This window comes from Erythrolamprus reginae, chromosome 7 (genome assembly GCF_031021105.1).
Source record: "Erythrolamprus reginae isolate rEryReg1 chromosome 7, rEryReg1.hap1, whole genome shotgun sequence".
NCBI classification, from domain to species: domain Eukaryota; kingdom Metazoa; phylum Chordata; class Lepidosauria; order Squamata; family Dipsadidae; genus Erythrolamprus; species Erythrolamprus reginae.
This window is the reverse complement of record NC_091956.1, coordinates 3,660,140-3,802,186: the sequence shown is the minus strand read 5'-3', so window position 1 is coordinate 3,802,186 and position 142,047 is coordinate 3,660,140. Positions and strand designations below refer to the sequence as shown.

Genomic DNA, 142,047 nt, shown 5'->3' with positions numbered 1-142,047 from the left:
CATTGTAAGATCAAATACAGGAAATAGTATAAGGGCAGACTAGATGGACCATGAGGTCTTTTTCTGCCATCAATCTTCTATGTTTCTAAAAAGAAAAAAAAGAAAGACAAACGAACAGTTTAGAACCGGTAAAATAAAATATTGTATTTAATTACAGAGCAAACCGGAAAAACCTAGACAACAAGGTCAATTATTTTTCAGTGACTTCCCTAAGCAACGCTTCCTTTTTCCGAAGGAACCAATCTGTGGAAAAGCGGTTTTACACACATATAGAATTTTCAAAAATTGAGATCTAAAATTCGGGAACAATGGAAGGTGAGATGCCAAAATAACACACACACATACACCCAAAAAAAAAATCTCTGAAGATGATCCATTTCTTCCTGAAAAAGAGCCAGAACAGTTGCCAAGCCAAACTTACAGAGTTTGGAAAGCAGGAATTATCTGCCAACCTACCCACAGGGAGTGGTACCAATAGTGTGGAAGTTGTACGCAACCCCCTTGACTGCTCATGGCAAACCTCAGATTTGGCTCCTTCCCGTGGTGAGATGTGGCTACTATGATAAGGCCGTCCTCTTAACTACTCTCCCGTCTTTATCGATGGCAAAATTGTAATTCTGCGTCTTGTCCAGGCACTCCTCGATCCGCTGGTCCAAGTTTTCAAGCGTGATGAAATTCTGGGATTCTTCCTAGAGCAGTGGAGAGGAGGAAGAAAGAATGAGGCCGAAGCTTAAAAGACACTAGATTGTATCGTTAAAAGCTTATGGTTAAGGCTCAGCGTCACGAGAAAGTAAGAGAGGGTCTAATAAAATTGATTTAGTTACAGAATTGCAGCTCTATCTATCTCTATCTATCTATCTATCTATCTATCTATCTATCTATCTATCTATCTATCAATCAATCTATCAATCTTTCTGTCTGTCTGTCTATCTATCTATCATTTATCTATCTATCTTATCTATCTATCTATCTATCTATCATATATCTATATCTATCTATCTATCTATCTAATCTGGGTTTGTATGCCGCCCCTCTCCGAGGACTCGGGGTGGCTCACAGCATATATAAAAATAGAACAATAATATGATCCAATTAATACTGCAATTTAAAAACAATTAAAAGAGAAGATTAATTAAAAAAAACAACTTATTAACCAAACAAACATTCAGCGATCATACTTAAGGCATTCAGTGGCCAAGGGAAGATCTAAGAGTCCCAAGCCTGGCGGCAAAGATGAGTTTTTAAGCTCTTTCGGAAGGCAAGGAGGGAGGGAGCAGTGCGAATCTCTGGGGGGAGTTGATTCCGGAGGGCCGGGGCTCCCACAGAGAAGGCTCTATCCCTAGGTCCCGCCAACCGACATTGTTTGGTCGATGGGACCCTAAGTAGGCCAACTCTGTGTGACCTCACCGGTCGCTGGGATTCGTGGGATTCTTTCACTCCCTGGGTGGCTTACCACAAAAAATACATACATACATACATACATACTGTAAAGCTGGTGCAGAAGTTGGTGATAAATTAACAGCTTGCCACACAAAGAAAGGAAGGAAGGAAGGAAGGAAGGAGAGAAAGAAAAGGGAGAGAGAGAAAGAAAGAGACAAGAAAAGAAAGAAAGGAAGGAGAGGAAGGAGAGAAAGAAGGAAGGAGAAAGAAGGAAGGAAGAAGGAAGAGAAAGAAGGAAAGGAAGAAAGAAAGGAGGGAAAGAGAGAAAGAAAAAGAGAAGGAAAGAGAGAAAGAAAAATAGAAGGAAAGAGAAAGAAAGAAAGAAAGAAAGAAAGAAAGAAAGAAAAGCCACGGGGAAGTTACACAAGGGTGGCCATGAAATCACCAGTTTTGTGGGGTTAAAAAAAGCCTTAACGGATTAGAATGTGCAATGTACAACAGACAGAATTTGCAACGTTCTGGTGAAGGTGAGTGATGGGAGACTTGGGGCTGCTTTACCTGTAACTGAAGCACCTCCACCTCTCTCTTCTTGAGAAATTCCTCCTGAAACAGGACCCTGTTTTGGTCACTTTGTAGCTTGCGTTCCTTCTCCAGTAGTTCCTCCTTCCGGACACGTTCCAACCTAGTGCAGGGACAGGGAAAAAAAGAGCCGACCGACTGTTCACAAAAAGTTTTGGTCGGTCCCTATTGACTTCGTCAGAGCATAAAATCCACATTGAGCTGTCAGCCCCCACAATCCGGGTCCTCATTTGACCCACCTCGGAAGGATGAAAGGCTGAGTCGACCTTGAGCCGGTGATGAGATTTGAACCACTAACCTGCATCTGAATCTAGTCAGCTTCAGTGGCCTGCAGTACTGCACTCTACCTGCTGCGCCACCCCGGCTCACTATCTTTCCCCCAACTAACTCCTGAACTTGATGCTGTCTTGACATGTGGAATGAGACACACACACTGTGATTTTTACCTCCGCTCGAGTAAACGCTTATTTTCCGCGTCATTCAAGGCCATGAGACGTCGATGTTCCTCTTCCTCAGTTTTCTTCCTCAGCTTCGCCGTTTCCCCATGCCACAGGTCGTAGATTTTAAATCTGAGTTGTTCTTTCATCTCCAATCTAGCATAGGAAAGATTGTTGAAAAGATTTACTACTCCTCTTCTGCTCAAATTTCCTATCCCCCTTCCCCTTATATCACTTTCCCTTCTTCCCCAACCCCCTACCTTTCTTATTTTCTCCCTCCCCATCTACGTGTACTATATAAGTAAATTATAAATGTTAGAATGTATATTATATATATCCCTTTTGCTTTTCTGTACCCTGTTTTTAATGTATATATTCAATAAAAACATTTTAAAAAGAAAAGAAAAGATTTCCGCCCCCAAACGCAAGACAACCTTTTGGCACCCCTAAGCGCTTTCATTTGAGAAGACTGTGGGGAGGGCAAAAAAGGTACAATGTTATTGTGAGACAACGAAGGGATGGGGTGGTAAATTTTTTTATGGGCAGCCTAGTCTCCCTTGCTCCAACAACGATTGCGTTAAATAGAGCTCAGTAATAGACACACCAGCAGATAAGAATTCCTGACATATGGTGGGCTTGATGGTTAAGCTGGGGGGGGCCTGGTTAGTACCGTGGAACCGTTTCCATGGAATCTTAGCGCAATTGTTTGTAATTGCAAAGATCTTGCGTTCCCCACCATCATGGCTATTTCTTTATTCATTTTAATGAACTTATTATGTTACCGTTTACGGTTTCTTGTTTTTAATGGTATTGTGTTACTGTAAGCTGCCCAGAATCACTCGAGCGAGATGAGCAGGAATAAATTTAATAGATATAGGTAAAATGATGGTTGGTTGGTTAGATGAATCAAATTTATATGGATGCCCGCTTCATATAGATAGGGATTTGTGGATGGATATAGACAGACAAGTAATAGAAAGTAGAGAAATGATAGAGAAATAGATGCAATAATAGATAAAAATAATATAGATAATATAGATATATAGAGAAATATATAGCTAGATCAGATTAAATAAAGACAGATGATAGAGAGACGATGGATAGTAGATGATAAATGACAGAAATAATAGAAATAGGTAGATATACATACAGCATAGATAGATCAACAGATACACAGAAACAGACAGATATAGATAGTTGATGAATAATAGAGATGAAAAGATGGTAGATGATAAATGATAGAGAAATAATAGATACAGATACCACATATGTGTGTGTGAGAGAGAGAATAGATATACATGGATGGATGGGTGGACAGGTAGATGATAGATAGATAGAAAGATAGATAGCTATAGATTGATAGAGAGGCAACGCCTTGGTCTCTTCAGCCTTGAAAGACGGTGTTTAAGGGGTGACTTGATCGAAGGGTATAAAATCATGCATGGGATAGAAAAGGTGGATAGAATCAGGCTTTGACCTGATTCAGCATGGCTTTTCTTATGTTCTTATGAGAGATAATAAATAGATACAGATGGATAGATAGTTAATAGATAAACAGATAAACAGATATACATACATACATAGATACATACATAGATACATACATATATACATATACATATATATATATATATAAAATAGATATAGACAGACAGACAGACAGACAGATAGATAATAAATACATATAGACAACAGATAGATAGATAGATATAGACAGACAGACAGACAGGATAGATAGATAATATAGACGGATAGATAGATAGATGGGTGGGCGGCCGGAGAGATAGATAATAGATAGATATAGATGGACAGATATAGGTAGATAATAAATAGACAGAGGAGACCCTCACAGAATCTTCCCTGCTGGGAATGATGGGCTCAGCGGTTCCGGAGGGCCTCACCTCAGGGCGTTCAACACCCGCCAGTGGTGCTCGTAACGGTCAATGACGACCAGCAGCTCGGCCGGGTCGACGGGCGGCGGCACCTTGATCCGGTCCGCCTTAGACTTGGCCGGAGGGTCGTGGCGGGTCTTGCGGCCTCGAGAGGGGACCAGGTTCGGAGCGCCGCGGCCCAGCAGGCCGGGAAGGCCCCTCAGCCCCGCCGCCAGCATCGGACGGGAAGCGCGGGCGCAGGTCGACCGGAAATCGAGCCCGAGCCGGATCCGGAAGTGGCCCGAGGGACGCCGGGAAACACAGTCCCGCCGACCTCAAGGGGAAGAACGAGCAGAAATGCTGCCTGTTCTACTTTCCGAGCTCGCAGACCGGAAGTTGCGTCAGGAATGATGGGACGCGCGGAGAGCTTCCGGTCGAGCGGCGGAAAAGCGTCATCTCAATCCCGGAAGCAACCTGGGCGCGTTTGAGAGTGGAGTGTCCTTCTAGGAATTCTGGCCAATACCCGTAGTCCTCGACATACGACCATAAAATTGACTCCTGTTGCTAAGCAAGACGTCAAGTCAATTTTATCCCACTCTAGGACATTTCTTGCCACTGTTATTAAGGGAATCACTATAGTTGTTAAATTAGTGACCCAGTCATTATGCGAATCTGCCTTTCCCCATTGACTTTGCTGGTCAGAAGGTCGCAAAAGCGGATCACATGCCCCTCAACACCACTGAAACTTCATAAAAATGAGTCAGTTTGGCAAACTTTGGTCACGTGACCTTGCGGCGGTGGGGGGGGGGGAGCGCAGTGGTGTAGCAAAAATGGAATTCCACCCCAGAGCACCCAATTTGCACTGAAAGACATTGAAAGAAAATGCAGGGCGTCCTGCATAAATGACCTTTTTTCAGTGCCATTGTAACTTCAAGTCTTCTTCAGAGAGGGGCGGCAAAGAAATCTAATAAATTATTATTATTATTATTATTTATTATTATTATTATTATTATTATTATTATTATTATTATTATTATTATTCAAATGGTCACTAAATGAAACTACTGTAAGTCGACTGGTGTTGTGGCGTAAGTTAGAGATGAGTGTCCTCATTCCATTTCCCTCCAAATGCGGAAGTGTGCGTTGTAATATGTTACCTGAATGCTAAGGGCATGAACGCTGCTGCGGTGGGTGCATCAGTAAAAAAAGCAAATACCATGCTCGGCATGATTAGGAAGGGAATTGAAAATAAGTCGGTAAGTGTTGTATTGCCACTGTAAAAATCGATGGTGAGACCACACTTGGAGTACTTTGTACAGTTCTGGTCACGGCACCTCAAGAAGGATATAATGGAACTCGAAAAGGTGCTAAAAAGGGCAACAAGAATGATCAAGGAAATGGAGCCCCTCCCTTATGAAAGCAGATTGCAACGTCTTGGTCTCTTCAGCCTTGAAAGACGGCATTGAAGGGGTGACTTGATCAAAGGGTATAAAATCATGCATGGGATAGAAAAAGTGGATAGAGAAAAATTATTTTTTCTATCACACAATACTAGGACAAGGGGGCACTCCTTAAAGCTCATAGGTAAAAAAAGTGAGGACAAATCAAGGGAAATATTTCTTCACCCAGAGGGTCGTTGGTTTATGGAATCCACTTCCAGAAGAAGTTGTGACAGCTGTCAGCCTTGATAGCTTCAAGGCAGGATTAGACAGATTCATGGATGCCAAGCGTATCGGTGGTTATTGAAACGGATGTCCATGTGCTGCCTCTATATTGGTTGAGGCAGGCAGGATTCCCTTGAGCACCATTTGTTGGGGGGTCAAGGGAAAGGGAGGGTCTTGCCTTCTCTTTGTGCTCAAGATCCCCATGGACCTTGTGGGCCAATGTGTGACACAGAATGCCGGACTCGATGGGCTTTGGCCTGATTCAGCAGAGCTCGTCATGTTCTTATGCTGCTGCGATGGGTGCCCAAGATGCTTACCGAAACACACAAAATCGACAAAGAGTTAGTGCCACCCGAGAATTTCTTGACCGTTTCGAGATTGAAGGGGAGGCTTTTCTCAACTGTATACTTGGCAGGAGATATCGAAGCGTGGAACTCATTGCCGGACTCAATTGTGTCAACCCCTAACCCCCAACATTTCTCCCTTAGACTCTCCACGATTGACCTCTCCAGGTTCCTAAGAGGCCAGTAAGGGGCTGTACATAAGTGCACTGGTGTGCCTTTCGTCCCCTGTCCAATTGTTTTTCCTTTCTCTCACTTATCATATATATTTTCTTTCTTTCATATATCCTCTCCTCTATGTTCACTTTACCATTATATATATTACTACATGTCTATTTTTCTTCCTATGTATTTGTGTATTGGACAAATGAATAAATAAATAAATAAAAATAAATGACTGAAACTTGGGCTTATCAACATACCCCAGAGAGCAAACGTCAACCGATGCAGTTGTTGGTTCTGCTCATCAATGAACGGTGGTTATGTTAATGTCCCTACGTACAACGGACTGGATTGAAAACTTTTGCTCTCTATTTACTCATTCATTCACTCACTCACTCACTCACTCACTCACTCACTCACTCACTCATTCATTCATACATTCTTTCATTCATTCATTCATTCATTCATTCATTCATTCAACCACCCATCTTCCTCAAAAAGGGACTCTTGATTATTGGAAAACTAAGAGAACACACACTGTGGATTTTAATGGCTGCTCAACTTTTATTTTGCACAAATGTATGAATTTTAAGCTTCTAGTGTTATTCCTCGAGTCTTCTCACTCTTGATCACATATGGAATCAACCATGCAACTCTCTGGAAAAACAAAAACAAAAGTAATGGTAAAGGAGCCAATACCAACAACAGAGTTCAAGGGAAAATATTTAATTTAGGATTAGCTGTATTTTTGCAACTTGGAGAATTACAGCTTAGATTGGATATTAGACCACAGCAAATGTAACTTTCTCTGGCCAATAGGAAAACCAGATAAGGAAATCACAGAAAAATTAAAATCATTTTTATTGGAATTTGCTATAATCACAAACTCTTGCAAATTTGATGTAGAATTTTCTCCCACTTCTTACACTTTAGTAAAGCAGGGAGGAAGTCTGGCTTAGGCTGCTCCAAAATGTTTGGGAGCAATTTTTGGCTACAGATAGTCCTCAACTTACGGATGCATATGTCCAAACTTGCTAAGTGAAATGGTTGTTAAATGAGGTTTGCCTTATTTTATAACCTTTCTTGCCACCGTTGTTGAAGGAATCACTGCATGGCCACTGGTCCCCATTTACAGTCATTTGCAGTGTCCCGCAGTCGCACATCTGTGATTGACAGCTTGGCAGAAACTGATATTTTGATTTTCTGTGAAAACTATCAATAGCAATGGGGTTGCTTTATATTTGCTGGGTACAGTTAACAACCGCTGTAAAATAGATAATAAAATCAGGCACCCTGTTTGCTTAAATGGTCCGCTTAAAAACCATCGTGACGTATAATCAAAATTCCAGGCTTGGCGATGGACATAAATTAAGACTACCTGCATTTGGTTTTGTTCCAGAAGAGGGTTAGCATGCGCTCACCATGATTGCAGCAGATGCCAGAGGCAGCACACCTCCCTCCGTTGCTCCCGCACGGTTTCCATCCAGACTCGCAAGGGGTTGGCAGAAAATTCTCTTCTTGGCACAGCAACGTTTCCGCGGTGCCGAAGAAGCAACCCAGCTCTTCCCCGCAGCAGATGTTGGGCCCGAAGCAGTGGCCTCTGTCCCTAAGTCCGCAGGAAATGCACTAGCGAGAAACACAGACATCCGAATGTTTAGTAAATATAATTGAGTAATTATTTAGCATACGTCATCGTCATCAATTTTCAGGCAGCAACTTACAGAAAACCATCACGATAGGATCAGAATAGAACCCGAATAATAGAGTCCAGTGTATCAGCGTTCCAGCTGACAAACCCAACCAAAGCAAGCACGGTCAAGACGATCCAATATCTAAATGCAAAACTTTACTGAGTACATCCCATGCAAATATTTAAGAAATAATTACAATTCCATACAAATTGGGATCTCCGTTGAGCATCAGCATCTTGCTCCGGCCTAACTGTTGTATGATTGATGGGTGAATGTTTTTTACTTTGCGAGTGGCTTGACAAAAGAAAACAAAATGATGCACAAAAATTGAAGAAATATATATAACAACAGTAATGATAATGATAATGATAATGTTGACAATATACAATATTAATACCAAAATTGAGAAATATGTACATGAATAATGGATGTTATAATCAAATCGCTAATTGATGTAAAATGAATAGCGAAGTTAACAAAAGGAAATGTTAAACCATAGAATAGGAGTCGATATGTGTACCGTAATAGGATCAATAGATGTCTATGTATATTTGTTGTGCCAATGGTCTCGATATGTTTTTTATAATGTTATTTTTTCTTTTTTTCTTAGGTCTTTTTTTTGTTTTCTTTCTTTTTCTGTGATTTTTTTTCTTATTATTTTGAATTTTGTTTTTAAAGTTTATATATCAATAAAAATTATTTGTTAAAAAAGAGAAGGAAAAGAAGACAGGAGGGATAAATAGAAACACGAACGATTCTCTGCCTTACTTGTCGGATTTCTTCATTGTGCAGGGGGCTTTTAACTCCTCGGGGGCAGTTCTGAATGTAGCAGGCTGAAGACAAAGTGAGAAGGCAGAAGAGAAACGCCGAAAGGATCCCAGCAGGCATCTTAGGAAGTTTGGCAAGTGGACGTAACTGCTGTCTTGCCTTCTGACTCTTGCTATCTGATTCTTGGTGTTGGAGTGATAACTGGTAATGCAAGAGTTGGTAACTGGTAATGCAAGAGTTAAACAGAATAGCAACAGAAGGAACAGCCCACACAGACTGGGAACACCTGCTTTCTAGCTAATCTATATCCTGCGGCACAGCTGATCGTGGGATATACAGTATATATTGGTTTGCCCGAATCTGTAGCATTTTTTACTACCAGTTCAGTTGAACCAATCCAAACCGGTAGAATTCCATTTATCAGTGGTCACTTCTCCAGTTTTTTTTTCTCTGCATTAAAATCAAGACCTTGTAAAGGTTGACTTTCTTGTAGATTCATATAATTTTCTTTTTAAATTTTTTTTAAATATTTTATAATTTTATACATTAAAAAATATAAGAAAAAGAAAAGAAAAGAAAAAACAAAACAACATAGACAAACCAATAAAAACATATACACAACATATATGATCAAAAGTCAAAGACTTGGCACCTGATTTATGATGGGGTGCAGGGTCTCGTGATCCCACTTTGTGACCTCATGACAAGGAAAGTCAACAGGGAACCCCAATTCTCTTAACAACCGGGGTTACTAACTTAACACCTCTGGGGATTCACTTAACAACGGTGGCACAAAAGGTCTTAAAAGGGGGCCAAATTCACTCGACCAATGCGTCCCTTAGCCATTGAAGTTTTGGATTCAATTCTGGGCACACTGTATTTTTTCAGAGAATAAGACCCACCTGTTTCCTCCCTAAAAGAGGCTGATAATTTGGGTGCGTCTTATATTCTGAATATAGCTTTTTTTTCAGCCCAAACTTTCTGCTAACAATATTCCCAGCTCTTACCTTGCAGACTCTTTCATAGTTTCTCTCTGTGAAGAATGTTTTCCAAGTCATAAGGGGTTTTTTTCATTGCTATAACTTGCTTTGTATAAGTTTCTTTCCAGCCCTAACCAGGTGCTAACAATGTTCCCAGCTCTTATTGGCTTGCAAGCTCTTTCATTGTTACTCTCTGTGAAGAATGTTTTCCAAGCTGTAAGTCTTTGCTCTGCTTGCTTCAAATGTTTCTTTTCAGATGCTAATGATTTTCCCAGCTCTTACTGGCTTGCAAGCTCTTTCATTGTTACTCTCTGTGAAGAATGTTTTCCAAGCTGTAAGTCTTTGCTCTACTTGCTCCAAATGTTTCTTTCCAGATGCTAATGATTTTCCCAGCTCTTACTGGCTTGCAAGCTCTTCCATTGTTACTCTCTCCAAATAAGGTTTTTTTTAAAAGCCCTAACCAGGGGATAAAATAATGTGCTGAAGCTGACCAGACTAAGGACACTAACCAGATGAATACCTGGTAAGCTGATTTCCCCCCCCCTATTTTCCTCCCCAAAAACTAAGCTGTGTCTTATACTCAGGTGCAACTTATACTCCGCAAAATATGGTAATTTGAGGACTGCCTGCATTCTGGGAGATTTCAGGTATTTTAGGAAGGAAGAAAAGTAGCTGTCGATTCTCGTTGTCATCTTCATCTATTCTATTCTAACCTGTAGATCTAGATCATCCACAGATAAATCTTTATTTTTCCTGGCTGTAAGGTAGTTTGTATGCAGTGACAATATTTGCAAAGTAAAGAATTAATCCCATGGGAGAAGATGCCAAAATTTTTGGTCTTTGACCAACACCAGAAATTAAACCTTTGCTTTTCCCCCCCATTCCTATCTTGCTTCTGTTCTTGCAGGGTTATCAGGAGAAGAATAGGTTCATTGCTGCACAAGGTAAATATCTCTCTCTCTATAAAAGCCAAATGCCACTCACGCATCACAAAATCTCCAGAACTGTAAAGCTTACAAACTTGAAACTTAGCCCATATGTTCTAGATGCTTGCTAAGAAAGGATTTTTTTTAAATGACCATCAGATTATTATAACCTTATATAGTATTATATTATATTAACACTCTTTGACACAAAGGAGTTAGGCATTCCAGCACATGACTCATCCAACCTGCAGACTGGAAGTTTAGACATTTTACTCCCCCTCCCCCTCTGAAAAGAACTGTGTTCCAACTGCCAGTTGCCTTATATTAACACGCTGTGATGCTACCCCTTCGCCAAACTGGGCTTGGGCATGGCCAGCATGTGACTCATCCGGCCTGCAGACTGGAAGTTTAGACCGTCTACTCTCACTGTTGTATGTGGCTTTTTAGATGTTGATTGGGTTGTGTTGACTTTTAAATTAAGTAGTATATTTTGGATGTTCAGCAATAGTAAATAGATAGGGAAATTGTATCTCTTTGAGGTGAGGAGAGGCCAGGCACCCTAACCCAAACCGTCAACTGGACGTCAGCTTATGACGCCAAGTTGCCCACCTTTAAGCCAGTCACATTATCTTTAAGCCACTCCCAGTCACATGATCGTCAAGCCACTCCCACCTGGTCACATGGCCAGTAACCCACACCCACAAAATAAGCCACACCCACAGAACCCACCTCTGCCGCCAGGCCTAGGGGAACTGAGACTTCTCCCCCAGGCCTATACAGTTTATGAATGGTATGTTTGTGTTGTGGTTGGCTCTGGCCCAGCTCCTGCCCCAAGGAATGTGGAGGTGGGTGTGGGGGAGACATCCACATGCCGCAGTCCTGTTTTGCTCCCAGTGGAATCTGCCGACGAAGTCTCCTCCGACCAAGGAGGCCTGAGTGACAGGGAGGAGGAGAGTTTGGCAGACAGCCCAGGAGGAGATCAATCATCTGTATCATCTCTGGATTCTGAACAAGAATTAATGACACATCCACGCATGCGTAGAGTGATGCATAGGAAGCAACAACTAAAGGATTATTAGAGAAAATGAGGCCACCTGTGGTTGGGTGGGGCTGCTGTAATTAGTGCTGCTGCTATAAATAGCAGCGTGTGGGTTTGGCCATTGTGGAGGATTATCTGATCGTTGTGTTTCATGAATGTCTTGCTGACTCTGGCCTTTGTTTGTTTCTTGTATATCGGAGAAGGGTGGCATACAAGTCTAATAAATAATAATAATAATAATAATAATAATAATAATAATAATATGCTGTGAGCCGCCCTGAGTCGTCAGAGATGGGCAGAATGCAAATCCAATTAATTAATTAATTAAATAAAATAATGTCTCTATTTACACCGGACCGGATTGAAACCTTTTGCTCTCTATTTACACATTTAACACATTCATCCATCCATTCATTCATTCATTCATTCATTCATTCAACCAACTTTCACCCTCAAGAAGAGGCTCTATTGATTATTGGAAAGCTAAGAGAACACACATTGTGGATTTTAATGGCTGCTCAACTTTTATTTTGCACAAATGTAGGAATTGCAGGCTTCTGGCAAACATTTCAGAACAATCTGTTGCAATCACTTCGATATTATCGACCAGTTCATAATCTAAAATTGTTTTTGCAATGTTCTTCCTCGAGTCTTCTCATTCTTGATCACATATGGAATCAACCATGCAACTCTCTGGAAAAGCAAAAACAGAAATGATGGTAAAGAAGCCAATACAAACAACAGAATTCAAGGGAAAATATTTAATTTAGGATTAGCTGTATTTTTGCAACTTGGAGAATTACAGGTTAGATTGGATACTAGACCACAGCGAATGTAACTTTCTCTGGCCAACAGGAAAACCAGATAAGGAAATCAACTTCACAGAAAGACTAAAATCATGATGTACAATCAGTGAAAGGTCGCTCGTCTTGCGGGCGCGCCCATCAGTGCATGCACAGTAAGCGAAATCTTGTGTGAAGAGACACATGCGCGTGAGATTTCGGCGATTTTCGGCGATATTTTTGCTTCCGCGCATATGTAGAAGCAAAAAAATTGGCAAAAATCACCAAAATCTCGCTCCTGTGAGTGTCCTCATACAATATTTTGCTTTCTGTGCATGCGCAGGAGTCAAATCTTGCATGGGGGTGTCCGTGCGCGCATCGTGGACACGCAGTTGCGTGTGCCTCCTGGATTTCCCTACCGGGATTGAGCACCGGAACCCGTTACTGCGTAGAGTCAAAATTCCGGGCTGTGTCTGTTTTTGTTCCAGAAGAGGGTTAGCATGTGCTCACCATGATTACAGCAGATGCCAGAGGCAGCACATGTCCCTCCATTGCTCCCGCACGGTTTCCGTCCAGACTCGCAAGGGGTTGGCAGAAAATTCTCTTCTTGGCATCGTAAGGTTTCCGCGGTGCCGAAGAAGCAACCCAGCTCTTCCCCGCAGCAGATGTTGGGCCCGAAGCAGTGGCCTCTGTTCCTAGGTCCGCAGGAAATGCACTAGCGAGAAAGACGGACATCCGAATGTTTAGTAAATATAATTGAGCAATTATTTAGCATATGTCATCGTCATCAACTTTCAGGCAGCAGCTTACAGAAGTGGTGTTCTGTCCGGCCTGGTTAATAACCAGTAATTAAGCCCCAATGAAAATTCAAAAGCAAAGTCACTATGTATATTTGTCTATTTACAAAGAAACGTGCTGGAAACAGTAATGAAATCATAGGAATGTCAGTCCGACTGCCAAAAGTCTACCATTATCAGCACAGTTAATAATGAATGTCCAACATAAGGTAATAAATTCAAGGCATTAGTTTTCGGTGTTGACAGGTGTTATCACCTGTATAGGGCTGAAAAAAATCTTCAGAGGGAGTAGCAATGAAAACAAGTCTGCAAAGACTTTAGGCTGGGGGAAAAACTTATTTGGAGGGAATAGCAATGAAAAAAAAGCCTCAGAGACTTAAGGCTGGAAAAACATTCTTTGTAGGGAGTAGCAATAAAAGAAGCCTACGAGGACTTAGGGCTGGAAAAATATTCAGAGGGAGTAGCAATGAATAAAAGCCTGCAAAAACTTAAGGCTGGAAAAACATTATTCGGAGGGAGTAGCAATGAAAAATGCCTACAAAAACTTAGGGCTGGAAAAAGATTATTTGGAGGGAGTAGCAATGAAAAAAAGCCTGCAAAGGCTTAGGGCTGGAAAAACACTATTCGGAGAGAGTAGCAATGAAAAATGCCTACGAAGACTTAGGGCTGGAAAAACATTCTTTGTAGGGAGTAGCAATGAAAAAAGCCTACAAGGACTTAGGGCTGGAAAAACGTTATTCAGAGGGAGTAGCAATGAATAAAAGCCTGCAAAAACATAAGGCTGGAAAAACATTATTCGGAGGGAGTAGCAATGAAAAATGCCAAGAAGACTTAGGGCTGGAAAAAGATTCTTTGGAGGGAGTAACAATGAAAAAAGCCTGCAAAGACTTAGGGCTGGAAAAACATTCTTTGGAGGGAGTAGTAATGAAAAAAAGCCTGCAAAGACTTAGGGCTGGAAAAACACTATTCGGAGGGAGTAGTAATGAAAAAATCCTGCAATGATCTGGGAAGAACGTTAGCGCCTCTACAGGGCTGAAAAAAAAAGCTTCGTAAAAAAATAATAATCTACATTCGGCGTATAAGACGCACCCAAATATTCAGCCTCTTTTAAGGAGGAAAAATATGGTTTAAAAAAACGTATCAATATGTGTATTTTGTTAAGAATCAATTCATATATATGGATGTATATATATATATGGATGTATTGTGGAGAAAACACCATGTAGGCTGTCCAGGTCATCCTTTCTGGGTCAAAGAATTCAGGTGGCTGGACTACTGACGGAGTAGCCATGATAACACACGGAGGGTCGGTCTCCTCGTCGCCAATGTAATAACTCTCAAAAAGGTTGAACCAAGCAAGGTTTATTTGCCAACAGGACAAGGTAGTCAATTCAGTCAAAAAGCAATGGAGTATTGAGAGCCCTATATAATGACAGTTCTCCTATTTATACAATCTAGCCCAGCAATAGGGCAGTTACAAAGATACATTTTAAGCGCCAAAAAGAAGGCAACGAATCAACATGCAATAAACAAATCTGAACTTTTGACTTTTACCCTGTCTGGGTAGGTCACCCTGGCAATATCTAACAAAAACAATAAAAATTCTATTTATTTTTTTAAAAAAGAAGACTACCATGTCTGGAGTCTATCAATTCCAAAGGGTGTCCACCCTCTCTGCCCATCATTCTGCATCAAATTTCCCAGGTACATACCTTTCGGACTTCCATGTCCATAATGGACCTCTTCCCTCCAATGGGGCAGTTGCTGATGTAGCAGGCTGAAGAAAAAGCAAGCAACGAAAATAGACAGAGAGTCAACATGGTGTAAGACATTTTGGCCACCAACGCTGGTTGCCTTAGTTTATAAAATTGCCCCGAAAAATCTTGTCTGGATTTCTTCATGGTAGCTCCTGGCATTTATACTGCTGAGAGGTCTACGTAGGCAGGGCGCCGGCCAAGTTGTTGGTATCTCTTAAAACGCATAAGTCATTGCTGTCCATGCCAGAGGTGTCATCTAATATGCCAAGGTCGCATATTCGATGAGACCTTGTACTATCTATTAACTGGGGTCATCGATCCGTGGTTTAATCTGTTTTGATTCTTTCCTCGTTCGATGACCTCCGTCAGAGTCAATCAACCCGTTTGCAAACTTCTCATCCCTGGACAAGATCTGGAAACACTTGATCATATTTGCAGGGTTGGATTAATAATCTGTCCACTCCTGTTTCAGATCAGCTAATTGTCTGGACATTCACCTTTGACACTGGCTGTCTCTGGTTTTAATATAACTTAATAACTTAAGGCTGATAATTGCAAATTGCAAAGTCAAAGAATATTTTCAGCTCAGCTCTAGGTTTCAAGAAGGAAAGTCACCAAACTTTTTAAATATTAAATACCGTGCTCAAAAAAATAAAGGGAACACTTAAACAACACAATACAGTGTTCCCTCGATTTTCGCGGGTTCAAACTTCGCGAATGTACCATGGTTTTTCAAAAAATATTAATTAAAAAATACTTCACAGTTTTTTTTCTATGCCACGGTTTTTCCCGTCCGATGTCGTCATACGTCATCGCCAAACTAATAATTTTTGCAAATAAATAACAAAAAAAATAATTATTGTTAAAAAATATTTTTATTTTTTATATTATTTTACTGAAAGAGTAGTAGATCCTTGGAACAAACTTCCAGAAGACGTGGTTGGTAAATCCACAGTAACTGAATTTAAACATGCCTGGGATAAACATATATCCATTGTAAGATAAAATACAGGAAATAGTATAAGGGCAGACTAGATGGACCATGAGGTCTTTTTCTGCCATCAGTCTTCTATGTTTCTAAATAATTATGTTTATAAATATTAGGAACACTAAGTGTCTCATTCAATGGTGAGCACCAGTAATAATGGTGAGTAAATGGTTGTTAAGGGAATGGGAAATGGTAATTTAGGGTTTTAAAGTGTTAAGGGAAGGCTTGTGATACTGTCCATAGCCAAAAATGGTGTATTTACTTCCGCATCTCTACTTCGCGGAAATTCGACTTTCGTGGGTGGTCTCAGAACGCATCCCCCGCGAAAATCGAGGTAACACTGTATACAGTAATCCCTTGTTTTTCGCCAGGGATGCGTTCCAAGACCACCCGTGAAAAACGAATTTCCGTGAAGTAGAGGAAAGATAGTTTTTAATGTATTTAACGAGTATTTGGACTTTTAAAACTCATCCTTTGCATTAAACAGTCATTCTATAATGTTTCTCAGCTGGAACTACCTGTGATGTCCTACCAGTTTCTTTAATAGAGTACAGTAGCACTGGAGAAGAATTTTATGAATTTTTAACGGATTTAAAATTTTCAATGGATTTAATGGATTTAAGCCCCCTTTAAAGACCCGTGAAGTAGCGAATCCGCAAAAGATGAGCCGCGAAGTAGCGAGGGATTACTGTAACTCCACATCAATCAAACTTCTGTGAAATCAAACTGTCCACTTAGGAAGCAACACTGATTGACAATCCATTTCACATGGTGTTGTGCACATTCAACTTTGTACAGAACAAAGTATTCAATGAGAATATTTTATTCATTCAGATCTAGGATGTGTCATTCTGAGCTACTGCTCAGGCAATCTCACACTACTCACAAGCAGTGTTCCCTCTAATTTTTTTTTGGGGGGTGGGCGGAAAAGTATAGTGTCTGAGCGGCAGTCCCTTCGGGACTGGGCAGCACTCTTTCCCTCTCACTCTTTCCCTCTCGGCTTCTGGGCAGGTTTGAAAAACTCTGAGTTGATGATGATTTTTAAGTGAGACATTGCTCACTGCTCAGCTTAGAGGGAACTATGCTCACAAGAGCCTACAAAACTTTTACCAGACCCATCCTAGACGACTGCTCATCTGTCTGGAACCCATACCACATCTCAGACATCAACACCCTTGAAAACGTCCAAAGATACTTCACTAGAAGAGCCCTTCACTCCTCCACTCGAAACAGAATATCCTACGAAAATAGACTAACAATCCTGGACCTAGAAAGCCTAGAACTACGGCGCCTAAAACACGATTTGAGTATTGCCCACAAGATCATATGCTGCAACGTCCTACTGGTCAATGACTACTTCAGCTTCAACCGCAACAACACAAGAGCACGCAACAGATTCAAACTTAATACGAACCGCTCCAAACTTGACTGTAAAAAATATGACTTCAACAATCGAGTTATCGAAGCATGGAACTCATTGCCGGACTCAATTGTGTCAACCCCTAACCCCCAACATTTCTCCCTTAGACTCTCCACGATTGACCTCTCCAGGTTCCTAAGAGGCCAGTAAGGGGCGTACATAAGTGCACTGGTGTGCCTTTCGTCCCCTGTCCAATTGTCTTTCCTTTCTCTCACTTATCATATATATTTTCTTTCTTTCATATATCCTCTCCTCTAAGTTCACTTTACCCTTATATATATTACTACATGTCTATTTTTCTTCCTATGTATATATTACTACATGTCTATTTTTCTTCCTATGCATTTGTGTATTGGACAAATCAATCAATCAATCAATCAATCAATCAATCATGTTTAAGGCGTCTTAGTTCTAGGCTTTCTAGGCCCAGGATTGAAAGTCTAGTCTCGTAGGGAATTATGTTTCGAGTGGAGGAGTGAAGGGCTCTTCTGGTATCTTTGGACATTTTCAAGGGTGTTGTTAAGTTAATATCATGGTTGTTGGATGAATCCACAATCCAACAAGGCAGACACGGGCTTCGGAGGATAATGAGAACTGCAGAAAAGGAATGTGAGATAAGGTGGAGAAGGGAGCATCCTTAAACCATTGATGAGTTAAACTACAAAAGAGTGTAACTTTTGAGTTCTGTCTTTGTAATGAGAAGATGCTTTTGAACTGGAACGTTCCCAATAAATCCGAATGAAATGGTCTTCCTGTCCTGGATAGCTTAATAATGCGTGTCCTTCATGGCACCGGGCCAGATTATCTCAGGGACCACCTTCTGCTGCACGAATCCCAGTGACCAGTTAGGTCCCACAGAGTGGGCCTTCTCCGTGTCGCGTCAACTAAACAATGTTGTTTGGCGGGGCCCAGGGAAAGAGCCTTCCCTGTGGCGGCCCCAGCCCTTTGGAACCAACTCCCCCGAGAGATTAGAACAGCCCCCACCCTCCTTGCCTTTCGTAAGCTCCTCAAAACCCACCTCTGCTGTCAGGCATGGGGGAACTAAGATATTCTCTTCCCCCTAGGCTTCTACAATTTATGCATGGTATGTTTGTATGTATGATTGGTTTTATGACAAGGGTTTTTCGCTGTTTATAGTATTGGATTTTTACATTCTGTTTTTATCACTGTTGTTAGCCGCCCCGAGTCTGCGGAGAGGGGCGGCATACAAATCCAATAAATAGATAGATAGATAGATAGATAGATAGATAGATAGATAGATAGATAGATAGATAGGCAGGCAGGCAGGCAGGCAGGCAGGCAGGCAGGCAGGCAGGCAGACAGACAGACAAACAAACAAAACAAAATAAAATAAAATAAAATAAAATAAAATAAATAAAATAAAATAAATAAAATAAAATAAAATAATGAAATGAAATGAAATGAAATGAAATGAAATGAAATAAAATAAAATAAAATAAAATAAAATAAAAACTGAGAACCAGATTTGGCCAACAATTTCTCCACACTGGCTATTTGCCTTCCCTACCCCATTAACTTTCCTACTAGCCACCATTAGCTGCACTCAATTTCTCTGGCTGGTCCTTTGCCTTCTATGTCCCCCCATTAGCTCAGCTCAGTTTCTCCTAGCTGGTACTCTGCCTTCCCTGATCCCAATAGCTCTGCATGGTTTCATCTGACGCAAACAAATAGACTCAAAAGAACTGAATCACAGAGTTGGAAGGGACCTTGGAGGTCTTCTAGTCCAACCTCTTCCTCGGGCAGGAAACTGTTGTGGTTGGTTCTGGCCCAGCTCCTGGCCCAAGGACTGTGGATGTGGGGGAGACATCCACATGCTGCAGGCCTGTTTTGCCCTCCCCCCCGGTGGAATCTGCTGATGAAGGCTCCTCTGACCAAGAAGACATGAGTGACAGGGAGGAGGAGAGTGTGGCAGACAGCTCAGAAGGAGATCAATTATCTAGCTCCTCCTTGGATTTGGAACAAGAGTTAATGATACAGCCACGCATGCGGAGAGCGATGCATAGGCAGCAACAACCGAGAGATTATTATCAAAGAAAATGAGGCCACCTGTGGTTGGGTGGGGCTGTGGTCATTAGTGAGGCAGCTATAAAGAGCAGCCTGTAGGTTTGGCCATTGTGGAGGATTATCTGATAGTTGTGTTTCGTGACTGCTTTGCTGACTTGGACTTTTTGTGTGCTGATTTTTCCCCGCTTTGAAACTAAACCAGAGCAAAGTGTGTTTCACTTTGTGAAAGAAGAAGGACTGTGAATTGCCTCACAGTTGCAAGCTAAGTATCACAGAACTGATAAGGGACTTGTACAAATTACCAGTTTGTTTGGAGACGAGTGCTCTTTGCTATACAAAAAGAGGGCTTGGTTTATTTGCATTTTTCGGTATAAAAAACATTGTTTTGAATTTTCAAACGTGTGTTTGTCTGAAATTGTATCTGTGTATTTTTGGGAGGATTCTACCAGAGAGCCCGACAGAACAGAAACCATCTACCATTTCAGGCATATAATTGTACAAACCTCCAATGATGAAGCACCCACAACGTCTGGTGGCAGTTAGTTCCACTGTTTGGACATTTCTCCTTCTCCTTGATTAGTTTCGATCTGTTGCTTCTTGTCCTATGGATAGCAGATGGAACCCCTCCTTTTGTTGGTGGCAATCCCTCAGATATTGGAAGAATACTGTCATGTCACACAGACCCCAATCCTTCTTTTGACTATAAGTCACTCAAAGGCAAAATTCGCTCCAAGCATTTCTAATTTTCTATGCAACTATTGAGCTCTGTTTTAGACGCCACCTTGTAAGCCAATACAGTGATACCTCGTCTTACAAACCCCTCGCCATACAAACTTTTCGAGATACAAACCCGGGGTTTAAGATTTTTTTGCCTCTTCTTCCAAACTATTTTCACCTTACAAACCCAAGCCCCCGCCACTGGGATGCCCCGCCTCCGGACTTTTGTTGCCAGCGAAGCGCCCGTTTTTGCGCTGCTGGGATTCCCCTGAGGCTCCCCTCCATGTGAAACCCCACCTCCGGACTTCTGTGTTTTTGCAATGCTGCAGGGGAATCCCAGCAACGCAAAAACGGGTGCTTCGCTGGCAACGGAAGTCCGGAGGTGGGGTTTCCCAGCGAGGGGAGCCTCAGCGAAATCGCGGCATCACAAAAGCATGGAAGTCCGGGGGTGGGGTTTCAAGGACTTCCGTGTTTTTGCGATGCTACAATTTAGCTGAGGCTCCCCTCGCTAGGAAATCCCACCTCCATACTTCCGTTGCCAGCGGAGTGCCCGTTTTTGCGATCCTGGGATTCCCCTCCTGGGATTTCCCTACAGCATCGCAAAAACGCGGAAGTCTGGAGGCGGGGTTTCCCATGGAGGGGAGCCTCAGGGGAATCCCAGGATCGCAAAAATGGGCGCTTCACTTGCAATGGAAGTCCGGAGGCAGGGCATCTTAGTGGCGGTGGTGGGTTCGTAAGGCGAAAAAAGTTCGTAAGAAGAGGACCCCATTGGCTCCACTCGAGTTCTCTGGCTGGTCCTTGGCCTTCTATGTTCCCTCCATTAGCTCCGCTTAATTTCTCCTAACTGGTGACCCGATCCCATTAGCTCTGCTAGATTTCTTCCGACATAAACCAACAGACACAAAAGCACAAAAGTTGGATCTTTTATTTATTTGTTTGTTTGTTTGTTTGTTTATTTGAACAAGTACAAGATTGTAGTTTGTATAAGCATAACGTAAGTAAATAATGCTAAAAGAAGACAATACAACAGTTGGGCAGGGACGGTAGGCACAGTGGTGCGCTTATGCGCGCCTCTTACAAACCTCTTTAAAAAGGGGAGAAGTCAACGGTAGACAATCTGAGGTTAAAGATTTTGGGGTTTGCGGAAGGAACTATAGAATCAGGTAATGCGTTCCAGGCGTCAATCACTCTATTGCCGAAGTCGTGTTTTCTGCAATCTGGTTTGGAGCGGTTTACGTTAAGTTTGAATCTATTACGTGCTCGTGTGTTGTTGCGGTTGAAGATAAAGTAGTCACCAACAGGAAGGACATTTTGGTATATGATTTTATGAACTACTGTTCGATCAGATCGGAGAGGACGTAGTTGTAAATTGTCTAACCCCAGTATTTCAAGTTTGGTGGAGCAAATTATTTTGTTGCGAGAGGAGGAGTGAAGGACTCTTCTTGTGAAATATTTCTGGACTCTCTCGATTGTATTTATGCCTGATACGCAATGCGGGTTCCATACAGGTGAGCTGTGTTCTAGAATTGGTCTGACAAAAGTTTTGTGAGCTCTGGTTAGCAGTTCAATGTTTTTTGGGGAAGAAGCTACGTAAGATTAGATTGACAACTCTTAATGCTTTTTTTATTTATTTATTTTATTTATTAATTTAATTTAACTTCTATGCTGCCCAAACCCGAAGGATTTTTGGCAATGTTGTTACATTGGGCTCCGGCACTTAGGTCATTGAAGGACCTAAGTCATCTTGGAGGACACACAGGAGACCACCACCACCCCATACCAGGGCTGCTACCCGACTCACAATTTTGATGACACCCCTGATTAAAAATAATGCACTGCCAATAAAGCTTGGGGAGAATGGTTCAATTTCAGGTGTCGGTCGGAGGCTGGCTTTGTGTTGGGAGGTCGATGGACGGAGGCGTGAGAGGCCTCCCTCCCACCTGCTGGAGCAGAGCGTTACGGGGCTGCAACCAAATTGATCTGGACGATATAAATATGCAGGAATCAGATAGCAAGAGCCAGAAGGCAAGACTGCAGGTGACGCCCGCTTGCCAAACTTCCTAAGATGCCTTCCGGGATCATTTCGGTGTTTCTCTTCTGCCTTTTCACCTTGTCTTCAGCCTGCTACATCCAGAACTGCCCCCCAGGAGGAAAGAAGAGGTCCGTGCGTCAAACAGATGACCAACAGGTAAGGCAGAGAATTCCAGGTGTTTCAGTTTATCCCTCCTGTCTTCTGTTCCTTCTTGTTGTCCTTTCCCTGTCTGTCTGTTATCAAACCTTTAATTTCCAGCAGGCCGGTTGCTCTGTCACACCTGTGGTCTGAAAGGTAACCTCCCCCTACACACGCAAAGGTGATAATAGAGCTGGAAGGGACCTCTGAGGTCTTCTAGTCCAGTGTTTTTCAACCAGTGTGCCGTGGCACACTAGTGTGCCGCGAGACATGGTCAGGTGTGCCACGAAGCTCAGAGAGAAAGAAAGCAGGAGAGAGAGAAAGCAAGAGAGAGAGAAAGCAAGAGAGAGAGAGAAAGAAAGCAAGAAAGAGAAAGAGAGAGAAAGAGAGAAAGAGAACAAGAGAGAGAGAAAGAAAGCAAGAGAGAGAAAACAAGAGAAAGAGAGAGAGAGAGAAAGAAAGAGAGAGAAAGAAAGCAAGAGAGAGAGAAAGAGGGAGAGAAGGAGAGAGAGAAAGACATAGAGGGAGGTAGTGAGGGAGAGAGAAAGAGAGCAAAAAAGAGAGGAAGGAAGGAAGAGAAAGAAAGAGGGATGGAGAGAGAGATAAAGAAAGAGGAAGGAAGAGAAAGAGGGAGGGAGAAAGAAATAGAGTGAAGGGGAGTAATGTGCCCCAGGGTTTCGTAAATGTAAAAAATGTGCCGCGGCTCAAAAAAGGTTGAAAATCACTGTTCGGGTCCAACCCACATATACGATTCCAGACCAAGGACTGCCCAACCATGCATGCCTTCACACGCCTTAGAAGACCTTGATTGTATCATTTCATCCCACAGGTGTTTTCCCAAAATAGGGAATTAAGAACATAAGAACCTAAAAAGAGCCCTGCTGAATCGGGCCAAAGCCCATTGAGTCCAGCCTTCTGTGTCTCACAGTGGCCCACCAATTGTCCATGGGGATCTTGAGCAAAAAGAGAAGGCAAGACCCTCCCTTTCCCTTGACCCCCAACAAATGGGACCCAAGGGAATCCTGCCTGCCTCAACCAACATAGAGGCAGCACAGGATGGTCATCCGTTTCAATAACCCGTGTCTTTCCTGATACGTTTTATGCTTAAGACCTTCCACCATTCTTGTAGCCCGTCTTTGGACCCGTTCAATTTTGTCAATATCTTTTTGTAGGTGAGGTCTCCAGAACTGAACACAGTATTCCAAATGGGGTCTCACCAGCACTCTATATAGCGGGATCACAATCTCCCTCTTCCTGCTTGTTATACCTCTAGCTATGCAGCCAAGCATCCTACTTGCTTTCCCCACAGCCCGACCACACTGCTCACCCATTTTGAAATCATCACCCCTAAATCCTTCTCTTCTGAAGTTTTTGCTAACACAGAACTGCCAATACAATACTCAGATTGTTATTTCAGTGTTATTTCTTGTATACTACTAATACGTCCTTGACAAAGTCAATCAATCAATAAGTGTTAATCGTCTTCATTTCATTTCTCTTTCTTTTTTTTTCAATATATATTTATTAAATTTTTCCTTTTTAAAAAAAAAAAGTACATAATCATATTTACAGATGAATCTACATCATATATACATTCCTATCGATATTGTCTTCTAATTACTTTTAGATTTCTTGATATTTTATTTCGATGTTTCTTTTGAGTTTCTTTTTTTTGTCCATTGGTACCATTTTGTCCAGGTTTCATAATAGTCCAATTCTTTTCGATTATTAAGTTCCATTATCAATCTGTCCATCTCTGCACAATCGTATGTTTTCTTGATGATCTCATTGTCTTCAGGTATTTGCGGATTTTTCCAGTTCTGTGCAAATACAATCCTTGCAGCTGTTGCAATATGCAAGCTTAGATATTTTACATTTTTAGAATAGGTGCCTCTCATAATACCCAGTAGAAAAAACTCTGGCGTATATTCTATTTTTGTATTTATTATTTGGCACAACCAATTTTGTATTTATTATTTGACACAACCAACAACCTCCGGAACCGCCTGCTACCGCACGAATCCCAGCGGCCGATAAGGTCCCACAGAGTTGGCCTACTCCGGGTCCCGTCGACTAAACAATGTCGTCTGGCGGGCCCCAGGGGAAGAGCCTTCTCTGTGGTGGCCCCGGCCCTCTGGAATCAACCCCCCCCCCCGGAGATTAGAACTGCTCCCACCCTCCTTATCTTCCGTAAACTACTTAAGACCCACCTATACCGCCAGGCATGGGGGATTTGAGACACCTTTCCCCCAGGCTTATTATAATTTATGTTTGGTATGTATGTGTTGGTTGGTTTTTAATTATGATAGGGTTTTTAGGGGTTTTTTTAATATTAGATTTGTGCCAGTATAATATTGTTTTTATTGTTGTTCTGAGTCGCCCCGAGTCTTTGGAGAGGGGCGGCATACAAATCTAATAAATTATTATTATTATTATTATTATTATTTGTTCTGTCTGGGTGCCCCCAGACTTCAATACCAACTGAAAAAAGCAGCCAGACACGCTGGTAAAAAGCAAACACAGAGAACAAAAACTGTTCTTACAAACTGGAATGCTATGAGGCTTCACAGAAGAGTCACGACGGCCAGACAATACAACAGGCTTCTTGCTGGCACACACACCACTGTAGATAATAAGACCCACGCCTCCCCCAAGTTTTCAGCCTTCGAAGCCACAAACCAGAATCAGAGACGCCAAGGATCGAAGCAAGGTCACAGGACTCCCAAAAGATAACTCTCCACAATACAGGAAGGGCGGGCCGGCCTTTTCAACCTTTCTGGGGATAACCACACCCAAACCCAGCTGTTGCCTATTAGGGATGGAAATACCTGGCTAATTGTCCCCTTCGTTGTGCTGCTCTTCTCTGCCTCATATCGATGATGGCTTGTGCGTTCTCATCTAAGGACTCCAGGCTACTCGCTGGGGAGAGATCCCCCCTGGGGGTCTCAGGCTTTTCTCCCTCTTCCTCGGCCTGACATTCCTCCTCCCCGTCTACCTGGTCCTCCTCCTCCTCCTGTTCCTCGTCCTCCCCCTCTGAGCATGGAGCCGGCAGAGTTCCAGCCGTTCCCTGAGGAGCCTCAGACTGAATCACAACATTATTATTATTATTATTATTATTATTATTATTATTATTATTATTATTTATTTTTTTCCAATATTTTCTTGTCTCTGGACATAACCACCATAGATGAAAGAAGGTGCCTTGAGTGTTTTTACATTTCCAACACATTCATTTCTCTTTCAGTGTGTCCCCTGCGGCCCTGGCAATGGAGGAATTTGTATCACTCACGACGTTTGTTGCGGAAGAAGGATGGGCTGCTATTTTCGGACTCCAGAGACTAAGATTTGCTCAAAGAGGAACTTCCTCTATAATCCCGACTGGCTTGGCAAGCGCTGCGCTGTGGGGAGCAAATGTCAGGGTCCCGGCATTTGCTGCAGACCAGGTATTGATAGGAGGCGGGGAAGGGGAAATGGGTGAAAAAGAAAGATCAGTCGAGATGTAAATCATTTAATTGCGTTTGTCCTCAGCTAGTTGTGTTGAGCGTTGCCGAAGCCTTAATAATAATAATATAGAGAGCGCTGGTGAGACCACATTTAGAATACTGTGTCCAGATCTGGAGACATCATCTACAAAAAGATATTGACAAAATTGAACGGGTCCAAAGACGGGCTACAAGAATGGTGGAAGGTCTCAAGCATAAAACGTATCAGGAAAGACTTCATGGACTCAATCTGTATAGTCTGGACTCTGGAGGACAGAAGGAAAAGGGGGACATGATCGAAACATTTAAATATGTTAAAGGGTTAAATAAGGTTCATGAGGGAAGTGTTTTTAACAGGAATGCGAACACAAGAACAAGGGGACACAATCTGAAGTTAGTTGGGGGAAAGATCAAAAGCAACGTGAGGAAATATTATTTCACTGAAAGAATAGTAGATCCTTGGAACAAACTTCCAGCAGACGTGGTTGGTAAATCCACCGTAACTGAATTTAAACATGCCTGGGATAAACATATATCCATTGTAAGATAAAGTACAGGAAATAGTATAAGGGCAGACTAGATGGACCATGAGGTCGTTTTCTGCCGTCAGTCTTCTATGTTTCTATAGGTGAACATATTTGAAAGGAAGAAAAGATAAATGAGATAAGGAGAGACAATAATAATAATAATAATAATAATAATAATTATTATTATTATTATTATTATTATTATTATTATTATTACTTATTAGATTTGTATGCTGCCCCTCTCCGAAGACTCGGGGCGGCTCACAACAATAATAATCAAAGACAATATAGCATTGCAACAAATCTAATATTAAAAGAACAATCTATAAAACCCCAACACTTAAAAACCATGCAACACATACATACCAAAAACATAAAATATAAAAGCCTGGGGGAGGTGTCTCAGTTCCCCCATGCCTGGAGGTATAGGTAGGTCTTGAGTAGTTTACAAAAGACAAGGAGGGTGGGGGCCATTCTAATCTCCGGGGGAGTTGATTCCAGAGGGCCAGGGCCGCCACAGAGAAGGCTCTTTTCCTGGGGCCTGCCAAATGACATTGTTTGGTGTAATGCAGTGATGGCGAATCATTTTTCTCTCCGGTGTCAAAAGAGCGGAGGCGTGAATGCGTGAATGCCCACACCCGCCGGAAACAGCCTGTTTGCCAACTTCTGATGGGCCCAGAAATAATAATAATAATAATAATAATAATAATAATAATAATAATAATAATAACAGCCTGTTTGCCAACTTCTGATGGGCCCAGAAATAATAATAATAATAATAATAATAATAATAATAATAATAATAATAATAATTTATTAGATTTGTATGCCGCCCCTCTCTGAAAACTCGGGGCGGCTCACAACAATCATAAACAATGTACAAACCCAATGTTTAAAACATAATTTAAAAACCCTTGTAATAAAATAACCACACAACCCAATCAAACCATACATAAACCAAGTAGTTAGGGGAGGTGTCAATTTCCCCTAGTGAGTTTTCAACAACTTACGAAAGGCAAAGAGGGTGGGGGCAGTTCTGAGCTCCGGGGGGGAGTTGGTTCCAGAGGGCTGGGGCCGCCACAGAGAAGGCCCTTTCCCTGGGCCCCGCCAGTTCTAATTAGAACTACTAAGTTCTAATTTCTAATTACCGGTATTTAAAGATCAGAAGCAACGTCAGAAAATATTATTTTATTGAAAGAGTAGTAGATGCTTGGAACAAACTTCCAGCAGACGTGGCTGGTAAATCCACAGGAACTGCATTTAAACATGCCTGGCATAAACATAGATCCATCCTAAGATAAAATACAGGAAATAGTATAAGGGCAGATTAGATGGACCATGAGGTCTTTTTCTGCCATCAATCTTCTATGTTTCTATGTTCTATTTATATACAGTACATATTTATTTATTATTTTCAAGCCACGTATACAATTTTTTCATTGTCAGGAAAATTAATAACTCCAAGTTGCTTCTTTCCTGGCTTAGTTTCCATCCATTGTTTCTGCCTGCTGGTGCCTTGGAAAATAAGTTGACCCTTCTCCTCTTTGTGGCCATTCCATGGATTGGGGACCATCCTAACCCCAGCCAGATTGAGTTGTTCCTAAAACCCCACAAACAAGAGCTAGGAAAAGCTTTGGCCATCTTCCTTCCCTGTTTGGGACTGACCCAAAGGATTCTTCTTCTTCCCCCATCCTTTCACAGGTGGTTGCAACTTCAGTAATTTCTGTATAACAAGGACCAGATGTGCCAAGAAATTATTTTGACCGGGGTGGATGGCTCAACTGAAGATCTCCTTCTGTGAACTGATGCACCTGGCAAAGAAGCAACGACTAGGAAAACCAAGGTGTCTGAGAGCTTTATTGATGAGTTAAACTACAAAAGATTGTAACTTTTGAGTTCTGTCTTTGTATGACAGGGTACTTTTGAACTGGAACGTTCGCAATAAATCCGAGTCAAATGATCTTCCTCTCCTGGATAGCTTAACAGTGTGTTCTGGGGCATGAGGCGAGACCCAGATTTGGCCAACAATTTCTCCTTGCCTTCGCTGCCCCATTAGCTTTCCTACTAGCCCCCGGTCTTCCCTGATCACCATTAGCTCCACTCGATTTCTCTGGCTGGTCCTTTGCCTTCTACTGTATTTTTCGGAATATAAGACGCACTGGAGTATAAGACGCATCTTAGTTTTTGGAGAGGAAAATGGGGAAAAGAATCTCCGGGTCCCGTCAACTAAACAATGTCGTCTGGCGGGACCCAGGCGAAGAGCCTTCTCTGTGGCGGCCCCAATCCTTTGGAACCAACTCCCCCCAGATATCAGAGTTGCCCCCACCCTCCTTGCCTTTTGTAAGCTCCTTAAAACCCACCTCTGTCATCAGGCATGGGGGAATTGAGACTTTCCCTCCCCCTAGGCTTATAAAAAATTTATGCATGGTATGTCAGTATGTATGATTGGTTTCTAAATTGGGGTTTTAAATTAACTTAAATATTAGATTTGTTTACATTGTATTATTATTGCTGTTAGCCGCCCCGAGTCTGCGGAGAGGGGCGGCATACAAATCTGATTAATAAATAAATAAATAAATAAATAAATCCCTTGTTTTTCGCGGGGGATGGGTTCCAAGATCACCCGTGAAAAACGAATTTCTGTGAAGTAGAGGAAATATAGTTTTTAATGTATTTAACGAGTATTTGGACTTTTAAAACTCATCCTTTGCATTAAACAGTCATTCTATAATGTTTCTCAGATGAAACTACCAGTGATATCCTACCAGTTTCTTTAATAAGAGTACAGTAGTACTGAAGAAGAATTTTATGAATTTTTAATGGATTTAAGATTTTCAATGGATTTAATGGATTTAAGCCCCCTTTAGAAACCCGTGAAGTAGCGAATCTGCGAAAGATGAACCGCGAAGTAGCGAGGGATTACTGTAACTCCACATCAATCAAACTTCTGTGAAATCAAACTGTCCACTTAGGAAGCAACACTGATTGACAATCCATTTCACATGGTGTTGTGCACATTCAACTTTGTACAGAACAAAGTATTCAGTGAGAATATTTCATTCATTCAGATCTAGGATGTGTCATTCTGAGCTTCTGCTCAGGCAATCTCACACTACTCACAAGAGCCTACAAAACTTTTGCCAGACCCATCCTAGACTACTGCTCATCTGTCTGGAACCCATACCAATCAATCAATATCAACTTTATTTGATTAGTCAATCGACCATATCAAAGCAAGAAAAAGGACCACATCGGTCATCATAAAACTGTGACTGGTTAAAATACAGTAAAATTGGCTAAAATAGAGGGAATTTGAATAAATAATAAGTTAAAATGCAGTATAATAAGCTAAAATTGAGTAGTAAAACATGAGAATATAACTCGTGCAAAGGATTATATTAAACAAAACTAAGATACTGATATAAAATATTCTTAAGTAAGTTCATCTCCTTTGCATGCCACCCCAATATGTTCTATAAAACGTATTCTCATCTGTACAGCCCTGACTATAAACTTAGCGGTTCTAGAAACTACATATATATGTGGTATGGAACCCATACCACATCTCAGACATCAACACCCTTGAAAATATCCAAAGATATTTCACCAGAAGAGCCCTTCACTCCTCCACTCGAAACAGAATACCCTACCAGACAAGACTTTCAATCCTGGGCCTAGAAAGCTTAGAACTAAGGCTCCTTAAACAAGATCTAAGTATTGCCCACAAGATCATATGCTGCAACGTCCTACCGGTCAATGACTACTTCAGCTTCAACCGCAACAATACAAGAGCGCGCAAGAGATTCAAACTTAATATTAACCGCTCCAAACTTGACTGTAAAAAATATGACTTCAACAATCGAGTTATCGAAGCGTGGAACTCATTACCAGACTCAATTGTGTCAACCCCTAACCCCCAACACTTCTCCCTTAGACTCTCCACGATTGACCTCTCCAGGTTCCTAAGAGGCCAGTAAGGGGCGTACATAAGTGCACTGGTGTGCCTTTCGTCCCCTGTCCAATTGTCTTTCCTTTCTCTCACCTATCATATATATTCTCTTTCTTTCATATATCCTCTCCTCTAAGATCACTTTTACCCTTATATATATTACTACTGTTCTGTCTGGTTCCCCCCAGACGCCAACACCAACTAAAAAGAGTAGCCGGACACACAGGTAAAAAGCAAAGGCAGTTTATATATTTGAAAGCAAACACAGGTAACAAAAACTGTTCTTACAGACAGGAACGTTATGAAGCTTCACAGAGGTTTCACGACGGCCAGGCAATAAAACAGGATTCTTGCTGGCAAAAACAACACTGGAGGTAATAAAACCCACGCCTCCCCCAAGTCTTCAGCCTTCGAAGCCACAAGCCAGGATCAGAGACGCCAAGAATCGAAGCAAGGTCACAGGACTCCCAATAGATAACTCTCCACAATACAGCAAGGGCGGGCCTGCCTTTTCAACCCTGCTGAGGAGAACCACACCCAAACCCAGCTGTTACCAATTCAGGGATGGAAATACCTTGCTAATTGGCCCCTTCTTTGGGCTGCCCGTCTCTGCCTCATATCTATGATAGCCTGGACATCTTCATCTAATGACTGCAGGCTACTCGTTGGGGAGAGCCCCCCCCCTGGGGGGTCTCAGGCTGCTCTCCCTCCTCCTCTTCCTCTTCTGCCTGGTCCTCCCCCTCCTGTTCATCGTCCTCCCCCTCTGAGCATGGATCCGGCAGAGTTCCAGCCGTTCCCTGAGGAGCCTCAGGCTGAATCACAACAACTACATGTCTATTTTTCTTCCTATGTATTTGTGTATTGGACAAATGAATAAATAAATAAATAAATTTGAGTGTTCCCTTTATTTTTTTGAGCAGTTATATTTTTGCTGATCAGTGAAAAGGAAGGCTTCTCTGGAGCCGGGGAAGGGTAAAACGCCCTCCGCTGGAGGCTCTCTGCAAGCCAAAACCACCCTCCCAGAACCTCCATACGAGCCAAAAATCAGTTGGCTGGCCCACGCATGCACATTGGAGCGGAGCTAGGGCAACGGCTCGCATGCCAGCAGATATGGCTCTGTGTATCACCTGTGGCACCTGTGCCATAGGTTCGCCATCACTGTAATAGACCATAAAACTGGGATCGACTTTCATTTTTAGAGTTTTAAATAGCAATGATGACTATTTAAAACTTGAATAAACAGTAAAAATGTAATAAGGTCAGAAAGGCTGTGTGATAAGATAGTCAACCGAGAGGTCGACATGTCTTTGAAATAGATTGATGTACATAGGTATAGCTTTATTTTTCCTTCATTTTTCTTTTTGTCTCAATGTGTTTTCTTTTTCGTTTCTATTTAAATCAGTCACTTAACATTTATTATGTAAGAGGTTAATCCGTAAGCCATATACTTGTATCTATTCTCATGTCCCTCTTCTTCAAACTTAGTAAGGGGCGTACATAAGTGCACTGGTTTGCCTTTGGCTCCTGTCCAATTGTCTTTCCTTTCTCTCACTTATCATATATACTTTCTTTCTTTCATATATCCTCTCCTCTAAGTTCACTTTACCCTTATATATATTACTACATGTCTATTTTTCTTCCTATGTATATATTACTACATGTCTATTTTTCTTCCTATGTATTTGTGTATTGGACAAATGAATGAATGAATGAATGAATAAATAAATAAATAAATCATGTTTAAGGCGTCTTAGTTCTAGGCTTTCTAGGCCCAGGATTGTTAGTCTAGTCTCGTAGGGTATTCTATTTCGAGTGGAGGAGTGAAGGGCTCTTCTGGTGAAGTATCTTTGGACATTTTCAAGGCTGTTGTTAAGTTAATATCATGGTTGTTGGATGAATCCGCAATCCAACAAGACAGACACGGACTTCAGAGGATAATGAGAACTGCAGAAAAGGAGTGTGAGATCAGGTGGAGAAGGGAGCATCATTAAACCATTGATGAGTTAAACTACAAAAGAGTGTAACTTTTGAGTTCTGTCTTTGTAATGAGAAAATGCTTTTGAACTGGAACGTTCCCAATAAATCCGAATGAAATGGTCTTCCTGTCCTGGATAGCTTAATAATGCGTGTCCTTCATGGCACCGGGCCAGATTATCTCAGGGACCGCCTTCTGCTGCACGAATCCCAGTGACCAGTTAGGTCCCACAGAGTGGGCCTTCTCCGGGTCCCGTCAACTAAACAATGTCATTTGGCGGGGCCCAGGGGAAGAGTCTTCTCTGTGGCGGCCCCGGGCCTCTGGAACCAACTCCCCCCAGAGATTAGAACTGCCCCCACCCTCCTTGCCTTTCGTAAGCTCCTCAAAACCCACCTCTGCCGTCAGGCATGGGGGAACTAAGATATTCTTTTCCCCCTAGGCTTCTACAATTTATGCATGGTATGTTTGTATGTATGGTTGGTTTTATAACAAGGGTTTTTAGCTGTTTTTAGTATTGGATTTTTACATTCTGTTTTTATCACTGTTGTTAGCCGCCCCGGGTCTGCGGAGAGGGGCGGCATACAAATCCAATAAATAAATAGATAGATAGATAGATAGATAGATAGATAGATAGATAGATAGATAGATAAATAAAATAAAATAAAATAAAATAAAATAAAATAAAATAAAATAAAATAAATAAAATAAAATAAAATAAAATAAAATAAAATAAAATAAAATAAAATAAAATAAAATAAAATAAAATAAAATAAAATAAAATAAAATAAAATAAAATAAAATAAAATAAAATAAAATAAAATAAAATAAAATAAAATAAAATAAAATAAAACAAAACAAAACAAAACAAAACAAAACAAAAAAATAAAATAACCGAGAACCAGATTTGGCCAACAATTTCTCCACACTAGCTATTTGCCTTCCCTACCCCATTAACTTTCCTACTAGCCACCATTAGCTGCACTCAATTTCTCTGGCTGGTCCTTTGCCTTCTATGTCCCCCCATTAGCTCCACTCAGTTTCTCTTAGCTGGTACTCTGCCTTCCCTGATCCCATTAGCTCTGCAAGATTTCATCTGACGCAAACCAACAGAACTGAATAACAGAGTTGGAAGGGACCTTGGAGGTCTTCTAGTCCAACCTCTTCCTCAGGCAGGAAACTGTTGTGGTTAGCTCTGGCCCAGCTCCTGCCCCAAGGACTGTGGATGTGGGGGAGACATCCACATGCTGCAGGTCTGTTTTGCCCCCAGTGGAATCTGCTGATGAAGGCTCCTCTGACCAAGAAGACATGAGTGACAGGGAGGAGGAGAGTGTGCCAGACAGCTCAGAAGGAGATCAATTATCTAGCTCCTCCTTGGATTCTGAACAAGAGTTAATGATACAGCCACGCATGCGGAGAGCGATGCATAGGCAGCAACAACCGAGAGATTATTATCAAAGAAAATGAGGCCACCTGTGGCTGGGTGGGGCTGTGGTCATTAGTGAGGCTGCTATAAAGAGCAGCCTGTGGGTTTGGCCATTGTGGAGGATTATCTGATCGTTGTGTTTCGTGACTGCTTTACTGACTTTGACCTTTTGTGTGCTGATTTTTCCCCGCTTTGAAACTAAACCAGGGCAAAGTGTGTTTCACTTTGTGAAAGAAGAAGGACTGTGAATTGCCTCACAGCTGCAAGCTAAGTATCACAGAACTGATAAGGGACTTGTACCAATTACCAGTTTGTTTGGATACGAGGGCTCTTGGCTATACCAAAAGAGGGCTTGGTTTAAGTGAATTTTCATTATAAAGAACATTGTTTTGAATTTTCAAACGTGTGTGTGTCTGAAATTGTATCTGTGTATTTTTGGGAGGATTCTACCAGAGAGCCCGACAGAACAGAAACCATCTACCATTTCAGGCATATAGTTGTACAAACCTCCAATGATGAAGCACCCACAACGTCTGGTGGCAGGTAGTTCCACTGAGTATGTCCTGTTTGGACATTTCTCCTTCTCCTTGATTAGTTTCTATCTGTTGTTTCTTGTCCTATGGATAGCAGACGGACCCCTCCTTTCGTTGGTGGCAATCACTCAGATATTGGAAGACTGCTGTCATGTCAACACCCCCCCCAATCCTTCTTTTGACTACAAGTCACTCAAAGGCAAAATTCGCTCCAAGCATTTCTAATTTTCTATGCAACTATTGAGCTCTGTTTTAGACGCTGCCTTGTAAGCCAATACAGTGATACCTTGTCTTACAAACCCCTCGTCATACAAACTTTTCGAGATACAAACCCTCTTCTTGCCTCTTCTTCCAAACTATTTTCACCTTACAAACCCAATCCGCCGCCACCGGGATGCCCCGCCTCCGGACTTCTGTTGCCAGTGAAGCGCCCATTTTTGCGCTGCTGGGATTCCCCTGAGGCTCCCCTCCATGGGAAACCCCACCTCCAGACTTCTGTGTTTTTGCAATGCTGCAGGGGAATCCCAGCAACGCAAAAACGGGTGCTTCGCTGGCAACGGAAGTCTGGAGGTGGGGTTTCCCAGCGAGGGGAGCCTCAGCGAAATCGCGGCATCACAAAAGCATGGAAGTCCGGGGGTGGGGTTTCAAGGACTTCCGTGTTTTTGCGATGCTGCAATTTAGCTGAGGTTCCCCTCGCTAGGAAATCCCACCTCCATACTTCCGTTGCCAGCGGAGTGCCCGTTTTTGCGATCCTGGGATTCCCCTCCTGGGATTTCCCTACAGCATCGCAAAAACGCGGAAGTCTGGAGGCGGGGTTTCCCATGGAGGGGAGCCTCAGGGGAATCCCAGGATCGCAAAAACGGGCGCTTCACTTGCAATGGAAGTCCGGAGGTGGGGCATCTTAGTGGCGGTGGTGGGTTTGTAAGGCGAAAAAAGTTCGTAAGAAGAGGACCCCATTGGCTCCACTCGAGTTCTCTGGCTGGTCCTTGGCCTTCTATGTTCCCTCCATTAGCTCCGCTTAATTTCTCCTAACTGGTGACCCGATCCCATTAGCTCTGCTAGATTTCTTCCAACATAAACCAACAGACACAAAAGCACAAAAGTTGGATCTTTTATTTATTTGTTTGTTTCTTTGTTTGTTTGTTTATTTGAACAAGTACAGGATTGTAGTTTGTATAAGCATAACGTAAGTAAATAATGCTAAAAGAAGACAATACAACAGTTGGGCAGGGACGGTAGGCACAGTGGTGCGCTTATGCGCGCCTCTTACAAACCTCTTTAAAAAGGGGAGAAGTCAACGGTAGACAATCTGAGGTTAAAGATTTTGGGGTTTGCGGAAGGAACTATAGAATCAGGTAATGCGTTCCAGGCGTCAATCACTCTATCGCCGAAGTCGTGTTTTCTGCAATCTGGTTTGGAGCGGTTTACGTTAAGTTTGAATCTATTACGTGCTCGTGTGTTGTTGCGGTTGAAGATAAAGTAGTCACTAACAGGAAGGACATTTTGGTATATGATTTTATGAACTACTGTTCAATCAGATCGGAGAAGACGTAGTTGTAAATTGTCTAATCCCAGTATTTCAAGTCTGGTGGAGCAAGTTATTTTGTTGCGAGAGGAGGAGTGAAGGACTCTTCTTGTGAAATATTTCTGGACTCTCTCGATTGTATTTATGCCTGATACGCAATGCGGGTTCCATACAGGTGAGCTGTGTTCTAGAATTGGTCTGACAAAAGTTTTGTAAGCTCTGGTTAGCAGTTCAATGGGAAGAAGCTACGTAAGATTAGATTGACAACTCTTAATGCTTTATTTATTTATTTTATTTATTTATTTAATTTAACTTCTATGCCACCCAATCCCGAAGGATTTTTGGCAATGTTGTTACACAAGTGGTATTTTACTCCCGTTCAACTCGCACACTTTCAGCAGAATGTCAGGGGGAATTGTTGGCATGGGTGTCAAGATAAAGGAGTGTTTATGCATATGTTTTGGGAATGCCCGATAGTGCAGGAATTTTGGCAAAAAGTGAAAGAGGATATAAATAGAATGCTAAATATACAATGGACAATCACTAAGGAAATGGCAGTACTAGTTAAAAGTAATGCGATGGGAGAAATTAGAGAAATAAAAAAAGCAGCAATAGAAAGCGCTCAGTCAGTAATAGCTTTGGGTTGGAAGGATGCGACAAAATGGACAATGCCAAATTGGTATAGGTACATGGTGGACCATATTCAATTTGAAATGATGGATAAAAGGATAAATTCGGATAATGAAACTGAGTTGGGACAACTGATGGGATGGTGGGACAAGGTAAGACGATATATGATGAGCGGAATCCGAGACCAAGCTACAAGAAATAAATTGGAATCACTCTATAATATGTAAATAGATATATTGCTCTTGGGTCAAGTGGACTACACAAGAAACACCCCCGATTTGGTGGTGGGGAATGTGTGTGTGTCTGGGTGGTGGGCACATTTCACTATGCACTGTTTTATGTTGTGTGTTTCTAAACTTGTTAAAAATTAATAAATAATAATTTTTTAAAAATGTTGTTACATTGGGCTCCGGCACTTAGGTCATTGAAGGAACTAAGTCATCTTGGAGGGCTCACAATTTTGATGACACCCCAATTAAAAATAATGCACTGCCAATAAAGCTTGGGGAGAATGGTTCAATTTCAGGTGTCGGTCGGAGGCTGGCTTTGGGTTGGGAGGTCGGTGGACGGAGGCGTGAGAGGCCTCCCTCCCACCTGTTGGAGCAGAGCGTTACGGGGCTGCAACCAAATTGATGCGGACGTTATAAATGTGCAGGAATCAGATAGCAAGAGCCAGAAGGCAAGACTGCAGGTGACGCCCGCTTGCCAAACTTCCTAAGATGCCTTCCGGGATCATTTCGGTGTTTCTCTTCTGCCTTCTCACCTTGTCTTCAGTCTGCTATATCCAGAACTGCCTCCCAAGAGGAAAGAAGAGGTCCGTGTGTGAAACAGATAACCGACAGGTAAGGCAGAGAATTCCAGGGGTTTCTATTTATCCCTCCTGTCTTCTCTTCCTTCCTGTGGTCTTTTCCCTGTCTGTCTGTTATCAAATTTTAATTTAATTTCCAGCAGGGCAGTTGCTCTGTCACACCTGTGGCCTGAAAGATAACCTCCCCCTACACACGCAAAGGTGATAATAGAGCTGGAAGGGACCTCTGAGGTCTTCTAGTGCAACCCACAACTCAAACAGGGGACCCTATACGATTCCAGACCAAGGGCTGCCCAACCACGCATGTCTTCACACTCCTTAGAACAGTGTTTCCCAACCTTTTTTGAGCCGCGGCACATTATTCGTATTTTCAAAATCCTGGGGAACACTGAAAGGGGGGGGGGGGCGGGCTAAAGAAAAGTTTGGACAAAAAAACCCTCTCTCTTCCTCCCTTTCGCTCTATTTCTCCCTCTTTCTCTCTTTTCCTTCCTTCCCTTCATTCTCTCTCTCCATCCCTCTTTCTTTCTTTCTTCCTCTCTTTTTTGCTCTTTCTCTCTCCCTCCTTCCCTTCCTCTATGTCTTTCTCTCTCCCTTGCTCTCTCTCTCTGTCTCTCTTGCTATCTCTTTCTTGCTTTTTTCTCTCTCTCTTGCTCTCTCTCTCTCTTTCACTGTCTTGCTATATGTCTCTTTCTTTCTCTTTGCCTCTCTTGCTATCTCTCTTTCTCTCTCTGTCTCTCTTGCTATGTCTCTCTTTCTTTCTCTTTCTCTCTCTCTCTGTGCCTCTCTTGCTAAGTCTCTCTTTTTCTCTTGCTATGTCTCTCTTTCTTTTTCTCTCTCTCTGCCTCTCTTGCTATGTCTCTCTTTCTCTCTCTCTTTCTCTCTCTCTCTTTCTCTGCCTCTCTTGCTGTCTCTCTTTCTTGCTCTGTCTCTCTTTCTCTGCCTCTCTTGCTATGTCTCTCTTTCTCTCTCTCTCTGCCTCTTATGTCTCTCTTTCTCTCTCTCTCTCAGCTGACTGCAAGCGGGAGCCCTGACGGCGGCAGCTGGACGTGGTGCTGGACACCGTATATGCCAGGCACGCAGCGCCAGCATGTACGACGTCCAGCAGCACGTCCAACCGCCACCGTCAGGGCTCCCACTTGCAGTCAGCTGAGAGAGAGCGAGCGAGCGATCCCTCTCGCCGCCGCCATCTCCCCCGACTGCCTGCGGCCGCTGCGGCCACCCCCCCCCCCCCCGCTCCCATCGGACACTTGCCGTCGACGCCAGAGGAGCTTCAGCTGGGCGGGGCGCTGCCGGTACTTCCGTCCTGGGGCTCCCGCTCGCAGCTGTCCCCCGCCTCCTGCTCAATGCCATGGTTTTCGGCGCTCTCCTGCTGGGCCCCAAAGAAAGAAGGCAGGGAAAAGGTGCGAAGAATGGAGCTCTCCTTCTGCCTGCCTTCCTTCTTTGGGGCCCAACAGGAGAACGCCGAAAACCGCGGCATCGAGCAGGAGGCGGGGGACAGCTGCGAGCGGGAGCCCCAGGACGGAAGTACCGGCAGCGCCCCGCCCAGCTGAAGCTTGGCGGCACACCTGGCCATGTCTCGCGGCACACCAGTGTGCCGCGGCACACCGGTTGGGAAACGCTGCCTTAGAAGACTTTGATTGTATCATTTCATCCCACAGGTGTTTCCCCAAAAAGGGAATTAAGAACATAAGAACCTAAGAATAGCCATGCTGAATTGGGCTAAAGCCCCTCGAGTCCAGCATTCTGTGGCCCACAGTGGCCCACCAATTGTCCATGGGGATCTTGAGCAGAAAGAGAAGGCAAGACCCTCCCTTTCCCTTGACCCCCAACAAATGATACTCAAGGGAATCCTGCCTGCCTCAACCAACATACAGGTGGCACATGGACATCCGTTTCAATAACCACCGATACACTTGGCATCCATGAATCTGTCTAATCCTGCCTTGAAGCTATCCAGGCTGACAGCTGTCACGACCTCTTCTGGAAGAGAATTCCATAAACCAACGACCCTCTGGGTGAAGAAATATTTCCCTTTATTTGTCCTCACTTTCCTACCTATGAGCTTTAGGGAGGGCCCCCTCGTCCTAGTATTGTGGGATAGAGAAAAGAATTTTTCTCCATCCACCTTTTCTATCCCATGCATGATTTTATACACTTCGATCAAGTCACCTGTTCAACACCCTTTTGATTGAGTCCATGAAGTCTTTCCTGATACGTTTTATGCTTAAGACCTTCCACCATTCTTGTAGCCCGTCTTTGGACCCGTTCAATTTTGTCAATATCTTTTTGTAGGTGAGGTCTCCAGAACTGAACACAGTATTCCAAATGTGGTCTCACCAGCACTCTATATAGCGGGATCACAATCTCCCTCTTCCTGCTTGTTATACCTCTAGCTATGCAGCCAAGCATCCTACTTGCTTTTCCCACAGCCCGACCACACTGCTCACCCATTTTGAAATCATCACCCCTAAATCCTTCTCTTCTAAAGTTTTTGCTAACACAGAACTGCCAATACAATACTCAGATTGTTATTTCAGTGTTATTTCTTGTATACTACTAATACGTCCTTGACAAAGTCAATCAATCAATAAGTGTTAATTGTCTCCATTTCATTTCTCTTTCTTTTTTTTCCAATATATATTTATTAAATTTTTCCTTTTTTAAAAAAAAAGTACATAATCATATTTACAGATGAATCTACATCATATATACATTCCTATCGACATTGTCTTCTAATTACTTTTAGATTTCTTGATATTTTATTTCGATGTTTCTTTTGAGTTTCTTTTTTTTGTCCATTGGTACCATTTTGTCCAGGTTTCATAATAGTCCAATTCTTTTCGATTATTAAGTTCCATTGTCAATCTGTCCATCTCTGCACAATCGTATGTTTTCTTGATGATCTCATTGTCTTCAGGTATTTGCGGATTTTTCCAGTTCTGTGCAAATACAATCCTTGCAGCTGTTGTAATATGCAAACTTAGATATTTTACATTTTTAGAATAGGTGCCTCTCATAATACCCAGTAGAAAAAACTCTGGCGTATATTCTATTTTTGTATTTATTATTTGGCACAACCAATTTTGTATTTATTATTTGACACAACCAACAACCTCCGGAACCGCCTGCTACCGCACGAATCCCAGCGGCCGATAAGGTCCCACAGAGTTGGCCTACTCCGGGTCCCGTCGACTAAACAATGTCGTCTGGCGGGCCCCAGGGGAAGAGCCTTCTCTGTGGCGGCCCCGGCCCTCTGGAATCAACCCCCCCCGGAGATTAGAACTGCTCCCACCCTCCTTATCTTCCGTAAACTACTTAAGACCCACCTATACCGCCAGGCATGGGGGATTTGAGAAACATTTCCCCCAGGCTTATTATAATTTATGTTTGGTATGTATGTGTTGGTTGGTTTTTAATTATGATAGGGTTTTTAGGGGGTTTTTTAATATTAGATTTGTGCCAGTATAATATTGTTTTTATCGTTGTTCTGAGCCGCCCCGAGTCTTCGGAGAGGGGCGGCATACAAATCTAATAAATTATTATTATTATTATTATTATTATTATTATTATTATTATTATTATTATTTGTTCTGTCTGGGTGCCCCCAGACTTCAATACCAACTGAAAAAAGCAGCCAGACACGCTGGTAAAAAGCAAAGTCACTTTATCTCTTTGAAAACAAACACAGAGAACAAAAACTGTTCTTACAAACTGGAATGCTATGAGGCTTCACAGAAGAGTCACGACGGCCAGACAATACAACAGGCTTCTTGCTGGCACACACACCACTGTAGATAATAAGACCCACGCCTCCCCCAAGTTTTCAGCCTTCGAAGCCACAAACCAGAATCAGAGACGCCAAGGATCGAAGCAAGGTCACAGGACTCCCAAAAGATAACTCTCCACAATACAGGAAGGGCGGGCCGGCCTTTTCAACCTTTCTGGGGATAACCACACCCAAACCCAGCTGTTGCCTATTAGGGATGGAAATACCTGGCTAATTGTCCCCTTCGTTGTGCTGCTCTTCTCTGCCTCATATCGATGATGGCTTGTGCGTTCTCATCTAAGGACTCCAGGCTACTCGCTGGGGAGAGCTCCCCCCCGGGGGTCTCAGGCTGTTCTCCCTCTTCCTCGGCCTGACATTCCTCTTCCCCGTCTACCTGGTCCTCCTCCTCCTCCTGTTCCTCGTCCTCCCCCTCTGAGCATGGAGCCGGCAGAGTTCCAGCCGTTCCCCGAGGAGCCTCAGACTGAAGCACAACATTATTATTATTATTATTATTATTATTATTATTATTATTATTATTATTATTTATTTTTTTCCAATATTTTCTTGTCTCTGGACATAACCACCATAGATGAAAGAAGGTGCCTTGAGTGTTTTTACATTTCCAACACATTCATTTCTCTTTCAGTGTGTCCCCTGCGGCCCTGGCAATGGAGGAATTTGTGTCACTCACAACGTTTGTTGCGGAAGAAGTATGGGCTGCTATTTTCGGACTCCAGAGACTAAGATTTGCTCAGAGAGGAACTTTCTCTATAATCACGACTGGATTGGCAAGCGCTGCGGTGTGAGGAGCAAATGTCAGGCTCCCGGGATTTGCTGCAGACAAGGTATTGATAGGAGACGGGGAAGGGGAAATGGGCGAAAAAGAAAGATCAGTCGAGATGTAAATCATTTAATTGCATTTGTCCTCAGCTAGATGTTGTGTTGAGCGTTGCCGAAGCCTTAATAATAATAATATAGAGAGCGCTGGTGAGACCCCATTTGGAATCCTGTGTTCAGTTCTGGAGACCTCACCTACAAAAAGAGATTGACAAAATTGAACAGGTCCAAAGACGGGCTACAAGAATGGTGGAAGGTCTTAAGCATAAAACGTATCAGGAAAGACTTCATGAACTCCATCTGTATTGTCTGGAGGACAGAAGGGAAAAGGGGGACATGATCGAAACATTTAAATATGCTAAAGGGTTAAATAAGGTCCAGGAGGGAAGTGTTTTTAACAGGAAAGTGAACACAAGAACAAGGGGACACAATCTGAAGTTAGTTGGGGGGAAGATCAAAAGCAGCGTGAGAAAATATTATTTGACTGAAAGAGTAGTAGATCCTTGGAACAAACTTCCAGCAGACGTGGTTGGTAAATCCACAGTCACTGAATGTAAACATGCCTGGGATAAACATAGACCCATTGTAAGATAAAATACAGGAAATAGTATACGGGCAGATTAGATGGACCAGGAGGTCTTTTTCTGCCGTCAGTCTTCTATGTTTCTATGTTCTATTTATATACATATTTATTTATTATTATTATTATTTTCAAGCCACGTATACAATTTTTTCATTGTCAGGAAAATTAATAACTCTAAGTTGCTTCTTGCCTGGCTTAGTTTCCATCCATTGTTTCTGCCTGCTGGAAAATAAGTTGACCCTTCTCCTGTTTGTGGCCATTCCATGGATTGGGGACCATCCTAACCCCAGCCAGATTGAGCTGTTGCTAAAACCCCACAAACAAGAGCTAGGAAAAGCTTTGGCCATCTTCCTTCCCTGTTTGGGACTGACCCAAAGGATTCTTCTTCTTCCCCCATCCTTTCACAGGTATTTGCAGCTTCAATAGTGCCTGTATAACAAGGACCAGATGTCCCAGGAAATGATTTTGACCGGGTTGGATGGCTCAACTGAAGATCTCCTTCTCTGAACTGATGCACCTGGCAAAGAAGCAACGACTAGGAAAACCAACGTTTTATTAAGGTGTCTGAGAGCTTTATTGATGAGTTAAACTACAAAAGATTGTAACTTTTGAGTTCTGTCTTAGAAACATAGAAGACTGACGGCAGAAAAAGACCTCCTGGTCCATCTCATCTGCCCTTATACTATTTTCTGTATTTTATCTTAGGATGGATCTGTGTTTATCCCAGGCATGTTTCAATTCAGTTCCTGTGGATTTATCTACCACGTCTGCTGGACGTTTGTTCCAAGGATCTACTACTCTTTCAGTAAAATAATATTTTCTCATGTTGCTTTTGATCTTTCCCCCAACTAACTTCAGATTGTGTCCCCTTGTTCTTGTGTTCACTTTCCTATTAAAAACACTTCCCTCCTGAACTTTAAACCCTTTGACATATTTAAATGTTCCGATCATGTCCCCCCTTTTCCTTCTGTCCTCCAGACTATACAGATGGAGTTCATGAAGTCTTTCCTGATACGTTTTATGCTTGAGACCTTCCACCATTCTTGTAGCCCGTCTTTGGACCCGTTCAATTTTGTCAATATCTTTTTGTAGGTGAGGTCTCCAGAACTGAACACAGGATTCCAAATGGGGTCTTACCAGCATTCTATATAGCGGGATCTTTGTATGACAGGATGCTTTTGAACTGGAACGTTCGCAATAAATCCGAATCAAATGATCTTCCTGTCCTGGATAGCTTAACAGTGTGTTCTGGGGCATGAGGCGAGACCCAGATTTGGCCAACAATTTATCCTGGCCTTCCCTGCCCCATTAGTTTTCCTACTAGCCCCCGGTCTTCCCTGATCACCATTAGCTCCGCTCGATTTCTCTGGCTGGTCCTTTGCCTTCTACTGTATTTTTCGGAATATAAGACGCACTGGAGTATAAGACGCACCTTAGTTTTTGGAGAGGAAAATGGGGAAAAGAATCTGCTTACCAGGTATTTATCTGGTTAGCATCCTTAGTCTGGTCAGCTTCAGCACATTATTTTATCCCCTGGCTAAGGGCTTAAAAAAAAACTTTATTCTGAAAGAGTAACAATGAAAGAGCTTGCAAACCAGTAAGATCTGGGAAAATCATTAGCACCTGGAAAGAAACAGTTTGAGCAAGTAGAGCAATGGGGGAAGAAACCCCTGCAAAGACTTAGGGCTTGGAAAACATTCTTCTTCGCAGAGAGTAACAATGAAAGAGCTTGCAAGCCGGTAAGAGTTGGGGACATTGTTAGCACCTGGTTAGGGCTGGAAAGAAACTTATTTGGAGCAATGAAAAAAACCCTGGAAAGTCTTAGGGCTTGGAAAACATTCTTTGCAGAGAGTAACAATGAAAGAGTTTGCAAGCTTGTAAGAGCTGGGAACATCAATAGTACCTGGAAAGAAACATTTGGAGCAAGTAGAGCAATTGAAAAAACCCTGCAAAGACTTAGGGCTTGGCAAACATTCTTCTTCGCAGAGAGTAACAATGAAAGAGCTTGCAAGCGGGTAAGAGTTGGGAACATCGTTAGCACCTGGTTAGGACTGGAAAGAAACCTATTTGGAGCAAGTTAGAGCAATGAAAAAAGCCCTGGAATGTCTTAGGGCTTGGAAAACATTCTTTGCAGAGAGTAACAATGAAAGAGCTTGCAAGCCAGTAAGAGCTGGGAACATCAATAGTACCTGGAAAGAAACAGTTGGAGCAAGTAGAGCAATGGAAAAAACCCTGCAAAGACTTAGGGCTTGGAAAACATTCTTTGCAGAGAGTAACAATGAAAGAGCTTGCAAGCCAGTAAGAGCTGGGAACATCAATAGTACCTGGAAAGAAACATTCGGAGCAAGTAGAGCAATGGAAAAAACCCTGCAAAGACTTAGGGCTTGGAAAACATTCTTCTTTGCAGAGAGTAACAATGAAAGAGCTTGCAAGCGGGTAAGAGCTGGGGACATTGTTAGCACCTGGTTAGGGCTGGAAAGAAACTTATTCGGAGATTGATCAACCGCATGTCTTCTGCTGAGAGGTCTGCGTAGGCAGGGCACCAGTCACGTTGTCGGTGCCTCTTAAAAAGCATAAGTCATTGCTGTCCATGCCACGGGTCTCATCTAATATGCCAAGGTCGCATGCGTGAGGTCAGTCAAATGTAGACAATTTGCGGCTGTGCGTTTTTCCTCCAAAGAGAGATGAAAAAAACAAGGAGCGAGACTCCAGAAGTCATGGACGTCATTAGCAGGGAGGGGGTGAAGACACAAGTAACTGCATATTTTTCTTCATCAATTTCAAGTCCAGTGACAGCTGATCCTCGACTTACAACAACAGCTGGGCCTAAAATTCCTGTTGCTAAGCGAGACGGTTGTCATATGGGTTTTGCCCTGTTTTAAGATTTTTCTGGCCAACGTTGTTAAGTCAATCCCTGCAGTTGTTAAATTAGAATAGGATAGGATAGGATATAGAATAGAATACAATACAATACAATACAATACAATACAATACAATAGAATACAATAGAATTCTTTTTATTGGCCAAGTGTGATTGGACACACAAGGAATTTGTCTTGGTGCAGATGCTCTCAGCGTACATAAAATAAAATATACATTTGTCAAGAATCATGTGGTACAACACTTAATGATTGTCCTAGGGGTCAAATACGCAATGAAGAAACAATCAATATTAATAAAAGTCTTAGGATACAAGCAACAAGTTACAGTCATACGGTCCTAAGTGGGATGAAAAGGATGATAGGAATGATGAGAAAAACTAGTAGAAATAGAAGTGCAGATTTAGTAAAAAGTCTGACAGTGTTGTTAAGTGACACAAATAGAGGATCATAAATAGGGGTTCACATGACCTCCAGACACTGCAACCATGATCAATATGGGCGTAAGTGTGAAAAAGGGTCAGAGGTCTCTTTTTTCCCAGGCGAGTAGTTACTTGGAATGGACACTAGAATTAGAATAATTATTAGAATAATTAGAATTAGAATTAGCCTCCCCGAGTCTTTGGAAAGGGGCGACATACAAATCTAATTAATAATAATAATAATAATAATAATAATAACAACAACAACAACAATAATAATAATTAGAATAAAATAGATTTATTTATGTATTTATGTATGTGTTGGTTGGTTGGTTGGTTGGTTAGTGGTTGATTGATTGATTGATTGATTGATTGATTGATTGATTGATTCGATTTATATGTCACCCATCTCAGAGAACTCAGGGCAGTTTACAACATATAAAAGAAACAACAAATGCAGTAGCTAAATCCAATTAATTAAAAACTAAACAACAATCTATAATCCCCCAGTTGTTTTAAAAATCAGGCAAGCCCATTCAAACAACAGCCATACAAACACAGAATGGAATGGAATCGAATCGAATAGAAGCGAATAGAAGCGAAGCGAAGCGAAGTATAGGATTGTAGTTTGTATCAGCATAACGTAAGTAGTAAATAATGATAAAAGCACAGGGATGGTAGGCACACTGGTGCGTTTATGCACGCCCCTTACAAACCTCTTAGAAAAGGGGAGAGGTCAATAGTAGACAATCTGAGGTTAAAGATTTAGGGAAGAAACCACAGAGTCAGGTAATGGATTCCAGGCGTCAATCACTCTATTGCTGAAGTCGTATTTTCTGCAATCTGCTTTGGAGCGGTTTACGTTACGTTTGAATCTATTACGTGCTCGTGTGTTGTTGCGGTTGAAGGTGAAGCAGTCACTAACAGGAAGGAAAATTTTGGTATATGATTTTATGAACTAGTGTCAGGTCAGATCGGAGGCGACGTAGTTGTGAATTGTCTAATCGCAGTACTGTATTTCAAGACTGGTGGAGCAAGTAATTTTGTTGCGAGAGGAGGACTGAAGTAGCTTCCTGGAGGAGAAAAGCAAGCCATCTTTAAGGAAAACCAGCCTGGTTTCCTCTTCGAAAAAGCACCTTTGGAAACAAGCTACAAATCCTGTGTGGAAGAATGCTCGAGCACTGCTGGGGCACAAGTGCCTGCAATTTGCTCGTCAGTGTCTTGAAGTGATGAGTTGAAACAGAGCAGCTTCAAGCTCCACCTACCCATTGGCTCCGCCTTTCCCCTTGGCTCCGCCTCCTCCCTCAAAGTGCATAAAGGCCGTTTGGTCCAACCTGCGTCCATTCTTCATCCAGAGCATCACTCACTGAGCAGGTGGGTACCCCATCCCATTTCCCCCTGCTCCATAATTTCGTCTTTTTCTTTAACTTCATCAAATCTTGCTGTATTTCCTGCAGGGCAAAAGAGTTTATTTACTGGGCTTGTTGGGCAAGGAGGTTTATTCAGAATTTCTACATATATATTTTTCTATATACAGTATATATTTTATTTTATTTTATTTTATTTTATTTTATTTTATTTTATTTTATTTTATTATTTTATTTTATTTTATTTTATTTTATTTTATTTTATTTTATTTTATTTTATTTTATTTTATTTATTTTATTTTATTTTATTTTATTTTATTTTATTTTATTTTATTTTATTTTATTATTTTTTTTATTTTATTATTTTTATTTTATTTTATTTTATTTTATTTTATTTTATTATTTTATTTTATTTTATTTTATTTTATTTTATTTTATTTTATTTTATTTTATTTTATTTTATTATTTTATTTTATTTTATTTTATTTTATTTTATTTTATTATTTTATTTTATATTTTATTTTATTTTATTTTATTTTATTTTATTTTATTTTATTTTTTATTTTATTTTATTTTATTTTATTTTATCATATCACATCACATCACATCACATCACATCACATTATATTATATTATACAATGTCGTTTGGCGGGCCCCAGGGGAAGAGCCTTCTCTGTGGCGGCCCCGGCCCTCTGGAACCAACTCCCCCCAGAGATTAGAACGGCCCCCACCCTCCTTGTCTTTCGCAAATTACTTAAAACCCACCTATGTCGCCAGGCATGGGGGAGTTAAGTTATCCTTTCCCCCTAGGCTATTACAAGTTATGCATGGTATGTTTGTGTGTATGTTTGGGTTTTTTTACAATAAGGGTTTTTTAGTTGTTTTTATTAATTGGATTGTTCATGTTGTTTTACCACTGTTGTTAGCCGCCCCGAGTCTGCGGAGAGGGCCGGCATACAAATCCAATAAATAAATAAATAATAAATAAATAATATCATATCATACAATATCACATTATATTATTATATATGAATTTCTACATATATATTTTTCTATGTATTTTTTTTTAATACATAACCCCCCAAATTTTACCCTTAGACTGTCCACTGTTGACCTCTCCCGATTCCTAAGAGGTCAATAAGGGGTGTGCATAAGTGCACCAGCATGCCTTCCGTCCCCTGTCCTAATGTCTCTTTATGTTTTTTACTTGCATCATGTATATGAATATTATTATTTCTAATGTTGTTGTTTTTTTAAAAAAAAAGGAAAATCTTCGATTCAGATCACATTTGCAGCAATTTAAATTTCTTCCCAGCACCTTCAAAATTCAACTCAAGGGCACCAAACACGGGGGAAATCAGACTGAAAACCAAACTTTGCTGTATACAAATTTATTTATTTGCTTGTTTTATCTAGTACATAATGGCAAAGTCTCGCATGCCCTCTGATATGGCTCTGTGTGCTACCTGTGGCATGCGTGCCATAGGTTCGCCATCACGGGTATAGGTGCTCCTGCTTGAGCAAGGGGTTGGACTAGAAGACCTCCAAGGTCCTGATCTCATAAATTGGGGTCACATGACTACAGAAACGTGAATTCGATTGCCAAGCACTCAAAATGTGATCCTGACAGAACTTTGGTACAGGGTCGTAAGTACTGGATGAGTAAGTACTCTGTGGGACCAGTTAGGTCCCACAGAGTGGGTCTTCTCCGGGTCCCGTCAACCAAACAATGTTGCTTGGCGGGACCCAGAGGAAGAGCCTTCTCTGTGGCGGCCCCGGCCCTCTGGAACCAACTCCCCCCAGAGATTAGAATTGCCTCCACCCTCCTTGCCTTTCGAAAGCTGCTTAAAACCCACCTCTGCCGCCAGGCATGGGGGAACTGAGATACACTTTCCCCCTACGCCTTTACAATTTTATGCATGGTATGTCTGTATGTATGATTGGTTTTTATATAATGGGTTTTTAACTGTTTTTAGTATTGGATTTTGTTATATAATGTTTTATTGCTGTTAGCCGCCCCGAGTCTGCGGAGAGGGGCGGCATACAAATCCAATAAATAATAATAATAATAATAATAATAATAATAATAATAATAATAATCTGTTGTAAATTTATAATTATAGGTTCAGACTCAATAATAGTCTCAGACTCAACCTTGACAAGACGGAGTGGCTGTGGGTTTGGCCTCCCAGGGACAATTCCAGCTGTCCGTGGGGGGGGGGCAGGAGTCTTTTACCCCCTTGGAGGGGGTCCGCAACTTGGGCGTCCTCCTCGATCCACAGCTGAGTTTAGAAGGCCATCTCTCAGCTGTGGCGAGGGGGGCGCTGGCATGGGTACACCTTGTGTGCCAGTTACAGCCCTATCTGGACAGGGAGTCACTTCTCACAGTCACTCACGCCCTTATCACCTCGAGGTTCAACTACTGCAATACTCTCTACATGGGGCGGCCTTTGGAGACTATTCGGAGACTACAAATTGTGCAAAATGCAGCCGCGCGAGCTATAGTGGGGCTACCAAGGTCTGCCCACATTTCAACATCACTCCGCGAGTTGCACTGGTGGCCAGTTGGTCTCCGGGCCCAATTCAAAGTGCTGGTTATGACCTACAAAGCCCTACATGGTTTAGGACCAGACTACCTTGGGGACCATCTTCTGTCTCATGCATCCCAGCGGCCAGTCAGGTCCCTCAGAATCAGCCTTCTCCAGGTCCCGTCGGGCCAGATAGTGTCATCTGGCGGGACCTAGGGGAAGAGCCTTCTCTGTTGGGGCCCCAGCCCTCTGGAATGAACTCCCTCCAGAGATGCGTACCACCTCCTCCCTCCTGGTCTTTTGTAAAGCTCTGAAGACCCACCCCTGCCAGCGGGCGTGGAGGCCGTGAGTGATGAGACTGTCTCCGGCTGATATTGTGAATGATTGAACTCGATGAATGGGTATGTCTCTATATGGATCTATATATATATATGTATCATATAGATTTATTTTATATATTGTTGCATTTATAATATTATAAGCCACCCTGAGTCGCTGTGAGAAGGGTGGCATAGAAATCTAATAAATAAATAATAATAATAAATAAATAAATGGGTGAACAGTGCGGTCAGGCGGTAGAGAATGCAAGTAGAATGCTTGGCTGCATCGCTAGAGGTATCACAAGAGGGAGATTGTGATCCCGCTGTATAAAGCGCTAGTGAGACCAAGGGGGCACAATCTGAGGTTAGTTGGGGGAAAGACAAGAAGCAACATGAGAAAATATTATTTGACTGAAAGAGGAGTAAATGCTTGGAACAAAGTTCCAGCAGATGTGGTTGGTAAATCCACAGTAACTGAATGTAAACAAGCCTGGGATAAACACATATCCATTCTAAGATAAAATACAGGAAATAGTATAAGGGCAGACTAGATGGACCGTGAAGTCTTTTTCTGCCGTCAATCTTCTATGTTTCTAAATAAATAAATTTGAATGTTCACTTAGCGACTGTTGTAAATCAAAAGACTACCCACATATCTACAAAAAAATTTCCTTTACTTATTTTGCAGAAAGTTCTGTGTCCCTCTTCATAAACAACACTTCCACAAATTTGTGACATGATGCAAGGAGATTTTATTCATTTTTAGAACTCATTTTTGGGGTAGAGTATTTACATTTTATTCTTAAACGGTTACAGGCATTGGATCCATCGGGGCAGCTTCAGATTCGAAGCCCATTAAGGCCACGAAATTAACCCCTTAATAAAATGGTGGTTTTCCCTGTTGTTGCTTATTCGCCAGGTGCATCAGTCGGAGAAAGAGATCTCCGGTCGAGCCATCTAACCCGGTCAAATTCCTTTCCAGAGACTTCCGTCCTCTCTCGCCGTTTTCATTCCCACAGCCAGCATCGGAGAGGCAACTCTCTGCAAAAGGATATGGAAGAGAAAAACCTGTTGAGTTTGAAGACTGACCATCATGCCTCGTGGGTCAGTCCCGGACAGGTAGGGAAAACGTTGAAATAATAATAATAATAATAATAATAATAATAATAATAATAATAATAATAATAATAGTAATAATCATAATCATTGTTGTTATTATTGTTGTTGTTGTTATTATTATTATTATTATTATTATTATTATTATTATTATTATTATTTATTAGACTTGTATGCCGCCCCTCTCCGAGGACTCGGAGCAGCTCACAACAAATAATACAAATACAAATCTAATATTAAAAACAGTTATAAAAAACCCATTATAAAAAAGCAGTCATACAACCAGACAAACCATGCATAAAATAAGACAGCTAGGGGTATATCAATTTCCCCAAGCCTGGTGACATAGGTGGGTTTTCAAGAGCTTGCGGAAGGCAAGGAGGGTAGGGGCAGTCCTAATCTCTGGGGGGAGGTGATTCCAGAGGGCCAGGGCCACCACAGAGAAGGCTGTTCCCCTGGGTCCCGCCAAACAACATTGCTTTGTCGACGGGAGCCGGAGAAAGCCCACTAATCGGTCACTGGGATTCGTGCCGCAGAAGGCGGTCCTGAAGGTATTCTGGTCTGATGCCATGTAGGGCTTTATAGGTCATAATCAACACTTTGAATTGTGACTGAAACTGATCGGCAGCCAGTGCAGACCATGGAGTGTTGATGATACATGGGCATATTTAGGAAACCCCATGATGGCTCTCGTGGCCGCATTCTGCATGATCTGAAGTTTCCGAACACTTTTCAGAGGTAGCCCCATGTAGAGAGCGTTACAGTAGTCGAACCTCGAGGTGATGAGGGCATGAGTGACTGTGAGCAGTGACTCCTGGTCCAAATAGGGCCGCAACTGGTGCACCAGGCGAACCTGGGCAAACGCCCTCCTTGCCACAGAAAGATGGTGCTCTAAAGTTAGCTGTGGATCGAGGAGGACGCCCAAGTTGCGAACCCTCTACGAGGAGGTCAATAATCCCTCCCCCAGGGTAATGGATGGACCCACAGCCACTCCGTCTTGTCAGGTTGAGTTTGAGCCTGAATCCCGTACCGTGTGTGTGCCCCCTTTCCGGTGGTGCCGGGAATTGTGCCTCACCACTGTCTGGTTACAGAACGGAATGCTTTAAGGCTTCGGCAGCGCTCAACATAACATTTGGCTGAGGGCGAATGCAATCTTTCTTTCTCTCCCCATTTTCCCTCCCCTGCCTCTGGTTCGTCCCTCCTGTAAATACCATCATTGCAGCAAATGCCAGGGGCCGCGCATCGCCCTCCCGCACCGCAGGGCTTCCCACCAGCCTCGCAGGGAGAAGGGAGAAAGTTCTCCTCCAGGCAGCGCAGAGTCTCCGAAGTCCCAAAATAGCAGCCCAGTTCTTCTCCGCAGCAAATGCTGGGCCCGAAGCAGTTCCCTCTGTTGCCGGGACCACAGGGGATGCACTGAAAGAGAAATGAAAAGAATGACCATTAACATCTGGAACGATCACTGGGGAAAAACTACAGTATTGTTTGGAGTAAAAATTGGGTGCGTCTAATGATAATAATGATAATAATGATAATAATGATAATAATGATAATAATAATAATAATAATAATAATAATAATAATAAAAATAATAATAATAATAAAAAAGAGTAGTAGAAAGCGTAGTAGATCCTTGGAACAAACTTCCAGCAGACGTGGTTGGTAAATCCACAGTAACTGAATTTAAACATGCCTGGGATAAACATAGATCCATTGTAAGATAAAATACAGGAAATAGTATAAGGGCAGACTAGATGGACCATGAGGTCTTTTTCTGCCGTCAGTCTTCTATGTTTCTATGTTTCTAATAATAATAATAATAATAATAATAATAATAATAATAATAATAATAATAATAATAATTATTATTATTATTATTATTATTATTATTATTATTATTATTATTATTATTATTATTATTATTATTATTATTATTTATTGGATTTGCATGCCGCCCCTCTCCATAGACTCGGGGCGGCTAACAACAATAGTAAAAACAGCATGTGACAATCCAATAATAAAACAACTAAAAACCCTTATTATAAAACCAAACATATAGAGAAACATACCATGCATAACTTGTAATGGCGTAGGGGGAAGGAATATCTCAACTCCCCCATGCCTGGCAGTATAAATGAGTCTTGAGTAATTTATGAAAGACAGGGAGGGTGGGGGCAATTCTAATCTCCGGGGGGAGTTGGTTCCAGAGGGCCGGGGCCGCCACAGAGAAGGCTCTTCCCCTGGGGCCCGCCAAACGACATTGTTTAGTCGACGGGACCCGGAGAAAGCCAACTCTGTGGGACTTATACTTATACTCCGAATGCAACTCTTTTTTTTCCAACCCTAACAATCTTCCCAGCTCTTACCTTGCAGGTTCTTTCATTGTTACTCTCTGTAAGAATATTTTCCAAAACTCTCTTTGTAGGATTTTTCCCCCCATTCCCTACTTATTTATTTATTTTATTGATCTATTAGATTTGTATGCCGCCCCTCTCCGAAGACTCGGAGCGGCTCACAACAGGAATACAAAATACAAATCCAATGATTAAAACAGGAAAACAGTTAAAAACCCTTGATTTAAAAACACTCATGCAACTTAAACAAACCATACATAAAACGGAGCGACCGAGGGGAATCAATTTCCCCATGCCTGGAGGCAAAGATGGGTTTTTAGGAGTTTACGAAAGGCAAAGAGGATGGGGGCAGTCCTCATCTCCCGGGGGAGTTGATTCCAGAGGGTCGGGGCCGCCACAGAGAAGGCTCTTCCCCTGGGTCCTGACAGACGGCATTGTTTTGTCGACGGGACCTGGAGAAGGCCAACTCTGTGGGACCTAATCGGTCGCTGGGATTCGTGCGGCAGAACGCGGTCCCGAAGGTATTCTGGCCCGATGCCATGAAGGGCTTGCTCCAAATGTTTCTTTCCAGCCCTAACCAGGTGCTAACGATGTTCCCAGCTCTTAATGGCTTGCAAGCTCTTTCATTGTTACTCTCTGCAAAGAATGTTTTCCAAGCCCAACGTCTTTGCAGGGTTTTTTTTCCCATTGCTCTACTTGCTCCAAATGTTTCTTTCCAGGTGCTAACAATGTTCCCAGCGCTTAGCTGCTTGCAAACCTTTTCATTGTTACTCTCTGCAAATACGTTTTTTTTAAAGTCCTAACCAGGGGATAAAATAATGTGCTGAAGCTGACCAGACTAAGGATTTCCTGACCATTTAGAATAGAATAGAATAGAATAGAATAGAATAGAAAAGAATATTTTATTGGCCAAGTGTGATTGGACACACAAGGAATTTGTCTTGGTGCAGATGCTCTCCGCGTACATAAAAGAAAAAGATGCATTTGTCAAGACTCATGTGGTACAACACTTAATGGTTGTCATAGGGGTCAAATAAGCAATGAAGAAACAATCAATATTAATAAAAATAGAACAATTAACCAGTGGAACAGCTTGCCACCAGACGTTGTGAATGCCCCAACACTGGATGTTTTAAAGCAGATATTGGATACCTATCTGTCTGAAGCAGTGTAGGGTTTCCTGCCTAAGCTGGGGGGGGTTGGACTAGAAGACCTCCAAGGTCCCTTCCAACTCTATTGTTGTTTGTTAAAGGACAAGCAAGAAGGAAGGACCAGAATATCTCCAGGACCGCCTTCTGCCGCACGAATCCCAGCGACCAGTTAGGTCCCACAGAGTTGGCCTTCTCCAGGTCCCGTCGACTAAACAATGCCATTTGGCGGGACCCAGGGGAAGAGCCTTCTCTGTGGCGGCCCCGACCCTCTGGAACCAGCTCCTCCCGGAGATCAGAATTGCCTCCACCCTCCTCGCCTTTCGTAAGCTCCTTAAAACCCACCTCTGTTGTCAGGCATGGGGGAATTGAGATATTCCTTCCCCCCCACTCCCAGGCCTATACAATTTATTCATGGTATGTTTGTGTGTATGCTTGGTTTTAATAAGGGTTTTTAGTTATTTTAAATATTAGATTTGTTATACGCTGTTTTATTATTGTCGTTAGCCGCCCCGAGTCTACGGAGAGGGGCGGCATACAAATCTAATAAGTAAGTAAGTAAGTAAGTAAGTAAGTAAGTAAGTAAGTAAGTAAGTAAGTAAGTAAGTAAGTAAGTAAGTAAATAAATAAATAAATAAAGTGAAGACGGAAGGGATAAATAGAAACACCTATCATTTTTCTGCCTTACCTGTCGTATTTCTCCATCGGGCAGGGACCTCTTTCCTCCTCGGGGACAGTTCTGGATGTAGCAGGCTGAAGACAAGGTGAGAAGGCAGAAGAGAAACACCGACAGGATCCCGGCAGGCATCTTCGGAAGTTTGGCAAGCGAGTGGCACCTGCAGTTTTGCCTTCTGGCTCCTGCTATCTGATTCCTGGCTGCTGTATCTCCTGCGTATTTATATCGTTCGCATCACTTTGTTTGCAACCCCGTAACGCTGTCCCCCGACATTGATACAGGTGGGGGGGCTCTCTTTCCCCCCCCTCCCTCCACAAACCTCCCACCCGAAACCCGGCCTCCGACCGACACCCGTAATTGAGCCATTCAGTGCCGAGAGCTGTTCATTTCTCCCAAAGCTGCCGCCGTTATTGTCGGCCAATTATTTTTTTTAATCAGGGCATCATCAAAAATGACGAGTCGGGTGGGCCCACGGGAACGGCGTTGGCTGGCGGCATCGGGCATAAAACCAGGATGATTTTTCTCTGTCCAAAATCTTTGTTGTTGTTTTTTTCGGCTAATATTTTTTTCTCCATACAAACTTTTTCAATACATTTTCTCTTCTCTTCTCTTCTCCTCTTATTTTCCCTTCCCTTCCCTCCCCTCCATAGTCTAGCCCAGTCCAGTCCATATTCTATTCTATCCTATATTATCCTACTCTATTCTACTTTACTCTATTGTATTCTATTAATTCTATTCCATTCCATTCCGTATTTTCTCTTCTCTTCTCTTCTCTCTTCTAGTCTGCATTTTATTCCATTCCATATTCTAGTCTAGTCTGGTCCGGTCTGATCTGGTGCATTTCATTCCATTCCATTCCATTCCATTCCATTCTTGTATTCTATGTTCTATTTTTTTCTATTTTTCCTCTCCTCCCCTCCTCTCTCCTCCCCTCCCCTCCCCTCCCCTCTCTCTTCCATTCCATTCCTATTTTCTATTCCTCTCCTCTCCTCTGCTCTACTTTCCCCTTCCATTATTTTAAGCTCTTTGGAGAACTCCCGATTCAACAAGTCAACCAAGCAATTGTGCAAACACAGTGACATCTTCAACCTCTTTTTTTTTTTGGTGGCCAGGCCAAAACGATGGGGAGAAGGCCTGGTGGTGGTAGGTGGCGGCTCCTGGTCATGTTTCAAACCCTCCTCCACGCTTGACTCGCAGCCAAAGAGCTGGAGAGATCTTCTGCCAAGCTCCAGATGGAAATTCCTCCGATTTAGCGTCAGGAGGATGGTGGGACTCATTGGCTGCAGCCGAGAAAATTCCCCTGCGCCCCTTCCCATCTGTTGTAGGACAAGGCCAAGCCCAAAAGGAGCTTCGGAGACAGGCTTTCCCCATTTTTCCTCCTACTTTTGGTTCTGGACAAACACAGTGACCCCGAAGAGTCCAGCTTCACTTAACTTCTTTAAAGGGGCTACCGTGAGCAACAAGGGCTCAGGAATGGTGGCGTGATGCTGGAGCTTGCTTTCGGCTTTCGAGGAACCTTTGACTTTCCTGGAGGATATTCGGAAATGCATTCTCTTCACTCCTAGTCCCTTCCAGCATTGATGATGTTACCTAGCTGGGTAGTGAAATGTCTGCAAATAAACGATCAAGTTAAAGAGCACCAAGGACCCCATAGTCGTTGTTATTAGCCTCTTCTCTATTCTATTCTATTCTATTCTATTCTGATATTCTCTTCTCTCCGCAGTCTGCATTGGTTGCCGATCAGTTTCCGGTCACAATTCAAAGTGTTGGTTATGACCTATAAAGCCCTTCATGGCACCAGACCAGAATACCTCAGAGACCGCCTTCTGCTGCAAGAATCCCAGCGACCAGTTAGGCCCCACAGAGTGGGCCTTCTCCGGGTCCCGTCAACTAAACAATGCCGCTTGGCGGGACCCAGGGGAAGAGCCTTCTCTGTGGCGGCCCCGACCCTCTGGAACCAACTCCCCCCAGAGATCAGAATTGCCCCCACCCTCCTTGCCTTTTGTAAGCTACTTAAAACCCACCTCTGCCGCCAGGCATGGGGGAATTAAGACTTTTTCTCCCCCTAGGCCGTCACAACTGTATATATGGTATGCTTGTATGTATGTTTGGTTTTTATATATTAAGGGGTTTTAATTTGCTTTTAGTATGGGATTTTATTGTACATTGTTTATGATTGTTGTTAGCCGCCCCGAGTTTTCGGAGAGGGGCGGCATATAAATCCAATAAAACTTGAAACTAGTCTATTCTGATATTCTGTTCTGTTCTATTCTATTTTAGTCTAGTCTAGTTTCTATTCTATTCTCTATTCTATTCTAATTCTGATATTCTTTTCTTTTCTTTTCTCATCTATTCTCTCTTCTTCTATTCTCTCCTCTATTCTCTATTCCTCTTCACTTCTCTTCTCTCCTCTCTTCTCCTATTCTCTATTCCTCTTCTCTTCTCACTTCTGTTCTGTTCTATTCTATCTTCTCTTCCCTTCTTTCTTCTCTTCTCCTATTCTATTCTCTATTCTATCTTCTCCCCTCTATTCTCTATTCCTCTTCTCTTCTCACTTCTGTTCTGTTCTATTCTATCTTCTCTTCCCTTCTTTCTTCTCCTATTCTATTCTATTCTCTATTCTATCTTCTCTCCTCTCCTCTATTCTCTCTTCTCCTGTTCTCTATTCTATATTCCTCTTCTCTTCTCCTGTTGTTCTACTCTATTCTATCTTCTCTTCTCCTATTCTCCTCTTTCTTCTCTTCTCCTAATCTCTTCTCTATTCTGTCTTCTCTTCTCTCATCTCTTCTCTCCTATTCTTTTCTCTATTCTCTATTTCTCTTCTCTTCTCACTTTTCATGTCCTGTCCTACTCTACTCAACTCATCTTCTCTTCTCTATTCTATTCTCAGAGATGCTCCAGAGAGGCACTCCATTGCTGATCAGCAAGTTGGGACTCGAGAACTTTTCCTGACTTTGGAGCCTGGGATAATAACAGAGTTGGCTTGGGCTTGCATTCCGCATTGGGTTGTTGTCTTCTTGTTATTTACACCTCCACTCATCCCTCCCACCCAGCTCTCTTCCACGGAGGAGCTAAACCCTCCCTGCGGTGCAGGTCCCCGAGGGAAGCCAGGGCAGGCTGGATGCCAGCAGGGAACGACCCGAGGATGTGCCATGCATACGCAGAAAGGAATCTGGCCACGGATAAAGACGTCAGCAAGCTCGCCCTCGGAGACCCTGGCAGCTGGCCAGGACGGTCAACGCCACAGGTTCTCTTCCATTTAAGAGAAGCGACGCTCCAAGGGGGCCGCAGCGGTTGAATTAATTCGCAGGAAGACAGAGAACGAGGAATGCAGAGGAGCAAATCAGAAAGATAACAACTTCGCTGGAAGAAACCCAAATCGGTGGAGGCTTTGATCACCCAGAATTCCTTGACCAACATGGCCAAGTCGAAGAATTCTGGAAATTGGTCCAAAGTACTGTACTACAGATTTGAACAAAATGAGTCCCAGCGACCACTTAGGTCCCACAGAGTTGGCCTTCTCCAGGTCCCGTCAACTAGACCAGTGATTTTCAACCTTTTTTGAGCCATGGCACATTTTTTACATTTACAAAACCCTGGGACACATTGAGGGGGGGGGGGCAGCTAAAAAGTTTGGACAAATTTTTTTTCTCTTCCTTCCTCCCTTTCGCTCTATTTCTCTCTCCCTCCCTCTTTCTCTCCCTTCTTTTTTTCTCTCTCCATCCCTTTCTTTCTCTTCCTTCCTCTCTTTGCTCTTTCTCCCTCCCTCCCTCCATGTCTTTCTCTCTCCCACCTTCCCTCCCTCTCTCTCTTTCTCTTGCTGTCTCTTGATTTCTCTCTCTCTTGCTTTCTTTCTCTCTTTTTTGTTTTCTTCTCTCTTGTTTTCTTTCTCTCTTGCTTTCTTTCTCTCTCTCTCTCTCTTCCTCTCTCTTGTTTTCTTTCTCTCTCTGAGCTTCGCGGCACACCTGACCATGTCTCACGGCACACTAGTGTGCCGAGGCACACTGGATGAAAAACACTGAACTAGACAATGTCGCTTGGCAGGGCCTAGTGGAAGAGCCTTCTCTGTGGGGGGCCCGGCCCTCTGGAATCAGCTCCCCCCGGAGATTTGCACTGCTCCCACCTTCCTCGCCTTCAGCAAGAGTCTGAAGACTCATTTGTGCCGTCAGGCTTCGGGCTATTAATTACTTGCCCCCTGGCCGATGAAATGAAATGGATGCTTGCTGTTTGAATGGGGGTGATTCGTTTTTAATGTACAGTGATACCTCGTCTTATGAACTTAATTGGTTCCGGGACGAGGTTTGTAAGGTGAAAAGTTTGTAAGACGAAACAATGTTTCGCATAGGAATCAATGGAAAATTGATTAATGCATGCAAACCCAAAACTCACCCCTTTTGCCAGCTGAAGCGCCCGTTTTTGCACTGCTGGGATTCCCCTGAGGCTCCCCTCCATGGGAAACCCCACCTCCGGACTTCCATGTTTTTGTGATGCTGCAGGAAAATCCCAGTAGGGGAATCCCAGCAGCGCAAAAACGGGTGCTTCGCTAGCAACGGAAGTCCGGAGGTGGGGTTTCCCAGCGAGGGGAGCCTCAGAGAAATTGCAGCATCGTAAAAACATGGAAGTCCTCGAAACCTCACCTCTGGACTTCTGGAGGGGAGTCTCAGGGGAATCCCAGCAGCGCAAAAACGGGCGCTTGGCTGGCAACGGAGGTCCGGAGGGGGGCATCCCAGTGGCGGCGGCTTGGGTTGTTAAGGTGAAAATAGTTTGGAAGAAGAGGCAAAAAAATCTTAAACCCCGGGTTTGTATCTCAAAAAGTTTGTAAGACGAGGTATCACTGTACTAGGGTTTTAGACTAGTTAGTTTTAAATTTAAATTGGATTTCAGATGTTTTTTATTGTCCTTTACACGTCTTATGCCGCCCCGAATCCTCGGAGACGGGTGGCATATAAATCCAATGAATAAATAAATATGTGCTACAAAGTAAAATTAAAATAATGCGAAAATAAGGGACGAAAAAGAAAAGAGGAGAAATTATAGGGCAGTGATGGTGAACTTTTTATTGGTTCACATGCCAAAAGGCATGTGCCCACATCCATTCCTCCTCCCTCTTCCTGCTTGTGATACCTCTAGGTATGCAGCCAAGCATTCTACTCACTTTCCCTTCCACCTGACTGCACTGTTCACCCATTTGGAGACTGTCAGAAATCACTAGCCCTAAATCCTTTTCTTCTGAAGTTTTTGCTAACACAGAACTGCCAATACAATACTCCTGAATATAATCTAAAACTATAAAACCCCGTATTAAAAGAAACCCATGAATTATAATGCAGTCGTAATCCCATACATACAAACCATTCATTTAGGTTATTTTGTGTGCGTGCATCTCCAGTGTGATTTTCTGCGCATACAAAAATGCACCAAAATCTTGCGAGGGGATGCGCGCACGAGCTTAAGAAAGATTGAAAAATGCCATATAAAATAAATAAAAATAAATAATAGAAATAAAAATAAGTAATAAAACAATAACCCTTCACCGTCACACGACAGCATCCATTCATACTCACCCATATAAAATTTCTAAATAAGTAATAAATAAATTACCCATATGTGTTTTTATTCTATCCAATTTCTCGGTTAGATCAGGTAAAAAATAATAATAATAATTTAACCGGTGGCTGCATTGAACAAGAAGCCATGGGTGGAAACAAAACAAGCAGAGAAGCAACTTAGAACTAAGGAGAAATTTCCTGACAGTTAGAACAATTGATAAGTGGAACTACCTGCCACCAGAAGTTGTAAATGCTCCGACACTGGAAGTTTTCAAGAAGATGTTAGATAACCATTTGTCTGAAGTAGTGTAGAGTTTCCTGCCTAAGCAGGGGGTTGGACTAGAAGACCTCCAAGGTCCCTTCCAACTCATTATTATTATTATAACATGATGTTCGTCTAAAATATTTTCAGCAGTTTCTCAAACTGACTCAACTCTGCCAAATGTAGAATTATGACACACAGAGAGAGAAGTTAATTATGTTTTCACTTCTAGACGGAATGACCACATTAGGAGATCGGGCCAGACTTCAGAATACTGTATCATAAAATGACATTAGTGGCAATTATCCAGCCTCCGATAAACGGTGCCTTGAATCATAATGCAGCCCTAAAAAAATTAATATGCAACAACACTTCTTTTTTTAAAAAAGTCAACAAAGGTTAATTAAATGTTTTTCAAGCAAAGGGGAAATTTAAAAACAAGTTGACGCAAACAAACTCAAGGATGCCGGGAGAAAAAATTATTTTAGCACAGGGGGGAAAGGGGGAAAGGGTGAACATCTTTAAAGGGTGCGATGACAGTGGTACTACATAGTTTTGAAGTAACTCCGACATAGGCCCGGGTTCCAAGCATTATTTGGCAATGTACAAATATAGTAAATAAAAGATCATAGAAACGTAGTGTTGTGGTCAGCTCTGGCCCAGCTCCTGCCCCAAGGACTGGGGATGTGGGGGAAACATCCACATGCTGCAGGCCTGTTTTGCCCCCGGTGGAATCTGCTGATGAAGGCTCCTCTGACCAAGAAGACAGGAGTGACAGGGAGGAGGAGAGTGGGGCAGACAGCTCAGAAGGAGATCAATTATCTCGCTTCTCCTTGGATTCAGAACAAGAGTTAATGATACAGCCACGCATGTGGAGAGCGATGCATAGGCAGCAACAACTGAGAGATTATTATCAAAGAAAATGAGGCCACCTGTGGTTGGGTGGGGCTGTGGTCATTAGTGAGGCTGCTATAAAGAGCAGCCTGTGGGTTTGGCCATTGTGGAGGATTATCTGATCGTTGTGTTTCGTGACTGCTTTACTGACTTTGACCTTTTGTGTGCTGATTTTTCCCGCTTTGAAACTAAACCAGAGCAAAGTGTGTTTCACTTTGTGAAAGAAGGACTGTGAATTGCCTCACAGCTGCAAGCTAAGTATCACAGAACTGATAAGGGACTTATACCAATTACCAGTTTGTTTGGAGACCAGTGCTCTTGGCTATACCAAAAGAGGGCTTGGTTTAAGTGAATTTTCATTATAAAGAACATTGTTTTGAATTTTCAAACGTGTGTGTGTCTGAAATTTGTACCTGTGAATTTTTGGGAGGATTCTACCAGAGAGCCCGACAGAACAGACTCCATAGTGTCATCCCCCAAACCCCCAACACTTTACCCTTAGATTATCTACGGTTGACCTATCCAGGCTCCTAAGAGGTCAGTAAGGGGCGAGTACAAGTGCACTAGAGTGCCTTCCGTCCCCTGTCCTATTGCTCTCCTATATCTCCTATACCTTTCTTCTATTCCTATATCTCTTCTTCTATTCTTTCATTGATATGTTCTATTACTATACCTTCTTTTCTATTCTTTCTTAGATATATTTTACTATGAGTATCTCCTCTATAACCTTCATCACGTATTTTACTATGTGTATATAGATATATACCCACTAAAACCCTCATTGTGTATTGGACTGACTAACTAACTAACTAACTAACTAACTAACTAACTAACTAAATAAATAAATAAATAAATAAATAAGAGAAAGACAGGAAAAATTACAGAAGCATATGGCTTTATTATCCTTTTGACTCCTCCAGGTCTAAAACGCTACTGTCCTTCTAGCCTGTACAACTTCACCAGTTCCTTTGTGTGTTTTTTTAGCACAGCGCGTGTAGGGTTGTCATTGTTGTGCGACTCAGCGGTAGAAGGAGGAGACGGGGAGAGAGAGAGAGGAACCAGTCCTGTCTCACGGCTACCGCCACGAAGCCTTCCCTTCCCCGGGGCTAAATCCGCCAACTCCAAACGTTCTCTCTCGTGCCCCCGCTCACAAATGGACCCTGGAAATGTCGTGGGTGGCAAACAGCCTTTTGCAATTCATACACAGGATGGAGAGGGACTTCTGCTGGTCAGCCAAGCACGAACGGCAGACCAGATGCCGGCACGGGAGCTGGTACACGGCCTCGGTTTTGAAGTAGGAAGAAAAGGCTCGGGAACAGGTGGAACATCCTTGGGGGCCGAGGTTCCTGTTGTGATCTGCGGAAAAAGCAAAAATAAAAATAAGCCAAAAAAAAAAGAAGTGAAAATGGAACTCTGGAGGCGCAACTTCAACTCGGCGGTCATCCTTCGGATGGCTAGAGTGGAGATATGTTAGAATAGCCAGTGGTAACAAGGTCAGAAAATGAATAGGTGTAGCGACTCAGTCAGTCAATAGGAGCTAATTAGTTCTGAGTCTGCGCAGAGAATCGAAACTGAGAAGCTTAAGGCTGGGTGTGGCTCCAGTCTCCACTCTGTGCTCTTCTACCCTGAACTCTGCTGAAATGAAACTGACTTGCCTGCTTGTGTTTACCTGTAACTGATTGAAGAATCACTTGGCCAATAAAGAATTATTTTAGAAACATAGAAACATAGAAACATAGAAGCCTGACGGCAGAAAAAGACCTCATGGTCCATCTAGTCTGCCCTTATACTATTTTCTGTATTTTATCTTAGGATGGATAGATGTTTATCCCAGGCATGTTTAAATTCAGTTACTGTGGATTTATCTACCACGTCTGCTGGAAGTTTGTTCCAAGGATCTACTACTCTTTCAGTGAAATAATATTTTCTCATGTTGCTTTTGATCTTTCCCCCAACTAACTTCAGATTGTGTCCCCTTGTTCTTGTGTTCACTTTCCTATTAAAAACACTTCACTCCTGAACCTTATTTAACCCTTTAACATATTTAAATGTTTCTATCATGTTCCCCCTTTTCCTTCTGTCCTCCAGACTATACAGATTGAGTTCATGAAGTCTTTCCTGATACGTTTTATGCTTAAGACCTTCCACCATTCTTGTAGCCCGTCTTTGGACCCCTTCAATTTTGTCAATATCTTTTTGTAGGTGAAGTCTCCAGAACTGAACACAGTCTTCCAAATGTGGTCTCACCAGCTATATAAGGGGATCACAATCTCCCTCTTCCTGCTTGTTATACCTCTAGCTATGCAGGCAAGCATCCTACTTGCTTTTTCCTACTGCCCGACCACACAGCTCATCCATTTTGAGACTGTCAGAAATCACTACCCCTAAATCCTTTTCTTCTGAGGTTTTTGCTAACACAGAACTGCCAATGCAATACTCAGATTGAGGATTCCTTTTCCCCAAGTGCATTCATTATTTTACATTTGGAAACCTTAAACTTTCAGGAGAGTCACAGAAATATTGGGGGAAATGGCCGTATTTTAGAGTTCTTAATTTTAGGTACTAACAATAGGTGGCTTCCTCCTGGTTTGAATCAGCTAACCGGAGCTGGTAGCGACTCACTGGTGATGTCATGGTCCCAAAATTTGATAAATACAGAAATAAAAATCCATCGAGGATGGAGAAACTAGCCATTATGTTAGTCCCTTTTTCCCTTGTGGGGGTAAAAGATTTAAATACATGGCAAGCAGGGGAACCGAGTCTCCGGAAAGAACGGCAAAGTGGGGTGAGCCGGCCAACTTTTCCCCCTGGCTTTACCGTGAGCACCGCCTGCTCCACAGAGATCGTTGGAGCTGCTGCTGCTGCTGCTGTGTCCGTGTTGACCGCTTTTAGCCGCCCCCGCGGCGAACGGCATCGTGCTAAGGACGGAGCTCAAGGCGCTGTCCAAGCTTTCAGAGAGTCTCTGCTCGTGAGTCCCCGCTTCTGTGGAGAGAGGGAGAAAGATCTAGGGAGAGGCTTCGTGCAAGAGTCAAAATGCCACCCTCCCTGGCAAATCAAGCTAGTTTGCTCATTTGTCTATTAATATATAATATATAAATGGCCCTGGGTTGGGCCGAGAGGCAAAAAAGGAGCTGTGATGTTCCTTCAATACACCAGGGTGATTCGACACAAAAATATGTAACCCTTCCCTGGTGCAGAGCTGAAGGGATTGGATACTGTAGCCTAGAGGTTAATTCTCACCCTTACAAGGCAAAGGTTGCAGGTTCAAGTCCCAGTGAGGGTATGGCTAGCTGATGAGGCCAAAATAAGGCCAAAATAGATCTATCCTAGTCTCCCTTAATTTTCAAATTCAGCAAAAAAACATGTGACATATATATATATTCGACACAAAAAATATGTAACCCTTCCTTGGTGCAGAGCTGAAGGGATTGGATACTGTAGCCTAGAGGATAATTCTCTGCCTTACAAGGCAAAGGTTGCAAGTTCAGGTCCCAGTGGGTATGGAAGGGAAGGAAGGAATGAAGGAATGAAGGAAGGAAAGAAGGAAGGAAGGAAGGAAGGAAGGAAGGAAGGAAGGAAGGAAGGAAGGAAGGAAGGGCCGGTGCAGAAGTAGCTTGCAGTGCTGCACTCTAACCACTGCGCCACCGAGGGTCTTTCAAGGGATGGTTCCACCCCACCACCACCCGTTGCAAGTTTAGAAGGCTCAAGATACCTGTGGAGCAATCCATCTGGGACGAATTCAAATCCCACTCCATCTTCACCCTCTTCGCGTGGAACCCCAAGCTGGACGCCACGGCAAAGTCCACCGTCGAAAAATGGCCGGGCTCCGAGCCGCCTTCCTGGTTCTGATCCAGGAGGTCGATTTTCCGCTTGAGCGAAGACATGGCCAGGGACGAAGCCACCACCGTCCCCGAAGCCCGGCTCCTGCCCAGCAGGTTCACACCGGGGATGTTATGCTGGAGGAGGAAGTGGTCAATCCTGGCCTTGAGCGACGGGTGTGGGAGGGGCTGCGAATGCGGGTTGAACGCCACCCCGGTGAATGGATCGCTGGGCACCCGGCCCCAAGTCGCCTCGCTGTGGTTGCACTTCTCCAGCGTCCCTTGGTCGATCACTTTCCCGGAGGGCAGGAGCATCGGCAATGTCATAATCTCCAGGGTGATGGGATCCAAAAACTCTTCCGGGATGTCCTGCAGAACCTCAACCAGCTTCCGTTCATGGTGGTCCGCGGGCCCGAAGGGCATGACGTCGCTCTCCATCGGCAGAGGAACGGCGGGGAAGGGAGGACCTTCCGAGAGGTCCGGCGAGGATTTGGTGGCGACCTGGAGGACATCGTGCACCACTTCGTGGGAGCAGGACTTGGCCGGTTGGCCCCAGACCTCGACTCGCTTGATGGACGGCAGGCCGCTGCCCGCCACGTGTGTAATGCAGATTTTCAAGTGCGAGACGCAGTTTAAGGACGTTGGGCCCTTATTCCATAAGTCCAGAGACGCCGAGCCGGGAAAGGAGAGGAGAGGATCCGTTTGATGATGGAAGGGAGGCCTGGGCCGGAAGCCACGATGGCCGAAGGTCACTTTGCTTTGATTCTTTAAGACGGCTTTGCCTACCAGCGTAAAGGCCTCTTTGTCCCAGGCGGGATGCTGGCTGGAGAAGAGGGGCTCGGGGCTATTCCAACAAGCCTTACCGGACGAGGTAGCGGTATAAACATCCAAGCCGGTGATGTTGTGGCAAGACCCGGAGGAAGTATCGATGTTAATCCGGCAGATTTCCACGTTGAAGGGGAAGGAAACCGTCACGTGCACCGGCGGCTTGATGAAGTATTCGCAGCGGAAACCGCGATGTCTCTTGACGGGGTCTTCGGAAACCAGGTTTTCCACTTCGTAGCCGTCGGCGGAAATCTACATTTCAGGATAATGGTCAGTGATAGGGGGAGGGGAAACACAGGCAGTCCTGAACTTAAGGCCACAATTGAGCAACAAAATGTCTGTGGGCTATGTTGTGAGGGCTCCTCGTCCACCTCAGGTCATGTCAGATTCTGGGGAGGATGAGCCACGCCCCTCCGGGTACCCTGGACCGGGGGGCTTGACAGATGGGAGCGAGGGAGAAAATGACTTGAGTGAGCCTGAGGAACCACTAGAGGGGGCTGATGCGACAATGGGGGAGTGGTCCCAGTCAGAAAGTAAGGAAGACATGAAAGTGCCCTTATACTATTTTTTGTATTTTATCTTAGGATGGATATATGTTTATCCCAGGCATGTTTAAATTCAGTGACTGTGGATTTACCAACCACATCAGTAGTTTGTTCCAAGCATCTATTACTCTTTCAGTCAAATAATATTTTCTCATGTTGCTTTTGATCTTGACCAACCATGTCTGCTGGAAGTTTGTTCCAAGGATCTACTACTCTTTCAGTAAAATAATATTTTCTCATGTTGCTTTTGATCTTTCCCCCAACTAACTTCAGATTGTGTCCCCTTGTTCTTGTGTTCACTTTCCTATTAAAAACACTTCCCTCCTGGACCTTCTTTAACCCTTTGACATATTTAAATGTTTAAGGGTTAAATAAGGTTCAGGAGACAAGTGTTTTTAATAGGAAAGTGGAATAAACTAATTTTATTAATTAGATTTGTACGCCACCCCTCTCTGAAGACTCATATATTATATTCAAATTATATTTTAAAAATTTACTTAGTTTTTTATTTCAGTTGCAATATTCAAATTTATTTTATATATAATCTATATAATCCGAATGTGTATGATTGATTTTAACGTATTCTGGGTATTTTAGATTGTTTGTTTAATTTAATTAATTGGATTTAGCTATTGCATTCTGTTGTTTTTTACATGTTATAAGCTAATCCATCCCGAGTCTTCGGAGAGGGACGGCATATAAATCCAATCAATCAACCAACCAACCAATCAATCAATCAATCAATCAATCAATAAACAAATAAATAAATAAACAAACAAACAAACAAACAAATAAATATAAAATGTGATATACTTTGTTATTGGAATAATTACTTTGTTAGACATATAAGATTATGGTTTTTTAGATTTTTTTTGTCGCAATATGAAGATTTATTCTATATATAATCTACTCTGCTTAAATGATTATAATATAACTGGAACAATTCAATAGATTTGTAAGACTCAAATAATAATAACAACAACAACAACAACAATAATATATTAGATTTGTAAGCCGCCCGATCTCCGAGGACTCAGAGTGGCTATAAGATGTGAATTTGATCACCAGCGATTAATGTAAAGGTTATTGTAATGTTTTAACATTAGATGGAGAAAGGCTATATTTAAAGAGGTTTTTGAATATATAAGATATTATATGTTTCTACAGTCTTTTTGTGAAAGAGATATAAGAGCCTCCATTGAAAGATTACAAAGTAAAAATTTAAAAAAATTGTATATGTTTGATAATAAGCTTGATTTTGTGTTGGAAACTATGTATTGTTTTTTTTTATTTTATGCTGGGGGGGGGGGGGGGGAATGTGACCAGAAAGGTTGTAGGACGAGGCGAAGGTTCACTCAAGCCGCTCCTTTTAGAGCAATAAGTTCTTATATGAGAGAGCTCATATTCTTATATGAGACAATTCATATTCATAAGTTCTTATATGAGAGAATCATATTCAGAATTCAGAAAGATCAGAAGCAACGTGAGAAAATATTATTTGACTGAAAGAGTCGTAGATGCTTGGAACAAACTTCCAGCAGACGTGGTTGGTAAATCCACAGTAACTGAATGTAAACATGCCTGGGATAAACATAGATCCATCCTAAGATAAAATACAGGAAATAGTATAAGGGCAGACTAGATGGACCAGGAGGTCTTTTTCTGCCGTCAGTCTTCTATGTTTCTATGTTTCAACAAATGTCTCACCTAGCAACAGAAACGTTAGCGCTCAACAGTGGCCGTACATTGAGGACTACCTGCATTGTGCAATTGTGTTGCATGGTACTTTTTTTCCTTTTTTTTTACCTTGTTGCAGTGAATTCTCGGCTTGAACTGGGGGAGGCAGAGATTAATCACCATATTTGTAGGATGGAGACGGAAATCGGCTTCCCGGACTTTAATCTGGTTCTACAATGAAAACACACAATGGTTTTTTAAATGGCAGATAATTAAAAAAATAGGAGTCTCGGCATGGGTCACACTGAAGGCCTGGCTACTCCAGGGCTGTTTAAACCAGTGATTTTCAACCTTTTTTGAGCTGCGGCACATTTTTTTACATTTACAAAATCCTGGGCACACTACCAACCAAAATGACACAAAATGACACTCTAAGACACTCTCCTCTCTTTTCCCATCCCTGCCTCCACACACCCCCTTGTGTGTGTGCGTGTGTATACTCTTGAACTATTTCTCTTTCTCTCTTTCTTGCTTTCTCTCTTTCTCTCACTTTCTCTCTCTCTTGCTTTTATCTTTCTCTCTCTCTCTCTCTCTTTCTCTTTCTTTCTCTTTCTCTCTTTCTCTCTCTCTTGCTGTTTCCCTTTCTCTCTCCTTGCTGTCTTTCTCACTTTCTCTCTCTCTCGATGTCTTTCTCTTTCTTGCTTTCTATTTCTTGCTTTCTCTCTTTCTCTCTCCCCCCTCTTTTCCCTCTCTCTTTCTTTTGCTATCTCTCTTTCTCTCTCTTTCTCGTACACCACGCTGCAGCAGCAGCATTGTGCAGTAGCCGTGGGGGCGGCGGCAGGGCGGTCAGCTGTGAGGTGAAGCTCCGGAAGGGAGGCACCGACGGCGGCAGCTGGACGTGTTGCTAGACGCCGTACATGCTGGCGTTGCGCTGCGCTGGGCGTGGGGCTGGAGCTTCCATCCCGGCCCAGCCAGCAGGCCAGTGCCAGCCCCGCAGTGCCAGCATGTATGGCGTCTAGCAACATGTCCAGCTGCCGCTGTCAGTGCCTCCGTTCCGGAGCTCCACCTCACAGCTGACCGCCCTGCCGCCGCCCCACGGCTACTGCACAATGCTGCTGTTGCGGCGTGGTGTACACTGTTGCTGATCGCTTGCAGCAGCCGCCCAGCAGCTACTGCCCGGTGCCGCTGCTGCTAGCACCCTCCCGCCGGGCCCCAAAGCTCACCTGCTGCCGCCACCAGGGAAGCTCCAGCCGGGCAGGGCGCTGCAGCTGCCGGAAAACTTGGAAGGCGTGAAGAAGGAAGCTCAGCTTCCAGTCTCGCAACTTTTTGCTCTTCGCATCCTCAGCAAAAAGTTGCAAGAGCAGAAGCTGAGCTTCCTTCTTGGCGGCACACCTGACCATGTCTCGCGGCACTGGTTGGGAAACACTGGTTTAGACAACCAACAAGTGCACAATCTTGGGGTGCTCAGAAGGATGCTGGGGCCCCTAGTGCTTCCTTTCCCTTCCTGCTGCTGAGAGACCTGCCTATAAAATGATTTATTGACATGAATTATTCATTCTGAACAGGGAAGTGATGGTCGTAGGTCCTTGCAGGGACAAATTCTGGGGTTTCAACTCAAGATGGCCCCTTTATGACTTGCAGAATTCTCCCATGCTGGCTCAGGAATTCTGGGAGTTGAAGTCCACAAGTCATAAACAGCCAATTTCCCTCCTGGAAGTTTGTTTTTGAAGTTCTGGTAGGCCTGTTGGGTCATTTTTCATCCTCCCCAGGTCTCAGAAAAGCCTCCTGAATCCAGGGGAGGGCAAAAAAATGGCCCAAATGATAGAATGGGGGGATTGCGCAGGAGGGGGCGTGCATTGCATTATGGGTGTGGGCACGCTCGCGCACCCTTTTGGCACCTGAGGAAAAAAAAAAGATTTGCCATCAATGGTCTAGCAAATATAAGTTTATACCAATTTTGCCTCACGAATTTCGCTTGTGTCTCTTTCCTGGTGCTCCCAGATTTTACCAATGAACAAGTTTCACAATTTATAATGGGGTGTGTATGACAAAGGTACCTGGTTCCTTTCAATCTTCAATTTGAGCTTCAATTCATTGTATTCTTCTATTACGACAATCGGATGATATGAAAAGTCTGGTGGCACCTGGCAACGAACATAAAGGATTTTGATATCATGGCTAAAATGAAAACAACCTGTATTGTCGTGATGAAAGCTTGCTGACGTTGAACATCAGTACGGTTTATATTGTGCTTTCACTGGAGAAAGTCATAATTCACCATCCATTTGTAGCCCGGTACTGGTAGTCCTTGACTTACGACCACAAAACAGCTGTTGTTAAATGAGGCAGCCATTAAGTGAGTTTTGCCCCATTTTACAACCTTTCTTGTCAATGTTGTTAAGTAAATCACTCCAGTAGTTAAGGTTAAGAATATGGATGAAGAATATGGACCGCACGAATTCCAGCGACCAGTTAGGTCCCACAGAGTTGGCCTTCTCCAGGTCCTATCGACTAAACAATGTCGTTTGACGGGACCCAGGGGAAGAGCCTTCTCTGTGGCGGCCCCAACCCTCTGGAACCAGCTCCCTAACGAGATCAGAATTGCCCCCACCCTCCTCGCCTTTCATAAGCTCCTTAAAACCCATTGAGATATTCCTTTCCCCCCCAGGCCTATACAATTTATGCATGGTATGTTTGTGTGTATGTTTGATTTTTAATAAGTGTTTTTTAGTTATTTTAATATTAGATTTGTCATATGCTGTTTTATTATTGTTGTTAGCTGCCCCGAGTCTATGGAGAGGGGCGGCATACAAATCTAATAAATAAATAAATGAATAAATGAATAAATAAGAATTTTGATCACATAACCATAGGGATACTGTAATGGTGGTGTGAATAATGGGTCATAAATCATTTTTTTACAGTGCCATCATAACTTTTGAGTGGTCATTAAATAAACTGTTGTAAGTTGGGGACTATCTGCATTACAATTTAGAGAAACAGGTATCTGTTGACATCATTCTCAAAATAAAATAGAATTATATTCGGCCATGGTGGCGCAGTGGTTACAATGCAGTATTGCAGGCTAATTCTGCTCACTGACGGAAGTTCGATCCTGACCAGCTCAAGGTTGACTCAGCCTTCCGTCCTTCTGAGGTGGGAAAAATAAAGACCCAGATTGTTGGGGGCAAGAGACTGATCCTGTAAATTGCTTAGAGAGGGGTGTGAAACACTGTGAAGGGGTATATAAGTCTAAGTGTTATTGCTATCTTCCTTCCTTCCTTCCTTCTTCCCCTAGCTCTCCTCTCTCCCTCCCTCATTTTCCTCCTTCCTTCCTTCCTTCCTTCCTTCCTAACATAAGAACCTAAGAAGAGCCATGCTGAATCAGGCCAAAGCCCATCAAGTCCAGCATTCTGTGTCCCACAGTGACCCACCAATTGTCCATGGGAATCTTGAGCAGAAAGAGAAGGCAAGACCCTCCCTTTCCCTTGACCCCCAACAAATGGGACCCAAGGGAACCCTGCCTGCCTCAACCAACATAGAGGCGGCACATGGACATCCGTTTCAATAACCACTGATTCACTCGGCATCCATGAATCTGTCTCATCCTGCCTTGAAGCTCTCCAGGCCGACAGCTGTCACGACCTCTTCTGGAAGGGAATTCCATCAACCAAGGACCCTCTGGGTGAAGAAATATTTCCCTTGATTTGTCCTCACTTTCTTACCTATGAGCTTTAGGGAGGGCCTCCTCGTCCCAGGATTGTGGGATAGAGAGAATAATTTTTCTCTATCCACCTTTTTTATCCCATGCAGGATTTTATACACTTCGATCAAGTCCCCCCTTCAATGCCGTCTTTCAAGGCGGAAGAGACCAAGGCGTTGCAACCTGGTTTCATAAGGGAGGGGCTCCATTTCCTTGATCATTCTTGTTGCCCTTTTTTAGTTCCTTCCTCCCTTCCCTTCCCTGTAGTTAGAATGCAGTGTTACAGGTTGATTCTGCTCACTGACAGAAGTTCGATCCTGACCAGCTCATGGTCGACTCAGCCTTCCATCTTTCTGAGAGGGATAAAATGAGGACCCAGATTGCTGGGGGCAAGAGGCCAACTGTATAAACCTCTTACGAAGCACCATGAAGCGGTATATAAGCGGTATATAACCCAGCAACTGATAAGGTCCCACAGAGTTGGCCTTCTCCGGGTCCCGTCAACTAAACAATGCCACTTTGCGGGACCCAGGGGAAGAGCCTTCTCTGTGGCGGCCCCAGCCCTCTGGAACCAACTCCGCCCAGAGATTAGAATTGCCCCCACCCTCCTTGCCTTTCGTAAGCTACTTAAAACCCACCTCTGCCGTCAGGCATGGGGGAATTGAGATACTCTTTCCCCCTAGGCCTTTACAATTTTATGCATGGTATGTCTGTGTGGGTGTTCGGTTTTTATATTAATGGGTTTTTTAATCGTTTTTAGTATTGGATTATTATTGCATACTGTTTTATTATTGCTGTTAGCCGCCCCAAGTCTCCGGAGAGGGGCGGCATACAAATCCAATAAATAATAATAATAATAATAATAATAATAATAATAATAATAATAATAATAATAATGGCTATTGCCTTCAGTCTGTAAAGATAATTTGGATTCTACTCACAAATGGGGGAGAGAAATAAAACAATACATTTAATATATGCAAAGATTAGTCAACAATGGAGGCTATAACATAGGAAGAACGGTTGCAGGTATGTATCACCTTGTGAAAAGGACTAGGGGAAACCGGACAGCCAGGGATCCAATATTTGAGGGGCTATAAATATTTGAATGGATATCAAAATAAGGTGGGGGTCAACCTGAAGGCTGGACAAGAAGCAACGGATTGGAAACTAAGCAAGAAAAACAACCTAGAACTAAAGAGCCATTTGGGGCTCAATTGCAGCTGTCAGTCAAGAACTTACTGTCTACATGCAATTTATGTCAAAGTGGGTGAAATTCTCTTTGTGGTCATCTCAAAGCCATCTTCATGTAAGTTTGTGTATTTATTTGGTGCACAAGACACAATGATTTCCCAATGCTGGGCTATTTACGGACTCCCCAATCTAACCTGAAGAGACTCCCATTGAAATACCATATTTTTCGGACTATAAGATGCACCAAGATTTCAAAGAGGTAAGTTTTTAAAAAAAGGTTTTTACTTTTGTTAAAACTCCCAAACCTCGATCTCTAATTTTGACACCTGGATAACCAATTATCTAAATAATTTGGAATTAGAAATTTATTTTTGGGATTGTACACGACGAACTAATGAGATACTGTTTTTATTGTAACACAAATAGAAGGTGTTTTGTAATGCATTAAAAAAGTTTGTATGGGGGGGAAAAAATAAAATTATACCCATAAAAAAAGGTTTTTTTTTCTCCTCTTCGGCCAATAGGAATACTCTGCAAGCCTTCAAAACCTTTTTGGGGGGGAAATGAGCGTCTTATACTCTGAAAAATACGCAAATTGCAAGACCTGGTCCTACTTAGCTTCCAAGATCAATCAGTGTGGGACAGACACTGCCATCAACTTGTATTAATCCACTCACAAATCCAACTCTCTTTCTCACTCATGCATATACACACACAGACAGGCAAAGCATTTTGCAATTCTTCTCCCATCTCTCCAATTTCAGGCAAATTTTGATTTCCCATTTGTCAGATTGTCAAGGAGTTATGTGTGAAATTTAATGTGAGGTGTGCTCGCTCGGTGGCAAACCGATTGCTGGTCTGTGTAGGCAGGTAGGTAAATATGTCGGTAGATAGATATATAGAGAGATAGAGATCTAGAGATAGAGAGAGGGAGAAAGATACTAATAGATAAAGATAGGTTAGATAGATAGATAGATAGATAGATAGATAGATAGATAGATAGATAGATAGATAGATAGACAGACAGATAGACAGAGAAACAGATAGAGATAAATATAGAGATGTAGAGACAGATAAAGATAGACAGAGATAGAGACAGACATAGATAAATAAGATAGAGTTAAAGATAGATAGATAGATAGACAGACAGACAGATGATAGATAGATAGATAGAGAGAGATGGATAGATAGACAGAGAGACAGATATGTAGATATATATATATAGATAGATAGATAGATAGATAGATAGATAGATAGATAGACAGACAGACGATAGATAGATACAGAGACAGACAGACAGACAGAGAGATAGATAGATAGATAGATACAGAGATAGATAGATAGATAGATACAGAGATAGATACAGAGATAGACAGAGAGATAGATAGATAGACAGATGATAGATAGATACAGAGATAGATAGATACAGAGATAGATAGATACAGAGATAGATAGATAGATAGATAGATAGATAGATAGATAGATAGATAGATAGATACAGAGATGGATAAATAGACAGATAGACAGAGATAGACAGAGAAAGTCAGAGACAGAGACAGACAGATAGATATAATGAATATTCACAAAGCTTTGCTTTCCTTGGGTTGGTTTTTTTTTTACACATTACGATGGCTTGCTCCCTTGGAGACAAAGTTACGAAGCGCAATTCAAATAAAACTGCATCAGAAGTTACATTTTATTTCTTTAGGGATGACAGTGAAACCCTTTCACTCTTAAAGAGACACGATGAAAGCTTATCCATCCTCAAATGTTACCTATCCTTGCAAAAGGGACAATGAAATCACACATTAAGCAGCATGGGAACGCAAGCGTTGTTCGCAAGATGGGCTTCCATCAATGTCAGGGGGAGAGGGGTGTCAAACGCGCGGCCCGCGGGCCAGATACCCGTCACGTGCTGGCCCCCGTCCCCTGCCTGGTTTAGCGAAGGGGGCAAAAGTCCCGATACGTTGCGTGACTCTTCGCGTTTGACCTACGTCATCTCAAAAGCTAAAACATCTCAAGTCGTCGCCACGAGGATTTTCAATCCGATTCTAACGGAATGTTTTTTGGGGCGCTACCGTTCATAGACTTTCTGATACAAATACTTCCGCTGCTCCTCACGGTTACATTTGAGTAAAGGGAACCACTCCCAAAAAGGCACTTCTACCGGTATGTATCCAATTTTCTGGAGCTGCCTCCTTTTCATGGCGTGGAGTCCCAGCAGCACCCTCGAGTGATACCTGTACTGGTTTCGGTTGGTGACCTGAAGGGCTAATTTCACACTTTCCGGCTGCTCCTGCTTTATCGGAGAGGGCTGTCCTTCCACTTCCGCGTCGGCCGGAGTCTCCGAACCAGACCCGCCATCTGAAAATTCCATTTTCTTCCAAATTGGCAGCCCGCAAGATTCGGCCCTTTCCGGAATACGCTGATCTTTCTCGCGGTTGCCGGGTTGGGTGAGCGATTTCCCTTTCAAAAGCCGATCAAGGATGTTGTCGGTGAGATAGGCGCCAGTTTTTTTCAGTTTCAAGCGCCCCTCGGCCACTGCCGCACCTTCCGAATTAAAGGGCAACGGCTTCTGGTTGGCATCTAACCGGATTTCCAAATCCACAGACCGGACGTGAGGCAGGACGGCGTGCAGCTTGACAAACTGGCGGCCGCCGAGCGTGTCCTCCAGGAGGGACCAAGCCGCATCGAATTCCTGCTTCAGGAAGTAGTTTTCCATTTTCTCCGCCATCCCTCGCTTGCTTTCAGCGGTCAGGCGGCTGCCGGCGTAGCCCGGACATTCGATTCCTACCGTCCCGTCGAGGGTGAAGAAATCTTTCCAGAGGTCGTGTTGACAGCCTCTGCTCAACTCGATAAACTCGGGGCTCAAAGCGTAGTCGAGCAAGTCGTAAGGGAAACGCTCCACGAAAGCCAGCCCGATTAAGGAAGTGATCAGATGCTCGGGGAATTTATTGTATTCGAACAAGCGCGATTCCAGCTGTTCCAACAGGCTGCCGTAAAACTCTTCTCCGTTGGGAGGCTGGTAGTTCAAGGTGCCGAAAGACCACAACAGTTTCGCGATGTCTTTGGTACGGCAAGACGCCGCCCGGGAGGGGACCGCCGCCGCGATCGTGTTGAGGATGTTTTCGTCGTAATAATGCAACGAGGAGTACGCGAACGCGATGTGCATGATCCCCGGCATGCTGAGAGTGGAGATTCTGGCCGGGATAACATGCCCCAGCTCTTTTAGAAAGTCCAGGTGGTCCAGGTGAACGCCACGGAAAATCTTGAGAACGTTTACGATAGCAAAATTGCTCATGTCTCCCAGGGAGCCGCAAATTTTGTCTCCGATTTTTCTCAAGAGGGCTTCGGAGACATTGCTTTGCGACTTGAAGAAGCCCAGGCAGATGACCCCGATCTCCTCCAGATTGAGGTCCGGCAAATGTTTCAAGATCGAGGCCTCCAACTTCTTTGCTAGCTCTTCAGGGGCATTCCGGCCTTCGCCGATGATGTAGACCAGCTGCACCAACCGCGTCAAAGAGGGATCCTTCCAGTTTGCGTTGACGTTGTCCAACATGGCGTCCAAATACTGAGGGGCCTTGTAGTTCAAACAACGCCACAGATCGGCGACCAGCAGTTGCTGATCCAAACTCAGGGCCTCGACCCGTCGGACGAATTCGGCTTCTACGACCTTCAACATGGGATGGAAGGGCGGGACGCCCAAGGTGACAAAGGCCTTCAAAAGCATGATCAGCTCCGTGTTCCCGAAGAGGCGGGCATTCTTAACGACGCCCTGACACAGCATCGGGAATCTGGAGCTGGATTTGAAAGCTGGGTGTTTTTCTCTCGGCAAATGGCTCAGCCGGACGAAAGAGTTGGCGACGTCCTTGGGTTTCATGCACTCTTTCAACACAGAGACGTTCTGGAGGATGAAATGATACTCTTCGGTAGAAAGGGGCTGGGGGCGTTCCCCTGGGCTGTAACACAAAGACTGGTAGCCGGGCCTTTGCTTCTGGAATTGTCTGGCCACTTCCGTACTGTTGGGAGGCCTAAAATGGATCTCATCCTTCTCGTTCGTTACGGAGGACAGCAGCCACGAAGGCCTTGGGAAAGCTTGCATGCATAAAGCTTTGCGGCTTCCCAAATCTAGAAAAATGCTCTTTGCTCTCGAAAGACCTGGGAGACAGAGGACGCTGGGTGGACTGTGGATGCATCGAATGCTAGTTCTGGAGCAAACATACCGGAGAGCTCCTTGTCTCAAACCGTGGAGGGCATCCTTGTGAAGGAGACGCTTGGGTTCCCGGGAAACGGAGGGACAGTAGCGTAATTGGTACCCTGACGGCTTCCAAGCCTTGAGTCCAACAGCAAGTTTCGGGTCTGTCCCTCTCCAATGGATGGTGTGGCTCCCTTCTTCTTCCCGCGGGAACCTCTTGGTGGTCTCCGTCTTGGGAAATGCTGGTGTCTTACAAGACCGCCCTGAAACTCTTCGGCACATTATCCTCGTAGACATGGTCGCAAATACCGGGCCAGGTACTGAAAAAAGGGCAGATGAAGAATAAGTGGCTTCCACTTTCTTCTGTTGTCTATCAAGAGTTTATTTTGAAAGGCTACATCCACCCAGAACGTCAAAGAATCCAATGTGCTCTACGGCCAAAGAAAACTAACATGAGTAGCTAGATACAACTCTACTTAGCTTTGCACCCTCTTCTTTTACATACGTTTAGTACAGGGGTGGTGGTTCCCACTTACTTTCCCTACTGGTTCGCATCGTGACCGAAGTGTGCTTTGCTTGCGCGCACCCCCACCATCACATTGTACTTTTTTAAATTATTATTATTATTATATTATTTATTAGATTTGTATGCCGCCCCTCTCCGTAGACTCGTAGTACAATCACCTTACATGGGAAAAGACCCGAATATGCTAAGACCTACACACCCACATGTGTATGTATGTATGTATGTGTGTGTGTATATATATGTGTGTGTGTTTGTGTGTTTCCCTTCCTTTGCAATTATCAGCAAATTTTACTGCTCCAAAAAAATAAAGGGAGCACTCATATAACCCATCCTAGATCTGAATGAATGAAATATTCTCACTGAATACTTTGTTCTGTACAAAGTTGAGTGTGCACAACAGCCTGTGAAAATTGATTCCTAAGTGGACAGTTTGATTTCAGAGAGCTTTGATTTACTTGGAGTTATATTGTGTTGTTTAAATGTTCCCTTTATTTTGTTGAGTTTGTGTGTGTATATGTATATACATACAGTATGTGTGTGTGTGTGTATCACATGTTTTTGCTGAATTTTTAAAATTAAGGGAGACTAGGATAGCGCTATTTTGGCCTTATCCTGGCCTCATCAGCTAGCCATACCCTTACTGGGATTTGATCCTGGGGCTTCAAATTAATAATAATAATAATAATAATAATAATAATAATAATAATAATTAAAAAAAAATCAGATTAGATTAGATTAGATTAATTGGATTTACATGCTTAATAATATATATAATTAAGTCCCAGTGGGTATGGCCAGCTGATGAGGCCAAAATAATGCCGAAATAGATCTATCCTAGTCTCCCTTAATTTTCAAATTCAGCAAAAAAACATGTCACACACACACACACACATATATATATACACACGCACACACATACATACATACATACGTATATATATAAATGAAGGTCTTGGTATATTTGGGCTTCTTCCCATGTAAATTTCAGAGATTCCTGGCGACGTTTCGATGTGGTCTCACTCGTCATCTTCAGGCTGGTGCTTTTGGCCTTGTGCTAGGATGAACACTGTCTATTTCCCTACAAGAAGAATGCTGAATGATGCAGGTACCTTTTTTGGCTGGTTCAATCAAAATTGGAAAAATTCCATTTTCATGTTCATCCTAGCACAAGGCCAAAAGCACCAGCCTGAAGATGACGAATGGGACCTCGTCAAAACGTCGCCAGGAATCTCTGAAACTTACATGGGAAGAAACCCGAATATGCTAAGACCTTCATACCTGTACCTGTGAAAACCTACGAAAACACACACATACACACACATATATATATAAATATGTATCTCTCTCTCTCTCTCTATCTACCTACCTACCTACCTACCTACCTTCCTATCTATCTATATATATATCCTGCTTCCCTCAAAATAAGACATCTTCTGATAATAATGCATGACAATGAGGCCATACACCTATTTTAGGGTTCAAAAAAATATAAGACAGGGTCTTATTTTTGGGGAAACAAAGGATAGGTAGGCAAGTAAGTAGGTAGGTAGTTGATAGATAGATACGATAGATAGATAGACAGACAGACAGAATATTTTAATGTATACCAATCAGGGTACATTCAGATTAACAATAGTTATTCTAGCTTGTTATGAAAATAGGAAGAAGATGTATTGAACATATTCACCGCCTTGAGATTCGTAAAAAAAAGAAGAAAGAATGAATGAATGAATGAATGAATGAATGAATGAATGAATGAAGGCACCCAGAAAGAAAGTCAATTACTTCAGGACTAGAAAACTGTCCACCCTCAACTTTTACAAAAATGCAGAATCCATTCTCTTCCCTCACACAAGTATGTAAAAACACACATGGATATTAACCTTCCTTCCATCCATCCATCCATCCATTTTCTCCACCAGCAATTTGCCTCTCATGCTATCCCATCAAGGCTTGTCAGTCAATCAATTTTGTGCCATTTCCTTGATGTGCTGGATGGATTATTATGACTCGGCTCTGAACGAACATCACCCGATTCTCACACTAAGGCACAGCATGGCACCTAAGAGTCTATTTCCCTACAATAAGAATGCGGAAAAATGCAGGAACCTTTCTTGGCTGGTTCAATCAAAACTGGAAAAATTCCATTTTCTAGACCAGGGGTAGGCAAATTTGGCTCTTCTATGACATATGGGACTTCAACTCCCAGAATTCCTGAGCTAGCATGACTGGCTCAGGAATTCTGGGAGTTGAAGTCCACAAGTCATAGAAGAGCCAACTTTGCCTACTCTTGTTCTAGATTCTTCAATATAAAGAAGCATAGATGCCTCCAGACTAGCCAACGGAAACTCTGGGGGTTGAAGGCCACAGGTCTTGAAAAGCTACTGAGGTTCCATAGAAACATGGAAGATTGACGGCAGAAAAAGACCTTATGATCCATCAAGTCTGCCCTTATACTATTTTTTGTATTTTATCTTAGGATGGATATATGTTTATCCCAAGCATGCTTAAATTCAGTTACTGTGGATTTACCAACCACGTCTGCTGGAAGTTTGTTCCAAGGATCTACTACTCTTTCAGTCAAATAATATTTTCTCATGTTGCTTTTGATCTTTTCCCCAACTAACTTCAGATTGTGTCCCCTTGTTCTTGTGTTCACTTTCCTATTAAAAACACTTCCCCCCGGAACCTTATTTAACCCTTTAACATATTTAAATGTTTTGATCATGTCCCCCCTTTTCCTTCTGTCCTTCAGACTATACAGATTGAGTTCATTAAGTCTTTCCTGATACGTTTTATGCTTAAGACCTTCCACCATTTTTGTAGCCCATCTTTGGACCCGTTCAATTTTGTCAATATCTTTTTGTAGCTGAGGTCTCCAGAACTGAACACAGTATTCCACATGTGGTCTCACCAGCACTCTATATAGCAGGATCACAATCTCCTTCTTCCTGCTTGTTATACCACTAGCTATGCAGCCAAGCATGCTACTTGCTTTTCCTACCGCCCAACCACACTGCTCACCCATTTTGAGACTGTCGGAAATCACGACCCCTAAATCCTTCTCTTCTGAAGTTTTTGCTAAGTGTTTGTTGTGGAACAAAGTTTCCCCCAGTCCTTCTTTTCTCTAGATTATCCAAACCCAAACCCTGCAACCGTTCTTCGTATGTTTTGGTCTCCAGGCCTTACAACCTAAGGAGAAAGGATGAAAATTGCAATCAACCCCATGGCTGGTCACATTTTGTGCATTTCACACCAGGGTTCAAAAGCTCTCTGAGACTGATTTTTTGCAGTCTGGGCTAGATAGGAGAAGTTGCATCAACCCATATATGCCGTCTGTGAGAAACTAGACCTGTTTGGGTTTCCCCCCCACTGAGACACAAGAAGAAAAAGGAAATTCCTGGGGTTATTTGCTGGCTTTCCTTGAGCAACTGATACCTACCTAAGCATTTCAATCGCTCGTTACTTGGGGGAAGAGTTCTGCAACCTACGGCGAATGTAATCAGGCCAGCTCTAAAAATGGAACAGACAAAAGATTTCTTGACGTCCGATCTCTAGTTTCCAGTAATCTCACCAGGCTTACAAAGAGGTTATTCTTTATTAAGTAGACCAGTGTTTTTCAACCAGTGTGCCGAGGCACACTAGTGTGCCGCGAGACATGGTCAGGTGTGCTGCGAAGCTCAGCAAGAGAGAGAAAGAGAGAGAGAAAGAAAGCAAGAGAGAGAGAGAGAAAGAAAACAAGAGAGAGAGAAAAAAAAGAGAGAGAGAAAGAAAGGCAGGGAAGGAGGGAGAGATAGAAAGAGCAAAAAAGAGAGGAAGGAAGGGAGAAAGAAAGGGATGGAGAGAGAGAGGAAGGAAGGAAGAGAGAGAAAGAGGGAGAGAAATAGAGTGAAAGGGAGGAAGAGAGAGATGATTTTTTTGTCCAAACTTTTTTAGCCCCCCCCTCCCCCCTCCCCCCCCCCGCTCAATGTGCCCCACGATTTTGTATATGTAAAAAATGTGCCGCAGCTCAAAAAAGGTTGAAAATCACTGAAGTAGACAGCCTTATTTGAAAGGAAACCATCACGTCACTCTGTTTCATCACCTTATTTATTTTATTTATTTATTGGATTTGTATGCCGCCCCTCTCCGCAGACTCGGGGCGGCTAACAGTGGTAAAACAACATGCGACAATCCAACACTAAAACAGCTAAAAACCCTTATTTTAAAACCAACCATACATACATACAAACATACCATACATGAATTGTAGAAGCCTAGGGGGAAAGAATATCTCAGTTCCCCCATGCCTGACGACAGAGGTGGGTTTTAAGAAGCCTTTAGTCATCTTCATTAGAAAGAGCACATGTATAAAAATTGCTCTTCACCTTCAATCGTCTTCATTTTTATTCCATTAGAAAGAGCAGGGTTTTTTTTCGTATCATATATGTTGTTTTTGTGATGATTTCTTTTCAAATAAGGCTTCAATTTCCCCTGGGACACTTGACAAAGAATGACCCAAAGATATAAACCAATGTTATTCAACCTTGGCAACTTTTAAGACCTATGGACTTCAATTCCCAGCGTGGCTCAGCTGGGGGATTCTGGGAGTTGAAGTCCACAAATCTTAAAAATTGCCAAGGTCATAGATGCCCCTGATATGGATCTAAAGGTTTAACTTGAAATGTTTGATAGGCCCAGATGTGACTCCAAGCTAGAATGTCTTTTAAACCACCTCCACTGCCATCCCCCTTGTGGCTTCCTCTGCTTCAGCCTGTGGTTCAGCGTGGTCTTAGGTGACCCCTGTGAAACGGTCCTTCGACCCCCAAAGGGGTCCCAACTCCCAGGTTGAGAACCAATGAAGTATAGGATACCACAAAAGGCATTTTTAAAAGCCTGCCAGAAATTAAGGGATCGAATTTGAATCCTTTCAGAGTGATTTTAGGTTCGGAAGCAACCATGACCTCACCCATCAATGATTACTCTGTCCTTTTGGAACTGTTATAGAACTGTGGGGCAAACTGAGGTCGTCTAGACTCAAGATTGGATAGCTAGTTGAGACCCACTGCTCCAAAAGCTATTAATCACTACAGTGATTCATTTAACAAGGGGTGGGTGGGTGAAACTCACTTAACGCACATCCTGCTTATCAATGGAAATGCTGGGGTGGGTGGGTGGGTGTCAATTGTGGTCGTAAGTCGAGGACTACCTGTAGTTGGGAAAACTAGAGGGGTGGTGTATATGTCTCCAACCTGGGCCACTTTAAGGGTTTTGGACTTCAACTCCCAGAATCCCTCAGCCAGCAAAGCCCCTCCCTTGCCCCGCCCCCCAAAGAGGCTCCACCCATCCCTATTTCTTATCAGGCGCCATCAATCTGAGCTGACAGCAAGTGCACCTGAGAAATGGGGAGGGGGAGGGGAGACCCCTCCCAGAATCCATTCATGGGTCCAGGAGATTCCCCACCCCCCAGGAATCTACCTGATAATTCGATCCCCGGGAATGACGTCACAGCCACGCAAGAGCAGCCTTTCCTTAACGAGGGTCGCCCTCCAGACCAACCCGGGGGCGGGGTCACGCAGGCCACGTCTGTGACGTCAGGGGCGCGAGGGGCGGGGCTTCGCGCCCCAGCCCTTCCCCCGCGAATGCGTCAACCTTTCGCCCTCTGTGAGGGACGTGGGCGGGAGGGGGGAGGATCCGCCTTAAACGGCCCGCTTCACAATTTTGGCTTCAAAAACACGGGGCCGCGCCTTCCTCCCCGTCCCACACTCACCGCGGCCTCCCCGTCCTTTTCTTTTTCCTTTCCTGCCACGGCCGCTCGATTCGGCTCCTCTTCTCTCCCACCGCAGGACCACTTCCGGTCAGGTGGCCTACGCACTTCCGGCGAAGAGCCCCATAAAGCGCCCTCTGTTCGCCCCTAGCCCGAAATCTCGCGCAGGCGCCGTGTGGCAAAAGAGAGCCGGGGCCCGGAAAGTGGAGAAGAGGCGGGGCCTCTTCTGCTGCGCGCGCATACCAAGGAAAACAATAAGTAGCTGGCGATGCCATTGCGCAAGCGCCAGAGGGCGCGCGGCAGCTCGCTTCTGCAGTCCTGGAGTTCCAATTTTCGCTAAGTGGCAAACTTTCACTTCTACATTAGATTAATTAATCCAGTATCAATTTATCCTGTAATTACCAGAGGTTCTATATATATCTGAAATACAAAAAAAATGCTTCTTATCATATATCATATAAACTATATTAGAAAATTTTATATGTTTAAATTCTTATTAAATTTGTGTCATACCATTATATTGTGCTAACACCAATTCTTATCTTGCCTTCTGGCTAACAATATTTATTTATTTTATTTATTTATTTTATTTATTTATTTGGTCCAATACACAATAATACACAATGAAGGTAATAGAAGACACCTTCTAGGAAATAGAATTAGAGAAAGAATAGAAGAGAGAGTATAGGATAAAATAATCAATGAGAGAATAGAAGAAAGATACAGGGATAGAAGAGAAGATATATGGGATATAGGAGAGACTATTGGACAGAGATCGGAAGGCACTCTAGTGCACTTATGCACGCCCCTTACTGACCTCTTAGTAATCTGGAGAGGTCAACCGTGGACAATCTAAGGGTAAAATGTTGGGGGTTAGGGAATGATCCTAGGTAGTAGTACAGTAATGAGTTCCATGCTTCAACAACTCGATTACTAAAGTCATAGCTTGAATCTGTTATGTGCTCTTGTGTTGTTGTGGTTGAAGCTGAAGTAGTCATTGACAGGCAAGACATTGCAGCATATAATCATGTGGGCAATATGTTTAAGGCGTCTTAGTTCTAAGCTTTCTAGGCCCACGATTGTAAGTCTAGTTTCATACGGTATCTTAATTCAATTTTCATATCTCATCTTTATTTATTTATTAGATTTGTATGCCGCCCCTCTCCGTAGACTCTTTATCCAAAATAACTAAGTATTAATATTTATTTATCTTTTAATATTCCATCCAGTCATAAAACTCCCCGCAGCTTTTGATAAATAGCCTTAAGACAAATATTTTCAAACAGGCGAATTCTTCTAGCAAGCTATGCAACTAATTTTCAACATGGGCAAGAATCCAATCGGCTTAGAGGCTAATAATCCTAGACGAGTTCGTTCAGACGATATTCACTAGCCGGTCTAATCTTTTTAAAGTATTGTTAAGTTTTCTGGCTATAGAAATAACAAGAAGTGGAATCCTAGCCCGAGAGCCCTTTGGAATTCAGTGGCATTTACTTTTTAAATTATTTTATTTATTTATTTTGTCCAATACACAATAATACACAATGAAGGTTATAGAGGATACAGTAGAGAAGAAATACGAAATATAGGAGAGACTATAGGACAGGGGACCTCTCCAGATTCCTAAGAGGTCAGTAAGGGGCGTGCATAAGCGCACTAGGGTGCCTTCCATCCCCTGTCCTATAGTCTCTCCTATATCTCATATATCTTCTCTACTATATCCTCTATAACCCTCATTGTGTATTATTGTGTATTGGACAAAATGAACAAATAAATAAAAATAAATAAATTTAGCTCCCAAAAAGAAAATCCTCCTTCCTCTGAGTCTTTTAAAACCTGCTTCTCATTATGTGCGTTTATATCAATAAAGAGTTTGATTTATTCATAAATCAAGGGGGAGAGAATTCACTTGGTAAACTTAACTTGAAATATCGAGGAGGCTTTTCCTGTTGAACTTCCTGCAAATGCCACTTGACCTCTATTTGAAAAGCAAAGCACATGGTAAAAAATGATTCCCAAATGGACTTTTTCAATGTTTTCTGTTCTTATCAGGCAGAGGGGCTAACCGAGGAAGGCCAAGCTAATAAATAACCCAAACAAATCACTTTTTCCCAGGGTTCTACAGAACAAACATTCCACATTTACAATCCAGGTTTACATTTCGATAGCTAGATCGGTGGGACGAAATTCTTTTAGTAAATACTGCCACCATGTTTGGAAAAAAAAAATAGCAACCACCTGAAATTACAATCTACAAATTAGCTGAAAGTTATCCTGGTGTCTAGGAAGTCTCACCACTGTTGACTTTTAGTTCAATCATTTACAAATGTGTTTGTTTTTAAAAAATCACTCTTTAAAACAAATTTACAAGTGTTCCTCTGGTAATGACTGGTTCCAAGGAGGATGAGCCAGGCCCATCTTGGTACCCTGGGCCAGTGGTGTTGCCAGCTGAGAGAGTGAGAGTGATGGAGAAATAGACCTAGATGAAGATGAAAGACCACCAGAGGTGGCAGATATGTCAATGGGGGATTGCTCCGAGTCAGAGGATGAAGGGGACATTAGAGATAATGAGCCACACTTAGATGCTCGATTCCGATTACAAAGCAGACAACATAATAAATACAACTTTATTACAAATCTAATAAATAAACAAACAAACAATACTTAAATGGTAAAAGGAAGTAGGTTATAGTTTTAACTGTAGGGGGTTGCTGATCAGTCTCAGCAGGTATAAAAGGGAAGAATTCTGGGTAATTCTGGATGAAGCTTCATTATTGTTTTCATGGACGCTGTGTTAGATCCGGGGTTCTAGAAAATGCTCCCTGAAATACCTGATTTCTGCTCTAAAACAATCATCGGCTAGAAGCTGCCTGCCTGCCAGAATGTGGTGATCTGTATTGTATAGCCTATGACTCATTGCCTGTTTTATCTTGCTGGAATGCAATTAGCCTTGATGCTGGCGCTTTCCCCTGAAGCCTATTGGATAACTTTGCAAAGGTGAACTCTATTCTGTGAATTTTCAAAGGCTAAACTCTGCTTGTAAATGTTGCTTTTTCCTATAAAGTGTGTAATTCAAAGCTTAAATCATGGGTTTTAGGCTTTTATTTCAATCTGAAAAGCCCAGGATAGAACAAAGAGCAGATTGTCCAGTAAGGTGAGTGTTAGGAACATAGATTGGGGTCAGAAAAAGACCTCATGGTCCATCTAGTCTGCCCTTATACTATTTCCTGTATTTTATCTTAGGATGGATCTATGTTTAGCCCAGACATGTTTAAATTCAGTGACTGTGGATTTACCAACTATGTCTGCTGGAAGTTTGTTCCAAGCATCTACTACTTTTTCAGTCAAATATTTTCTCATGTTACTTCTAATCTTTCCCCCAACTAACTTCAGAATGTGTCCCCTTGTTCTTGGGTTCACTTTCCTATGAAAAACACTTCCCTCCTGTACCTTATTTAACTCTTTAACCTATTTAAATGTTTTGATCCTGTCCCTCCGTTCCCTTCTGCCCTCCAGACTATACAGATTGAGTTCAAGGAATCTTTCCTGATCAGTTTGATGCTTAAGACCTTCCACCATTTTTGTAGCCCATCTTTGGACCCATTCAATTTTATCGATCTCTTTTTGTAGGTGAGGTCTCCAGTGTGTTGTGGCCCAGCGAAGTTGGTGGCAGACGATGAGGAGGTTGGGAGGAACGTGGGCCAGACCTGGAGTCTGGGGAAGGCTCTGATGGATAGTCTGCATTGGATGCAGAGATAGAGCCAGGGCCATCCAACATTTGTAAATATGTAAATATTGGATTTGTATTTGTTGTACATGTATTGCTTTTCTTGTTGTGAGCCGCTCCGAGTCCTCGGAGAGGGGCGGCATACAAATATTATTATTGTTATTGTTAATAATAATTGTAATTATAATAATAATAATAATAATAATAATAATAATAATAATAATTGCTTCCGCACATGCGCGGAAACAAGAAAAACCACCGAGTGGCCCATACTGGTAAGGAACTTCAGATCGTGCAGAATGCAGCTGCGAGAGCAATCATGGGCTTTCCCAAATATGCCCATGTTACACCAACACTCTGCAGTCTGCATTGGTTGCCGATCAGTTTCCGGTCACAATTCAAAGTGTTGGTTATGACCTATAAAGCCCTTCATGGCACCGGACCAGAATATCTCCGGGACCGCCTACTGCCGCACGAATCCCAGGCGACCTGTTAGGTCCCACAGAGTTGGCCTTCTCCGGGTCCTGTCAACTAAACAATGCCGTTTGGCGGGACCCAGGGGAAGAGCCTTCTCTGTGGTGGCCCCGACCCTCTGGAACCAGCTCCCCCCAGAGATTAGAACTGCCCCCACCCTCCTCGCCTTTCGTAAACTCCTTAAAACCCACCTCTGCCGTCAGGCATGGGAGAACTGAAACGTCTCCTCCCGGGGCCTATAGAGTTTATGTATGGTATGTTTGTGTGTATGTTTGCTTTTAATAATGGGGTTTTTCCAGTGTTTCTCTTAAATTGTTAGATTTGTTATATATTGTTTATTATTGCTGTGAGCCGCCCCGTGTCTACGGAGAGGGGCGGCATTCAAATCAAATCAAATCAAATCAAAAATAAATAAAATAAAATAAATGAAATAAATAAAATAAACAAAATAAATAAAATAATCACTGTAACCTTTTTTTCGAGAGAAGGAGTCTTGTTTCTAAGTGAAGGCTGGGTCAGAACAATGATTTCCCCCCCCAAAAAAAGACTCTTGTAAGAGGCATGACTAAAATAATGTGGAAATTGATGACAGGCTCATTAATTAAATCTGCGGTTTAACAAAAGCCTTAATTGGTCTGTGACACGTTCCCAGAATAAGTGCGACGAAGAGACGATTACTCATCTGTTCTTATTAATGCTGCTTCCTCTTTGTATTTGAATAACCGATTGAAAGAGCTGCCTATAGAAATACGAGGGTCGCCCAGAAAGCAATGCACCCCATTTTTTTTCTCAGCCTACAGAAATGGTACGAATGTGAAACTTTAGATATACGTTGTTTGAATTGTCAAGGAGTGCGTGTGTAAATTTCGCATTTCTTCAGACAGATAGCATAGCGGCAGCAGTGTTTCGAAATGGCATCCGTATGTGATGTACGTTACAAACAGCGTGACGTCCTTGAATTTCTCACTGCGGAGAAAGAAACTGTTGGGAACATTCACAATCGTTTGTGTGAATCTGCAGTCGACAGAAGTACGGTTAGTCGCTGGGCACAGAGGGTGAGGCCATTACAGTGCAGAAATAGTTTTGTGACCAAAACAAGGAGTGGTACCGACAGGGTGTACACGCCCTTGTGTCTCGCTGGAGGAAGGCCATAGAATGGGACGGAGATTACGTGGAAAAATAGAGAGTGTAGAAGAAACTTCATACTTTCTTGCGTGTAGGTTTCATTGCGTTCAGTAAATAATAGTTGAAGAAAAAAAATGTGGTGCATTACTTTCTGGGCAACCCTCATATTTATTATCTGTGAGGCCCAGTTACAATAGTAACCATGAGAGGAATGTCCTGAGGCAATGATAGTGAAACCTTTTTTCCCTCAGGTGCTGAAAGCACGCTGGCCCACACCCTTAATAGAATGCGTCCTGCATACCACGGTCCCCTGTGCATGCGAGCATGACCCTCCTGTGCTGTCCTGCCCCCACACATGGGTACATGACCACCTCCCTCCCCCGCTTTCCCCGGTTGCCGACTTCCAGTAGGCCCGCTTTTCATTCTCCTCAGGCTCCAGAGCAGTATTTGGCCACTCGGTGGTTTTTCTTGTTTCCGCGCATGTGCGGAAGCAAAAAAATCACCCAAAATCTCACACACCTGCGTCCTCTCATGAGATTTTGCGTCCTGCGCATGTACAGAAGCCAAATCTCGCTCTGATGCCATTGGTTTTCAGGCCTAAGGTGGGACTAGAACTCACCATCTCCTGGTGATTGGCTCAGAATCAGCCATTGGCTTTGAGGCCTAAGGCGGGACTAGAACTCACAACCTCCTGGTGATTGGCTCAGAATCAGCCATTGGCTTTGAGGCCTAAGGCGGGACTAGAACTCACAACCTCCTGGTGATTGGCTCAGAATCAGCCATTGGCTTTCAGGCCTAAGGCAGGACTAGAACTCACAACCTCCTGGTGATTGGCTCAGAATCAGCCATTGGCTTTCAGGCCTAAGGTGGGACTAGAACTCACAACCTCCTGGTGATTGGCTCAAAATCAACCATTGGCTTTCAGGCCTAAGGCAGGACTAGAACTCGCTGTCTCCTGGTGATTGGCTCAAAATCAACCATTGGTTTCAGGCCTAAGGCGGGACTAGAGCTCACCATCTCCTGGTGATTGGCTCAAAATCTGCCATTGGCTTTCAGGCCTAAGGCGGGACTAGAACTCGCCGTATGTGTATTCTGGTTTTTATGAATATAAAGGTTGCCATCTCTTTTACTTTTTTAAAGGAAAGGGAAGTTTTCCTCCATTTCCGACCTCCCCTTTTCTTGGAATAAAACTTTTCAGGCCCAGCTGGAGATTAAGACAGATTAAAAACACATATAATGTATGTATATATAGACTGTATATATTTATATATGTTACAAACGTATATACACAATACTTCTATATAGCTTTGTTTACATATACATAAATATATATTTATTTATATTCCTAAATATATATTTATATATATAGATCTATTTATCAAAAAAACACAACAACCAACAAACCACCCAACCTTGGAAGGCAAATGGCTGTTTCCGTCTCTAAAATGCCGACGTTTTGACGAAAACTGTGTCATAGGTTTAATTAAGCAACCGTTTAAAAACTGTCGTCTTCGTTATACAAGAAAAAAAAAAAGACCGTGACTTTCTTTTATTTAAATGCAAACAATCAGAAAGGCAAAGTCGATCAAAAGTTTGAATGCAAAAAAACTAGGTAAGAGAAATTTTTTTAATTTTTTTTTAGCATTTTTAATTCTCTTTTTTTTTATTTTTTCCCCTTTGTTTTTTGAGTAGAACGAACTCTTCACAAAAGGTCGTTTAAATTTTTTTTAAAAAAAAAAATCAACAGTCGTGTATCGAGTTATCTGATAAAGGATGAACGGGTTGGACTCGGGGGACGCCTGACTTTAAAAATTCGCAATAAGAGCAGAGAAACCGGTGGAGGTTTTAAATAAGGATATAAAAGAATATCAAGGCAATTCTTGCTTTTCAAACTACAGGTTGTCCTAGACTTACAATAGTCCAATTAGTAACCAAAGTTGCAGCGGCCCTGGAAAAAAATACAGTGATACCTCGTCTTACAAACGCCTCGTCATACAAACTTTTCAAGATACAAACCCAGGGTTTAAGATTTTTTTGCCTCTTCTTACAAACTATTTTCATCTTACAAACCCACTGCCGCCACTGGAATGTCCCGCCTCTGGACTTCTGTTGCCAGCGAAGCACCTGTTTTTGCGCTGCTGGGATTCCCCTGAGGCTCCCCTCCATGGGAAACCCCACCTCCGGACTTCCGTGTTTTTGTCATGCTGCAGGGGAATCCCAGCAGGGGAATCCCAGCAGCGCAATAACGGGCGCTTTGCTGGCAATGGAAGTCCGGAGGTGGAGTTTCCCAGCGAGGGGAGCCTCAGTGAAATTGCAGCATCGCAAAAACACAGAAGTCCGGAGGTGGGGTTTCAAGGACTTTGGTGTTTTTGCGATGCTGTGATTTCACCGATGCTCCCTTTGCTGGGAAACCCCACCACCGGATTTCCGTTGCCAATGAAGCACTTGTTTTTGCAATGCTGGGATTCCCCTGCAGCATCACAAAAACACAGAAGTCTGGAGGTGGGGTTTCCCATGGAGGGGAGCCTTGGGAAAATCCCAGCAGCACAAAAACGGGCGATTCAGCTGGCAAAAGGGGTGAATTTTGGGCTTGCACGCATTAATCGCTTTTCCATTGATTCCTATGGGAAACATTGTTTCGTCTTACAAACGTTTCACCTTAAGAACCTCGTCCAGGAACAAATTAAGTTTGTAAGATAAGGTATCACTGTAGTGCATTATGACCATTTTTCATTATGACCACAGCAGCATAGTGGTAGTAATTCAAGACTCATGACTGCTGTTTGAGAATCGTAGCATCCTGAGGTCATGTGATCCCAGAAAAGACAACAACTTCTTGTAATCCTGGAGTAACCCAGAATGACTTTGGTACCATACGAATCACAAAAATGGAGAATTTGGTAAGATGTCCTTTTATAATCCACAACTTTTCCTTCTGGACTTTTCTGCTCTTAATGCACATCGTAGTAGTTAAATTATAGACATTTTTCCCCCCGCCCTCTCTTTATACACGTCTTTTTTTGCTTTTAATCATCACATAAACAAATACAGGGAGTATTTACATCCAAGTAACTTGCTTCTGTATAATTTTAGCAGCATTCGTCAGAAAAATTATTCTTTTTGCGTTTCCATCTATCTTCATTTTCTACTTTCCGGCAATTTATTCATCGGTTTGCCTTGGTCTCGGATAGGTAGGTTCTGCGCTCAGTTCAAGAATGGAAATTTAAATCTAAGACAGTGTGTTTATTTGTTTGTTTGTGTGTGTGTGTTTCTTTGTTTTCTCTTACCAGGCAAAAAAGTGCCTTTTTTATGTGAAAAAAAAAAATCTGATGTCTTTCCAAAGGCAAGACAAGTCACAGTTTATGAAAAGACCTGACGGGATCTTTTGAGTCACTCAACACAAAAAAAAAAGAAAAGAAAAAAAGGAGAGGAAAGGAAACGTAAAGAGAGAAGAAGAGAGGAGAGAGGAAGAAGAGAGGAGGAAGGAAAAGGAAGTGAGGAGAGCGGAAGAGGAAGAAGAGAGGAGGAAGAGGAATGAAAAAAGGAAGGGAAGAAAAGAAGATAGAAGAGGAGGAGGAGAGGAAAGAGAAGAGGAGAAGGGAAAATTAAGAGGAGAGAGGAAGAAGAGAGGAAGAGGAAGGGGAGAGGAGAGGAGGAAGGAAAGAGAAGTGAGGAGAGAGGGAGAGGAAGAAGAGAGGAGGAAGAGGAATGAAGAAGGGAAGGGAAGAAGATAGAAGAGAAGAAGAAGAGGAAAGAGAAGAGGAGAAGGGAAAATTAAGAGAAGAGAGGAAGAAAAGAGAAGAGAGAGGAGAGGAGAAGAGAAAAGGAGAGAACGGAGAAGGGAGAAGGGAGGAGAGGAGAGGAGAAGGAAGGAGAGGAGAGGAGAAGAGAAGAGAAACCTTAGTTGACCAAATACACAGGAGAACTTAACATCTTGGGAACAAGAGATGGTGGTTTTGCAAGGGATTGTAGGTTAAAAATCATTTTTCTGTGGGATAAAGAAAGAAACCTACTTCCTGCCCCATAACGCTAAAAATCTGAGCGTAGCCTTTTCCGTTTTTCCAAACTTCCTGTTTGCCCGTTGGGCTGTTTTTCGCACGTCGGAGACGTCAGGGAAAATCTGAGTGTGGAAAACAGCCCAATGGAGAATTTGCACATGCGTAGCGTAGCATGAGTGCGGGGAGGGGGAGTTGCGTGCTGGCACATGTGCGCGCTAGCAGGCAACTCCCATTTTGGGCACGCTAGAAGGAAAAGGTTCACCATCGCTGCGTCAACCGGGCCTCCGTTAGGCCAAAATCTGCAGCATCTCAGTAGTTGAATCCTACAATTTCTCTTCGTTTTATCCTCTCTTCTCCTTGCTCATCCCATCCTCCTCCTTCCATAGCTCCATTTTCGCTACTGGAATGCCGTCCCTCCCCCCATCCAGGTAGGAACCCAATACAGTGGTACCTCTACCTAAGAACGCCTCTACTTACAAACCTTTCTAGATAAGAACTGGGTGTTCATGATTTTTTTTGCCTCTTCTCAAGAACCATTTTCCACTTACAAACCCGAGCCTCCGAAACTGTAACTGGAAAAGGCATAGAGAAGCCTCTGTGGTGCCACTCTATTAATCTCCTGGGAGGAAACAGGGCCGGAAAAGGCAGGGAGAAGCCTCAGTGGCGCCTCTCTAGGAATTTCCTGTGAGGAAACAGGGCCGGAAAAGGCGGGGAGAAGCCTCCGTGGGGCCCCTCTAGGAATCTCCTGGGAGGAAACAGGGCCTCCACCCTCCCTGTGGTTTCCCCAATTGCACGCATTATTTGCTTTTACATTGATTCCTATGGGAAAAATTGCTTCTTCTTACAAACTTTTCTACTTAAGAACCTGGTCATGGAACGAATTAAGTTCGTAAGTAGAGGTACCCCTATGCTGATCCCTGGAAAATAAAAGCTACCCCAGTGGCGTTCTCCCCACCTACCCACCCACCCCGGACCCCCAACCCCATAAAAGTAATCTGTAGAGCACCAAAGTATATCTGAGGGGCCAAGTGCAAAAAATTATACGCTGCTGGTTAAGTCACATATTCTACTTGGGAAGAACTCCAGCTGGGTTACAGGCACCATAATAAGGAACTGTATTCAAAATGCCTTGGTCCTTTCGTTAGATTTCTGTGGATTCTATCCTTTCCAGTCTGGATGGAGTCCACGTTTTCTTCTCATCCGGGTGGGAGAAACCGACGGACTTGTTGGCCATCTCGTTCACCTTGTGCTCCAGGAGTTGGTTCTTCTGGTACATCTCCACGTAGTTCAACTGCAGCTGCTTCTGGTACTTGATGACTTTCTCCTTCTCCTCCTGCCACGTACAGCGCTCCTCCTCGAAGTCCGAAACCTGTTGTTCCCGCAGCTGGCGCTCCGCTTTCAACTCCGCCTGCAGCCTCTCCACTTCCCTCTTCAAGGCATTGAGGTTCTCCTCGCTCTGCCGTTTCATCTTGGCCTCGTCGCTCTCGCAGGCCAAGGGGTCCCTTGCCAGCTTCTCGGGAAGGTCCGGAGGGACGTGGTTGGGGTGTCCCCCTGCCAGGTGAGCCAAGGTCTGCTTCAGGTTGGAGGCTTCCAGCTCGCACTGGCCGAGTTTCTCCCTCAGCATCTGGACCTCGGCCATCTTGAGCTGCAGTTCGTTCTCGCAGAAGTCCAGGCTGACGCTTTTGGTGCCGTAGGAGTCCTTCAGGGTCAGGATCTGTTCGTCTTTCTCCCGCAGGAAGCTCTTGCCTTCTTTGAGTTGGGTGCGCAGTCCGACGATCTCGTTCAGCTTTTGGGACACGTCGGCCTGGGAATCCTTCAGCTGTTGCTTCAGCAGGGAGATCTCGCCTGCCTTTTGGCACACCTGGAAGAGAGAGACGGTCTCATCATAAGAACATAAGAACCTAAGAAGAGCCATGCTGAATCAGGCCAAAGCCCATCGAGTCCAGCATTCTGTGTCTCACAGTGGCCCAGCAATTGTCCATGTGGATCTTGAGCAGAAGGAGAAGGCAAGACCCTCCCTTTCCCTTGACCCCCCCGGTGCCCTTCATGGCACCAGACCAGAATATCTCCGGGACCGCCTTCTGCTGCACGAATCCCAGCGACCAGTTAGGTCCCACAGAGTTGGCCTTCTCCGGGTCCCGTCAACTAAACAATGTCGTTTGGCGGGACCCAGGGGAAGAGCCTTCTCTGTGGCGGCCCTGACCCTTTGGAACCAACTCCCCCCAGATATCAGAGTTGCCCCCACTCTCCTATCCTTTCGTAAGCTCCTTAAAACCCACCTGTCGTCAGGCATGGGGGAATTGATACTTTCCCTCCCCCTAGGCTTATAAAATTTATGCATGGTATGTCAGTATGTATGATTGGTTTCTAAATTGGGGTTTTAAATTAACTTAAATATTAGATTTGTTTACATTGTATTATTATTGCTGTGAGCCGCCCCGAGTCTGCGGAGAGGGGCGGCATACAAATCTGATTAATAAATAATAAATTAATAAAACATAGTATTCAAGGGAACCTTGCCTGCTTCAACCAACATAGAGGCAGCACATGGACATCCATTTCAATAACCACCGATACACTCGGCATCCATGAATCTGTCTAATCCTGCCTTGAAGCTCTCCAGGCTGACAGCTGTCACGACTTCTTCTGGAAGTGAATTCCATCAACCTGGGACCCTCTGGGTGAAGAAATATTTCCCTTGATTTGTCCTCACTTTACCTGTGAGCTTTAGGGAGGGCCCCCTCGTCTTATATTGTGTGATAGAGAAAATAATTTTTCTCTATCCACCTTTTCTATCCCATGCGTGATTTTATACACTTCGATCAAGTCACCCCTTAAACGCCGTCTTGCAAGGCTGAAGAGACCAAGGCATTGCAACCTGGTTTCATCAGGGAGGGGCTCCATTTCCTTGATCATACCTGTTATGTTATATAATACCTGTTGCCCTTCTTTGCACCTCAAAACCCACCTATTTCGCCAGGAATGGGTAACTGAGTTACCCCTGGCTATGCTAAGGCTCTGGTAGATTTGTGTATGATTTGACTGAGTTGTATGGTTTTAATAATGGGTTTTTATGTGCTTTTTAACATATTGGATTTGTGATATTGTATTTTGTTGGAAGCCGCTCCGAGTCCTCGGAGAGGGGCAGCATACAAATATTATTATTATTATTATTATTATTATTATTATTATTATTATTATTATTATTAGATGAAACAATCGATCACATACTCAGCTGCTGCAAAAAGATCGCACAGACTGACTACAAGCATAGACATGATGCTGTGGCACAGATGATCCACTGGAACTTGTGCCGGAACTACCATTTACCAGTGGCAAAGAACTGGTGGGATCATAAGCCCGAAAAAGTGGTCGAAAATGAGCAAGCAAAACTACTGCGGAACTTCTGACTTCAGACTGACCGAATTCTGAAGCATAACACACCAGACATCTTGATTGTGGAGAAAAAGAAAGTATGGATCATCGACATCGCAATCCCAGGAGACAGCAGAATTGAGGAGAAGCAGCTAGAGAAATTAGTGAAATACGAAGATCTAAAAATCGAGCTGCAACGACTCTGGCATAAGCCAGTGAAAGTGGTCTCAGTGGTACGTGGCACGCTGGGCGCAGGGCCAAAGGATCTCAGTGGACATTTGAAAACCATCGGAATTGACAAAATCTCCATCTGTCAATTGCAAAAGGCCGCTTTCCTGGGATCGGCAAACATAATTCGCCGCTACATCACGCACTCCTAGGTGCTTGGGAAGCGCCCGACTGGTGATAAAATACAAAATCCAGCATAGTGATCTCGTTTGCTGTGTTGTACTGACATAATAATAATAATAATAATAATAATAATAATAATAATAATAATAATAATAATAATACAGTAATAGTAATAATAATAATAATAATAATAATAATATAATAATAATAATAATAATTTATTAAACTTGTATGGTACCCCTCTCCGGAGACTCGGATATAACTGGGATTGTTATCACTAAACGAACTGTCTTAAGTCGAGGACCCCCACCCCCCACGAAGCTTCGTGGCTATATCCCTATGGATGGTTGATGCTCACCAGTGTTTGCACCATGTGCGGCCTCTGTAACCTCTGCTGTGTTGTACTGAAATAATAATAATAATAATAATAATAATAATAATAATAATAATATGGTTGACTCTCACCTCCCATTTGGTCTCTTCAATCTTGGGAAGGAACTCGGCCTGTTCTTTTTTGAAGGCCATAAATTTCTTCTCCAGCTCCTCTCGCTGTTGAAGCAGCTGAGCAACGTCATCTTGGAGCTTCTTCTTCTCCTGCTGGACCTTAAAGATCTGGAGCTGGAGAGCTTGTTGGGCCCGCTGGGCTTTCTTGGAGACCTGCTGGAGCTTGTTGGCGTAGTTCTGCCGCAGCTCGTCCATCTCCCGCTCCCAAATTTTCTGTTTCTCCTCGAAGACTTGATAAATGGCCGTCTCGCTCTTGTCGAGGTTCCGCCTCATCTGGAGGACTTCCTGTTCCTTCTCCCACAGGCGGTTCTCCAAGTCTTGGATGATGTCGTCCGTGGACGGCGAGTGGAAAGGCATCGTTTCGTTGAGATGGTTGAGTCGGCTGAAGGAAGAAGTACTCTTCGTGGAAGACCGGCCGCTGTCTGAGGTAGATATCCCGTTGTATCCCACAACGTTCTTCTCGCAGTAGGTGGTCCCGATGCGGTTGATGTGACTAGTGGACGCGCTCATGGGACCCACGTGCTGGCTGTAGCCCGTGCTGTACGTGGGCAAGCTGGTTAAAGAGTTGCGGCCGGAATCGGAGAGACCAACTCCAGGGTTGGTAGTCCTGTTAAGGCTGGCCTTCTCCAAGCCGCTTTTGACCGGGGCAGGACTATTGCTGTGCGTGTGGTTTAAAGTCTTTCGGTTCTCGGTGGTGACGCCGTTGCTCTGTGGCGGACAAAGGTTTTGCATGGAATGGAAGTTTTTAGGAACAACTGGTTTAAAGGCTGAAGGTCTAACTAAAGGCTCAGTATTCTGGAAGGGAAAAGAAGAAGAAGACAGCAAATAAAACAATTTAATGCATCTATCTTCCATCCATCCATCCATCCATCCATCCATCCATCCATCCATCCATCCATCATACCTGTCTGTCTATCTTATCTATTGTATCTATCCTCTATCTGTTTATCATATCTATCTATCCATCCATCCATCCATCCATCCCTATCTATCTATCTATCTATCTATCTATCTATCTATCTATCTATCTATCTATCTATCTAATATCTATTTATCTATTTCTATCTGTCTCTCTATTTCTCTCTCTCTCTCTATCATGTATCATATATCTATCTCTCTATCTCTATCTAATATCTATTAATCTATCAATCTCTATATCATCTACCAGATCCCAGAATTCCTCAGCAAGCATGAGGGAACTGTGGCCCTTTTATGACTTGTGGACTTCAACTCCCAGAATTCCACAGCCCTCTCAGGAATTCTGGGAGTTAAAGTGCACAAGTCCTTAAAGGGGCCACAGTTCCCCACCCCTATTAGGTTCTCTGTTGACTGGCACCATTTTGAGGGCTGGACTAGAAGACCTCCGAGGTCCCTCCCAAATTCACCTGAAGAGCGACACCCACCTGGTCCAGTTTCCCAGAGACTGGCAATATCTTTGGTGGTTTATTGGCTTCTCTGTACTGGGCCAACGGCGGAGGCAAGTTCTTCTCATTGTTGGCCGCCACATTCCCACAAGCATCGCTCTTTCCCTTCTCGCACTTGCGCAAGTCCCCGTTGATGTAGATGGAACCGGAGACCTTCTCCTCCCCAGAGTGACGCGTGGAGAGGGAGTAGCTACTCCGCGTCCCGTCCAGCTGCTGGTTGGTGTTTTGAGGCCTGGTGACCACCAAGTTCTTCACGGCAAAGTCTTTCTCGTGAGCAACGCTGCCCACACTGCTCTGCGAGGTGGAGTCGGCGCTTCTTGGGTGGAAGGCATGGAAGCTCTCCTGGCTGTGGTAGCTGGCATCACTCAGGACGGAAAGGGTCTCTAATTTGGCCATAGCGAAAGGTGGACGTCAGTGGCTCCTGGAAGAAAGAGAAGAACACAGCCCTGTAGTAGACATAGAAACATAGAAGACTGATGGTAGAAAAAGACCTCATGGTCCATCTATTTATTTATTTATTTATTTATTTTATTTATTATTTAGATTTGTATGCCGCCCCTCTCCGCAGGCTCCATCTAGTCTGCCCTTAGACTATTTCCTGTATTTTATCTTACAATGGATATATGTTTATCCCAGGCATGTTTAAATTCAGTTACTGTGGATTTATCTACCACGTCTGCTGGAAATTTGTTCCAAGGATCTACTACTCTTTCAGTGAAATAATATTTCCTCATGTTGCTTTTGATCTTTCCCCCAACTAACTTCAGACTGTGTCCCCTTGTTCTTGTGTTCACTTTCCTATTAAAAACACTTCCCTCCTGAACCTTATTTAACCCTTTAACATATTTAAATGTTTCGATCCTGTCCCCCCTTTTCCTTCTGTCCTCCAGACTCTACAGATTGAGTTCATGAAGTCTTTCCTGATACATTTTATGCTTAAGACCTTCCACCATTCTTGTAGCCCGTGTTTGGACCCGTTCAATTTTGTCAATATCTTTTTGTAGGTGAGGTCTTCAGAACTGAACACAGTATTATTCCAAATAGCGTCTCACCAGTGCTCTATATAGCGGGATCACAATCTCCCTCTTCCTGCTTGTTATACCTCTAGCTATGCAGCCAAGCATCCTACTTGCTTTTCCTACTGCCCGACCACACTGCTCACCCATTTTGAGGCTGTCAGAAATCACGACCCCTAAATCCTTTTCTTCTGAAGTATTTGCTAACACAGAACTGCCAATGCAATACTCAGATTGAGGATTCCTTTTCCCCAAGTGCATTATTTTACATTTGGAAACATTAAACTGCATTGGCACAAAGAATCAGAACACCAAATACAAGCTGAAAAAACAAGGCCTTACAGACAACCCACACTGCGTAAAAGACCTTGCAATACATTAATCCCTCGCTACTTTGCGGTTCATCTTTTGCGGATTCGCTACTTCATGGGTTTTCAAAGGTGGCTTAAATCCATTAAATCCATTAAAAAATTTTAAATCCATTAAAAATTCATAAAATTCTTCTACAGTCCTACTGTACTCTATTAAAGAAACTGGTAGGACATCACATGTAGTTCCCGCTGAGAAACATTGTAGAATGACTGTTTAATGCAAAGGGTTTTAAAAGTCCAAATTTATTTATTTATTTATTAGATTTGTATGCCGTAAACTCGGGGCGGCTAACAACAATAATAAAAACAGCATGTAACAAATCTAATATTTAAAATAACTAAAAAACCCTTATTAAAAACCAAACAAGCACACCCACAAACATACCATGTATAAATTGTATAGGCCTAGGGGGAAAAGATATCTCAGTTCCCCCATGCCTGATGGCAGAGGTGGGTTTTAAGGAGCTTAATAAAGGCGAGGAGGGCGGGGGCAATTCTGATCTCTGGGGGGAGCTGGTTGCAGAGGGCCGGGGCCGTCACAGAGAAGGCTTTTCCCCTGGGTCCCGCCAATCGACATTGTTTTGTGGACGGGACCCGGAGAAGGCCAACTCTGTGGGACCTAAATGGTCGCTGGGATTCGTGCAGCAGAAGGCGGTCCCGGAGATATTCTGGTCCGATGCCATGAAGGGCTTTATAGGTCATAACCAACACTTTGACATATTGAATTGTGACCGGAAACTGAGTTGTCGAAGCGTGGAACTCATTACCGGACTCCGTAGTGTCATCCCCAAACCCCCAACACTTTATCCTTAGATTATCTAGGGTTGACCTATCCAGACTCCTAAGAGGTCAGTAAGGGGCGAATACAAGTGCACTAGAGTGCCTTCCGTCCCCTGTCCTATTGCTCTCCTATATCTCCTATACCTTTCTTCTATTCCTATATCTCTCCTTCTATTCTTTCATTGATATGTTCTATTCCTATACCTTCTTTTCTATTCTTTCCTAGATATATTTTACGATGAGTATCTCCTCTATAACCTTCATCATGTATTTTACTATGTGTATATAGATATATACCCACTAAAACCCTCATTGTGTATTGGACAAAATAAATAAATAAATAAACTTTTATGGACGCTTTAAACAAACGGACAGCAGTCACACCTGGCGATTTGGAGAGGTGTGACTTCTCCCACTTTCTAAAGAGCGAGAGAACAGCCTGGAAGGGAGACAATTCAAGGAGCTGACAAAGATGCAAAGATCAGGAAAAAACAAACCCCCACCTTTTGGAGTGTCTTGCCTCTCGTTTAGCTGTGAAAATCCCAGGGAATTGGGTCACAGCAAAAATATATTAAAAAATACCATTCAGGCAGCATTTTTTTTTAAAAAAAATTAATAATAATAATTTATTAGATTTGTATGCCGCCCCTCTCCGAAGACTCAAACGACTCACAACACAGTACATTACAAATCTAATATTAAATTTTTTAAAGTCAATTAAAAAACATTAATATAACACAATCCAGTGTTTCCCAACCTTGGCAACTTGAAGCTATCTGGACTTCAACTCCCAGAATTCCCCAGCCGGCATTATGTAAACCGCTACAGGGTCCTTCCTACTTCAGCTTCAACCACAACAACACACGAGCACACAACAGATACAAACTCAAAGTACAGTAAACCGCTCCAAACTCGACTGCAGGAAATACGGCTTTAGTAACCGAGTAGTTGATGCATGGAACTCACTACCGGACTCTGTAGTGTCATCTCCTGACCTCCAAAACTTTACCCCTGGACTCTCCACTGTTGACCCCTCCCGATTCCTAAGAGGTCAGTAAGGGGCGTGCATAAGTGCACCAGCGTGCCTTCCATCCTTACATTTCTCTCTTATTTTATTTATTTATTTATTTTATTCATTCATTCATTTGTCCAATACACAAATACATAGGAAGAAAAATAGACATGTGGTAATATATATAAGGGTAAAAGTGAACTTAGAGGAGAGGATATATGAAAGGAAGAGATTATATAAGATAGGTGAAAGAAAGGAAAGACAATTGGACAGGGGACGAAAGGCACACCAGTGCACTTATGTACGCCCCTTACTGGCCTCTTAGGAACCTGGAGAGGTCAATCGTGGACAGTCTAAGGGAGAAATGTTGGGGGTTAGGGGTTAACACAATTGAGTCCGGTAATGAGTTCCACGCTTCGATAACTCGATTGTTGAAATCATATTTTTTACAGTCAAGTTTGGAGCGGTTCGTATTAAGTTTGAATCTGCTGCGTGCTCTTGTGTTGTTGCGGTTGAAGCTCTTACTGGTATCATGTATATAGACATTGTTATATCTTTGTATACTACGATACATATTTGACAAAACAAATAAAATAAATTAAAATAAATAAAACCTGAGCTCTGATTTCCTTCTCGGTGTCCAACCTGGACGTAACGGATGGCTGTTTTTTCCGCCCCTAAATCCAATGCAATTTGCAAAAGCAAATCTTTTGCAAATAATAAAAAGTAATAAAAGTTTTTTTATTACTCCTTTGATCCGGAATGCTTTCGTTTTCTTTGGCTGAACCTGGGGAGGATTTACTCCACAAAACTCCACTGAACCAACGGTCAATATTTAACCAGCCCCTCCCTACTCTCCAAAGGCATTGGGTTTCCAAATATCCATTAAGAGATGTTTTTTTAAAAAGAAATAAAATAAAGACAAAAAGTGCTTTTCTTTTTATTGATGCTAATCTCAGCAGCTGTTTCCGCGGGGAGGGAAGTTGGAGAGTTATTTGCTCTGCTAATTCTAGCTTCACCCCATCTTAAACACGATCTAAGTATGGCCCACAAGATCATATGCTGCAACGTCCTGCCTGTCGGCGACTACTTCGGCTTCAACCGCAACAGCACAAGAGCACACAACAGATTTAAACTTAATATTAACCGCTCCAAACTTGACTGTAAAAAATATGGCTTCAGTAACCGAGTTGTCGAAGCGTGGAACTCATTACCGGACTCGATAGTGTCATCCCCAAACCCCCAACACTTTACCCTTGGATTATCCACGGTTGACCTATCCAGATTCCTAAGAGGTCAGTAAGGGGTGAGTACAAGTGCCCTAGAGTGCACTTGGAGGCTTTGCAGGCCCAAAATGAGCTCCCATCCATCACAATCCTATACCAGCTTCTGGTGGCAAGCAGTTCCACCGGCTAATTGTCCTCACTGTTAGGAAGTGTCTCTTTAATTCCAGGTTGCTTTTCTCCTGGATTAGTTTCCACCCGTTGTTTCTTCCTTCTGATGCTTTGCAGAATAGGTGGAGCCTTTTTTGGGGTAGCCCCTCAAATACAGAAATACTGCTATCAATGTGTCCCCCCCTGGGCCTTCTTTTCTCTAAACTGGCCAAACCTAACCGTTGCAACCATTGCAATACAAGTAATAATAATAATAATAATAATAATAATAATAATAATAATAATAATAATAACAACAACAACAACAACAACAACAACAACAACAACAACAACAACAATTTATTAGATTTGTATGCCGCCCCTCTTCGGAGACTCGGAGAATGGTACTATGGAATTGGGTGGTTGCATGAGAGGGAAAGATACTAGCCACACCAAATTCTTTCCAGAGATTCAAGGTCATCTTTTGTTAAGCACCAGCCGGAAGTACAGGGGAGGATCCTGGACGCTGAGAGAACCGGAGTGGTCCACGAAATGAACTTGTGGGTGTGGAGATGAGGGTGGAGAACTGTAGGGAAAGTTAGTAACAGGTTGACTACATTTCGTATCCAACATGGTTCTGTTAATAAATTGGGACTTGGAATTGAGGCCAAGATTTCGACTCTGGTTTATTTTTCAGATGAGATGCTGACACCTTTATATGTTTTTTTAAATTTATCTTATTTACACCTTATTTATACTCCACTCCAACCCAAGGCCTGATTTGAATAATTGTGAAGAAGTTGAATGGGTCCTCAGAATTGCAAATTTTTATTTCTTTTTAAATGCACCATTGAGTTTGGGAAGCTCCAAAACCCGCCATTAGCAGAGGAAGAAAAGGAGAGGAAAGAAAGGAGAGTTGTTTGTGCCGATAATGAGATAATTGTAGGGTTTTCTTGTCTGGAAAACAATATTGCAGTTTACTGGCTTGTATCGCCCCTGGGGGGAAAGCCACAGGAACACAAAGGACAATTAAGACTGACACTGATTGAAACCAACAACTATGCAATAGTTAACAATGACAGAAAACCAGAACACTTGTCCTTGTCCTCAGTTTCCCCTATCCTTACATCCATGTTCAATTCGAACATGTAAGTCCTGGGAAAATATATATATATATACAGTATATATATCCTGAGATCAGAACCTGCCTATGTTGAGAGCCTATTATTCTGCCTTTATAATAGTAATAACAACAACAACAGGGTTGGAAGGGACCTTGGAGGTCTTCTAGTCCAACCCCCCTTATCCAACATCTTCTTAAAAACTTTAGGGTTGAACTGTTCACAATTTCTGGAGGCAAGCTGTTCCACTGGTTAATTGTAATTGTAATTGTAATTGTAGTAATAATAATAATAATAATAACAACAACAACAACAACAATAATAAATTAATAAAAATAAAATAAAAACAATCTGAAGTTAGTTGGGGGAAAGATCAGAAGCAACGTGAGAAAATATTATTTCACTGAAAGAGTAGTAGATCCTTGGAACAAACTTCCAGCAGACGTGGTTGGTAAATCCACAGTCACTGAATTTAAACATGCCTGAGATAAACATAGATCCATTGTAAGATAAAATACAGGAAATGGTATAAGGGCAGGCTAGATGGACCATGAGGTCTTTTTCTGCCGTCAGTCTTCTATGTCTCTATGTTTCTGTAAAATAAGATAAAATAAAATAAAATAAAATAAATTAAATTAAAAATAATTTTTATAATAATAAAAGTTGGATGGGACCTTGGAGGTCTTCTAGTCTAACCCCTTGGGCAGAAGACCCTACACTACTTCAGACAGATGGTTATCCAACATCTGCTTAAAAATCTCCAGTGCTGGAGCATTCACAACTTCCAGAGGCAAGCTGTTCCGCTGATCAACCGTTCTGACTGTCAGGAATTTTCTCCTTAGTTCTAAGTTGCTTCTCTCCTTATTTAGTTTCCACCCATTGCTTCTTGTTCTACCCTCAAGTGCTTTGGAGAATAAGTTGACTTCTTCTTTGGGGCAACCCCTGAGATATATCCGAGTCTGCAGAGAGGGGCGGCATACAAATCTAATAAATAAATAAATAATAAATAAATAAATATATTGATAGACTGCTATCATTTCTCCCCTGGTCCTTCTTTTCATTAAACTAGCCATGCCCAGTTCCTGCAACCGTTCTTCATATGTTTTAGCCTGTTAATGCCTGGAACTTACTACCTGACTCTGTAGTTTCTTCACCAAACCTCCAAGCCTTGACCCTTACACTATCCACTGTTGACCTCTCCTGATTCCTAAGAGGGGATTCACCAGTGTGCCTTCCGTTCCCTGCCCTAATGTTTCCCTCTTATTGGTACCCATATCATGTATATAAACAGTATTGTATCTATGAATACTACCGATATGTACTTATTTATTAGTGTTTTAGTTGTTATTATTATTAGTGCTAATTCTTGTTGTTGCAAGAAGTGTGAAAAAACGTAGAGAAAGATTAAGATCAGGTTGTCCTGGAAAGGTCTGAGAAAACTAAAAAGGGGGAAACCGAGTCGAGCAACAATTCCCACAGATTGAGTAAGGTGAGAGAAAATGACGTTAGAAGAAGAATGAATAGAAGAAACTCATCAAATTTGCAGATGACATGAAACTGGCAGGAACCACCGATACCCTAGAACAGTGATTTTCAACCTTTTTTGAGCCGCGGCACATTTTTTACATTTACGAAACCCTGGGGCACATTGAGCAGGGGGGGGGGGGGGGCCCTAAAAAAAGTTTGGACAAAAAAAAATTCTCTCTCTCTCTTCTTCCCTTTCGCTCTATTTCTCTGTCCCTCCCTCTTTCTCTCCCTTCCTCTTTCTTTCTCTCTCTCTCCATCCCTCTTTCTTTCTCTTCCTTCCTCTTTTTTGCTCTCTTCCTCTCACTCTCCCTACCTCCCTCTATGACTTTCTCTCTCCTTCCCTCCCTCTCTTTCTCTCTCTCTCTTGCTTTCTTTTTCTTGTTCTTTCTCTCTCTCTTGTTCTCTTTCTCTCTCGCTCACTCTTTCTTTCTTGCTTGCTTTCTCTCTCTGTCTCTTGCTTTCTTGCTCTCTCTCTTGCTTTCTTTCTCTCTCTGAGCTTCGCGGCACACCTGGCCATGTCTCGCGGCACACTGGTTGAAAAACACTGCCCTAGAAGGCAAGCTCAGGATCTCAAAGGATTATTGACCGGCTTGAAACGATGGATCTTACCCAATAAAGTGAAACTGAACGTGGAGAAAAGCAAGGTTTTTACACCAGGGGGAAAAAAACCCCAAAGGTACAAAGGCAGATTTGGTGAAATCTGGCATGTGGCTCTTTCAATCCCTCTGATGCAGCTCCCTGTGGGTTAAAATAGGCGTCACAACTGCCAATGTGCGACACCCATTGTGTGTGCAATTTATTAAGCTTCCCGATCCCCAGTAAGGCCAACTATCCATAAATCCAAGAAAAGAAAAAATACAGAAGAAAACAGAACTTTTAATTAGAAACATAGAAGATTGACAGCAAAAAAAGACCTCCTGGTCCATCTTGTCTGCCCTTATACTATGTCCTGTATTTTATCTTAGGATGGATCTATGTTTATCCTAGGCATGTTTAAGTAACATAGAAAAATAGAAACATAGAAGATTGACGGCAGAAAAAGACCTCCTGGTTCATCTCGTCTGCCCTTATACTATGTCCTGTATTTTATCTTCGGATGGATCTATGTTTATCCCAGGCATGTTTAAGTCCAGTTCCTGTGGATTGACCAACCACGTCTGCTGGAAGTTTGTTCCAAGCATCTACAACTCTTTCAGTAACATAGAAAAATAGAAACATAGAAGATTGACGGAAGAAAAAAAACCTCGTGGTCTTCCATGGTGGAAGGTCTTAAGCATAAAACCTATCAGGAAAGACTTCATGAACTCAATCTGTATAGTCTGGAGGACAGAAGGAAAAGGGGGGACATGATCGAAACATTTAAATATGTGAAAGGGTTAAATAAGGTTCAGGAGGGAAGTGTTTTTAATAGGAAAGTGAACCCAAGAACAAGGGAGCACAGTCTGAGGTTAGTTAGTTAGTTAGTTAGTTAGTCAGTCAGTCCGTCCGTTCGTTCGTTCGTCCGTTCGTTCGTCCGTTCATTTATTGGATTTGTATGCCGCCCCTCTCCGCAGACTCGGGGCGGCTAACAACAATGATAAATGTTGGGGGAAAGATCAGTTGGGGGAAAGATCAGAAGCAACGTGAGAAAATATTATTTGACTGAAAGAGTAGTAGAGGCTTGGAACAAACTTCCAGCAGACGTGGTTGGTAAATCCACAGGAACTGAATGTAAACATGCCTGGGATAAACATAGATCCATCCTAAGATAAAATACAGGAAACAGTATAAGGGCAGACTAGATGGACCAGGAGGTCAATCTTCTATGTTTCTAACCAATGATGGAATCTGGATTCATTTAACAACCAGACGAATTCACTTAACAACTGGGGGGGGGGGCTAAGGTTGTAAAATCGAGAGTGTCGCACTGAACAGCTGCCTTGCCCGGCAACCGAAATTCCGATCTCAGTTGAGGTCGTAAATCAAGGACTCCTGTACCGAATTGGGGGGGAATGCCCAGGTCACAGTAGAAAGCCCTCGGTATTTGTGTCTTTGTCTTTATTTCACGGTGTTCCTGGTTTCTTCCGGTTTAAACCGAAGCAGGAACAAAAGCCGAGAATGGCCCAGCGCCAAAAAAAAAAGGGGGGGGGGGATATTTCGGCATCAAAGCCATCGTTCTTTGATCGCTTCCTGGCAGAAAAAACCGGGCTCGGCTCCAGCTGGTTTTGCAAAGCGTCGGGTGTCACAGGAGGATAAAGGGAGCATTGTCTCACCTTTGATGTCGCCCCCACAAAACGAATAATCTTAAGGGGGAAAAAAATTACAGGTTCACAGAGAGGCCCCACAGAGGCTTCTCCCTGCCTTTTCCAGCCCTGTTTCCTCCCAGGAGATTCCTAGAGAGGCCCCACAGAGGCTTCTCCCTGCCTTTTCCAGCCCTGTTTCCTCCCAGGAGATTCCTAGAGAGGCCCCACGGAGGCTTCTCCCTGCTATTTCTGGCCATGTTTCCTCCCAGAAGATTCCTAGAGAGGCCCCACAGAGGCTTCTCCCTGCCTTTTCCAGCCCTGTTTCCTCCCAGGAGATTCCTAGAGAGGCCACATGGGACCTTCTCCCTGCCTTTTCCGGCCCTGTTTCCTCCCAGGAGATTCCTAGAGAGGCCCCACGGAGGCTTCTCCCTGCTATTTCTGCCCATGTTTCCTCCCAGAAGATTCCTAGAGAGGCCCCACAGAGGCTTCTCCCTGCTTTTTCCGGCCATGTTTCCTCCCAGAAGATTCCTAGAGAGGCCCCACGGAGGCTTCTCCCTGCTTTTTCTGGCCATGTTTCCTCCCAGAAGATTCCTAGAGAGGCCCCACAGAGGCTTCTCCCTGCTTTTTCCGGCCATGTTTCCTCCCAGAAGATTCCTAGAGAGGCCCCACGAAGGCTTCTCCCTGCTTTTTCTGGCCATGTTTCCTCCCAGAAGATTCCTAGAGAGGTCCCACAGAGGCTTCTCCCTGCTTTTTCCGGCCATGTTTCCTCCCAGAAGATTCCTAGAGAGGCCCCACGAAGGCTTCTCCCTGCTTTTTCTGGCCATGTTTCCTCCCAGAAGATTCCTAGAGAGGCCCTACGGAGGCTTCTCCTCGCCTTTTCCAGCCCTGTTTCCTCTCAGGAGATTCCTAGAGAGGCCCCCATGGAGGCTTCTCCCTGCTTTTTCTGGCCATGTTTCCTCCCAGAAGATTCCTAGAAAGGCCCCACAGAAGCTTCTCCCTGCTTTTTCCGGCCATATTTCTTCCTAGTCAGTTGGGTGACTTTGGGCCAATCACCAGGAGTCGGTGAGTTCTAGTCCCGCCTCAGGCATCAAAGCCAGCTAGGTGACTCTAGGCCAATCATTAGGAGACGGTGAGTTCTAGTCCCACCTTAAAGAGGATTTGATCTGCACATTAGCCGCTCCGAGTCTTCGGAGAGGGGCGGCATACAAATCTAATTATTATTATTATTATTAATAATAATAATAATAATAATAGTAATAACAACAACAACAATAACAACAACGTTCGCTTAGCAACATCACTGCTGGGGTCAATCGTGGTCATAAGTCAAGGACTATCTACACGCCCACTATAATTTCAAGTTCTCTTCCCTTCTGGCTGTCACTCAGCTCCCCCCCAAAATAAATGACAGCATTTTTTCCTTGCTGGCGCCAGAACAAGTGGGGTGAGAGTGGGAACTGGATTGCTGCCCTTGAAAAATCTTTATACCTAGTTAATGACAAACTGGTCTTATGTTCCCAGCACGGAAACTGAAGCCGTTTCAGGGATGTTTGCATTTTTTAAAGAGGGTGCAAACTTTGCACATTCGTATAAATGCAGTGTATAATTTTCCTTCCCCCAAAAGAACAAAAACATAGGAAGTCCAGTGACCTCCTGAAAAAGCACCTTTGGATGGCTGAGAATCTCCATAGATATTTTCCTTTCCTTCCCTTCCTTTCCATTCTTCTTCTTCTTCTTCTTCTTCTTCTTATTATTATTATTATTATTATTATTATTATTATTATTATTATTAATTAGATTTGTATGCCGCCCCTCTCCGCAGACTCGGGGCGGCTCACAACAACAATAAAACAATATACAACAAATCTAATAATTTAAAATTAACTAAAAACCCCTTATTAAAAAGCAAGAACATACACACAAACATACCATGCATAAACTGTATCGGCCTGGGGAAGTTATCTCAGTTCCCCCATGCCTGACGGCAGAGGTGGGTTTTAAGGAGTTTACAAAAGGCAAGGAAGGTGGGGGCAGTTCTAATCTCAGGGGGGAGCTGGTTCCAGAGGGTCGGGGCCGCCACAGAGAAGGCTCTTCGAGTGGTGGAGTAAAGGGCTCTTCTGGTGAAGTATCTTTGGACATTTTCAAGGGTGTTGACGTCACGTGATCTTCATTCTGTTCCCTCTGCTAATGCAGCCTAGAACTGTGTTGGCTTTTTTGGCAGCTGCTGCACACATCTGGCTCCTATTTAAATGGTTGTCCACTAGGATCCCAAGGTCCCTCTCACAGTTACTACCGCTGAGCAAGGTACCACCTATACCCTACCTGTGCGTTTTATTTTTCTTGCCTAAATGTAGATCTTTCCTTTTTTTTCACCATTGAATCTCATTTCCATTTTCACCATTGAATTTTCACCATTGCATTTCTTCGGAGAGGGGCGGCATTATTATTATTATTTTTATTATTATTTATTGGATTTGTATGCCGCCCCTCCCCGTAGACTCGGGGCGACTAACAACAATGATAAAAACAGCATGTAACAATCCAATTAATAAAACAACTAAAAACCCTTATTATACATACAAATCTAATAAATTATTATTATTGTTATTATCTCTACAGGCTTTTTGCCCTAAGCTGCACAGTCACTGCGTATGAAATGGGCAGCCATAATTTTTTTTAATTAATAACTAATAAATAAAGAAACACCCTTTTCTTCCTCATTTGGGCCTATACAGTTTATGTATGGTATGTTTGAGTGTATGTTTTCTTTTTAATAAGGGGTTTTTAATGACTTCTGATTATTAGATTTGTTATATATTGTGTTGTTATTGTTGTGAGCCGCCCCGAGTCTACGGAGAGGGGCGGCATACAAATCTAATAAATACAAATACAAATATTTGGCTTCTCTTCTACTTTGTAAACACATGGCCATCACGAGACACCTGATGCAATCGTTTTATCGTCTTCTCTCAAAGCTCTCCTTTGGGATCCTTTGGGATCCTTTGGGATCCAAGTCAACATTCCACCCTCCGAACGAAACAAGGTCCCCAACCGGTGACTTCACTCCGTGGCTCCTGTGCCAGATGGGTTGTTTACGAGCCGAATCCTCAAGCAGCTCGCTCAAAAGTCAACTTCACGGTCTGAAGGGCACCATGGATATAAACTCCTAAATGCTGCGACACGGAAGAAAGCATAGATAATACCCTAGAACTGTTCGAGTTCTAGATTCCTATCCCGTTTATTTATTTATTTTTCTTCCTTCCTTCCTTCCTTCTTCCTCCCTCCCTCTTCTCTTTTTTTCTTTCTTTTCTTTCTTCTGCCTGACTCCTCCTTTGTGTCTCCCTTTCTTTCTTTCTTTCTTTCTTTCTTTTTCCCGTCTCTTTCTTTTCTTTCTTCTGCCTGACTCCTCCTTTGTGTCTCCCTTTCTTTCTTTCTTTCTTTTGACTGCCTCCTTCTCTGTGTTTCTCCCTCCTTTCTTTCTTCCTTCCTTCCTTCTTCCTCCCTCCCCTTCTCTTTTTTTCTTTCTTTCTTTTCTTTCTTCTGCCTGACTCCTCCTTTGTGTCTCCCTTTCTTTCTTTCTTTCTTTCTTTCTTTCTCTTTCTTCTTTCTTTCTTCCCTCCCTCTTCTTCCTCCTTTCTTCTTCTTTCTTTCTTCCTTCCTCCCTCCGTCCCCCTCCCTTCTTTTTCTTTCTCTCTCTTTCTTTCTCTCTCTCTTTCTTTCTTTGCTTCTTCCTTTCTTTCTTTCTTTCTTTCTTTCTCCCTCCCTTCTCTTGCTTTTCTTTCTTTCTTTACTTTCTTTCTTTCTTTCGACTCCCTCCTTCTCTGTGTTTCTCCCTCCCTCTCTTCTTTCTTTCTTTCTTTCTTCCTTTCTTCCTCTCTCCCTCCCTCCTTTCTCCTTCTCTTCCATTCTTCCTTTCTTTCTTTTCTTTATTCTGCCTGACTCCTCCTTTGTGTCTCCCTTTCTTTCTTTTGACTGCCTCCTTCTCTGTGTTTCTCCCTCCTTTCTTTCTTCCTTTCTTCTTCCTCCCTCCCCTTCTCTTTTTTCTTTCTTTCTTTTCTTTCTTCTTTCTTTCTTCCCTCCCTCTTCTTACTCCCTTCTTTCTTTTGCTTTCTTTCTTCCTTCCTCCCTCCATCCCCCTCCCTTCTTTTTCTTTCTTTCTCTCTCTCTTTCTTTCTCTCTCTCTCTTTCTTTCTTTGCTTCTCCCTTTCTTTCTTTCTTTCTTTCTTTCTTTCTTTCTTTCTTTCTCTTTCTTCTTTCTTTCTTCCCTCCCTCTTCTTACTCCCTTCTTTCTTTTGCTTTCTTTCTTCCTTCCTCCCTCCATCCCCCTCCCTTCTTTTTCTTTCTTTCTCTCTCTCTTTCTTTCTCTCTCTCTCTTTCTTTCTTTGCTTCTTCCTTTCTTTCTTTCTTTCTCCCTCCATCCCTTCTCTTGCTTTTCTTTCTTTCTTTACTTTCTTTCTTTGTTTCTTTCTTTCAACTCCCTCCTTCTCTGTGTTTTTCCCTCCCTCCCTCTCTTCTTTCTTTCTTTCCTTCTTTCTTCCTCTCTCCCTACCTCCTTTCCCCTTCTCTTCCTTTCTTCCTTTCTTTCTTTCTTTTCTTTCTTCTGCCTGCCTCCTCCTCTGTGTCTCCCATTCTTTCCTTCTTTCCGTCTGTCTGTCTTTCTTTCTTTCTTTTTCCTGCCTCTTTCTCTGTTTCTCCCTGCCTCCCTTCTTTTCTTTCTTTCTTTCTTTTTCTCTGTTTCTGTCTCTCTCTCTCTCTCTCTCTCTCTTTTTCTTTCTGCAACTTGTATGCCACCCAACTCCTCGTGCACTGGTGGCTAACAGCAATATAAAACAGTAGAAATAGCCATATACAACAGTAAACTAACAATGATAAAACCCTCAATTTAAAACACACATCCATTCAACAACAGCCATAAAACAATATAGCAATTATAAAACACTCATCCATACAGCCGAGATAAGATGGAGCCATCCACCTGCTCCAGGCCTGCCGGAAAAGCCTTGTTTTTACTGCCTTTACCGAAAGCCAAGAGGGTGGAGATTGTGTGAATCTCAGTGGGAAGTTGGTTCCACAGAACCAAAGCCGCCACAGAGAAGGCCCTCCCACGCGGTCCCGCCAGCCGACACTGTCTGGCCAAAGGGACCCTGAGAAGGCCAACTCTGTGGGCGCTAACCGGCCACTGGGAGGTAAGTAGCAGGATGCGATTCTCCATTTTGAAGGAATAATTCAAGAGGGGGCTGACAGTTTGACACAAGTGGGCTCTTTGGGGCTCTCTCAGTTTGGTGGTCCTCTTGCAGACGTTTCATGACCCAGCTAGGTATTATCATCAGTGTTGGGAGGTAGGGAAAGACGAGGAGCAGGAGGAGATGGAAGAATGGTGGGGTGCTTGGTACTCTCTAACCTTGGTTGTTGCCCATTAGTGCTGGAAGGGAGAGGAAGAGGAGGAGGAAGAGGAAGAGGAGGGAAGGAGGAGGAAGAGGAAGAGGAGGAGGAAGAGGAGGAGGAGGGGAGGAGGAGGAAGAGGAGGAGGAAGAGGAAGAGGGCAGGAGGAGGAAGAGGGGAGGAGGAGGAAGAGGAGGAGGAGGAAGAGGGGAGGAGGAGGAAGAGGAGGAAGAAGAGGAGGAGGAAGAGGAGGAGGAGAAGAGAAGGAGGAAGAGGAGGAGGAGGGAGAGGAGGAGGAGGGAGAGGAGGAGGAGGGAGAGGAGGAGGGAGAGGAGGAGGAGAAGAGAAGGAGGAAGAGGAGGAGGAGGGAGAGGAGGAGGGAGAGGAGGAGGGAGAGGAGGAGGAGGAAGAGGAGGGGAGGAGGAGGAAGAGGAAGAGGAAGAAGAGGAGGAGGGAGAGGAGGAGGAGGGAGAGGAGGAGGGAGAGGAGGAGGGAGAAGAGGAGGAGGAGGAGGAGGAAGAGGAGGAGGAGGAAGAGGAGGAGGAAGAGGAGGAGGAAGAGGAGGAGGAAGAGGAGGAGGAGGAAGAGGAGGAGGAAGAGGAGGAGGAAGAGGAGGAGGAAGAGGAGGAGGAAGAGGAGGAGGAGAGCCATCTTTGGTTCCTTGGTGTTCTCTGAGCTTGGTGGTTTTCTTAAAGACATTTCAAGACCTACTTAGGTAACATCAACAGTGCCTCAGTTAACAGTACGATAACCACGAACATCACTAGCACTGATGGTGTTACTTGAACATGAAACGCCTGCAAGAAAACCACCAAGCTCAGAAAGTACCACAGTTACAAGTTTCATAGCTAAGTATATCCCGAAAAAAGTCGTCCTCTTGATCAAGAAACTAGCAAGGGGGAAAAAAGTCATCAAAAAAGCCCAACAAAGAATGTTCTTTCTGCGCCAACTCAGGAAGCTCAAACTGCCCAAGGAGCTGCTGATCCAGTTCTACAGAGGAATCATTGAGTCTGTCATCTGCACCTCTGTAACTGTCTGGTTTGGTGCTGCAACCCAACAGGACCGACACGGACTTCAGAGGAGAATCAGAACTGCAGAAAAAACAATGGCTGCCAACCTGCCTTCCAACCTGTAGACTGCACGAGTCAAAAAGAGGGAGGTGAAAATATTTATGGACCCTTCGCATCCTGGAAACAAACTGTTTCAACTCCTACTCTCAAAATGTCACTACAGGGCACTGCACACCAAGACAACTAGACACAAGGACAGTTTTTTCCTGAATGCCATCACTCTGCTAAACAAATAATTCCCTCAACACTGTCAGACTTTTTACTAAGTCTGCACTTCTATTTCTACTAGTTTTTTCTTATCATTCCTATCACCCTTTCCCTCCCACTTAGGACTGTGTGACTGTAACTTGTTGCTTGTATCCTAAGATTTTTATTAATATTGATTGTTTCTTCATTGCTTATTTGACACCCTATGACAATCATTGTGTTGTACCACATGATTCTTCACAAATATCTCTTTTTCTTTTATGTACACTGAGAGCATCTGCACCAAAGACAAATTCCTTGTGTGTCCAATCACTCTTGGCCAATAAAATTATCCTATTCTATTCTTAAAAAAACACATTCACACCAGCATTAGCAGGGCAAACCCCTTGTACATTAAGGGAGAGCAACTCCCTTTTAACACTGATGATGTTCCCTAGTTGGGTCCTAAGACGTCTGCTATAAAACCATTTCAAAGGGTTAAATAAGGTCCAGGAGGGAAGTGTTTTCAATAGGAAAGTGAACCCAAGAACAAGGGGACACAATCTGAGGTTAGTTGGGGGAAAGATCAGAAGCAACGTGAGAAAATATTATTTGACTGAAAGAGTAGTAGATGCTTGGAACAAACTTCCAGCAGACGTGGTTGGTAAATCCACAGGAACTGAATGTAAACCTGCCTGGGATAAACCTAGATCCATCCTAAGACAAACTACAGGAAATAGTATAAGGGCAGACTACATGGACCAGGAGGTCTTTTTCTGCCGTCAATCTTCTATGTTTCTATGTTTAAAAATTATTGGGTTTATATGTTGTAAACCACCAGCATATAAATTGAAATAATAAACAAACAAATAAAATAAGTGCACTAAATAGAAGCCACAATTGTCCAACGTCATACCAAACCAGAATAAAAACTGAATCTCGGGTCTTTATTTTTTTTAAAAACAGCTGAAATTCTTCTATGGGACAGAGCTGTTTGTTTGTTTATTTGTTTGTTTGTTTGTTTGTTTATTTATTTATTTAGTTAGTTAGTTAGCTAGTCCAATACATAAAACACATTGAATAGATGTGTAATAATATAAGTAAAGAAAAGAATAGAAGATATAAAAGTATTGGTGAACATATTTGAAAGGAAGAAAAGATAAACAAGATAAGGACAGACAATTGGACAGGGGACGGAAGGCACACTGGTGCACTTATGCACGCCCCTTTGTTGTTTAAAAACCAAGAGTTGTTTGAAGCATGTGCTAAGTGCCGCCCTTCCAAATGCATGCAATATAAACATCCTGTCGGAGAGCCATTTTTAAACAACGACCCACAGGTGCAAAGAGGAAAAATTATTCTGTTTTTCTTACCACGAATTTGTCCCTCCAGAGTTGGATTTCTCCAAAGAGTAAAAAAGTCAAGGCTGGTTTAAGAACCCAAATAAAGTTATTTTTAAGCTCCGCTCGGCATGCCGTTTCGAAGTGGAACATTCAACCGTTGTTTATTTCAAGATAATTCGCCCGCTGCCTTCATAGTTGGCATTCTTGGCTCGGGTTCCACCCCAGAACCTTTGCCCATACTTAAGTAAATATATACCCTTCTTGTTCAATGCGTCGGGATTTTTTTACCACCACATGGCCCTGAAACGAGTGCGGGGAAAACTTGACTAAAATTCAAACGGGGTGGGTCCTGAGTGCTGACCTTTGGTTGCAAAACTAGGGTTGTCTGAATGCAACTTTAGCTTTGATTCCTGGGTTGTGCTTCCAGGCAAGGCTCAGCAAAAAAAACAACAACTCAACGCTACGAGAAATTTAGCCAGGAAATATGAGAGGGAAGGAAAAAAATACACAGACACCAAAAAAAATAAATAAATCAGAATTTTTATAGCAGGAGGAGGGGATGAAACTCCTTCTTTAAAAGCCCCCTGCTCCTCAAATCATCATCCGAAGAGACTTGTCTGCTTGCAATATAATAATAATAATAATAATAATAATAATAATAATAATAACAACAACAACAACAACAACAACAATAATAATAATAATAAAAGCAAAACTACTGTGGGACTTCCGACTTCACACTGACCGAATTCTGAAGCATAACACACCAGACATTGTGATCGTGGAGAAAAAGAAAGTATGGATCATCGACATCACAATCCCAGGAGACAGCAGAATTGAGGAGAAGCAGCTAGAGAAATTAGTGAAATACGAAGATCTAAAAATCGAGCTGCAACGACTCTGGCATAAGCCCGTGAAAGTGGTCCCAGTGGTACTTGGCACGCTGGGCGCAGGGCCAAAGGATCTCAGCGGACATTTGAAAACCATCGGAATTGACACAATCTCCACCTGTCAATTGCAAAAGGCCGCTTTACTGGGATCGGCAAACATAATTCGCCGCTACATCACGCAGTCCTAGGTGCTTGGGAAGCGCCCGACTGGTGATGAAATACGAAATCCAGCATGGTGATCTCGTTTGCTGTGTTGTACTGACATAATAATAATAATAATAATAATAATAATAATAATAATAATAAAATATTAATAAAAAGATGTTGGATTTTGTATTTCATCACCAGTCGGGTGCTTCCAAAGCACCTAGGACTGCGTGATGTACATAATAATAATAATAATAATAATAATAATAATAATAATAATAATAATAATAATATGCTGGATTTTGTATTTCATCACCAGTCGGGTGCTTCCAAATCACCTAGGACTGCGTGATGTATATAATAATAATAATAATAATAATAATAATAATAATAATAATAATAATAATTTATTAGACTTGTATGCCACCCCTCTCCAAAGACTCGGGGCGACTCGCAACAGCAATAAAACAGTACAATACAAATCTAATAGTTAAAACTATGACTAAAACCCCGATATCTTAAAAAACAATCAATACTATACAATCACAACCACATATAACTCTTAACAGCCAGAGAAGGCTATGCATCAATTGTCCCATGCCTGGCGACATAGGTCTTGCGGAAGGCACATTTTCTGTGCAAGAACGAACACGAAGAATGAAATCGAATGTTTTGGGAGACAAAATTTGATATTTTTTTTTGCTTCTTACCTGGACGCTGCAGGAGGTTTTTTTCACATCACTCCACCAGAAACTCGGCTTTCAAGGGGCTTCCTCGTCCGGTAGGCACTCTGGAGGAAAAACGAAAAGCAGACGCTAATACTTAAGAGGGAGTTTCGTCCATCGTCACCTGTTCAGCCAACTGAAGCTGCATTGAGTCTCGTTCCTGTGCAGACGGCTGGAACCAACCAGGAAGTTAGTTCTCCAGCTTGCAAGCGGCCAGATTCATTAACTCTTCTCTGGCCAAGTTGGCAAATTTTCAAAATAACAATAATTATTATTGCTCACAGTCACTCACGCCCTCATCACCTCGAGGCTCGACTACTATAACGCTCTCTACATGGGGCTACTTTTGAAGAGTGTTTGGAAACTTCAGATCGTGCAGAATGCAGCTGCGAGAGCAATCATGGGCTTTCCCAAAAATGCCCATGTTACACCAACACTCTGCAGTCTGCATTGGTTGCCGATCAGTTTCCGGTCACAATTCAAAGTGTTGGTTATGACCTATAAAGCCCTTCATGGCACCGGACCAGACTATCTCCGGGACCGTCTTCTGCCATACGAATCCCAGCGACCAGTTAGGTCCCACAGAGTGGGTCTTCTCTGGGTCCCGTCGACTGAAAAATGTTGTTTGGCGGGACCCAGGGGAAGAGCCTTCTCTGTGGCGGCCCCGACCCTCTGGAACCAGCTCCCCCCAGATCAGAATTGCCCCCACCCTCCTCGCCTTTCATAAGCTCCTTAAAACCCACCTCTGTTGTCAGGCATGGGGGAATTGAGATATTCCTTCCCCCTAGGCCTATACAATTTATGCATGGTATGTTTGTGTGTATGTTTGGTTTTTAATAAGTGTTTTTAGTTATTTTAAATATTAGATTTGTTATATGCTGTTTTTACTATTGTTGTTAGCCGTCCCGAGTCTATGGAGAGGGGCAGCATACAAATCAAATCAAATCAAATAAATCAAATCAAATCAAATCAAATCAAATCAAATCAAATCTCAAGGCAGGCGCAAAAGGGACTCCGATTTGAACACCGCCAAAGAATTCGGAGGTACTGGAAGAGCTGATGGCCCTTCGCAGACTTACAATCTGCAAGCGAGTCCAAAATTTCTCTCGTTACCTAAGACGTTGAGTTAGAATATTTCGGACACGGGATGCGACACCAGGAAAGATACGCTATACTTCTTTTTTTAAAGAAAAATAATTAAGTTATATAAATTAAAAAAACTGTACAAAAAGAAATACACAGAAACCACACACACAGGCAAAACACATTAACAAAACAAAGACATAAACGTCCATAAATAGACCTTAAATATCACACTAATATTATTATATTATACCCCGCAGGGCTCTCTTAAGGCATTTCATATCACGAATTAACTGTTATGGTTATATATTTGGCATTTTTCTAATTATCTTTTTCTCCACCTTGGTAGAACTACCGCCTCCTACTGCATGAATCCCAGCGACCAGCCTTCTCTAGGAATCTCCTGGGAGGACACAGGGCCGGAAAAGGCGGAGATAAGCTTCTGTGGGCCCTCTCTAGGAATCTCCGGGGAGGAAACAGGGCTGGAAATGGCAGGGAGATGCCTCCGTGGGGTCTCTCTAGGAATCTCCGGGGAGGAAACAGGGCCGGAAAAGACGGAGAGAAGCTTCTGTGGGGCCTCTCTAGGAATCTCCAGGGAGGAAACAGGGCCGGAAAAGGTGGAGAGAAGCTTCTGTGGGGTCTCTCTAGGAATTTCCTGGGAGGAAACAGGGCCGGAAAAGGCGGGGAGAAGCCTCCGCGGGGTCTCTCCAGGAATTTCCTGGGAGGAAACAGGGCCGGAAAAGGCGGGGAGAAGCCTCCGTGGGGCCTCTCTCGGAATCTCCTGGGAGGAAACAGGGCCGGAAAAAGCCTCCTTGGGGCCACTCTAGGAACCTCCTGGGAGGAAACAGGGCCGGAAATGGCAGAGAGAAGCCTCCGCGGGGCCTCTCTAGGAATCTCCTGGGAGGAAACAGGGCCTCCACCCTCCCTGTGGTTTCCCCAATCGCATGCATTATTTGCTTTTACATGGATTCCTATGGGAAAAATTGCTTCTTCTTACAAACTTGTCTTCGTAAGTAGAGGCGCCACTGTAATAATAATAATAATAATTTATTAGATTTGTATGCCGCCCCTCTCCGAAGACTGTACGATTCGTTTAGCGACCGAAGTTACAATGGGACGGAAAAAGGTGAGTGACAGCCCATCTTCATGCTCACAACAGCTCGCAGCCTCTCCGCAGTCACGTGATTCCAATTCTGGATGGTCACAGTGCGCTGGGGGGGCACTTGATTCATTTTGCGACCTTCTGACAAAGCGAAGTCCATACTTTACGCCTGTCCACTGTAGGCTAGTGTGAACACACAAAGACACACACACAAACACACCCCTCCAAGTCCGTAGCCCCTCTCCCCCAGATCACAGGAGGACCAGGTGTGTTTTTGAAGCATCCGTTTCCTTCTACTACCCGTCGACCTCCAATACCTACCAAACCAGAATCACCCAGGCTAATCCTTCTTTCGCTATAAAGTTACGGTAACAGAATCCCCGCAGGTCTGAACGCGATTCCCGCCTTCCTCTTTCTAGCTCCGTGAGAACCCGGAAAAGTCTCGTCTGAGACGCTTTCTCCGGTTACGGTTCTGGACCGGATTCAGGTTTCGTTTTCTCTGACCGTTGGTCTCGGTTGCAACTTTTCCTCCTGCTCCTCAAGGGCATTCCCGTCTGCACGAATCCCAGCGACCAGTTAGGTCCCACAGAGTGCGTCTCCTCCGGGTCCCGTCAAATTAACAATGCCGCTTGGCGGGACCCAGGAGAAGAGCCTTCTCTGTGGCGGCCCCAGCACTCTGGAACCAACTCCCCCAGAAATTAGAATTGCCCCCACCCTCCTCGCCTTTCATAAGCTACTTAAAACCCACCTCTGCCGCCAGGCATGGGGGAACTGAGATACTCTTTCCCCCTAGGCCTTTACAATTTTATGCATGGTATGTCTGTATGTATGTTTGGTTTTTATATTAATGGGTTTTTAATCGTTTTTAGTATTGGATTATTATTGTACACTCCAAAGACAGGCTATAAAAATGGTGGAAGGTCTTAAGCCTAAAACTGATCAGAAAAGACTTCATGGACTCCATCTGTATAGTCTGGAGGACAGAAGGGAAAGGGGGGACATGATCGAAATATTTAAATACGTTGAAGGGTTAAGTAAGGTTCAGGAGGGAAGTGTTTTCAATAGGAAAGTGAAGACAAGAACAAGGGGGCACAGTCTGATGGGGGAAAGATCAGAAGCAACGTGAGAAAATATTATTTGACTGAAAGAGTAGTAGATGTTTGGAACAAACTTCCCAGTAGACGTGGTTGGTAAATCCACAGTAACTGAATTGAAACATGCCTGGGATAAACACATATCCATCCTAAGATAAAACACAGGAAATAGTATAAGGGCAGACTAGATGGACCTTGAGGTCTTTTTCTGCCGTCAATCTTCTATGTTTCTATGTTTTTATAAGTGTGAAAAACGGTCATGTCACCTTTTTTCAGTGCATTGTAATTTAGAAATTGTTAAATTTTCTTATTGCCCTAACTTGTGACACCCTTTATTATGCACTATAGATGTTTATGTTCTATTTGTATGTTTGTTTTCTTTTTGTTTGTTAGTTGTTGTTCGTATTTTTTTAAATGTACAGTATATAATTTTTAACAACAGAAATGTCGGTCGTAAGTCGGAGACTATCTCTATCTGCATCGATGCGTTTTGATGAGTATCAGCTGCCCAGAATTACCCTGTGGTACGATGGGCAGCCAATACATTTTATAAATAAATATAAATATATAAATATACATAAATTTATATATAAATGCTGTGACTCTTTATGCAAGAGTCGAAATGGGCGCTGGGAACACAGCCTTGCAATGACCTACTCAGTCTCTTCTAATAATTGACACAGTTGTGACTCCGTTGATTGATGGAGCCATTAAATTAATCAATGCGTTCGACTCCATGCTTAAAAGCCACTAGGTTTGCACGAGAGGGGAAAAAGGAGGGAAGGGGAGTTGCATTAAAGGAATTCTCGGCAGATGTGTGGAGCCACATCTGTCCTAGCAGCTGCTTGGAGGCCCTCCGAGGACCTGCTTAGAAGAGGTCACTGCAAAAAGGGCCTGAATTTGGAGGAAAAAGTGTTGGTTATGACCTATAAAGCCCTTCATGGCATCTCGACCAGAATATCTCCGGGACCGCCTTCTGCCGCACGAAACCCAGCGACCAGTTAGGTCCCACAGAGTTGGCCTTCTCCAGGTGCTGTCGACTAAACAATGTCGTCTGGTGGGACCCAGGGGAAGAGCCTTCTCTGTGGCGGCCCCAACCCTCCGGAACCAGCTCTCCCCCAGAGATCAGAATTGCCCCCACCCTCCTCGCCTTTCGTAAGCTCCTTAAAACCCACCTCTGTCGTCAGGCATGGGGGAATTGAGATATTCCTTTCCCCCCAGGCCTGTACAATTTATGCATGGTATGTTTGTGTGTATGTTCGGTTTTTAATAAGGGTTTTTTAATTATTTTAAATATTAGATTTGTCATATGCTGTTTTATTATTGGTGTAAGCCACCCCAAGTCTACACTGAGGGGCGGCATACAAATCTAATTAATAATAATAATAATAATAATAATAATAATAATAATAATAATAATACACCTTCTATGGAGATCGTTAACACTATGTAGATAACTAGCCGGGTTTGGCAATATATAAAATAAACCAACAATGTATGTTTACATGTACAGTGGTATCTCTACTTAAGAACTTAATTTGTTCCGTGACCAGGTTCTTAAGTAGAAAAGTTTGTAAGAAGAAGCAATTTTTCCCATAGGAATCAATGTAAAAGCAAATAACGCGTGTGATTGGGGAAACCACAGGGAGGGTGGAGGCCCTGTTTCCTCCAAGGGGATTCCTAGAGAGGCCCCACGGAGGCTTCTCCCGGCCTTTTTCGGCCCTGTTTCCTCCCAGGAGATTCCTAGAGAGGCCCCATGGAGGCTTCTCCCGGCCTTTTCCGGCCCTGTTTCCTCCCAGGAGATTCCTAGAGAGGTCCCACGGAGGCTTCTCCCGGCCTTTTCTGGCCCTGTTTCCTCCCGGGAGATTCCTAGAGAGGCCCCACGGAGGCTTCTCCTCGCCTTTTCCGGCCCTGTTTTCTCCCGGGAGATTCCAAGAGAGGCCCCACGGAGGCTTCTCCCCGCCTTTTCCGGCCCTGTTTCCTCCCGGGAGATTCCTAGAGAGGCCCCACGGAGGCTTCTCCCCGCCTTTTCCGGCCCTGTTTCCTCCCAGGAGATTCCTAGAGAGGCCCCATGGAGGCTTCTCCCTGCCTTTTCCAGCCCTGTTTCCTCCCAGGAGATTCCTAGAGAAGTTCTCCAAACTACTCAAAATTTCCGCAACCGTTTTTTTGAACAACTCAAAATTTCTGCTACCGGTTCTCCAGAACCTGTCAGAACCTGCTAGATTTCACATCTGCTTGCAGTCGGGCTTCTAAATGGGAATATTTCAAATATTTGTCTACAAATACTGCAAATTAGTAAAAATCAGAAACCCAACTCTTCTTCTTTCTTTTTTTACTTTTCTTTTCATTTTTTGTCTCTTTGTGGTATTTTAATTCTTGTTAACTTTGCCTCATTTTTCTGTATTTGTTTTCCTTTCATTGGGGTGTAAATGACATATAAATGCTAGGAAACAAAACAATGTTGGTGTAAAATAATCATCTTAAGATTGAATTCTTTATTGTATCACAAATGTTTTGACGGGAATCGCAGCTGTTCTATTCTCCTTTGGATGAAAAAAGCCAAATAAATTAATCCTAAATTATAATTTAGGTTGGGCCGTTACCCACAAAATAAGACACACCCACAGTGTGGTAGTAAAATTTTTTGCAGCCGTTCACTGCCCAAGGAATTTGAGAAATCTCTCTCTGTCTCTCTTCTCCTTCTTTTTGTATCTTCCTCTTTCTTTTTCTCTTTCTCTCTCTCATTATTATTATTATTAGTAGTAGTAGTATTAGTATTATTATTATCATTATCATTAATTAGATTTGTATGCCACCCCTTTCCGAGGACTCAGAGCGGCTCACAACAAAATACAATGTCACAAATCCAATATATTAAAAAACACATTAAAAACCCATTTTAAAAAACCATACAACTCAGACACACAATACACAATTCTACCATAGTCTTAGCATAGCCTAGGGGCAACTCAGTTACCCCATGCCTGGCGACATGGGTGGGTTTTGAGTAACTTACGAAAGGCAAGGAGGGTGGGAGCGGTTCTAATCTCCTGGGGGAGTTGATTCCAGAGGGCCGGGGCCGCCACAGAGAAGGCTCTTCCCCTGGGTCCCGCCAGACAACATTGTTTAGTCGACGGGACCCAGAGCAGGCCGACTCTGTGGGATCTTATCGGACGCTGGGATTCATGCGGCAAAAGACGGTCTATCTTTTGGAGGCAGGAGAGGTGAAAAACAGGCTGGTTTAGGCCTTCTTTTTGCCTCCTAAGGAAACCATGCGCCCCGTTTATTACCAGAAGCATTCCGCAGGCCAAGAACAGGCAAAGACGGCCTATATTTTGGCCTTCTGAGTCATCCAGCCGCCCCATTATTTTTACCTCACGCACATGTCTGCAGGCCAAAATTGTTGGCCTTGCCTTTCCGTTCCAGCCCGCGGGCTCACAAAGCCCTCAGGCTGGAAGAACTTGGGTTCTATAAACCCGTCCCAGCATGGTGGGTGGAGCCTCGTGCCGCCACCACTACTAGTTCACCAAATCGGGCCAACCGGGAGCAAATCCACTCCTGATGGGTGGGATGATGTGGGTGTGACAGCCTCGTGGCTGGATGAATGGCTTCGGCAGGCCACACAAGGCCTGCGGGCCGTAGTTTCACGGCCCAGGAAGACTGGAATGGTGACCACGGTCTAAATCCGTGTTTCTCAATTGTTTTGTGTTATGCCCCTCCGCAGTGGCCACAGGAAAGGCATCGGGCCAGTAAACACCTGGCTCCATTCGGTTGCCCAGGACTCCAACCTGCAAGGATTTACAGGATAATATCTCCGGGACCGCCTTCTCCCTGCACAAATTCCAGCGACCGGTTAGGTCCCAGAGTTGGCCTTCTCCGGGTCTCGTCGACTAAACAATGTTGTCTGGCGGGACCCAAGGGAAGAGCCTTCTCTGTGGCGGCCCCGACCCTCTGGAACTATCTCCCCCCAGAGATTAGAATTGCCCCCATCCTCCTTGCCTTTCGTAAACCTCTTAAAACCCACCTCTGCCATCAGGCTTGGGGGAATTGAGACACCTCCCCTGGGCCTATACAGTTTATGGATGGTATGTTTGTGTGTATGTTTTTTGCTTTTTAATAAGGGATTTTTAGTGATTTTAAATTGTTAGATTTGTTATACATTGTTTTATTGTTGTTGTGAGCAGTCCCGAGTCTACGGAGAGGGGCGGCATACAAATCTAATTAATAATAATAATAATAATAATTATTATTATTATTATTATTATTATTATTATTATTATTATTATTATTATTATTATTATTGGTACATCCGTCTTTGGGACTTCCGACTTCCGACTGACCGAATTCTGAAGCATAACACACCAGGCATCCTGATTGTGGAGAAAAAGAAAGTATGGATCATCGACATCGCAATCCCAGGGGACAGCAGAATTGAGGAGAAGCAGCTAGAGAAATTAGTGAAATACGAAGATCTAAAAATCGAGCTGCAACGGCTCTGGCATAAGCCCGTGAAAGTGGTCCCAGTGGTACTTGGCACGCTGGGCACAGGGCCAAAGGATCTCAGCGGACATTTGAAAACCATCGGAATTGACACAATCTCCATCTGTCAATTGCAAAAGGCTGCTTTACTGGGATCGGCACACATAATTCGCCGCTACATCACGCAGTCCTAGGTGCTTGGGAAGCGCCCGACTGGTGATGAAATACGAAATCCAGCATAGTGATCTCGTTGCTGTGTTGTACTGACATAATAATAATAATAATAATAATAATAATAATAATAATAATAATAATAATAATTTACAGTATTAGGTTTGTTTGCCGCCCCTCTCCGCAGACTCAGGATCTTTTAAAAGAAGATGATAATGATATGTAATGAAATGCTTGGACTCTGAATGATTGCCGAATTCTGTGGGTTTGTATAGAATAGAATAGAATAGAATAGAATAGAATAGAATAGAATTTTTATTGGCCAAGTGTGATTGGACACACAAGGAATTTGTCTTGGTGCATATGCTCTCAACGTACATAAAATAAAATATACATTTGTCAAGAATCATGTGATACAACACTTAATGATTGTCATAGGGGTCAAATAAGCAATGAAGAAGCAATATTAATAACAATCTTAGGATATAAGCAACAAGTTACAGTCATACAGTCAACATGGGAGGAAATGGGTGATAGGAATGATGAGAAAAACTAGTAGAATAGAAGTGCAGATTTAGTAGAAAGTCTGACAGTTTTGAGGGAATTATTTGTTTAGTAGAGTGATGGCGTTCGGGAAAAAACTGTTCTTGTGTCTAGTTGTCTTGGTGTGCAGTACTCTGTAGCGACGTTTTGAGGGTAGTAGTTGAAACAATTTGTGTCCAGGATGCGAGGGGTCAGTAAATATTTTACCCGCCCTCTTTTTGACTCGTGCAGTATACAGGTCCTCAATGGAAGGCAAGTTGGCAGTAATTGTTTTTTTCTGCAGTTGTGATTCTCCTCTGAAGTCTGTGTCGGTCCTGTTGGGTTGCAGCACCAAACCAGACAGTTATAGAGGTGCAGATGACAGACTCAATGATTCCTCTGTAGAACTGAATCAGCAGCTCCTTGGGCAGTTTGAGCTTCCTGTGTGTTTGTATTTTTGTGTGTGCTACATCTCTGCCTCAGTCCTTGCCAACGCTCTTACAACATGCCCAACCAATCTGTAAATAAAACACAAGTGCTTGGTACTCAGGGCCCAGCTAAAAGAGGATTATTCCTTGGATTTTTCCTGAATGAAGCTGTGCAGATCTGGGTTGATTTTGCTCTTCCGGTCACTAAAAAACATGTACACATTCTCTAAATTACTGGGATTAGGTGGAAAGCTACAGAAAAAACAGATCTCTGGATTGTCCTATACCAGACCAAACCAGACCATGATTAGGAGAAAAACAAAAAAAAATAAAAATAAAACTTCAGAAGAGAAGGATTTAAGGGTAGTGATTTCTGACAGTCTCAAAATGGGTGAACAGTGCGGTCGGGCGGTAGGAAAAGCAAGTAGGATGCTTGGCTGCATAGCTAGAGGTATAACAAGCAGGAAGAGGGAGATTGTGATCCTCCTGTATAGAGCGCTGGTGAGACCCTATTTGGAATAATACTGTGTTCAGTTCTGGAGACCTCACCTACAAAAAGATATGGACAAAATTGAACGGGTCCAAAGACGGGCTACAAGAATGGTGGAAGGTCTTAAGCATAAAACGTATCAGGAAAGACTTCATGGACTCCATCTGTAGAGTCTGGAGGACAGAAGGAAAAGGGGGAACATGATCAAAACATTTAAATATGTTAAAGGGTTAAATAAGGTCCAGGAGGGAAGTGTTTTTAATAGGAAAGTGAACACAAGAACAAGGGGACACAATCTGAAGTTAGTTGGGGGGAAAGATCAAAAGCAACATGAGAAAATATTATTTGACTGAAAGAGTAGTAGATGCTTGGAACAAACTTCCAGCAGACGTGGTTGGTAAATCCACAGGAACTGAATTTAAACATGCCTGGGATAAACATAGATCCATTGTAAGATAAAATACAAAAAATAGTATAAGGGCAGACTAGATGGACCATGAGGTATTTTTCTGCCATCAGTCTTTTATGTTTCTAAAATAAAATAAGATTTAGCAGAATAAACCATTTTATTTTCTCTCTCCTGCTACAGAGTCAGTGAAAATTTATGTCTCTCCTGCCATCAGTGCAAGCGAACGTAAGCGTGCGAGGAAGAATTCAGAGGGTGGCGCGGAAGAGAGAGACACTCAATCACACATACACACAAATTCACACTATTTTAAGAAATATTGGCAGCTACCAAAAGGGGGAGGTTAGAGGTCACGCAGATCAGATTTTTACATCTACCACGAGTGTCCACTCGGTCTAAAAATAAATATATTATAACCATGCCAATTTTCAATCAAAGCAGAGAATCATAAAAATTGCTTTTAAAAAACTGAAATTCTAAAAAAAAAAAAGTCTATTGGAGATTTTTTTTAAAAAAAAAACATTTTTCTGGTGGAAGGGGAAATAGGGTCAATTTCCAATCAAATAGGAAAGGCACAAAAATTGCTTTTTATAAACCACTCTCTCCAGGAGCAAAAAATATAAATAAATTCATAACAACCCAAGCATCTGGCCTGCAGGAGAGACCCATTGGGTGTTTTACAAAATGTTTTTGCAAGGGAGGGTAGGATCCAAGACTTGCCCCCAACCCCAAAAAGAGGATGCTTTTAAAAATGTATTTATTTCCTTAGCTTTTGGCATATCCTAACAGGGATTTGCAACACGTATGAATGGTTTTCTCCTCGATTAAACACCACAGTATAATGCGAACGCTCAAAACAAGATCTATGTCCAGATACTAGAGGGTTTTTTAGGCCATCTAACCACTAAAACACAGTGGGGGAAGGGAATCAGATACTGGACCCGTGTATGGATGGATAGATAGATACAGTAGATAGCATAGTTCCCTCTAAGCTGAGCAGTGAGCAATCGCTCACTTAAAAATCATCATCAACAGAGTTTTCCAAACCTGCCCAGAAGCCGAGAGGGAAAGAGTGAGAGGGAAGGAGAGAGAGAGGAAGAGAGAGAAACAGATAGAAAAACGAGAGGAAGGAAAAGAGAAAGAAAAAGAATGGGAGTAAGGAAGAGAGAAAGAAAATCAAAATCTAGTTTGAAACTAGCTCAACTATTTAAGTGGCATTTTGATATTGATAGAGTTGCCCTGTTATGAGCTCACTGTTATAGACACACAGTACAGTATTTTATTTTAAAATTCTCTGAGGCAAAACAGGGTGGGTTTTTTGTTTGTTTGTTTGTTTGTTTGTTTATTTATTTATTTAATATTTCTGTGCCGCTCAGACACTATACTTTTCCGCCCCCCCCAAAAAAAAAAATTAGAGGGAACACTGGTAGATAGATAGGTAGATAGTAGATAGATAGGTAGATAGGTAGGTAGATAGATAGATAGATAGATAGATGGATGGATGGATGGATGGATGGATGGAGACAGACAGACAGACAATGATAGATAGATAGATGGATGGATGGATGGATGGATGGATGGATGGACGGACGGACGGACAGACAGACGATGAGAGAGAGAGAGAGAGAGAGAGAGAGAGAGAGAGAGAGATAGATACAGACGATAAATAAAAAATAGATACCGGTAGATAGATAGACAGACAGACAAATAGACAGAAAGACAGATGATAGATAGATAGATATAGATAGATAGATATAGATAGATACAGACGATAAATAAAAAATAGATAGATAGACAGACAGACAGATAGACAGAAAGACAGATGATAGATAGATAGACAGACGATGATAGATACAGATGATAGATACAGATGATAGATTAAAAAATAGATAGACAGAAAGACAGACAGATAGATAGATAGAGACCGATGATATATAATAGGTAGGTAGGTAGATCAATTATAGATAGATAAATGATAGATACAGATTTGTGTGAGAGAGATGATAGAGGTAGGTAGGTAAGATAGATAAATGACAGACAGAGACAGGCAGACAGACAGACAGATGATAGATAAGTAGGTAGGTAGGTAGATAAATGATAGCTAGAGACAGAGAGAGAGAGATTAATAGGTAGGCAGGCAGGGGAGAGAGAGAGAGAGAGAGAGAGAGAGAGAGAGAGAGAGAGAGAGAGAGAGATGGATATAGAGATACTGTATAAGGATATAGAGATAGAGATATATAGATATATTCCCTCTGCTTAAAGCCTGTTTAAATATTGCAGCCTCTTTCCAAAATAAAATCCACTCTTTTTCCCTCTACCCTGCCTCCTCCTGGTTTCCCAACGACAACCAAAGGATGTTTTTCGGCTGGATAGATTTGCAAATTTTTTTTTTTTTTAAATTATGATTAAAATTCTTTGCCTCTCTCAATTCCCCTCCCCCCTTCCAACCTTCTGCATCATTACTCAGCCCCCAAAGGGTGGCGTGATCAGCCAGCCTCCCCACGCCACAGGATGACATAATCGGAGCCGCCGGCTGGTCTCCAAAAAAAATCGAGCCCCCCCCCCCCCCCACCTCTACCCCGCTCGGTCCTCGGACGTTGGACGGGTCCCCCCTTCACGCCCCCCCACTCCTCCAATTCAAAGAAAACCAATGTGGTTTTTACCTTCACACAAACCCATAAACACACACCAATGCCTTCTCTCCATAGGAGCTGGGGGGTGGGGTTGTGGAAACGTGAGTATGATGCCCAGCCAGGGAGACTCGAGAGAAGTGGAGGGAGGGCGTGTAACCCTCCGTGCAACCTTTGCACGCCAAAACTGGGCCGCCGTTTGCACGCCCGAAGGATGCTCTATTTGGGCATCTCGGACCACCGCTATCTCCAACACACACACACACACACAGAGAGTGAGAGAGAGAGTGAGTGAGAGAGAGAGAATGAGAAGAGTGAGAGAGAGTAGGAGAGAGTGAGAGTGAGAGAGAGAGAATAAGATAGAGAATGAGAGAGAGAGAATGAGAGAGAGTAGGAGAGAAAGTGAGTGAGTGAGTGAGAGAGAGAATGAGAGAGAGATAGTGAGTGTGAGAGAGAGAGAATGAGAGAGAGAATAAGAGAGAGAGAGAATGAGAGAGAGAGAATGAGAGAGAGTGAAAGAGAGTAGGAGAGAGAGAGAATGAAAGAGAGAGAGAGAGAATAAGATAGAGAATGGGAGAGAGAGAGAGAATGAGAGAGAATGGGAGAGAGAGAGAATGAGAGAGAGAGTGAGAGAGATAGGATAGAGAGAGAGAGTGAGAGAGAAGAGAGTAGGAGAGAGTGAGTGAGTGAGTGAGAGAGAGAGAGAATGAGAGAATGAGAGAGTAGGAGAGAGAGTGAGAGAGACAGAATAAGAGAGAGAATGAGAGAGAGAGAGAGAGAGAAAGAGACAGAGTAGGAGAGAAAGTGAGTGAGTGAGTGAGTGAGAGAATGAGAGAGAGATAGTGAGTGTGAGAGAGAGAGAGTGAGAGAGAGAGAGAATGAGAGAGAGTGAAAGAGAGAGAGATAATAAGATAGAGAATGGGACAGAGAGAGAATGAGAGAGAGAGTGAGAGAGAGTAGGATAGAGAGAGAGAGTGAGAGAGAAGAGAGTAGGAGAGAGTGAGTGAGTGAGAGAGAGAGAATGAGAGAGAGAGAGAGAGAGAGAAGAGAGTAGGAGAGAGAGTGAGTGAGAGAGAGTGAGAATGAGAGATAGTGAGAGATAGAGAGAAAGAGAGAATGAGAGAGAGTGAGAGTGACAGAGAGAGTGAGAGAGAGAGAGAGAGTGAGGGAGCATGCTCCACCGAGAGATGCATTTATTCTCAGGTGGATGTGCTTTGCACGCATGTACACACAGAGAGAGAGAGAGCCATGAGCCTCTTCCACCACAAGATCCATCTACTCCCAGGTGGATGTGCTTTACACGCGTACACACACATGCACAGCTACGAGCATCCTCCACCGCGAGGTGCATCTACTCCCGGGTGGGTGTGCTTTACACACACACACTCAGGCAGGCAGGCAGGCAAGCAGAGAGCGAGCGAGCGAGCGAGAGCCAGGAGCATCCTCCACCGCGAGATGTGGGTTCTCCCAGCTGTGTGTGCTTTACACGCGTACATACACACACAGAGCCACCAGCATTCTCCACGGCGAGGTGTCTCTTCTCCCGGGTGGATGTGCTTTACACGCGCGCACACTCAGTCACAGGCAGACCGACCGTAGAGCCAGCCGGGAGCATCCTCCACCGCGAGATGTAGCTTCTCCCAGGAGGGACTGCTTTACACGCGTACACACACACACACACACACACACGTACACGCGCAGCCGGGAGCATCCTCCACCGCGAGGGGTAGCTTCTCCCAGGAGGGGGTGCTTTACACGCGTGCACACACACACACACACACGTACACGCGCAGCCAGGAGCATCCTCCACCGCCAGGGGTAGCTTCTCCCGGGTTGGGGTGCTTTGCACGCGTGCACACACAAACACGTGCACGCACAGCCACGAGCATCCTGTGCTTTACACGCGCACACATTCAGAGAGGCGCGCGCCCGCGCACGGAGGACCCGAGGAGGCTCGCGCAGGAATCCCGGGGCCAGGTTGCAAAAAAGCAACAGACGCCCCCTCCCCTTCCACGCCCCCCCTTCCCCAAATCGGGGGGTGTAAAGGAAAGGAGGGGGGGACCCCGGGGATTCCCCCCACACACACACATACACCCCGCCCCGCGTGCAGCGCCCTTCTTACTCTTGGCGAGCTCAGCCCTCCAAAGCCGGCGGGTGGGTGGGATTCCTGGGTGGGGGGCTTTTAACCCCGAGCCCAGCCCAGCAGGACCGGCGCCGAGGTCGCGCTCCGGCGGGAGGAAGGCATCGCACACAGCTTCGGGGTCGGCCGCTTCCCCACGCGCGCCCTCTCGCCGCGACACGCGTCTTTTGCTCCCTTTTCTTGCGGCAAACGGCGGCCACGCCCCCCTGGCCCCGGCCTCAGCCAATCAGCGGGCAGGATCGAGGAGGAGGAGGAGGGTGGATCGCCGGCTTTGGATTACTTTCTCTCCCCCCCACTTTCTCCTCTCCCCACTTTCTCTCCCCCCCCACCCACTTTCTCCCACACACCCCATTCACACCCTGGTGCCCACCTTTGCTGCAGGAATTTTATTTATTTATTTACTTATTGTATTTGTCAAACAAATATAGAGTTACAGTGTGTATTAACATAACAAAGTACAGTGGTACCTCTACCTACAAACGCCTCTTAAACGCCTCTACTTAGGAACTTTTCTAGATAAGAACGGGGTTTTTTTTCCAAGATTTTTTTGCCTCTTCTCAAGAATTATTTTCCACTTACAAACCTGAGTCTCCGAAACTGTAATCTGAAAAGGTGGGGAGAAGCCTCCGTGGAGCCTCTCTAGGAATCTCCCGGGAGGAAACAGGGCCGGAAAAGGCAGGGAGAAGCCTCCGTGGGGCCTCTCTAGGAATCTCTTGGGAGGAAACAGGGCCGGAAAAGGCAGGGAGAAGCCTCCGTGGGGCCTCTCTAGGAATCTCTTCGGAGGAAGCAGGGCTGGAAAAGGCAGGGAGAAGCCTCCGTGGGGCCTCTCTAGGAATCTCTTCGGAGGAAACAGGGCCGGAAAAGGCAGGGAGAAGCCTCCGTGGGGCCTCTCTAGGAATCTCTTGGGAGGAAACAGGGCCGGAAAAGGCAGGGAGAAGCCTCCGTGGGGCCTCTCTAGGAATCTCTTCGGAGGAAACAGGGCCGGAAAAGGCAGGGAGAAGCCTCCGTAGAGCCTCCCTAGGAATCTCCTTGGAGGAAACAGGGCCGGAAAAGGCAGGGAGAATCCTCTGTGGGGCCTCTCTAGGAATCTCCTGGGAGGAAACAGTGGCGGAAAAGGTGGGGAGAAGCCTCCGTGGGGCCTCTCTAGGAATCTCCTGGGAGGAAACAGGGTCGTAAAAGGCAGGGAGAAGCCTCCATGGGGCCTCTCTAGGAATCTATTGGGAGGAAACAGGGCCGGAAAAGGCAGGGAGAAGCCTCCGTGGGGCCTCCCTAGGAATCTCCTAGGAGGAAATAGGGGCGGAAAAGGCAAGGAGAAGCCTTTTTCTGCTGTCAATCTTCTATGTTTCTATGACTTTTGAGGGCTATTGCAAAGAAGAAAAGGGTCCACCTATTCTCCACAGTACCTGAGGGTAGCACAAGAAGCAACAGGTGGGAAGCAGTTAAGGAGAGAAGCAACCTGGAACTAAGGAGGAATTTCCAGACAATTATTATTATTATTATTATTATTATTATTGTTGTTCTTGTTGTTCTTATTATTGTCATTGTCATTATCATTTATTAGATTTGTGTACCGCCCCTCTCTGCAGACAGTGATAAAACAATAACAAATCCAATATTAAAAGTCTGAAATAACAATTTAACATTAAAAGTCTAAAAGCCCCATTATTTAAAAAGCATACACACAAACATACCATGCATAAAACTACATACGCCAGGGGTAGATGTCTCAGTCCCCCTATGCCTGACGACAGAGGTGGGTTTTAAGAAGTTTACGAAAGGCAAGGAGGGTGGGGGCGATCCTAATCTCTGGGGGGAGCTGGTTCCAGAGGGCCGGGGCCGCCACAGAGAAGGCTCTTCCCCTGGGTCCCGCCAGACGACATTGTTTAGTCGACGGGAGCCGGAGAAGGCCGAGTCTGTGGGACCTAACCGGCCGCTGGGATTTGTGCAGCTTGCCACCAGAAATTGTTAATGCTCCATCACTATAGGTTCGTAAGAAGAGACTGGACAGCTATTGATCCAGAATAGTCTACAGCGGTGATGGCGAGCCTATGGTATGTCAATCTAGGTACACCCCACATCACACAAACACTCCATGAGCTGCAATGGCTTCCATTCAGCCGCCAGATCCAATTCAAGGTGTTGGTTGTCATCTATGAAACCCACATGGCTTTGGGCCAGTAAGGGGTGTACATAAGTGCACTGATGTGCCTATCGTCCCCTGTCCAATTGTCTTTCCTTATCTCATATATCATATATTTTCTCTCCTTCCCTTCTACTTCTCGTCTTTCTTACTTTCTATCTTTATATATACTGTATTACTTAATGTCTGTTCTCTTTCATATGTATTGTATATTGGACAAAGAATAAATAAAAAAATAAATAAAACATAAGTGCACTGATGTGCCTATCGTCCCCTGTCCAATTGTCTTTCCTTATCCCTTATATCATATATATTCTCTCCTTCCCATCTACTCTTCTTTTTTACTTCCTATCTTTACATATATTACTTAATGTCTATTCTCTTTCATATGTATTGTATATTGGACAAAGAATAAATAATAATAATAATAATAATAATAATAATAATAATAATAATAATAATAATAATCTTAGGGTCCACTTTCTGCCGCACAGCTCCCAGTGGCTGGTAAGGGCCCACAGGGTTTTTATTTTATTTTATTTTATTTTATTTTATTCATTTGTCCAATACACAAATACATAGGAAGAAAAAAAGACATGTGATAATATATATAAGGGTAAAAGTGAACTTAGAGGAGAGGATATATGAAAGGAAGAGAATATATATGATAGATGAAAAAAAGGAAAGACAATTGGACAGGGGACGGAAGGCACTCCAGTGCACTTATTTATGCCCCTTACTGGCCTCTTAGGAACCTGGAGAGGTCAGTCGTGGAGAGTCTAAGGGAGAAGTGTTGGGGGTTAGGGGTTGACACAATAGAGTCCGGTAATGAGTTCCACGCTTCGATAATTCGATTGTTGAAATCATATTTTTTACAGTCATGTTTGGAGCGGTTCGTATTAAGTTTGAATCTGTTGCGTGCTCTTGTGTTGTTGCGGTTGAAGTTGAAGTAGTCATTGACCTGTAGGACGTTGCAGCATATGATCTTGTGGGCAATACTCAAATCATGTTTTAGGTGCCGTAGTTCTAGGCTTTCTAGGCCCAGGATTGTTAGTCTATTTTCGTAGGGTGTTCTGTTTGGAGTGGAGGTTGGCCTTCTCCAGGTCCTATCGGCTAAGCAGTGTCAATTGGCAGGGCCGCAAGGGAGGGCCTTCTCTGTGGTGGCTCCAGCTCTCGAATCGACTGTCCCCTGAGATCCGCATTGCCCCCTCCCTCCTGGACTTTTGGGAAGCCTTCAAGACCTGGCTTTGCTGGCGGGCTTGGGGTTGTTGATCGAATGACACCTTTTGAACGGTGGGCTGGACTATAAGACCTCCAAGGTCCCTTTCCATCAACTCTTGCGATTCTGTTCTGCCGTTCCTGCAGCGGCTTGTTCTATCTCCCACGGATATTATGCTGCTATAGAGACAGGGCTTAAATAAACTCCAACTTGCTAAGCGAAAGTCATTACACAACGGCACACTATCGGTGCATCAGGAGTCTTTTTTCCCACAAGGCGGGAATAGTTGGCACGGTTTTTATTTAGCGAGGTTCAAGATAGGCAGAAATCAGGCATTGTTTTAATGATTTATTCTTGATTGATTGATTTTGTCCAATACACAATGAGGGTTTTAGTGGATATACACATAGTAAAACACATAATGAAGGTTATAGAGGAGATACTCATAGTAAAATATATCTAAGAAATAGAAGAGAAGATATAGGAATAAAACATATCAATGAAAGAATAGAGGAAGAGATACAGTGATACCTCATCTTACAAACGCCTCGTCATACAAACTTTTCGAGATACAAACCCGGGGTTTAAGACTTTTTTGCCTCTTCTTACAAACTATTTTCACCTTACAAACCCACCGCTGCCGCTGGGATGCCCCACCTCCGGACTTCCGTTGCCAGCGAAGCACCCGTTTTTGCGCTGCTAGGATTCCCCTGAGGGTCCCCTCCATGGGAAACCCCACCTCCGGACTTCCGTGTTTTTGTGATGCTGCAAGGGAATCCCAGCAGGGGAATCCCAGCAGCGCAAAAACGGGCAGTTCGCTGGCAACAGAAGTCCAGAGGTGGGGTTTCCCAGCGAGGGGAGCCTCAGTGAAATCGCAGCATTGCAAAAACACAGAGGTCCAGAGGTGGGGTTTCCTATGGAGGGGAACACAGAGGTCCAGAGGTGGGGTTTCCTATGGAGGGGAGCCTCAGGGGAATCCCAGCAGTGCAAAAACGGGAGCTTCGGCTGGCAAAAGGGGTGAATTTTGGGCTTGCACGCATTAATCGCTTTTCCATTGATTCCTTTGGGAAACGTTTCGTCTTACAAACTTTTCACCTTAAGAACCTCGTCCCGGAACCAATTAAGTTTGTAAGACAAGGTATCACTGTATAGGAATAGAAGAAAGGAATAGGAGATATAGGCGAGCAATAGGACAGTGGACGGAAGGCTCTCTAGTGCAGTGTTTCCCAACCTTGGCAACTTGAAGGTATTTGGACTTCAACTCCCAGAATTCCCCAGCCAGCGAATGCAAATACCCTAAAACGGATCACCCCAGATATTCTGGATTTCAACGCCCAAACACTGGTGGTGGGGATAAAGCACATCTGCTACACTGGGACACATCTGGGCCAGGCTGCCTCCTTGCCTTCCTTTCCTCTACCTCCTTCCATTTTAAATTAAAAAATGCCATTTTCACCCTCATCTTTTCTATTTAGCTGAGAAGCAATTACTTTTGCCAAGATCTCCCCGTGATTTCTCTGGCATATTTGTGGGTGGAGGAATCGGGTGGATTCCCCCCCCCCCTTTCTGAATTTCTTCTGCCGTGGAAGAAAAATCTCTTTAGTATCACAGGAGTTGAGTTTTAGAAGTGGCAGAAGCGGCATTAATCAATAAGAGCGCCTGGACCAAAAACTCCCTCCTGACATCTTATCCCAAAAGTGCTTTTTTCCAAGCCCTTGAATTACAACCGCAAAGGAGCCCAGCATTTCTTTTTTTCTACGTGAAACAAATGTCTCACTTAACAACATAAATTCTGAGCTCTAGTGTGGTCGTAGATCGAGGACTAACTTGGCATTCGCTGGCTGGGGAATTCTGGGAGTTGAAGTCCAAATATCTTCAAGTGGCCAAGGTTGGGAAACACTGAGCTAATGGATACATGAAGGAATCTGAGCTGTGATTGGTTGGTGAGTCTAAAGGGGGAATTTCCTATTTTCCCGCCTTTTTTCTCCATCTGCTCTCCCTGATTTACCTCATGATGTTCCAGCTGTGTGGATTTACCTCATAAGGCTCCTGTTTGCCTCTCTTGTTTACGGCAAATATATTTATTTATAAATTAATGAATTTACTTACTTACTTACTTACTTTTTATTTACCTATTTATTTACATTTTTATATATTTATATATTTTTATATCATTTATATCATTTTTATATCATTTTTATATATTTTTATATCATTTATATCATTTTTATATCATTTTTATATATTTTTATATCATTTATATCATTTATATCATTTTTATATTATTTTTATATATTTATATATTTATATATTTATATTTATTTTTATATTTTTACATTATTTTTATATTTTTATATTTTTATATATTTTTATATTTTTATATTATTTTTATATTTTTATATATTTTTATGTCATTTATATCATTTTTATATCATTTATATCATGTATATCATTTATATTTTTTGTTTGTTTTTTGTTTGTTTGTTTGTTTGATTGTTCGTTCGTTCGTTCGTTCGTTCGTTCGTTCATTCATTTATGCGGAAGAGGCCTTCATCCTGCAGTGGCTAGACAATGGCTAAAATGTTTATTTATATTTATATAAAACCACAAATTCTGGTTCGGCGTCTCTGACTCCATTTAAAAACCAGCAGAGCAATTCCCTCACAACCTGATGTGCCCAAAAGGGAAGATAGTTTGTTTGATAAATTTGATCAATTGTGCCTTGAGTTTTATTTTTCATGGCTCTCTCAGGCATCGTCTCCAACACCAAAATTTAAAGTTTGTTTTTCTGTCCCTCTAAAGTCCAACGTTCGTTTCTACAGAGGGCCACGACGAAAAACCTTAACTTGTTCAATTTATTTATTTATTTATTGGATTTGTATGCCGCCCCTCTCCGCAGACTCGGGGCAGCTAACAACAGTGACAAAAAACAGCATGTAACAATCCAATACTAAACAACTAAAAAAAACCTTATTATAAAACCAAACATACTGTACATAGAAACATACCATGCGTAAATTGTAAGGCCTAGGGGGAAAGAATATCTCAGTTCCCCCATGCCTGACGGCAGAGGTGGGTTTTAAGAAGCTTATGAAAGGCAAGGAGGGTGGGGGCAATTCTAATCTCTGGGGGGAGTTGATTCCAAAGGGCTGGGGCCGCCACAGAGAAGGCTCTTCCCCTGGGTCCCGCCAAACGACATTGTTTAGTTGATGGGACCCGGAGAAGGCCAACTCTGTGGGAGCTAACTGGTCCCTCGGATTCGTGCAGCAGAAGGCGGTCCCTGAAATAACCTGGTCCGGTGCCATGAAGGGCTTTATAGGTCATAACCAACACTTTGAATTGTGACCGGAAACTGATCGGCAACCAATGCAGACTGCAGGGACTAATTTTTTCTTATTTTTTAAAAATAATAATAATAATAGATTACGTAAGCCTTAAATTTAATTGAGCGATGAGTCACTCGGGTTTGAATCTGAAGGAAAGTGTAGATTGCTGTCTCTTTTTGGAACTGTAGTAGTAAACATGTAGTAGTAAACAGATGCACATAGGCACACACACACAAATACACACAATATGTTCCCGCTATGCGTTTATAATTTGAACTCTGTTACAAGAATGTATAGGTCAGTGATGACAAACCTTTTCAGCACCGAATGCCCAAACTGGAACATGCGTGCATGTGTATGCGCCGGCGCATCGGAAACCCAAAGACCAGCTTTTTTGGGCCTTTTTTGGGGGGGGGCTTTTCTCAGGCTGTTTTGGGCCCCCAAAAACCTGAACTGAATTCAAGAACCCCACGAACGCTAACAGTTCTGCCAACAGACAACTAAGAATATATATCACCAGTGACCTAAATTTCATCATTCTCCAAACAGCCCTGAAAACTCCTCTGGTGACTTTAGAAGGAATAAGAGCACAGGTGAGGCATTTAATAGATGGCACAGATCTGCAGGAAAAAACGGAGGTTGCTCAAGGAAAGGTGTGAGCTGCACGTGGAGGAGGAACTAAAGATAAAGCTCACTTCAAAGGACTTAGGCTTAGGTTAGTGGGGAAGGCATCAGCCTAGAGACTGGGAGGTTGTGACTTCTAGTCTCCTCTTAGGCGTGAAAGACAGCTGACTTTGGGTCAGTCCGTCTCTCTCAGACCGACCCACCTCTCAAGGTTGTTGTGCGGGAAAAGATGACGAGGAAAGAGTATTAAACATGTTTGCTGCACAGAATAGAATAGAAAGGGATGGAATGGGATTAGAATAGAATAGAATGGAAAATATGGAATGGAATAGAAAATATGGAATAGAGTAGAATAGTATAGAGTAGAATAGAATAGAATAGAAAATATAGAATAGAGTAGAATAGAATAGAAAATATGGAATAGAATAGAGTAGAATAGAAAATATAGAGTAGAGTAGAGTATAATAGAATAGAATAGAATAGAATGGAATAGAATAGAAAATATGGAATAGAATAGAATAGAAAATATATAGAATAGAATAGAATAGAATAGAATAGAATAGAATAGAAAATATAGAGTAGAGTAGAATAGACTAGACTAGAATAGAATAGGATAGAAAAAAACGGAATGGAACAGAACAGAATAATAAGAGTTGGAAGGGACCTTGGAAGTCTTCTAGTCCAACCCCAATGCTCAGGCAGGAAACCCTACACTACTGCAGACAGATGGTTATCTAATCTCTTCTTCAAAACTTCCAGTGTTGGAGCACTTGCAACCTCCGGAGGCAAGCTGTTCCACAGATTAATTGTTTTCACTGTCAGGAAATTTCTTCTTTAGTTCTAAGTTGCTTCTCTCCTTGATTAGTTTCCACCCGTTGCTTCTTATCTAAGAGGGAAGAAACATTTCCTAAGCCCTTTCCAAATTGTAAAGCCTAAATATATTTTTTTTAAAAGAAAAAAAACTACTTGAAAAACGTCTCTCAGCCAACAGCATCAATGCTTCCTTCCAGCTACAAAGTCAGCGCGCAACCACCCACACCTGCAAAACACCTCCAGAGGAAGATGAAAGCGAATGTCTCCAGGATCTTGAAAGAAAGCGAAAAAAAGAGAAAGTTTCTTCTTTTGGGGTAAGAAAACATGTCAGAAATCGCAAAGCATATTTTAGCGCGGCAAGAATATTTGATGTCAGTTCTTTGCAAGTGGCAGTCTCGGCTTCAGAGGTAGATGCTGCCGTTAGCCCCTTCCTTCCTATCCTTTTATTTTTTTTAGGGCAGGGAATTGCTTATTTTGAAATAGAGACGCCGAGGATGGCACAGTTGTTTCCCGCTACGGAAAATCCTCAACTTACAACCATAATTGGGCCGACAATTTCTATTGCTAAGCGAGACCCTTGTTAAGCAGTAGTGGGATTCCGAAACTTTTCCTGATGGTTCTGTGAGGGGATGCTTTGTGCGCATGTGCATGGCTAATGGACACTTTGCGCATGTTCGCCGTACTCAAAGACCGCCCTCAGTGTCAGGGCTGGTGAGCTGAGCTGTTGTTTACCTCAGCTGAGCTGCAGCAATCCGCTCTGCCGCGCAAATCAGTTGAGGTAAAAAACAAAGGGAATATCGAATAGGGAACAGTGGGGAGAGGAGGGTGGGGCATATGCGTGTCCACCATATACTTTACGCATGCGCGCAGTGCTCAAAGGCCACCCTTGGTGTCAGTGCTGGTGTTTACCTCAGCTGAGGTGTGGCAATCCACTCTGCCGCGCAAATCAGCTGAGGTAAAAAC

The 142,047-nt window shown here is 43.2% G+C and overlaps 7 protein-coding genes across 12 annotated transcripts; all 7 read right to left on the bottom strand.

Annotated features, from left to right (window-relative positions):
- Positions 1-124: 124 nt before the first annotated feature.
- MRPS26 (mitochondrial ribosomal protein S26) lies at positions 125-4,651 on the bottom strand. The gene is made up of 4 exons (XM_070756872.1): positions 4,298-4,651; positions 2,406-2,552; positions 1,939-2,062; positions 125-689 (listed from the first exon to the last, which is right to left on the bottom strand). Exons 1-4 carry the CDS (start codon positions 4,504-4,506, stop codon positions 558-560), a joined length of 612 nt encoding a protein of 203 aa, XP_070612973.1. The 5' UTR covers positions 4,507-4,651; the 3' UTR covers positions 125-557.
- A 2,363-nt stretch (positions 4,652-7,014) lies between these two features.
- On the bottom strand, positions 7,015-9,073 carry LOC139169863 (neurophysin 1-like). Its single transcript, XM_070756529.1, has 3 exons — positions 8,894-9,073; positions 7,856-8,060; positions 7,015-7,091 (listed from the first exon to the last, which is right to left on the bottom strand). Exons 1-3 carry the CDS (start codon positions 9,011-9,013, stop codon positions 7,054-7,056), a joined length of 363 nt encoding a protein of 120 aa, XP_070612630.1. The 5' UTR covers positions 9,014-9,073; the 3' UTR covers positions 7,015-7,053.
- Positions 9,074-12,493: 3,420 nt separating this feature from the next.
- On the bottom strand, positions 12,494-15,249 carry LOC139169862 (neurophysin 1-like). Its single transcript, XM_070756527.1, has 3 exons — positions 15,130-15,249; positions 13,131-13,335; positions 12,494-12,531 (listed from the first exon to the last, which is right to left on the bottom strand). The coding sequence occupies exons 1-3, from the start codon at positions 15,247-15,249 to the stop codon at positions 12,494-12,496; spliced, it is 363 nt and encodes a 120-aa protein (XP_070612628.1).
- A 35,582-nt stretch (positions 15,250-50,831) lies between these two features.
- On the bottom strand, positions 50,832-55,472 carry LOC139169861 (vasotocin-neurophysin VT-like). The gene is made up of 3 exons (XM_070756526.1): positions 55,353-55,472; positions 52,377-52,578; positions 50,832-51,090 (listed from the first exon to the last, which is right to left on the bottom strand). Exons 1-3 carry the CDS (start codon positions 55,470-55,472, stop codon positions 50,927-50,929), a joined length of 486 nt encoding a protein of 161 aa, XP_070612627.1. The 3' UTR covers positions 50,832-50,926.
- A 7,451-nt stretch (positions 55,473-62,923) lies between these two features.
- On the bottom strand, positions 62,924-84,358 carry UBOX5 (U-box domain containing 5). Of its 3 annotated transcripts, none has more exons than XR_011559566.1 (6): positions 84,278-84,358; positions 70,968-71,054; positions 69,040-69,141; positions 65,758-66,940; positions 64,863-65,049; positions 62,924-63,401 (listed from the first exon to the last, which is right to left on the bottom strand). XR_011559566.1 is itself a non-coding variant. In XM_070756866.1 (6 exons), exons 3-6 carry the CDS (start codon positions 69,091-69,093, stop codon positions 63,193-63,195), a joined length of 1,611 nt encoding a protein of 536 aa, XP_070612967.1. In that variant the 5' UTR covers positions 69,094-69,141; positions 70,968-71,054; positions 84,278-84,358; the 3' UTR covers positions 62,924-63,192. The 3 variants fall into 3 exon arrangements, 2 of the variants coding, with proteins under 2 accessions (XP_070612967.1, XP_070612965.1); XM_070756866.1 differs by having other exon boundaries at positions 64,863-65,027; XM_070756864.1 differs by lacking the exon at positions 70,968-71,054 and having other exon boundaries at positions 64,863-65,027; positions 84,278-84,354.
- Positions 75,482-84,362, bottom strand: FASTKD5 (FAST kinase domains 5). 2 transcript variants are annotated; one of them, XM_070756862.1, is made up of 3 exons: positions 84,278-84,362; positions 81,971-82,041; positions 75,482-78,322 (listed from the first exon to the last, which is right to left on the bottom strand). In XM_070756862.1, exon 3 carries the CDS (start codon positions 78,297-78,299, stop codon positions 75,882-75,884), a length of 2,418 nt encoding a protein of 805 aa, XP_070612963.1. In that variant the 5' UTR covers positions 78,300-78,322; positions 81,971-82,041; positions 84,278-84,362; the 3' UTR covers positions 75,482-75,881. The 2 variants fall into 2 exon arrangements, with proteins under 2 accessions (XP_070612963.1, XP_070612964.1); XM_070756863.1 differs by lacking the exon at positions 81,971-82,041 and having other exon boundaries at positions 84,278-84,357.
- Positions 84,363-94,618: 10,256 nt separating this feature from the next.
- Positions 94,619-133,115, bottom strand: LZTS3 (leucine zipper tumor suppressor family member 3). Of its 3 annotated transcripts, XM_070756859.1 has the most exons (5): positions 132,945-133,115; positions 118,403-118,482; positions 99,232-99,673; positions 97,790-98,623; positions 94,619-95,459 (listed from the first exon to the last, which is right to left on the bottom strand). In XM_070756859.1, exons 3-5 carry the CDS (start codon positions 99,646-99,648, stop codon positions 94,740-94,742), a joined length of 1,971 nt encoding a protein of 656 aa, XP_070612960.1. In that variant the 5' UTR covers positions 99,649-99,673; positions 118,403-118,482; positions 132,945-133,115; the 3' UTR covers positions 94,619-94,739. The 3 variants fall into 3 exon arrangements, with proteins under 3 accessions (XP_070612960.1, XP_070612961.1, XP_070612962.1); XM_070756860.1 differs by lacking the exon at positions 118,403-118,482 and having other exon boundaries at positions 132,945-133,109; XM_070756861.1 differs by lacking the exons at positions 118,403-118,482; positions 132,945-133,115 and adding an exon at positions 116,686-116,705.
- Between the last annotated feature and the right edge of the window lie 8,932 nt (positions 133,116-142,047).

Bases quoted from the DNA above. Each gene is read 5' to 3' on its own strand.
- FASTKD5 (XM_070756862.1), bottom strand. From the start codon at position 78,299: ATGTCTACGAGGATAATGTGCCGAAGAGTTTCAGGGCGGTCTTGTAAG.
- LOC139169863 (XM_070756529.1), bottom strand. From the start codon at position 9,013: ATGCCTGCTGGGATCCTTTCGGCGTTTCTCTTCTGCCTTCTCACTTTG. The intron at 8,061-8,893 runs GTAAGGCAGAGA...GTTTCTCGCTAG, and splicing joins ACAATGAAGAAATCCGACAA to TGCATTTCCTGCGGACTTAG. The intron at 7,092-7,855 runs GTGAGCGCATGC...TTGTTTTTCCAG, and splicing joins TGGCATCTGCTGCAATCATG to AGAGTTGCATGGTTGATTCC.
- MRPS26 (XM_070756872.1), bottom strand. From the start codon at position 4,506: ATGCTGGCGGCGGGGCTGAGGGGCCTTCCCGGCCTGCTGGGCCGCGGC. The intron at 2,063-2,405 runs GTAAAAATCACA...TCCCTGCACTAG, and splicing joins AAGCGTTTACTCGAGCGGAG to GTTGGAACGTGTCCGGAAGG. The intron at 690-1,938 runs GTAAAGCAGCCC...CCACTGCTCTAG, and splicing joins TGGAGGTGCTTCAGTTACAG to GAAGAATCCCAGAATTTCAT.
- UBOX5 (XM_070756866.1), bottom strand. From the start codon at position 69,093: ATGGTGATTAATCTCTGCCTCCCCCAGTTCAAGCCGAGAATTCACTGC. The intron at 66,941-69,039 runs GTAAAAAAAAAG...CCTGAAATGTAG, and splicing joins CGAGAATTCACTGCAACAAG to ATTTCCGCCGACGGCTACGA. The intron at 63,402-64,862 runs GTAAAGCCAGGG...CTTTTTCCGCAG, and splicing joins TGGAGCAGGCGGTGCTCACG to ATCACAACAGGAACCTCGGC.
- LZTS3 (XM_070756859.1), bottom strand. From the start codon at position 99,648: ATGGCCAAATTAGAGACCCTTTCCGTCCTGAGTGATGCCAGCTACCAC. The intron at 98,624-99,231 runs GTGGGTGTCGCT...TTTCCCTTCCAG, and splicing joins TCTCTGGGAAACTGGACCAG to AATACTGAGCCTTTAGTTAG. The intron at 95,460-97,789 runs GTGAGAGTCAAC...TCTCTCTTCCAG, and splicing joins TTGAAGAGACCAAATGGGAG to GTGTGCCAAAAGGCAGGCGA.
- LOC139169861 (XM_070756526.1), bottom strand. From the start codon at position 55,472: ATGCCTGCCGGGATCCTGTCGGTGTTTCTCTTCTGCCTTCTCACCTTG. The intron at 52,579-55,352 runs GTAAGGCAGAAA...TTTCTCTTTCAG, and splicing joins CCGATGGAGAAATACGACAG to TGCATCCCCTGTGGTCCCGG. The intron at 51,091-52,376 runs GTATTTACAGGA...ATCCTTTTGCAG, and splicing joins TGGCATTTGCTGCAATGATG to AGAGTTGCCTCTCCGATGCT.
- LOC139169862 (XM_070756527.1), bottom strand. From the start codon at position 15,249: ATGTCTTACACCATGTTGACTCTCTGTCTATTTTCGTTGCTTGCTTTT. The intron at 13,336-15,129 runs GTATGTACCTGG...CTTTCTCGCTAG, and splicing joins TGGACATGGAAGTCCGAAAG to TGCATTTCCTGCGGACCTAG. The intron at 12,532-13,130 runs GTGAGCACATGC...TTGCTTTTCCAG, and splicing joins TGGCATCTGCTGTAATCATG to AGAGTTGCATGGTTGATTCC.